Source organism: Podarcis muralis, chromosome 4 (genome assembly GCF_964188315.1).
Source record: "Podarcis muralis chromosome 4, rPodMur119.hap1.1, whole genome shotgun sequence".
In the NCBI taxonomy this organism is placed as follows: Eukaryota; Metazoa; Chordata; class Lepidosauria; order Squamata; family Lacertidae; genus Podarcis; species Podarcis muralis.
Genome location: NC_135658.1, coordinates 28094139 through 28206372, shown reverse-complemented (window position 1 = coordinate 28206372; position 112234 = coordinate 28094139). Strand labels below are relative to the sequence as shown.

The window sequence follows — 112234 nt, the reverse complement described above, 5'->3', positions numbered from 1 at the left end:
GAACAAACAAAATTTGAGAACCAACCGATGTGCTCACATTGATAATAAAACAACTACAAGGCTCAAGCAAACAGAATGCATTTGGGTCTCCACTTAGGTACAGTGGTACCTCGGGTTAAGAACTTAATTCATTCTGGAGGTCCGTTCTTAACCTGAAACTGTTCTTAACCTGAGGTACCACTTTAACTAATGGGGCCTCCCACCGCCGCCACACCACCACCACGCGATTTCTGTTCTCATCCTGAAGCAAAGTTCTTAACCCGAGGTACTATTTCTGGGTTAGCGGAGTCTGTAACCTGAAGCGTCTGTAACCTGAGGTACCACTGTATATGAATATACAGATAATCATTTCAACCAGAACAGTGAAGGAGCTGCCTTCAGCCATGGAACCATTACTTTAAAACAACAAGCATAACACATACATCTTTTGAAAAGCGATGATTGCAGCCTTCTTCAGGTGTTCAGTGCAAATGTATGAAGAGAGTCACAGGGCTGGACACACAAGTCTTCTCTCTGCTGGAGAATATCCTGCATTGAGTAGGAAAAGGGCTTGTAAAGGCATTCAGCTGGAAATGCTTTCAAGTCTCCTTGTCCTTTCAGACAAGGGTCTCTTCCAGCCCTGCTTTGGGAGTCAGGATGCTGGGAATTGATGTAGATGCTCTTATCGCTGAGCTACAGACCTCCCCCAAGTAAAAAACCTGATGGTCTGATATTCAAAGAAAATATTGACAGACCTGAATTCTTTGAAACCTGACGCTGCAACAGCAAGGGACAGGTCATAACAGGGGAGAGTTGGGCAGGCTCAAGAGAATATGAGATTATGCGTGAAAGATGGCACAGAGTCAAATGGGCTTAATGTTCTCAACAGACCATGTTGGCAATGAAGCATCCTCAAAGATACTTATGCAATGGCCCCCAAAGCCATATTGAGAAACTACAAGAGCGGTATGTGGAGTCAAAGTGTCTGACTGCAGTTCTCTTCATATCGATTGTGTAACTGTTATCTCTAGGAATGCTGAGGAGTTTACATTTTTGGACACCGTAAAAGATTGTGTCTCCAAACAAGCACGCCCATGCCTTGAGTACTGAATTCTGCTCTACGAATATTTCAGGAAAGCTGTTGTCAAGTCAGCTGTTCAGTAGGGAATTTCAAAGTGGAGGAGCGTGTTGTGAGAGACCCCATAACAACCACATTCCTAAGGAGAACACCTTTAGCTGTGATTCAGGCATTGCAGCAGGGTTTGATTAGATCACCTTTGGGTTCTCTTCCAGCTCTACAGTTCTGTTATTCATCTGGAGGGCACCATATTGTCTATCCCTGCTGACTGACTGGATTAAGAGAAACTACTGTTTTGGTGGTAGACTAAGAAGAGTCCATCATTGCTGTTTTCAGAACTGTGGCCACAAGTCTGCAGTGAGCCCTGAGGGATAGCTTAGTTGGTAGAGCATGAGATTCTTAATCTCAAGGTTGTGAGCGTGAAAGATTCCTAGATGATACTTGTGGACCCTTCCAACTCCCTTCCAAATTTGTGATTCTAAATTGATTAGAATAACTCCGTCACTTTTCTATCACAACACCACCAGAGCAGTTTTGTTTGGTCTGGATTTTATTTATCTGATTTATATCTATCCCAGGGGCTCTATATCTATCCCAGCGGAGTTGCTTACAGCCAGTGTTATTTTTTCCTAGAAAAAGAGGTGCAGGAACTCACACTTCTTTTGACGGATAACCCTAAGTTGAGGTGTTGGAACGCACCAAAGAGGTTTTGGAACTCAGTTCAGGCTGAAAAAAAAGCCCTGCTTACAGACCTAAATGTTAATAATTCTGACTCCCAATGGCTAATTATCTTAGGGTCACAATCTTTGTGCCACAGCTTCCTTACAGTGGTGCCCCGCAAGACGAACGCCTCGCAAGACGGAAAACCTGCTAGACGAAAGGGTTTTCCGTTTTGGAGGTGCTTCGTAAAACGAATTTCCCTATGGGCTTCCTTCGCAAGACGAAAGCCCATAGGGAAATCTCTGGGACAGCGGGGAAGCGCAGCGCGTCTTCCCCACTGTCCTCGGACCTCCTCCGAAGGCTGGCAGTGGGCGGAGAGACCTCCTCCCGCCGCCAGCCTTCGTTTCTCCGCTATCCCGGATGGCTTTTGAAGGTAGGCGGGGGGGAGCAAAGACTTTCGCCCCCCGCCGGCCTTCAGAAGAGGTCCAGGACCTCTTCTGAAGGCCGGCGGGGGGCAAAAGTCTTTGCTCCCCCCTGCCTGCCTTCCCGGGGGCTTTTAAATCACCCCGGGACAGCGGAGAAGTCCTCCGCTGTCCCGGGGCGATTTTGTAATGCTGGCGGGCGGGAGCGAAGCCTCCGCTGCCGCCAGCCAGCATTTTAAAAAACCCCGGGACAGCGGAGACTTCTCCGCTGTCCCGGGGTTTTTTAAAATGCTGGCGGGCGGGAGCGGAGGCTTCCGCCAGCATTTTAAAATCGCCCCGGACAGCGGAGAAGTCCCCCGCTGTCCCGGGGTTTTTTAAAATGCTGGGGGTGGGAAGAAAAGCCCTTGTCCCCCCCCCCCCAGCCTTCAGAAGAGGTCGGGGGACAGACTGTCCCCGGACCTGGTCTGAAGTTGGTTTCCATAGGAACGCATTAATTGATTTTCAATGCATTCCTATGGGAAACCGTGCTTCGCAAGACGAAAAACTTGCAAGAAGAAAAAACTTGCGGAACGAATTAATTTCGTCTTGCGAGGCACCACTGTATTTCACACGAATGCCAGACCTTCAAAGTGTCCCTATTTTCTAGAGAAAATCCCAGATTTACAGAAGGCATCCTGGTTTCTGATTTGGTCCTGGAATGTCCTGCTTTTTGTTAAGATATCCCTATTTTCATCAGAGAAATGTTGGAGTTATGTGACCCCCCCCCCCAAGTCATGGAGATAAGTAATTTATACTTTAGAAGACATCTGAAGGCAACCCTGTATAGGGAGGCTTTTTTAATGTTTAATGTTTTGTTATGTTTTTATATATGTTGGAAGCTGCCCAGAGTGACTGGGGCAACCCAGTCAGATGGACAGGGTATTCTTATTCTTATTCTTATTCAATCGGACGTCTCTGTTTTCATTGGAGAAATGTTGGAGGGTATGGAATCTTAATGGGATGGGGAACGTTTTCATTCTGAGGGCCACATGACAGTGGGGACCGAGGTCAGAGCATATCCCTCAACTGTCCCGGGAAAACTGACTCATATCCCTGCCCCCCATGTGAGAGCACTGCCGCCATTTTGGACATTGTGGTCTCGTGCTGTGATCTCACCCTGGAAAAAGTGCTTTTGGGGGGCTGCAGTCTCGTGACTTGCCCCAGGAGCATGACCTGGAAGAAACATGGTCCCAGTTTTTGGCCTGGACATGTTGAAGTGTATGTCATAGGCACAAGTGTGTGGAGCAAAAAAAATAAATGTGAATTTTACCTATTGTACAGTAGGCTATGTTCTTCACTCTCACACACCCTACCCAGGCAAGCAAGAAGCATGATTACAGTTCAAGGGCACATTCCAGTCAGGCAAAAACATGCAAGGAGGGTGTGAAGCAGTGCTGATGAAGGGTATATGGCTCAGAAGTATATGGGACCTGGGAAGAGGCTCCAGGCCTGGTTGGTGTCCTCCATGTTATGAACTACAACTCATCCTGGCCTGTGGAAGTTCTGGCCCACAATATCTGGAAGGCACAAGTTGGCTGCCCATGGTATAATCACGTCAGAAATGTAGTGTGGTTAGGATGAAAGATGGTTTAGGGTGCTTCAAAGAGAACTTTATAATTTTGATCCTTTGGACTTAAATACTACATGGAAGTAGTCCATGGCAGAGTAAGAGCTGCAGTTCACATAACACTATTATTATTATTATTATTATTATTATTATTATTATTATTATTATATTGAATTTATATCCGGCCCTTCCTTCCAACAGTGCCCAGGGCAGCAAACACATCAACAGCGAACAATATTGAGAAGCATTCTTAAACAGTTAAAAACATTCTAAAAACAGCTACAGTGGTAAGGGTGGGGTGGAATTCTGAAAACCAAGAGTCTTCTTTGAAGATGGTTTGTTTTCTTCCCTTGTGCTTTGCAGCTCTTTTTTCGGCTCTTTGTCTTGCTTGTGCATCACACAAAATAAACCTGACAGCCATATGTTGTGTGGATGACATTTTAAGTGTGTGTGTGCTTGCATGTTTGGCAGGGAGGCTGGAAATGCTGTAATATTGATGCAATTAGTAGCCCTACTGCCACCTCCTGGTCAAAACGATGCCAGCAGCACGAGAAAAAAGAAAAGAAAAAGAGGATTCATAGAGGAACCATCATATTTGCTTTATTTGTTTATTATCTGCAAGTTAAAAAAAAATACACCAGGCAAGATGCCAGCTGTCATATCCATCTGGCAGCTTAATGATGTTTTGAGACAGGTAATGAATTGGGCTTACGGGGAAAGAATAAACTAAGTACTTGAAAGTGACTTCTAAAAAGTGGTGCCTGTGTTTGCTTATTTTTCTCTTTACCCCTCAATTCCTTTTTTCCTTCAGTAAAGGAAATGAGTGCAGAACATGCTGTTGGAAAGTGCCTTGTATTTACTGACATTTTGTAAGCCGCTCTGGAAATCTTTTTGGCTGAAGGGTAAAAAATGCTTCCACTAAAATATAGGGGTTGTCTTGATGGATTGGACCAACATGGAGATTCTAGATGTCTTTGCAAATAGGCCCGAATAGACGTATTAGCCATGAACCTGCCTAATTCCATATACAGTGGTACCTCAGGTTAAGTACTTAATTCGTTCCGGAGGTCTGTACTTAACCTGAAACTGTTCTTAACCTGAAGCACCACTTTAGCTAATGGGGCCTCCTACTGCTGCTGCACTGCCGGAGCCCAATTTCTGTTCTCATCCTGAAGCAAAGTTCTTAACCTGAAGCACTATTTCTGGGTTAGCGGAGTCTGTAACCTGAAGCGTATGTAACCTGAGGTACCAATGTATTTATAAGAACATAAGAAAAGCACACGGGACACGGGTGGCGCAGTGGGTTAAACCACAGAGCCTACGGCTTGCTGATCAGAAGGTCGGTGGTTCGAATCCCCATGACGGGGTGAGCTCCTGTTCCTCGGTCCCTGCTCCTGCCAACCTAGCAGTTCGAAAGCACATCAAAGTGCAAGTAGATAAATAGGTACCGCCCCAGCAGGAAGGTAAATGGCATTTCCGTGTGCTACTCTGGTTCGCCAGAAGCAGCTTAGTCATGCTGGCCACATGACCCAGAAGCTGTACGCCAGCTCCCTCGGCCAATAAAGCGAGATGAGCGCCGCAACCCCAGAGTCGGCCACGACTGGACCTAATAGTCAGGGGTCCCTTTACCTTTAAGAAAAGCACTGTTAGATCAGGCCAAAGGTCTATCTCTATCTAATCCAGCACTCTGTTCTCACAGTGGCCTACGGAAAGCATGAAAGCAGGAGCGAGACTGTACTCTCCTCACTTGTGATTCCCAGTGACTGATATTCAGAGGCATACAGCCTCCAACAGTGGAGGAAGAACATAGTCACTGTGGCTAGAAGCCATTGGCAGCCAGACCCTCCATGGACCTGTCTAATCCTCTCTTAAAGCCCTCCAAGTTGATGATCGTCATCACCTCTTGTGGCCGCGAATTCCAATATTGAAAGCAGGATTGCATGTAACTGCCCTGATACCATCGTGAGCACAAACCGTTGCAAATGCACAATGAAAAGGACATAGGGGTGGAAATATTAATTACCCAACAAGCCTGGCTCAAGAACTGGCCTTAGCTGAGAAGTCCTATAAGGCAAATATAACTGATATAACGACCCAGAGGCCACCTTCTGAGCTTGGAAAAAACTTTCAAAGTCAACAGGTTACTTCCAAATGTACTCAAACAGAGAGAGACGGCTATCTTCAGGACCAGTTCCACTTGATATGCCGGACCTCTCCAGCGTGAAAAAATTTCTAACGATAACAAATGGGCTACTTCTGACTCTAGTGGAAAATTTTACACCTCAAGAAAGAGGCACAGGGCCAAATGACACTGACCAAATGAACAACCTACCTGAGCCGGCAGATATGAATCGCCCAGTAACCAGCAAGAAATCACAAAGACATGGTGGTGGGTGCTCCTGAATTTCTCTATAATTTCGTCAATCGCAGCCGTGGGTTTAAAAAACACTGACAAGGGGGAGCAGGCTCATTTCTCACAAAGCAGCTGATGCGAACGGTGCCTGCACCTCTTGTTTCATAACTCTTACGTCCTGCAAGGCAGACTAAATACTTTAAAAGCAAAATAAACAAAAGCCTGAGCTCCTCGCTGGCCCTGATACAGCAGTACTCTCTGTACCCACTTCTCGATGAGCCTGCTTGTTACTATGATCCCTGCCTCCAATCGGTCTTGCTGCAGGTTAGACTCATTGGAATCAAAACATAAAGAGTTGCTTAAGGCAGTGTTTCCCAACCTTTTTTGGGCAAAGGCACACTTGTTTCATGAAAAAAATATCGAGGCACACCACCATTACAGCCCCGTGACGTCAGCGCGCAGCGTCACGCCGGGAGGGACGCACGAAAGTGTAAGTTTCAATTTTTCCCCCTCCCCCTTGCCTTCCTTCTGTGCCAACCGCCAAAAAGCCAAGAAAAAAGCCAAGACTTTAGGGCAGCAGGTCGACACGGAAGAAGCTCCTACCTAAGGACAGGTGCGACGGCCGTGTCCTCTTCTGCCACACTTGGCAGCCCTGCCTCACGGTCGTGACTCCCACCCTGCTTTCTCCCCGCAGTCTGTCCCCCGACCTCTTCTGAAGGCTGGGGGGGGGGACAAGGGCTTTTCTTCCGACCCCCAGCATTTAAAAAAAACCCGGGACAGCGGAGGACTTCTCCGCTGTCCGGGGCAATCTTAAAATGCTGGCGGGCGGCATTTTAAAATCGCCCGGGACAGCGGAGGACTTCTCCGCTGTCCGGGGCGATTTAAAAGCCCCTGGGAAGGCAGGCAGGGGGGACAAAGATTTTCGCCCCCCGCCCGCCTTCAGAAGAGGTCCTGGACCTCTTCTGAAGGCGGGCGGGGGCGAAAGCCTTTGCTCCCCCCTGCCTGCCTTCCCGGGAGAGCGGAGAAAGGCAGCGCGTTTCTCCGCTGTCCCGGACGGCTTTTGAAGGCAGGCTTTTGAAAGCCGTCCGGGACAGCGGAGAAACGCAGCGCGTCCTTGCCGCTGCCCCCCGAATTGGCTGGAAGGCTGGCGGGGGGAGAAGCCTGCTCCTCCCCATCGCCAGCCCCGCAAACTCGGGGGACAGCGGGAGAGGCGCAGCGCGCCATCCCGCTGTCCCCCGACTTGGCTGGAAGGTTGGCGGGGGGAGAAGCCTGCTCCTCCCCATCGCCAGCCCCGCAAACTCGGGGGACAGCGGGAGAGGCGCAGCGCGCCATCCCGCTGTCTCCCGACATGGTTTGGAGGCTGGCGGAGGGCTTCCTCCTCCCCCAGCCCCGCAAGCTCCCAGAGCGATGCCAAAGCTGCACGCAGCTTCGGCATGGCTCTGGGTCCCGTTCTGGGGGAGGGGGAAGCTCGGGCTTCCCCCGCCCCAGCCCCACGCCTGGCGGTGGGGGAATAAATTTTTCCCCTTTATTCCCCCCCCCCCCGCCAATTTTTCCTGCGGCACACCAGGCAAAGTCTCGCGGCACAGTAGTGTGCCGCGGAACACCGGTTGGGAAACACTGGCTTAAGGGCTTTGACCTCCTCTGGCACACAAGCTATGTCTGCACTAACCACAGCTTATGCCAAAAGTACCCTGTAGGTGGCACTATTACTTCTGGTAAAATAAAATTTCAGGGTCTGCGTTAGTTAGGTTCCTTATTGCAAGGCTGTCTGTTGAAAGGCTGTCTGTCCTATACAACATGCAGCGGGAAAATGAGGGGGCAGCTTCACTGAGCTACTATTTTCTGAGTCAAGTAACTAGGGGAATTGTAGCTCTGCGAGCAGAACAGGGGTTTCCTAACAACTCTCAACACCCTTAACTGTTCCCAGGATTCATTGGGGGAACCCAGGGCTGTTTAAAGTGGCATGATACTGCTTTCAGCGCATAGTGCAGATGGGGCCTAAGAATAGTGTGAAAAGCTTACATTGAGGTGCAAAATACGTTTATGAAGGGACTGAGTCCTTGAAAGGTTCACAAACAGTATGTGCACAGGTTTGGTTTCTGCTGCCTCTTATCTTTTCCCTTTTCTTTGATAGGGTATGTGGGATATGTTAGGTAGAAACCAGTGGCGTAGCGTGGGTTGTCAGCACCCGGGGCAAGGCAAGTAATTTGTGCCCCCTAACCCGTGGATTTGCGCCCCCTAACCCTAACCCCCAGATGTTGCGCCCGGTGCCGCCGGCCCCCCCTGCACCCCCCACGCTACGCCACTGGTAGAAACTATGTGCTTTATAGAACTGAGTATCATGCTGCAGGTCTGAATCGATTCGGAAAACGTCAACAATACCCTAAATTAGAACCTGCTTTTTTTTTTAGATGTCAGTCCTCAGAGGGGCTGGCCCTACCTTTTTGAAGAGTGAGGTGGCCACCTCAGGCAGCTGGCTCCGGGTGTCATGAAAGGGCACCGAATTGTTTGTTACTGCAGTTTAATAATTAGTAGCATTAGCAATATTAGCATTGTGGTTTTTTTACTGCTGTGGTGGGGGAGAGGTGCTTGAGGGATTACCTGCCTCAGGTGCCAAAATAACTTGGCTGGCTGTATTTTTTATTTTTTTAACAGAACTCTTGGGCCTAGACAGTACTGGGCAAGTTGCTGTCAATCTCATTTCCCCGTAGTCAGGATAGAAGATGATGAATGTGATAAGAATTTCTAAGTAATGCAGAAGGATAAAGTTTCCAAGTAGTATTAATGTTTTCAAGTGCAAGCATTTCACAATCACATTTTGTAAAATACTTTGGCCACCTCATGAGAAGAGAAGACTCCCTGGAAAAGACCCTGATGTTGGGAAAGATGGCAGGCACAAGGAGAAGAGGATGACAGAGGACGAGATGGTTGGACAGTTTTCTCAAAGCTACCAGCATGAGTTTGACCAAACTGCGGGAGGCAGTGGAAGACAGAAGAATGGCAGATGAAGATGATGGATTTTATGGAGCTAGCCGATCTAACCGGAAGAGTCCGTGACCAGAAGGAGGAGGAACACCATGAAGAATGGAAGAAATTTAATGATTATTTAGCTAAATTTGTTAAGCTAAAATAACTGGAAATAGCCTCCAGATACTTAATGGGCTTAGGATTGTATTTATGTTAACTGATAAAATAATATGTTTAATACAAGGAGAAGATTTAAAGATGTTAATGTTTAATTTAAAGGGTATTAAAATTGGGATTTGGAAAACCGTTATAAGGATATGCAATGAAATTCAACTAAGCGGAAACAAGGAAGTCGTTCTACAAAGTAAATAACTGTTATTTTCAATAAGGTTATGATTTATGTTTGTTATGTTTTGTTTGTTTTATGTTTTTGTTTGTTGTTGATATTGTAAAAACTAATAATTTTTTTGCAAAAAAAGAAGAAGAAAAGAAGGCCCTCTGCCTGGTTCCCTACAGCTTCACTTCTCGCAGTGAGGGAACCATCAGAAGGTCCTCAGAGCTGGATCTCAGTGTCTGGGCTGAACGATGGGGGTGGAGATGCTCCTTCAGATATAGTGGGCTGAGGCCATTGGGCTTTAAAGGTCAGCACCAACACTTTGAATTGTGCTCAGAAACGTACTGTTACTTTTGAGCAGCAGTATAACGGCATAAATAGATGTGCTCTGGGGTGCAGTTGAGTCTGGATTAATACAGACTAGAGGTGGCACAGAATGAATTTAAATAACTGGGAGTCAGAAGACTGAGACTTGTATAATGAGTTCTCTGTTGTATTATGGATCTGCATTATCTTCCTAGAAATATAGATCTCCAGACCTTCAAATGATCTTTAAAGGTCATCTGCCATGAGGCAGAATTTATGACATTACATCTAATCCAGTTTTGGTAGCTTGAACACCCACTGTGGAGAACTCTGTAACTTGCTTTGCTCATTTGCTCCACTGATTAATCCTAAAATTGGATCTTTCCCCCTCTGTCTTAAAAGTTATTTCTTCTTCTCCTGCTCTTAGTGAGTAAATGGATCCTATTCCATTGATAACTTTACCTTCACTACAGCAAACTACATTGCCTTTCTTTCAAACAAATGAACATGGCAAGTAATTGATCCCTAGTGATCATATGCTCCCGTGAGACAGCAACCGGGGGCAGTGTGATGTCACCACACAGAGGGTGGCGCTGTGGTCTAAACCACCAAGCTTCTTGGGCTTGCTGTTTGGAAGGTCAGCGGTTCGAATCCCAGTGACGGAGTGAGCTCCTGTTGCTCTGTCCCAGCTCCTGCCAACCTAGCAGTTCGCAATAACGCATTCCGAATAAGTGCAAGTAGATAAACAGGTACTGCTGCGGCAGGAAGGTAAACGGCGTTTCTGTGCGCTCTGGCTTCAGTCATGGTGTCCCGTTGTGCCAGAAGTGGTTTAGTCATGCTGGCCAAATGACTCGGAAAGCTCTCTGTGGACAAACACTGGCTCCCTTGGCCTGAAAGCGAGATGAGCGGCGCAACCCCATAGTCGCCTTTGACTGGACTTAACCGTCCAGGGGTCCTTTACCTTTTTACCTATCAAGCAAAGCACAGCTCCAGTAGGCTCCAGTAAATGAGATAGCTTATGTATGCTATGTATAGCCCATAACCAGTGAAGCCTTCATCAAAATGTTGCAGTATATCCTCCCTCCAGAAAAGGAGTGCTTCCAGCCATTGTTCAAGCCAAGTATTTCCTCTAGGTAGAACATTCCTCTCTTTGCCCCCCTTGCCAGTCCCATCTGCAATACCCCAGACATCTCCATACATTATCCCTCTGACATTTAAATGGAAGTAAGCAGCTTGCAAGAGATGGGAAGGACACCCTCCTGAGAAACTGGAGAACTGCTTTGGGAGGGAAATAAAAACCAGGGGAGGGAAATGGAATGGAGTATCCTGGGAGAGGGTGCAGCTAGCTGGGACCCTGAACAGGAGGACTCCACACAACAACTTTGTGTTTTTTTTAAAAGATATTTATTAAAGTTTTTAAACAATAAAACAGACTTCACATTCACAACCAAAAAGAAGAAACACCATCACAATCAGTCAAAAAAACCAAAAAAGAGAAAAAATACAATAAAAAACCCCCATACAAAATAGAAGAAAAAAGACATGAAAAAATGAGAAAAAAGAACATAAAAAACCAATTCCCTAGATATTATTTTCATAACCCTCCTTCCAGACTTCCTCACGTCTCCCTTTTCTGTGTTCCCCTTTACAAATTCTTGTTCAGCAATACTTCACCCTCTTTCCAATCGTATTTTGTATTATACATTTCACCCATTATGTCTCCAGTTTTTCCCTTTATTATCAGTTGTTTAATTTGGACATAACGTTATTCTAGCTTCTCCTTTGTTCTTATTCTTTTTACATACTCCTTTCAGCTATGTCACTAATGCCATGTTATCTTTATATCCTGCATCATTCTAACATTCATACAGTTTACAATACTTTTGCAAATAGTCTTTAAATTTCTTCCAGTCCTCTTCCACTAGCTCTTCTCCCAGGTCTCCACAGAACAACTTTGGTGCAGGTTTTCCTTGTGTTATATTTGTGGAGAAATGAATTCTTGGTAGTAATGTAACATGCCTGTAGCAACACTTTTAGGATCCCTTCTGAGACTGCCTTTGTTCTATAAACTCGACAGATCTTACCAGGCAAATATATGCAAAGTCGCGTACAGGAGTAAATGAAAATTACAGAAGCATTTGCACAGCGGAACACTTTCTGAGCAACTTTAGGTTTAATCAAGGCTCTGTGGAAGAGCGTCGCAGCATATCATATGGCTGTGTTGTTGTTTTTTAAGTTGCTGATTTCAGAAGTAGCAGTCTGAGAAAGATGAGAGGAATAGTTAACAGCAATGACTTCACTCACCTTTGTTCTCAAGCTGCTGAGAAAATCCCTATCCATCACTGGCGAAACTACAGCATATTGGGATTCTGGATGATTCAAATGTACAGCTTGATATGCAAAACCCTTTCTTGCAGCACAATTCCTTGCAAAAATAAATAAATAAACCGCCCTCGAATAACACTACAACTTGTGGGCTTCAAATGAAGCTGAATGTTGGAGAATTCAAGAGAGGCCGAAGAAAGTACTTCTTCAGGCAGTGCAGAGTTAAAACTATGGAATTTATTCCTGCAGGAGGCAGTCATGGTCACCAATTTGGATGGCTTTAAAAGAGGATTAGACAAACTCGCTGAGGACAAGGCTGCCAATAGTTACTAGCCAAAATGGCTATGTTCTGCCTCCATGCTGGAGACAGTATGCTTCTGAATGGTTGGAATTTGCAGGAGAGGAGAGTGCTATGCAGATATGCAGATGACACAACCTTGATGGCAGAAAGTGAGGAGCAATTAAAGAACCTTTTAATAAGGGTGAAAGAGAAGAGCGCAAAATATGGTCTGAAGCTCAATATCAAAAAAACGAAGATCATGGCCACTGGGCCCATCACCTCCTGGCAAATAGAAGGAGAAGAAATGGAGGCAGTGAGAGATTTTACCTTCTTGGGCCCCATGAGCACTGCAGATGGTGACAGCAGTCACGAAATTAAAAGACACCTGCTTCTTGGGAGAAAAGCAATGACAAACCTAGACAGCATCTTAAAAAGCAGAGACATCACCTTGCCAACAAAGGTCCGTATAGTTAAAGCCATGGTTTTCCCAGTAGTGATGAATGGAAGTGAGAGCTGGACCATAAAGAAGTCTGATCGCCAAAGAATTGATGCTTTTGAATTATGGTGCTGGAGGAGACTCTTGAGAGTCCCATGGACTGCAAGAAGATCAAACGCATCCATTCTTAAGGAAATCAGACCTGAGTGCTCACTGGAAGGACAGATCGTGAAGTTGAGGCTCCAATACTTTGGCCACCTCATGAGAAGAGAAGACTCCCTGGAAAAGACCCTGATGTTGGGAAAGATGGAGGGCACAAGGAGAAGGGGATGACAGAGGACGAGATGGTTGGACAGTGCTCTCAAAGCTACCAGCATGAGTTTGACCCAACTGCGGGAGGCAGTGGAAGACAGGAGTGCCTGGCGTGCTCTGGTCCATGGGGTCAGGAAGAGTCGGACACGACTAGACGACTAAACAACAACAACAACAGAGTGCTATTCCTTTCCGGTCCTTCTTGTGGACTTCTCAGAGCCATCTGTTCAGCCACTGTGAGAACAGAATGCTGGACTTGATGGGCCATTGGCCTGATCCAGCAGGCTCTTCTTATGTTCTTACTATAGATACATCTTTCTATGCAGCTTTTTGAGCATGTTCAACCCCTCCCACCCCCAAAAAACCACAGCAGTCCACAAACATAATGAAATAGAATCGGATATCATCTGTGGAAAAGGAGGACAGCAATATAAAATAATACGATAGGATGAATAAATTCCATTTTAAAAACTAACATGCAACCGACAATATTTGGTGCTTATTATTTCCTACAGAAAAGTGCTTCCCAGTTTTCATGTAGTAATGATCAGCTCAGTGCATAAAGTGAGCTATGTTCAGTCCCACTCACTGGGTAGCTAGGCAAGGTTCAAATCAGGTTTTGATTAGAAAGCGTGTAGAATGCTTTCAAGAGGGCAAGTTCCAGGCACATCTCAGCCTTGAGGTCATAATAAAAGCTTTCTTTTGTGGCAGCGACGCCAGGAAGGTTCTGTGAAGCCACATGAGAATGAAAGAAATCTTATTTTTAATGAATCGCAAATGGCACCTTCTTGCAAACTTGCTATTTTTTGCCTGAAAGTCTGTTCTCTGCCTCTGAAGCATGGGTCAGGTTTGACGCTATAGGGCTGCTGTTTCCTGCAGTGATGCTGACTGCAGTGGAGATAATTCCATTCCAAGGAGCAAGGGAACAGCAGGTGCATCACCTGTATAAAGACAAGCAGGTGTTTGGAATGGCTAAAAATATTTGGGTGGCAGTGGCACATTCCTTTATTGCTTAAGATTGCTGCACGTTCCATAGCAAAGGACATTACTTAAAGGACCCTTCTTTATTCCTTTTATAGCATTACAGACTGGTTTTTTGGTTTGTTTGTTTTTTAATTTCAAAACATTTCGGACTCATAATACTTCACAGAACAGACATTGTGGCTCCACAGGTCCAATCTGATCAGTCAAGCTTGCTCTGTGAGTGGAAAAGGCAGTCTGAGATCAATTACACAAGATGATCAATGTTTATATACCCTGTTTATGCTAGGCAGGCAGAAAGTTGTAAAGATATGATTAATACCATCTAGCGCATCAGGGGCCCTGCTGTAATGAGTTAGGAATTTTTGGTTTTGTTTGTTTATTTTGGTAAATATCCTGCACTAGATGGGAGACAAAAATGTCACCCGTGCCATGCCACCCAAGAATGGTAGCTGTTGACATATTATGTGCACTGACTGACAATAAAGGCCATCAGAAAATGCTTTATAAGAAATATGAACCTTGATCAAAGGAAATGCAAAGACAGGATGAACACTTGTTTTATTTTATGAGCAAAACAGCTCCCCCCTGAATGTGCTGTATTGCTTTTCAATTTCCCCAGAATTAAAACAGAACTAGCAAAAGAAACATGGGGGGCAGAATAAGTGATGCTCTTCAGAAAATGAAAAAGTGGGGGAAACCTGCTATGTGTTCACTACAAGTCTCTGAACAGAAAAAAATAAATAAAAACAGGGTGGACAGAAGACTGGGTAGTCATTCTAGTTTTATCTTGTTCTTGTTAATTAGCATCAATATCAATGTTAATTAGCATATTATACATAAAAAGGAAATAATGATGTATATCATTTGAGTATTGAGTGACTTTAAATCTGTTCCCTGTTCACACAACCAGTTTTAACCAATATTACCAAAGCTTGTCATATAACACTTTCATGCATTTTTATTTTTGCTGTTTTTGCTTTAAACTCTTACACCTGGCGAAGATTTTGTGTTACCTCTCAAAATCACACCCAGCACTTTGGACATGATTTGGTCCGATAAAAACATTGTGGACTTCAGGAATGACAGGGATCAAAGAATAAAAGTAATCGTTTTGTCACTGTAAATAACTTTATTAAAATAACAGCGTGTTCCAAAACATATACCATACTTTATTCTTATGTATATTAAGCCAACATGATAATGATAAAAATAGGGCTTTGAGCCAGATGGCTGGTTCTGTTTCTACAAAAATGGAAGCCTCAGTGCCATTAACTATCATAGGAATTACAAATTCAAGAAGACTAAAAAAATCAAGCATTATGTCTTAGAATCTTGTAAAAAAATTTTTTAATGATGGCAGCATAAAAATTTCCTTGCACTTAAGAATTCAGTGACCAAACCCATTTATAGGAGGGAGCCTGATAAATTACAGGAACATATTACTCTTCTCCCAAAGACATGCCAACTGTGCACAATAAATCATTTTCTTGTAGGGGGGAAAAATCTGTGTTAAATGAAAACTACAAAGTCCCAAGGAGCATTGGATTTATGGCAATCTAAAAGCAGCTTTGTAGGTTCATTTCAAACATCTGCTTCTGGATATTGATTGGCTAAGCACACTGACCTCCATTCTCTTTCACCTCCTTCCCTCTCTTTCTACAGAGATTTAAGGAATAAGCAGCAGTGGGGAGATGGTACCAGTTATGGTTTTTATATACATTTGAAAATCGCTTCCAAAAAAGTAACCCAGGTAATAGTTGAGGACTCCAGCGGCAGACATAAGGAACAGGAAAGCTATGATGCGTTTTCCAAAAATGTAACCAGGAGTGCTAAGAGAGAAAGAGAGAGAAAAAGCAGTAGGTAAGAATATATTGATTTGCAAGAAACGAGCTAAACCTCTCTATCTGTCATGAAGGTCAAGCTCAACTCAGTGGCGTAGCGTGGGGGGTGCAGGGGGGGCCGGCCGCACCGGGCGCAACATCTGGGGTTAGGGCAAATCCACGGGTTAGGGGGCGCAAATCCACGGGTTAGGGGGCGCAAATTACTTGTCTTGCCCCAGGTGCTGACAACCCACGCTACGCCACTGGCTCAACTTAAATAGAGCTCAGATGTTCAGATTAATGGGGTCAAAATCTGCACTGATGTATGTCTTGGCAAGCACAATTAATTTTGAGTGAGCCGTGCAGGTGTAAATCAGCAGATGAATTCGGTGCACAGGGCAAAATTTATGCATCTCAGTAACCAATACTGTTCCATTTAAGAGACGTATATATCTTATCCTAGCTATTAAAAATGATAGTCACTGATTATACTTGAAACAAAATTCAATAGCCTTGCATATTTAATTCAGGAACGTGATGGGGTATGTGGAAGCCAAGCAGTATAAGACAACCAGAGACCCTCTGTGTAAGGTCCATTGACTTCAGTGGGGTTTTGCGGATTTAGGGTTGCGGGCTCATTTTACCTTTAGGGATTTTGCATTGCCACACCAGTGAGGACACTGACTGCTGTAATTCTAATGGTGCCTAAACATCATACAACTCCAGTGTGTGCAGTTGAGAGCTGATACAGCAGTAACAATAACACCCATGACATCCAGTCTTTGTGAAATACAATCAGGATCGAAAGGGAAGGTGAAGGGTCTAGTCTAGGACTAGAAGCCATGACCATTAAAGTGGTATAAGAGTGCTTTAAATGAATGTGACCGTATATTTTTGCTCTGTGGAGGGAAAACACAGAGAAATACACAAGAAGTGCTCTTTTCTCATATTTTCATTACTGAAAAATCTACATTCCAAAGAAGCAATTTCCCACATGTATTTCTCTGCAGGCATTATTCTAGGTGAAAAGGAAAACACAATGTCAAAATAAGCCTGACAAACTGATTAGGAGAATCTAGAATAGTGGCAGGAAATCGACGGGCCTCCAGACATTGGTGGACTCCAACTCCCATCAGCCCCAGCCAACATGGCCAATGGGCTGGAATTGTTAAATTTATTTCCATTTCTACCCTGCCCTTTCTCCTAAAGGGTGGCAATAGAATCTGTAGTCCAATAACATAAGGAGAGCCAGAACATCTCTTGTTATGGGGGGGGGGGAACAAGGAATGGACAAGTGAGCCGCCATCTTAGAACTTTTGAGAAGATGTAAGTGGGGAATTACCTCTGTGTCCTTTCCCCCATATAGCCGACAAAGTACTTCTGTCTCACAAACAAGTACATCAGTCCCGCAAAGGCAGCAGGAGCTAAAGAGAAGTAGGAAAGGCATTTGTCATTAGACATTGTCACTTCACTTGGATTAAAATGCAACCTTGAGCACGATTCAACTAAGTTTATTGGTATGAGCTTTCATGTGCATGCACACTTCTTCAGATACCATGCACATGAAAGCTCATACCAATAACAAACTTAGTTGGTCTCTAAGGTGCTACTGGAAGGAATTTTTTTATTTTGTTTCAACGATTCAAAGTGGTTTAACTATTATGGCTTTCAGAGGACAAGCCCTGTGGAAATAGAAATATAGTAGTTTAAACTCGGTTGCAGCATTCGAGGAACTTCAGTAATAGTTGCAAGGCAGATATAAGAATTAAGATATATTAAGGAAAAGTTTAATTATGATAAAAGTGTGTATTGGCAATAAGTTATATGAAATCGAAATATGGAATAGACGGGAGGTTGGGTCTTTAGTGTTAAGACCAATTTATGTCTTACTGTTTGTTAAGAAAAATTTGTGTCTATTGTTATTCCTGTGTGTACTTTGGTATTTGTGTTTTCTCTTTTTACTTTTCCTGCTGTATCAATAAAAAAAGAGAGGAAACTGCAGTATTTGCTATTTTGCCTTGATAAATGCAAAACCTAGGCTATGTACACATGCAGGATCTGAAACGCACAGGGCTCTCTCTTTTTTGCAGAGCGCTTTTGTCGACAGTGACTTGCGGTTGTGCATCCCTTGGCACAATAACGTTGCCCAAAGCAGGAAATACTGCTTGTGTTGTCTGTACTTACAGGTGGGAGTGCATATGAAGTAGTACACATGAAGGTGCTCTGCTCCCCTCCCCTCATTAGGTTAGTCACCCACCTCCCAAGCTCTGGTGGAAATGATGTAACTTCCTTCCTCCCCCCCCCCATGCATTACAATATTCTGCGGAGGTCTTATAGGAGAGAGGAAGTGGCCCGGTCTTGCACCATGATGAGGTCTTCCCCAGTAGGAGGTGACCTAAGAAAACACTCTCTGTGTATATTTGAATGCAGCAAGCGCTTGAGACGTGCGCTCTTTGCACAAAACGGATTAAAACCATGGAGAATGCACTTTAGCTTAACCAGGGACGTCACAGGGACAACATCATGTGCACAGCCCCCTCCCAAGCATGCCAGCATCCAGCACTGAATGCACATTATCAGGCAATGTGTACACACCCCCTGGGGAGATGGTGTGAAGAGGGCTCTGAATACATTACCTTGACTACACAGCAAGCCAGCACACCAAAGCACGGCAAGAAAGGTAGGGTAGGCGTCTCTGCAGTTTTGGCTAGGAAATTATTTTTGGAAAGGGATATTGTCATACTGAGAGCAAGAAAACGTATCCATGCAATTCGAAGCAAAGGACAAGGCGCCTGTCAATCACAGGGAAGCTTAATGTAAAATCAGAAAGACAGCAATCTCAAAGGGATGTTCATGTCAAAACTGTTATCTACAATTTTTTTTTGACGTAGGTACAGTGCACAAATTGAAACACAAGACAACTGGGGAAGGAAGCTTTTAATCGGAACCATGGTTTGTTAGCTAGGTAAACCTTGATTTCAGGTTGGCTCATTTCAGCAAGCCATGGTTAAGACTAACCACATAGAGTGGTACCTCGGGTTAAGTACTTAATTCGTTCCGGAGGTCCGTTCTTAACCTGAAGCACCACTTTAGCTAATGAGGCCTAGCGCTGCTGCCGTGCCACCAGAGCACGATTTCTGTTCTCATCCTGAAGCAAAGTTCTTAACCTGAAGCACTATTTCTGGGTTAGCAGAGTCTGGAACCTGAAGTGTATGTAACCCGAGGTACCACTGTATTGTCCAGGTATGAACATCATAACAAACTGTGGTTAATCTAAAATGTGAGCAAAACCTTCCAGATCCATCCTGGTGGCTGGGCCAGATGAGGTAAGGGGTGAGCATAAGAACAAGCCTTACTTCATCTCATTCTCCTAACTAGCAAGGCCATTGTGTTTCAAAAACCGGAGTCAACAACAACATGAAGGAGAGAGCCACACCGTACATTTAAAGGACATCCAATGCACATTTAAAGCACATGACTTCCCCAATTAATCCTGGGAACATCTAACAGAGCCAGAGTCCCCAGGATTCTCTGGGGGAAGTCAAGTGCTTTAAATATGCATTGAATACGCTTTAAATGTATGGTGTGGATCTACTCAAAGTCTTAGAAGGCCAGCTTTCTGGGATGGGGGTGGTGGGTAGGAATAGTATCAAAGCAAATTTGGGCCCCAGAATCTCTCTTTAGATACAAGCCTTGTGTCTGCAGCAATTACAGCTGTATTGTTTGCCATTTCACTCCTCTTTCCCATGACACGCAAAATAAATACTCACTTGGCTGTAAAGACTCGCTCGAAGGGAGATGTACCGCCACGGTGAACAATTTTGCCCGTACTGTTCTTGCTTTCCTGCTCTACTTTGCTTGCAAAAAAGGCTGTTTTAGAAAGGAAGGAAGGAAGGAAGGAAGGAAGGAAGGAAGGAAGGAAGGAAGGAAGGAAGGAAAGAAAGAAAGAAAGAAAGAAAGAAAGAAAGAAAGAAAGAAAGAAAGAAAGAAAGAAAGAAAGACTTTCATTTCATTTCCATATTAATGTCCCACTTTTCCTACCTGTGGGAAACCCAAAGTGGCTAAGCAACAATGTCAAAGACAGAAAAAACCAACAGTTCCATAAACCAATGCAATGCAAATTAATTTTTCCAAAAAAGTGATGTAATAAACAGTTAAATTATAAATCAGAATATTTCTGTAACATAGTAACATCAAACAACGACTTAACAAAATATCAACTTAATGTTTCACAAATATCACTTTCAATTTTTGGATGGCTTGAAGGAATGGAATTTGGGATAGTAAAGCAAGGAAAGTCAATATATATGGAAAATCAATGCCTGGAATATGTTATCCCTATCCAGACAAACAAGCATTGCTGTTGGTAGTCTTGCAGGTGTCTTTGTAAGGTGTGAAGGTCCAGAGGCACCTTTCATGAGCCCAGAGTCCAGCAGTAACCGACACCAATCTAAGCCTGATAATACGTCTGAGAGCCACTGAAATTATCGGGAAGGAAAGATTAAGAACTCCTTTCATTCCTCTGCTGAAAACCCCCTCTCTCAAACTCCTTTTTTTATTTTCAATAATGGTGCTGGGACTCCAAAACATAAGGCTGGTTTTTAAGTGGGTTGCAAATCTCCCAAGTTCTGTTGCCTTAGCTGTTACTAAAACTGCTGTGCTTTTCTTTGAAAAATGCACACAATGTCTCTCTAGCCTTGGAAAGCCCTGCAATTTCAGTAAGGCCTTCAGCCTTGGTTCCTACCTGAATTGGTAGTTCTTGGGTTACCAATTCAGTGTGCTTGGGAATCGGATACTCCTTGCTGCCTTGATGCAGTATCCTGAGAATTTAACATAAGAAGAATGGCCTCCAGGCACAGAGCCTGACTCGTTTACATAATTGCACTGATCTCATGCTGCTTATTCAAGATGAGAGCCGGACAGAGAACGGTGCTACTAGCTGTGTTGCTAAATCAGTGTCCTGCATCTACCACCGTGGCCACAGCACCCTCTGAGTCATGTTGGGGCATCTGAAGAATGCCGAGAAACCCAAACATTTTGCTGCAGGTTGTTAGTCACTATAACATAGATACGGTTTCAGTGATCAACGGCGTCCCTCCAGGATCCAGAACAAACTTGTCTAAAAGGGCAGCTTGGTGCTCTAAATAGAATCTCCTTCTCCCTCTACTGCTTCTCAAACTTTTTGTTGTCCTTCTGGACTTTATGCTCACTGTTGCATATACAGTGGTACCTCGGGTTAAGTACTTAATTCGTTCCGGAGGTCCGTTCTTAACCTGAAACTATTCTTTTTTTTAAAAAAAAAAGATATTTATTAGAATTTTACAACATGAAAAAAGAAAAATACAAAATCAAAATAGATAAAAAACAATTCCATCTTTCCATCACTTTCTTTCATTTGCTTATTTCCCGGACCTCCTCACACCTCCCTTTTTGTATTCCAGTTCGATTTATTAGTTCAGCAAATCCTTCCCCTCTTTGTTTTATCCTAATCTTTGATCTTAAAATAAAGTAACATAAAATTTTTGTCTGTTAATAGTCCAATTTTGTTTTCTTTCCATGCTCCTTATAGCGTTATAGCTAAAAACCACATAACTTTTCATAACCTGAAACTATTCTTAACCTGAAGCACCACTTTAGCTAATGGGGCACCCTGCTGCCGCTGCACCGCTGGAGCACAATTTCTGTTCTCATCCTGAAGCAAATTTCTTAACCTGAAGCACTATTTCTGGGTTAGCGGAGTCTGTAACCTGAAGCGTATGTAACCTGAGGTACCACTGCATAATGTCGCTGTGTGTGAGGATCTGTGAGTTGGAGAGAATGTAAGTTGAAGTTTTTCTAAAAACAACAACTCAGAAATACCATTCTCCACTAATCCCCTTCTCTCCTCGCTACTCCTCACTGAACCCAAAAAGTTCAGTGCAGCAGGGAAGAGGAAATGTGGAAGGGCAGCAGCTTTGAAAGAAAAAGGTTCCCAGGTCCAATCCACAGGCAGCTTCTCCCAGTGGCGATGGGAAAGACCCCAGTCTGAAACCCCAGAGTCACTGCTTCTTCTTCTTCTTCTTTGGCGATCACTCGTAGTCAAGTAAGATTGTCTTCCATAAACACAGTTTTAACAATGAGTCCGTAAGTGACTATGGAGGCCAATTCTGGATGCACACATCCTTCAGCAGTGGGGACATTGGTTTCCGGGCGGGAGTTGATCATTGCTGGTCAGTACCGACAAGATGGTACTGAATCGGTGTAGAGCAGCTAAGGTGATGCTGGCATTGATGCTAGGTGAGGGGTCAGCCCTGCTCAGTGTTTCCCTGCAGGTAAGAGTCTGGTCCCCCCCCCCACCCAAGGGAGCCCACCTCCCACTGCCAGTCAACCTAGGCAGCAGAAGGAACATTTCCATCCCGCCAGCCTGCGACCTGCCACATATGAGATTCTTCCCCCTGCCATTCTCTTAGTGTTAATTTAACATGGAACTTAGTGACAATATTGCTAGGCTAAGGAATCTGGAACACACATTGCAAGTATTTAATTTTAAACGCAGACAAATCAACAAAAAGAGGGGTGGGATTCTGAGAGCAGCTCTGAAACAACATGTACAAATTCAGATTATTATTATTTAAATGCTTGCATTCAAGTCTTTCTCACCCCATGCCTAATGCTCAGGTCTGCCTCTTTTTCTGACCTCCCCCCCCCCCCCCTGTTCTTTCTTACCATTTTGGACGACGCTTAAAAGCGTAACGATGACCAGGAGGACAATGTACCCCACCACTTCTTGGTCCATGCTGACGGCAGGCTTGCCAGGATATTCTGCTCAGCCTTTTTTTAGCAACTCAGCCAGACAAACCACAGAGGGAGGAAGTGATCCTCTCCCTTATCTTGCATCATGTAACTCTTCTGATGGCTCCACAGCTAAAACACAGCATGATAGTAGCATATCATCTTCAAAAGTGCTATCAGTGCATTGCATTTATCAGCTGTGAAGGCCATGCCTCTCAATCTTTTTGTTTCGGCTTCCATAATCTGCATATCTAGGTGACGTGCCCATGTGAAGAAGCAGAAGGGCCTGTTGCTTTGAACCAATCCATATCGTGCAACCTGCGTGGATCTGAATTAACAGTGCCATTGCATTTGTGACTCAAAGGCTCAATGGTTTACTCCCAGGGGCATGAGACGACAGAATTTCTCTGCCACAATCTGTTTGGACCATCTTCAGAACAAGATCCTGCAGAGATACCAATAAGAACTGGAAAACTAGGCAATTAAGTGGTTGAGTTAGTTGTTATTATTGTATCCATTTAAATCATCTTACCCTGCTCTTAAGCCAAAAAGGATCTCAAAATGCCTTACATGAGAGCAAGACGGTCCCTGTCCACAGATTTATAATCTAAAACACAACACAAAAGGAAAAAGGGTTGAGGAGGGAAAAGGAAAAAATAATGTGCTACAAGTCAGAGTTATGCACTTCCTTCCTTCCCTGATTCTCCCTTTCATTTGCCCCATCATCATGTTTTCCTTGCAAGTAAAATATGGGATTGGGAATCTCATGTTTTCTTATGCCCGTGTAGTTCTGCCCTCCATGTAGACATAGAAGCTGGATCCCCCATTTGAACACAGCATTAAAATCTTTCTTTCATGCTTTACTTACAAATAGCACATGAAAGGCTATCCATGGCTGCTAGGCCTGATGTCAGTGTTCTACCTTCAGTTATCAGTGAGGGCATGACTTTGAATACCAGTTCCTAGGGAACACTACAAACTTAATTCTTTTTAAAACAGCATGAGACCACTGTCAATTAAAATTAGCTTTTGCTTTTCAGTGGAAATTGCAGTTTACAATGGAGGAACCTAAGATATGAAACAATCTCAGACAGATGATGGAGTAACAGCCAGCAGATTGGGCAAAAAGAAGGTGGAGAAATGTTCCCTGCGTGAAGCACATGGTGTGTAACTTTGAAACTGGTAGAAATTAGTCATAGCTTTGAGGATTTTTCCAAAAACAAATTTACAACTGTTTTATCTTGCAAACTTCCTTTGCATGCTTCATTTGTGCTACGTTTTGTGGCTGCGAAAGGGAAGCTGCTCTCCAGTTTGCATGTGTAATAAGATTCGTGTGACACGTGCTGCAATATCAAGGAACATAGGAAGTGGCCTTATATGTGGTCTGTCTAATCTAGTCTTCTGTGCACTGACTGGTAGGCGTGTGTATCTGCAGGAATTTTTTTCCAGGGAAGGGAAGGCAAATCCTCCAAATAAACAAGCAAACCTCTGGACTTTCACTTTTTGAAATATGACAACCCTACCACTGTGAGAACAGGATGCTGGACTAGGTGGCTCCTTGGCCTGATCCAGCAGGCTCTCCTTATTTTCTTAACCAGCATCAGAGAACACCTTTAGTAGATCTGGTGGCAAAGCTTGGGTAGACCAGGCTTCTTAGAAACCTATACTCCAGCTCTTCCTGTCCATTGCTCCAGTAGCATAAGAAATATGCCAGAATAGCAACACTGGACGACACTTCAGGATGGTCAGAGACTACTTTAATCACCTGCCCCATCCCGCAGGTTTAGCAACAGTGGGTTACGTTACTGGGTTGGCATAACCCACATTCAGCTACAGCTCTGACCCCAGCAATATGTGTACAATATTGATGGGCTTCATCTGCATTGATACTGGCCATTTTTTAAAAAAATGTTTACAAAGAAAAAACCCTACTTTTTTGGGGGGGGGGTTAGAAGAGATAAAATAAGACCTGAGGTTTGGGGTTTGGGTTGACAACCTCCTCCCTAATCAGAGCTATACCCAGAGCTACTTATTTTCTATGGAGCAGCAGCAGTACCAGGGAAGACTAACATAAAAACCTTTAAAATGACCCCAGAAGTTCCATTTCTAGAATTTCTTTTGCCTTCTCTTTGTCTAATTGGCTAGACCTGCTTGCTATGACCTCATTCACTGACTAAAAACACAGGCAGGCAGATGCAGGACAGTTGGTCACAAAACGATGGAGGGAATAGGGTCTGCCAGTTTTGTTCTCATATATCTGGTTCTAAAAGTGCTAAAACCACCTTTTAAAAATAAAGTGAAATATTCAAAGCTGAGAATTTGCAGTTTATGGCTCATGCCCACTGCTCCGCACTGCCACGCTGTCTTTCCAAGCCTACAGTACTTTGCTGGAGACTAAAAGAGGGACTGACCATGGCAGCTATACCAGGTGCTCTGCCAATGAGTTACTGCCTCAGATGCAAGACATATATGTAGTGGTGAGGCATGAATACCCAATATTATCCTACCTCTGTACCAACAAAATTGCCCAATACAGTGGTACCTCGGGTTACATATGCTTCAGGTTACATACGCTTCAGGTTACAGACTCCGCTAACCCAGAAATAGTACCTCAGGTTAAGAACTTTGCTTCAGGATGAGAACAGAAATCGGGCTCCGGTGGTGTGGCAGCAGTGGGAGGCCCCATTAGCTAAAGTGGTGCTTCAGGTTAAGAACAGTTTCAGGTTAAGAACGGACTTCCGGAACGAATTAAGTACTTAACCCGAGGTACCACTGTATATCCAATGGTGCTATTATTTGCATGGGCAAATATACAGAGAGGAAGAACATAGGAGTGTTCTTTGTTAAATAGTTCCTGCAGCCTGCTGCACTGTGCTTCTCCCAAGATCCAGTCTCCACTGCTAATCCATGGCTATTTCAGATTGATCTGAACGGTTGCAATTTATAGTAAGGGATACATTGCTGCTCTATTCCACAGGAGGAACTCTGGTCCGAGATGCTACTAGACTCCAACTCCCATCAGCCCCAGCCAGCATGACCAATGATCAGGGATGATGGGAGGGGTAGTCCATCAACATCTGAAGAATCACAGGTCTGTCGTCACAGAGCTGCTCTCACAACCACCCTACTCAGTATTTCATCCTCCCCATGGAAACCCAGCCATGTCTACCTTTTACTGTACGTGAAGAGGGGCTTTCGGAATGCCAAAATTTTGGTGGCACACTAAAATTTGAACCCAATGTGTAGTATCAGGTGTGTGCGACTGTCTCACTTGGAAGACAGTCCAAGAAAGAAAACAGGCTTTTCACCCAGTACTGGTTATGAGAATAGACCCTGACGTCTGATCTCTCCAGGAAGATTTGAGTGCCACATATTGGCGTGGGGTGTCTTGTGACGGCATCAGTCCTTTCAATTCTACTTCCTCTCTTTGTATCATATTTTCACCATCTGGCACCCTATCCTATTTTTCTTTTCTCTTGTTTTCTCTTACTCTTTTTTTTTCCTGGCCCACTTCAGTATTTACAAATTTCTTCCCCACCTTGTCTAAGAGATGACATAGGAAGATGCCTTAAGGTAAAGTTAAAGGGACCCCTGACAGTTAAGTCCAGTCTCAAACGACTCTGGGGTTGCAGCACTCATCTCGCTTTATTAGCCGAGGGAGCCGGCGTACAGCTTCCGGGTCATGTGGCCAGCATGACTAAGCCGCTTCTGGTGAAACCAGAGCAGCGCACGGAAGCGCCGTTTACCTTCCCGCCAGAGTGGTACCTATTTATCTACTTGCACTTGATGTGCTTTCGAACTGCTAGGTTGGCAGGAGCTGGGACCGAGCAATGGGAGCTCACCCCGTGATGGGGATTCGAACTGCCAACCTTCCAATCGGCAAGTCCTAGGCTCTGTGGTTTAGACCACAGCGCCACCTGAGTCAAACCATTGGTCCATCTAGTTCGGTATTGTCTACACTGACTGGCAGCAGCTGTCCAGGAATTCAGAAGGCAGGGGCCTCTCTCAGACCTTGCTGGAGAGGCCTGGGATTGAAGCTGGGGCCTCCTGCATGCGCAGCAGATTTTCTGCCACTGCTCTACAGAACCTCCCTGTTCCCAGTTCCTGTTCCCATTAACCTCTAAAGCATCTTGAGCGGTCGAGCTCAGAACATAGGGAGGTGCAATTGTGAAGACCTTTTCAGGATCACACAAATCCAAAACAAGGCAAAACATAGTCATTTTGATATTCTCATTCTGCATCCTGGTTGAGACACACTTTTTTGCCGGCTTTCATGGATACTTAGGTATTGTGTGTGTGGTGCTGTTGCTGCTTGGCTTAATTTTGTTTTTTTGAATCTTTACTTACCCACAAAGGATGTGGTTTCTTTGTTCTTTTCCTTTTCAACAGGCCTGTTAGAAGCAGCAGAAAGAAAGAGGAACTAGGCAATAGACTTCCTTATTAAACCATAAGATCCTTTAAAAATTTATGCATTTATTATAAAACACTCCATTTATTGTAAAATCTTTGTTAGCGATGTACCTTTATTGTTGTTGTTGTTGTTGTTGTTGTTGTTTAGTCGTTTAGTCGTGTCCGACTCTTCATGACCCCATGGACCAGAGCACGCCAGGCACTCCTGTCTTCCACTGCCTCCCGCAGTTTGGTCAAACTCATGCTGGTAGTTTCAAGAACACTGTCCAACCATCTCGTCCTCTGTTGTCCCCTTCTCCTTGTGCCATCAGTCTTTCCCAACATCAGGGTCTTTTCCAGGGAGTCTTCTCTTCTCATGAGGTGGCCAAAGTATTGGAGTCTCAGCTTCAGGATCTGTCCTTCCAGTGAGCACTCAGGGCTGATTTCCTTAAGAATGGATAGGTTTGATCTTCTTGCAGTTCATGGGACTCTCAAGTCTCTCCTCCAGCATCATAATTCAAAAGCATCAATTCTTCGGTGATCAGCCTTCTTTATGGTCCAGCTCTCACTTCCATACATCAATACTGGGAAAACCATAGCTTTAACCTTAAAGTACCTTTATTAGGTCAACCAAAATGCACAAGCTTACTTCAAACTCTTCATCAAGCTAGAATCTAGGTGTTAGATGGGAAACAGAGGATGGTGAGGAAATAAAAAAAAAATTATCTGGTGGTGAAGTCATGGGTCTGCCTTGGGTCAAAGTCTTAAAATGGAACATAGAAGGAAGTAGCAGACCTTCAAACGAGGCCGTTAGGTGCTGGGCAGGTTTCATGTTGCACCAATAGCTGCTGAGCCGAAGGAACATTCCAAGGTGGATTCCCCATATTTGGAAATAGAAAACCCAGCTGTTTATATAATGAAATTCTCCTGTTTACTATAAACTTATAAAATACTGTTATAGGCCACCCCAATCTCTGCTGAGCGGTGCAAGATTCCAGTGGTCTTGGCACTTCACCAGAGTTAGTGTTTCTTTTGGAAAAAATGAGGCACAGCGAAGGCTATAGTGTCTTTCTGAAATATGGCTTATTTACTGTGGAGAGAGTTGCCAATATTCACATCACAAGAGAGTGCTTTGTTACTCTCCTAAAAACAGCAAGCTTGGATCTACAAGCAACTGAATCAGCCATGCTGCCTGATAGTGATAGCTTCTTCCCCTTGGCCCCCATATGGCATTTCCATACTTCCTCCTCCTTCTTCCTTTTCTTTTCTAGCTTTCTTTTCCTAAGAGCAAAGGAAGGGTGAGTACCACCCTTATAGTTCAAGCATTGGTGTTAGCCTCCTGCATATCACCCCCATTTAATTGATAAGATCTAGTGTAATGACTCTTGAGAGTCCCATGGACTGCAAGAAGATCAAACCTATCCAATCTTAAGGAAATCAGCCCTGAGTGCTCACTGGAAGGACAGATCCTGAAGCTGATACTCCAATACTTTGGCCACCTCATGAGAAGAGAAGACTCCCTGGAAAAGACCCTGATGTTGGGAAAGATCAGGAGAAGGGGACGACAGAGGACGAGATGGTTGGACAGTGCTCTCGAAGCTACCAGCATGAGTTTGACCAAGCTGCGGGAGGCAGTGGAAGACAGGAGTGCCTGGCGTGCTCTGGTCCAGGGGGTCACGAAGAGTCGGACACGACTAGACGACTAAACAACAACAAAGTGTAATGACTCTCCCATGGACCAAATTATACTCCAGACATGATTATATACCATTATCATTCCCTCTATTTCTAATATCCAAGCTCTGAGTGTCATTCCTATAAAGCCAAATTTGCATATAGCCAAAAGAAAGTTGGGTTCATTGATGGGTGGGATTGCCAAAGTCTTTCTTCCTGGATGCCCACCCTCTTCCCACCCGTTTTAATTTTTGGCCAAGTGCATGAAGCTGAAGGTGCGCCAGTTAAATGTGCATAAGTTACTAGTTACCCGTATGGCTAAAATGGTGTCAGTTGGCTTGGGGAAGTTTGCAGTACAGTGGTACCTCGGGTTAAGCACTTAATTTGTTCTGGAGGTCTGTTCTTAACCTGAAACTGTTCTTAACCTGAGGTACCACTTTAGCAAATGGGGCCTCCCGCTGCGCCGCTGGAGCACGATTTCTGTTCTCATCCTGAAGCTAAGTTCTTAACCCGAGGTACTATTTCTGGATTAGCAGAGTCTGTAACCTGAAGAGTCTGTAACCTGAAGTGTCTGTAACCCGAGGTACCACTGTAGTATACAAAATATTTTGGTACAAAAAAAGAGAGAGGGAGAGAGAGAGGTGGTGGCGGCGAACCCAAAACAGGCCAATTAGGACTGAGTATGCTCAGTGGGCACAGAATATTTTGTGGCTGTTGGAGGGTGGAATGAGGAATTGAGCATGGAATGGAAAGGCTGGAAACTGACCAGGAACATGGCACGCTACAACATTTTGTTGCAGCCCACGGGGGGGGGCGTGCTCAAAAAGTATAGAAAAGCATTAAAAATACTAAATTAACTGAGGTTCCACTCCCCTAGCAGAAGCCTGCCTCCTCTAACAGAAGCCTGCCTTCTGTAATGTCCTCACTTAGGGGTGGATTTTTACCCGTGATCTCCCCCAAAAAGCCCAACAACAAAATGCCCCCCTAAAAATAAATAAATGCTGGGCTACGCCCATGTTGCGGTCCCCACTTGTTTTTATTTATTATTTATGCACAAGCCAGCCATATGGGCGGGTATCAATAAAAACACCACCACCACCATCAGTGTTATAACCTTAAATCAGGGTTGAGCAGGAGGTGAAAAGGATGTTAGGCAGTTGCAACATATGGGAGGAGGAAGTTGCAGGAGGTTAGCCTGGGGGTGGGTTGTGCAAGGCGGGGGGGGCATGCACATGGGTGTGAAGGTGGATGCAAAGTGGTGCTGCAGAACAGAATAGAGAAGTGGCTTCAGAAAGGGCGTTGGGGAGGTGGAAAGAGAAGTTATTCAGTGTGGGATTAAGGGCCAAGCGGCATCTCTTAAGAGACTGCAATAAGGATATCCAGAAGCTTATGATCGATTGATTCATGAATGCCGGGTACCAGGGTGCCTTTCCCAGAAACTGCTGCCTGGCAAGGTCAAAGCAGCAGCCAGGCACGCGCATCAAAATCAAAGGGAGAAGGAACTGGGATAATATCCCCACTTTTAACTTGCCCTTTTCTCCCCCTGGAGGAATCATGCTAGTTTGCGCTGGGCGATCACGAACCCCAAGAAAGGGTGAAATTTAGGGCAGGCGTTTTGTGCAAGTTCCCCCGTTTGGGGCTCTTATCTTATTATCTTATCATTTGCTGCTGCTGCAAGAGCCTTCCTCGTCCAGCCTTCCTGCCTCGCTCATTAGGAAGGAGGTTTGTTTCCGGGGTTTTTGCAACAGCTATTTTGGAGGTGGAAGTGATGGTGGAAGAATGAATTAAAGGAAGCGCGTTAGCATAAAGGAAGCGCGTAACCATTAGTACTTTCCTGGCAGACACCCGAAATCAGCGGAGTCTCTGTGGCGCAATCGGTTAGCGCGTTCGGCTGTTAACCGAAAGGTTGGTGGTTCGAGCCCACCCAGGGACGGGGAGAGCGGATCTTTTTTACTCCTCTATTTCCCATTCTTGCTCTACAAACTTTGTCGCATCGTTAGAACGGATTTATCTCACTCTGCAATTTAATTCTGCAAAGCAGCTCTGGTTTGGAAGAAGGAAGTACCTTGCATTTAATTCATAGATACCATTCTGAACTGCTGATTTTTATTTTTTTAAACGGGGAAACTCGTGTAGTCGAAGCAGGTGCAGGGAAACTACCGGGCATGTCGCTTTTTTCTCCGTGTCTCCTGCAGGGAAGTGCACCAAGTAAAGGAACTTGCACATCGTAAGTTAGGTCTGTCGAATGTTGCAAAGTAACTGTTGGACATGGATGGATCGAGACTGCCAAGTTTAGGCGTGACTTTTAACCACACTTGATGGCACCTTACTTTGCAAAAATAATAAACTAGTATTATAGAACAGAATTTTGTCTGTGTTTGTGTGTGTGTGTGTGTGTACATATCCATGTTTATGTATGTATCTTATGCATGCAATCTATCGGTTTTTCCTTCCCCGTCCCCAGCACGCGGCTAAACGCTAAAGCTTGCAAAATTCTGAAAATTGCAAGAAATGCACATGCTAATTCTGCTATAAGAATCATGTGGGGGAACCTTGAGTCGACCTGGGTTTCCGTAGTGTAGTGGTTATCACGTTCGCCTAACACGCGAAAGGTCCCCGGTTCGAAACCGGGCGGAAACACTTTTTTATTTTTCTGGATACAGTTGGTGAGACGTTTTACGATCAGAACACGTTTAGAGGAGGTACCGGCCGGGCTTTGTGTTATTTTGTACCAAATGATAAATATTAATGTGGTTTGAACGCAAGTTCAGTCACTCAGCAAACTTTAACCCAACCGCTCTGCAATTTTTGTTATGCTTTCATTGCTCGCGTCGACGTATTTCCAAACGGGGTGCGTGTCGGTGGGAGAAATCTGGGTGATTAAATGCCTATTTTAGGAAGATGGAGAAAACGTTGCGTGCTTCTGAAAGTGAGAACAAAGCGACGGCAGAATTCACACTTCCAATTCTCACACTGAAAGCTCTTACATTATTTCAAGTAATTAATTGTGCATTTTAAAAAAATCTGTACTTTTATTAGCGCGGAGCCATGGGGTGTGTGTGGGGGGGGGGGAGGATCGTTTCCTCCGTGTTTGGGTAAGCGAACCCCAAAAAGCAAGGAGCTGAACAAGGGCCTGTTTGCAGAGCAGCCATGGATCGCACCTCTGCAACGGTGTGCCATTATTTCTAAGCCGGATTATTAAAAAAAATCACTTAAAATATGGGTAGGCAAACTAAGGTCCGGGGGCCGGATCCGGCCCAATCACCTTCTAAATCCGGCCCGCGGACGGTCTGGGAATCAGGGTGATTTTACATGAGTAGAATGTGTGCTTTTATTTAAAATGCATGTCTGGTTTATTTGTGGAGCATAGGAAATTGTTCATTTCTTTCCCTTCCAAAATCTAGTCCGCCCCCCCCCCCCCAGGTCTGAGGGACAGTGAACCGGCCCCCTGCTGGAAAAGTTTGCTGACCCCTGACTTGAAAGTTTGCATCTAGCGCCTTCAGCCACAGAGAAGTTTCCTTCGCACAGTTTCGTGAGAATCCCGCTTGCCCCCCCCCCCCCATCCACAAGGAGGGAGCGCCTGGTTGGGCAAACTTTCCTCTGAGCTGCAAAAAAAGCATCAAAAGTGGCGACTGCTACATCCCAGGGAAAACTCTGCAGTATTATACATTGGGGTGAGGTGAAACGTGGACCAGCGATACCTATTAGCCACAATGGCTATTGCTCTGCCCTCCACCATTGGAGGCATCCCCCCCCCCCCGAATTCTGCGCACTGTAGTTTATCAAGGACAGTTGGAAATTTTAACTCGGGGTGTGTGTGTTAAATTACGGCATCCAGAACAATATTGGCCCAACAGGTTGTTTCCCCCCACACCATGGCCCATCAGACAATGTCACACCAGTGACATCAACCAATGGACAGGAGGGCAGGTTTTAATCTTGCATGAGCTGTGCCACCATGTTCCTAGCAGGGAACAGGTTTGTGCATGCGAGGCAGCCTGATTTAATCTCTGCGCATCAGCTGCTCTGGCTCCGATCTTAAAGTGGATGTAAGAGACTCGCAGAGGCTTTTGCAAGCCTCCTCCCACCTCCCTTTTAAGTTGTAAAAAGCCTCTGTGAGTCTCTGCTTAATGGTTAGTGTGTTGGAATCCCAACTCAGCCATGAAACTGATTGGGTGAGCTTAGCCCAGACACCATCTCTTAGCCTAACCTATCTCACAGGCAAAACAAAAAAAGTTCCTTCCAGTAGCACCTTAAAGACCAACTAAGTTAGTTCTTGGTATGAGCTTTCGTGGGCATGCACACTTCATGCACACGAAAGCTCATACCAAGAACTAACTTAGTTGGTCTTTAAGGTGCTACTGGAAGGAATTTTTTTTTGTTTTGACTATGGCAGACCAACACGGCTACCTATCTGTAACTATCTCACAGGGTTGCTGTGAGGATGAAATGGGGAGAACCATGTAATAATAATAATAATTTTATTATTTATACCTCGCCCATCTGGCTGGGTTTCCCCAGCCGCTCTGGGCGGCTCCCAATAGAATATTAAAAACACAACTAAACATCAAACATTAAAAACTTCCCTAAACAGGGCCACCTTCAGATGTCTTCTAAATATCATATAGTAGTTTTTCCTTGACATCAGATGAGAGGGCATTCTACACAGCAGGTGCCACTACCGAGAAGGCCCTCTGCCTGGTTCCCTGTAACCTCACTTCTTGCAGTGAGGGAACCACCAGAAGGCTCTCAGAGCTGGACGGTGGGGGTGAAAACGCTCCTTCAGGTATACTGGGCTGAGGCTGTTTAGACCTTTAAAGGTCAGCACCAACACTTTGAATTGTGCTTGGAAACGTACTGGGAGCCAATGTAGGTCTTTCAGGACCAGTGTTATATGGTCTTGGCAGCCACTCCCAGTCACCAGTCTAGCTGCCGCATTCTGGATTAGTTGTAGTATCTGGGCCACCTTCAAAGATAGCCCCATGTAGAGCGTATTGCAGTAGTCCAAGTGGGAGATATCTAGAGCATTCACCACTCTGGTGAGACAGTCTGCATACCAGATGGAGCTGGTAGACACCCTGGACACAGAACTGACCTGCGCCTCCGTGGACAGCTGTGAGTCCAAAATTACTCCCAGGCTGCGCACCTGGTCCTTCAGGGGCAGTTACCCTATTCAGGACCAGGGAGTCCTCCACACCTGCCACCTTGAGATCCTTGGAATATAAAGGTCATATATAAATTTAACAAATATAAGATCAGAGCAAGATCCAGTTTCTACACAGCCTTTGGCAGCCTCCTAGGTTTAGCTCTAAGTTAGCATTACCTAACAAGAAGTACATCAGTTATGGAGCAGATGCATTTAGGTGGCATGAAGTCATTAAGTAGAGGTGGCGACAGGCCGACAAATAAATGTACTTGCACTCCAAGATTCCCTCACCAAGTAATAGTGATCCATTTTCTGGAATGTGAATAATCAATACAATGAAGTAAATGTGAAAAATACAACATGCTTTCTTGCTTCTCAAAGGGTGCTTAAAAACACAATGAGAAATATAAGTCAGTTTTAGACTGCCTCCGCTTTTGAAAACAATTTTCTTTTCATTTTGATTGAAACTCTGGGTGTGTTTTAAAATGCCTTGATTCAAGTTTTAGTAGATTTGCTGATATCCCTTCAGTATGGTCCCAGAAATCGTATTTTTTATTTAACTAAATTTATATACTAGGTAAAGGTAAAGGTACCCCTGCCTGTACGGGCCAGTCTTGACAGACTCTGGGGTTGTGCGCCCATCTCACTTAAGAGGCCAGGGGCCAGCGCTGTCCGGAGACACTTCCGGGTCACGTGGCCAGCGTGACAAAGCTGCATCTGGCGAGCCAGCACAGCACACGGAAACGCCGTTTACCTTCCCGCCAGTAAGCGGTCCCTATTTATCTACTTGCACCTGGGGGTGCTTTCGAACTGCTAGGTTGGCAGGCGCTGGGACCGAGCAACGGGAGCGCACCCCGCCACGGGGATTCGAACCGCCGACCTTTCGATCGGCAAGCCCTAGGCGCTGAGGCTTTTACCCACAGCGCCACCCGCGTCCCGTAAATTTATATACTACTTGACTGTAATAAAACCTAAGTGCCTCCTAAATGAATCTTAAACCTCACAACTCATCTGAACAAGAGGGAGTGGCCCGGTTTCATACATAACTAAACTAAGGCATGACCTGTTTAGCAAAAATGTGGTGTTTGTGAACATATGAATCCAGACAATCAGACTAACCATGGTCTGTCCAAACCGAACAACTTTGCTTAACCATGGTTTGTTTAGCCAACCAATCTCTAGAACTTGGGCAAGCTACAGAGGCGTAAAGCAAGAACAGCTGAAAACAAACCAACTTTCTAGAAGTAAGCCATGTCTTACTTGCTTATCGGTGAGACAACTCAGGTTCCCCTACCCCCAACAAATCAGGGTTAAAGCAAGCCACGGTTTAGCATTATGCGCAAACACAGCAATCACAAAGGACTATTATTTAATCACAAAGAGCAGGCTGAAAAGATGTATGTTTATGTCACATTCTCTTCATTATTGGTTTAGATGAAACTTGCTTCATTAGGTATCTTTTGAGAACATATTTTTTTCTTTCAAGTGTACAAAACAAAATAATTTAACACACATAATTGTGGAAAAAAATAGAAACCTAACAGCTCTTTTTTAAAGAGCTGACTATGCCAATGAGAGTTTTGAGACAAGCATCTGTCAGCAACTGTGCTGCCACACTTATGAACATGATGCCATATATACTTTTTTGTGATCTATTACCAGATTTCTGTGGCTCAGCAATTATGCATTTTTCTTTGACATCTCTTGTGTGAATGTAATTCTACCTCAGTAACTTTTTACTGTTTGTCAAAAATCTACCTGTTATCACCTCTGTTTCAGACACAAAATCCAGAGTCTTGTCTGTTCCCATTTGTCTTAATTTATTATTAATAATAATAAACCAACCTCATAGTAAAAAAACTTTCACATTTTAAAAAATCCAAAGAACCACCATGTGCAAAATTAGCTTGGAACACAAGTTATGCTTTGCTTTAAAGCCATCTAACAGAAACATGTGAAATTGTTAAAACACAATTCACCATGCTAAGAGGGTTTCATCAAAGTGATGCAAGTCTTGAGTGTCAGCCATTATTGAATTCAGCATTGAACTAGGCAACAGTTCTTCTAGACTAAATTGTTTTGTTGGACTTTCAAAGTCGAGTTTCTTGGGGGATGATTTAAGTGACAGGTTTGTACGGTCCTCATATCCATTCTCCTTTACTGGACTATGATAATTATGGTCATGGTTTATTTCCTGTGCACCATATCCACATTCTTCTTCTTGTGGAAGTTCCAAGGAAGCAACAGATGTAGTGGGAGACAGCAGCTCAGATAAAATGTCATCAAAACTTGAACTGCTACACTGGGACATACTGGTGCTTAGAGAATTCACAGATTTACTATCTTCAACATCAATTTGGTCCTGCAGGGCATTTAACAAGCTCTGCAGGGAGTCACTTTCTTTCTGGGATTGAAGCTGTGACTGATCCTTCATCCTTTTCTTGGGAGAGCGCCTGTTTCGCACCTGAGCCTTCGCCACCTTATCTAGCGAAGCCAGTTTCTCCTTCTTAGCTTTCAGCTGCTGTTGAAGTTGTAGGCGCAGTCGGTGTGCTATTGTAACACTTGACTCTTCAACATTCTCAGCCGATGTAAAGCTTTTAGTTTTATTGTGGCTCGGTTTAGGCCCAATCTGGTTACCCAAAGCAACCAGTGAGCCAGCACTCTCCACCGCAGTACTTTTGCTTCCAACAATGTGATGCTTTTCTATAGGGGGTCTTGCAAAAAGAGTGGGTGAGGATAGAGGAGGAGCCTTATGAGAAGAATCTAATGCCCTCTCCGTTAACTTCTCCCTTTGGTTTTTTGAATGTTTTGCTTGAAAACCATGAAAGTGGCTTGCCTGTCTACCAAGTGAAGTGCAGCGAGTTTCTTTTTTAATGGGCTTTTTACAGATCTCCGTGTTATTATAGGTTAATAAACTTTTGGGCATGAGAGGATGAGATCTTTCAAGTAAACCCTTTACCCAACTGCCTGTGAACGACTTTGTTCCGTTTTTAGGGGCCGAGTGAGAATAACTACTTGGGGAAGAAGCAGAACTAGCCTGGGAATTTGCTGTTGCTTCTCTCCAGTGTTCTACAGTACTATGTGTTATCTGTACACTATTCCCTGCTTTTGTTCTGCTGCTTTTGTTTTCTTGATTTGCTGTGTCCAAACTGCTGCTATCTTTGATCGGAACTTCAGGTTCTGCCCCTTGAACTGGTAACATTTCTGGTGAATAATGGCTATTGCTCAGAGAAACGACCGGCGTTATAAGCATGTTACTTGCATTGTTTGGCTGCCCTTGATGCAAGGGAGTACTGCCATTTTCAAGTAACTTGCACTCCTTCCCAGCAACATCTCTTTCAGAAGTAGTTGGAGAAACTTTAACTCCACCTGGATCATGCAGCTGCGATGTGTCCATTCTGACTGTCATGTTATTTTCCACTGCAGGGCTTTCGTCCAGTGGTTTACCTTCAGAGTCAAGTGGAACTCGTACAAGAGTCAAAGTTACAACATCATCATTGGCCAGGTTTTCCAAGCCACAAAGCAAATTACTGTTGTTATTCGCAATCAAGTTTTGTGTCTCATTTGTGTGTGCATTCAAGTTATCGTCGGTGTGATAAATTAAAGGTGCGTTGCCAGTAGACTTGCAATCAGCATATTTAAATGGAGAATCTGGCTGTGCTTTTAGCAAAGGAACATTCGTAGCTACTTCACTTTCTAGCTGCGAATCCTGACCATTTGTCAATCGTGGCGATTTTCTTTCCCAGATGACGATGTGAATCTCTGAAGGGGGAACGCCAAAGATCTTGTGTCTTCTAGAGTACGAACCCTTTAAGTCATCACACTCAAGCCAAGTTTCTGAAAATGAGAAATGAACAGTTCAGAATTTTAGGATGCATAATCCCTCATCACAGTTCTCTGGAAATCACTGTTCTATGCATTTCAAAGTCTTTCAGCACTTTACTGGATAAACCAGCTTTGAAATATATCCACAAAAATAAACAGCAACTAGCCTGCCCGCCCACACATACCTATGTAAGTCACAAATGGTCTCCAATTCTCTACCACTTTACAATGGCTTCCCTGCCTGGAAGCAATTTTTACTCACCACCGGAGATCAAGAAAACAGTTATTTACAAGTCTGATGTGAGCATTTATTTCACCTTGCCAGAAAGTGTTCCTAATAATGGATATGAGTACTACAGTGGTATCTTGGGTTACATACGCTTCAGGTTACAGACTCCGCTAACCCAGAAATAATACCTCGGGTTAAGAACTTTGCTTCAGGATGAGAACAGAAATCGTGCTCCGGCGGCGTGGGGGCAGCAGGAGGCCCCATTAACTAAAGTGGTGCTTCAGGTTAAGAACGGATCTCCGGAACGAATTAAGTACTTAACCCGAGGTACCACTGTACTTATTTTCATAGAATCATAGAGTTGGAAGGGACCCTGAGTCATCTAGTCCAACCTCCTGCAATGCAGGAATATGCAGTTGTCCCTTACGGGGAATCGAACCTGCAGCCTCTAACCAACTGAGCTATCCGAATGACTGGCTATAGGACTGATATAGGAATGGTTTTCGAGCTTTCTCTTATCTTCACCTTGGATCACCACACAGTAGAAGACATAATTGTTGGTCCTCTCTGAGAAGGGTTTTGAGGGAAAACCCTCCCCATTACTGTGGGAGGCTCCCAGGTGCCTTTTGGGACAGGATTGGCAAGGGGATAATGGACATGACTGTGCTGGAACTACTTATTATGAAACAGTGATAGCTTATGTATACTGGGTTAGAAAAACTTACAACAGAACAGCACACATACTACTAATGGCAGGCATAGGCAAACTCAGCCCTCTAGATGTTTTTGGGGCTACAACTCGCATCACAGCTGACCACTGGCCCTATTAGCTAGGGATGATGGGAGTTGTAGTCCCAAAACATCTGGAGGGATGAGTTTGCCTATGCCTGAGTTATGGGTTCCTAATCTCTTGCTTTTCTTCCCAGAATCATCTGAGGCTACCAACCAGGACTTACAGCAAAAAGAGAACGTCCCAGGCAAATTGCAGGGGAGCTAAAAGGAAAAGGGAGAAAGCATAACAAAACAAGACTGAACTTTCCTGATGAAGGACCTGAGAGGGCTGGTACATTTTGCACAGTAAGCTTTTTCTTTTACATGTGTTTCCTGCTTTCTTTCCGCCAGCCTGTGCAGACAGACACCTATTGAAGGACAGGTGATGGGAGTGCGCTGTACTTACCATCTGAATCCGAGATCCATGTTATGAAGTGTCTTGCCTCCTCCTGATACTGAACAACAGCTGTTACTTGGTAGGAATCTCCTTGAAACCGAAATGAGTAGGTCTCCAGATCATTACGTGGCAAGCCTTCCACAAAGTGCATCATAAGTACCGAGGAAACACTATCAAAGAAACAACAATTTGTAGCTTTAGAACTATGTATCTTACAGCATTATTAATACTGGATACATCATCCACACACAGCAGAATTAGCAACTAGCTGCTTAGGAAACTCCATTTATGAAAGTTTCATAAGTGTCTCAAAAGCTTTTTATAAAACCACCCAAATAAGACTATTTGAGAGCTTATAGAATGAGATTCCATAAGCCATGGTTTTCAAATAGCAGAACCTTGGAGGTAGGCACAGATGTCTAGCTGGCAAATTCATAGCTACATGATGGGACCCAGCAAGGCTACTAATATTATGCCAGAACTGCATTTTCATACAACACTAGCAGCAGCTCATTATCCACCTGCGATGTAGTTTTACTCACATCAGCAGCTTAATATGGTTCACACTTACTTTTCTAAAACCATTTCTCTTCTTTGAGATTTGTGGTGACAGTTATTACAGGGACCAGTATGAACAGCTTTCAGCGGGTGCCATTCTGGGATGATATTTGTAAATGTTGTCAATGTCTTCTGACACCTGAAATAAGAAATGATCCAGTGCTGTGAGAAAATTATTGCCAAGCTAAACCTGGGACATCCAGAAGAGTCATTCATATGAATGATCCACATTCAAAATTGCTCTGAACCTGCTGCAACCAAAAGCTTAAATGTAATTTTAAGTTCCAAGTTAAAGAAGTAAATACTGGCAAATTTCAGGGATTGCCCTAGAGTGGGAACGTTTACCCCATGCAACAGTTTTTAAAAGCTACAGGAATATATACCCGCTGCTTGCAGGTGACTGAAATTCAATAAACAATGAATTTTCCAGTTTAAAGTAAGCTTGACTGTAAGCAGTGGCATGTCTGCAACAGAAACAAAAAAGATATCTGTGGATGTGTACATGATTCTCCCCTGCATGTGAACATGGCCTTGGAGAACTGTACTGCCAGCAAAATGTGCTGGTTGTTTAGGCCAGTGTTTCCCAACCTTTTTTGGGCAAAGGCACACTTGTTTCATGAAAAAAATCTCGAGGCACACCACCATGCCAGATGGGGAAAGGTCACTTTTTACTTATGTAAAAAAAAATAAAAAAATAGTAACAGCATAGAAGGTAATGGTAGATGACTGTTAGGGTCTCCCCCCAAATGCAGAATTCTATTAATATCTTCCTTAGCGAGCCGCGTTAACCCCTGTAATGCTTTCTATAGAGTAAGCATAGGGGACACTGGGGGATGTGGAACCAAGGGGGCAGTGGGCCAAAAGAGTTAGGGATCTACTGCTTTAAACAGAAATAAGAGCCAGTGGGTTCTTCCTTTTTTAAAGTATCGTTTCAGCGTGGACAGCAGTCCGGATTTCCAAAAAGCGGCGCTTTTTTGCGTCTGAGCAAAGAAGAGAGAGAGGGGAAAAAAGAGAGAGAGATTGATTTGTGGCTGCGCAAAGGGGGGAGGAGCCCAGGAGTAAAAGTAGGAAGGACGAAGGGAGGGGAAAGGAAAGTTAATAGAAGGAAAGGCGGGTGGGAGAGAAAGAGAAAGAAAGAGGGAAGGAAGGGGGGAAGAGAAGTGGAAAGGAGGGAGACCGAGGCGGGGGAGAAGCGTCTGGAGAGTTGCTCCGAAGTTTGGGGGGCCGCGGGGGTGGGCGCGCGTCCCAGGAGGCGGAGGCCAGCCCGGGCTGGGAGCCGCGCCGCGGCCCGGGGGCAGTAGGCGGACCGCGGCTCCTAGGATGTGGAAAGGGGACGGCGGCGCAGGGGGAGGAGACCCGCACGGCTAAGGCATGCGCGCAGGGGGAGGGGAGCGGGCCGGAGGCGGGCGAGGGGGGCCGCGATCCCGCGCGCCGCGAACATGGCCTCCTTCCCCGCGGGCCCCGCCGAGCCCCCCGGCCGGGGAGGGCGGCGCGCCCCCGCCACCGGAGGAGAGCAGAGGCAGGAGGAGGAGGAGGACGAAGGCGCTGCCGAGGAGGCGCGCCAACTTCTGCCAACTTCGGCGCCCGCCCCGTCGCCGCAGGCTCCTCCCGGCCGAGAGCCAGAGGACGGTGGCGGAGCAGGAGGAGGAGGATCGGGTTGGGGACGGCTGCTGCGTCCTCTCCAAGCGCGGGGCTGGCCTCCGCCGCGCCCGATCCTCCGCGCTCGCCGCGCTTCTCGGCGGAGCAGGTCTCGTGCGGGTGCGAGGCGCTGCTGCAGGCGGGTGACCCCGGCCGGCTGGGCCGCTTCCTGGGCTCGCTGCCGCCCGACGCCGAGGCGCCGTGCCTGGAGGCGCAGGCGGGCGAGAGCCTGGCCAAGGCGTGCGCGCTGCTGGCCTTCCAGCGCGGCGACTTCGCCGAGCTCTACCGCCTGGTGCAGAGCCGGCGATGGGATGTGGGAGGGAGCTCGCCGCCCCACGTGTGCCTATGTGGGGCACGTTACAGCCCCGTGACGTCAGCGCCACGCAGGCAGCCAGGCAGGCAGACGGCGAGAGCCCCACGCTGGGCGGCCTCTCCTCGCCGCCGCCGCCCCGCCTCTCGCCGCCCGACTCGCCCGCCTCCCTCCCACGGCACACCAGGCAACGTCTCGCGGCACACTAGTGTGCCGCGGAACACCGGTTGGGAAACACTGATCTAGGGAACTCTATATGTTATTTCTTGAAGGAGAACTACCGTATTTTTCACTCTATAGGATGCACCCGACCATAGGACGCACCTTGTTTTAGAGGGGGAGAACAAGGAAAAAAAATCTCCCCCGCTCTGCTCAGTGCCCCTTCAGCGAAGCGGCAGGAGAAACGGAGCCCCTTCCATTTCTCCTCCCGCTTGGCTGAAGGGGCGCTGCACAGCTCTCCCTCTCTGCTGAAGCCGGGAGAGTCTTGCTCTCCCGGCTTCAGCAAAAGGAACCCAAAGCCTCCGGAGCGCAGCAGCTATCCCTGAAGCCTTTGGAGCACAGCGCGAGATCCTGCTGCGCTCCAGAGGCTTCGGGTTCCTTTCGCTGAAGCCAGAAAAGCAAGACTCTCCTGGCTTCAGCGAAAGGAACCTGAAGCCTGTGGAGCGCAGTGGGAACTCACGCTGCACTCCGAAGGCTTGAGGCAGCTATCCCTGAAGCCTGGAGAGTGAGAGGGATCGGTGCGCACCGACCCCTCTCGCTCTCCAGGCTTCAGTGAAAACAACACAAAAGGAGTGAAAGGAGGGCTCCCTCTGCGCTTTGGAGGCTTCACGTTGCTATCGCTGAAGCCAAGGAGCCTGCATTCACTCCACAGGACGCACACACATTTCCCCTTAATTTTTGGAGGGGGAAAAGTGCGTCCTATAGAGCGAAAAATACGGTACTTGAAAATGGTTTACAGATGGTACCTAACTCCAAGTAGGCTTGCTAAGATGTATAAGACTGAATCAGATAAGTGCTGGAGATGCAATGAGGTTGAGGGAAGGTTCTTTCATATGTTGTGAACTTGTAAAGGGTAAAAGAGTATTGGGAAATGATTTATAATGAATTGAAAAAAATGTTTAAAAGCACTTTTCCAAAACAAAAAACAAAAGCCCAGAGTCCTTTTTGTTGGGGATAATTCAGACTGAAATTCCCAGGTGTCAAAAAAGGTTATTTATGTATGCCAGCACTGCGGCCCGTGTTTTGTAAGCCCCAAAATGGAAAACGAGTGAGGTCCCAAACAAAGAAGAATGGCAACTTAAACTGATGGAATATCCACAGCTTGTGGACTTAACATACAGAATAAGAGAACAAGAAGAACCTACGTTTAGAGAAGATTGGAAAACGTTTATTGAATATATGGAGGGGAATTGTGTGCAATTGAAAACGTGGGCAGCATTAAGATAAATTCAACAGTGTAAATAAGTTTTGATGGATGTACAGTGGTACCTCGGGTTACATACGCTTCAGGTTACATACGCTTCAGGTTACACACTCCGCTAACACAGAAATAGTGCTTCAGGTTAAGAACTTTGCTTCAGGATAAGAACAGAAATCAGGCTCCGGTGGTGCGGCGGCAGCAGGAGGCCCCATTAGCTAAAGTGGTGCTTCAGGTTAAGAACAGTTTCAGGTTAAGAACAGACCTCTGGAACGAATTAAGTACATAACCTGAGGTACCACTGTAATAATGCAATACTGAATGGTTTAGTTTATATAAAATATGCAGGGATTTATGTTATACAAAATGAACCCTGGAAAGAGCAGAAGGACCTTGAGCTTGTTTGGAGGTTCTAGCAGGGGAGCGCAGCTATCACAGTGTTTCCCAACCTTTTTTGGGCAAAGGCACACTTGTTTCATGAAAAAAATCTCGAGGCACACCACCATGCCAGATGGGGAAAGGTCACTTTTTACTTATGTAAAAAAAAATAAAAAAATAGTAACAGCATAGAAGGTAATGGTAGATGACTGTTAGGGTCTCCCCCCAAATGCAGAATTCTATTAATATCTTCCTTAGCGAGCCGCTTTAACCCCTGCTCGGCGGAGCAGGTCTCGTGCGGGTGCGAGGCGCTGCTGCAGGCGGGTGACCCCGGCCGGCTGGGCCGCTTCCTGGGCTCGCTGCCGCCCGACGCCGAGGCGCCGTGCCTGGAGGCGCAGGCGGGTGAGAGCCTGGCCAAGGCGCGCGCGCTGCTGGCCTTCCAGCGCGGCGACTTCGCCGAGCTCTACCGCCTGGTGCAGAGCCGGCGATGGGATGTGGGAGGGAGCTCGCTCGCCGCCCCGCGTGTGCCTATGTGGGGCACGTTACAGCCCCGTGACGTCAGCGCCACGCAGGCAGCCAGGCAGGCAGATGGCGAGAGCCCCGCGCTGGGCGGCCTCTCCTCGCCGCCGCCGCCCCGCCTCTCGCCGCCCGACTCGCCCGCCTCCCTCCCACGGCACACCAGGCAACGTCTCGCGGCACACTAGTGTGCCGCGGAACACCGGTTGGGAAACACTGGTTTAGGCTAGCAAATAGCCATTGGAGGGAATGTCTGTCAATATGGGGTGAGATATTATGCTCCTGGACTTGGTGTCTTTATCAGGGAATAGAATCAAGTAGAATGGAAGTAGAATGGGATGTATCTGGGAACCTCATTTATGTTGAGGCTAAACATGACGTTTGGGCTACTGTCATATATTGCAGTGTTCAGCTCTTGAATGCACCCTTTAACTGGCAGGATCAGTTCTGACCAACAGCAAGAAAAACTCAGGAATTATCAAGTACTGCAGAGATAGCTTGTCTTTTCTGACAGCAAACACAACATTTTATGCTACGCTGTGAAAGAAGACGTATGGCATGCTCATAACACACCATCAATCCTGCACATGTTCTGTTTGCAGAGAAAAATATAAAGACATCCACGCTGATTTGAAGATTAACATGTGCTTGTAATAGGGAAGACGAGAAAGAACTTCAGCAGAAACTAACCTGTCATTGACTTGGTAGCCACACTGTGAGCATTCAAACTTCCATGAATAAGAGTGGAGAAACAGTTTTTCTGTTTGAGGATCCTTCTTTAAAAGTAGAGGGAATGCAAACACTGGGCTCTCCTTGTTACCTTTGAAGAAAAGAAATGGGTTGAGATACATGAAAGCGCCCTGCAGGACAGTAAAAACATTTTACTATGTTTCATAGAATCACAGAGTTGGAAAGAGACCATGAGGATCATCTAGTCCAACCCCCTGCAGTGCAGGAATATGCAGCTGTCCCATATGGGGATCGAACCTGCAACCTTCGCATTATAAACACCATACTCTAACCAACTGAGCTATCCAGGTCCTTTTTACATAATGTAAAATACCTTGCTGAACATGGCCAAAATCTAGTGACTCTTCAAAGGTGTTTCACATATTTCAGAAAGCACTTACAAGGGCCAATTCTTACAAACGCTGGTGCACAGGCTCATAAAGCGTGTTTTGCTTTCAGTTCAAACAACGAAAGTATGAAGGTCTAAAGATACCTGAATTTTGCATTGAATTATATACTTTTTAAGTCACTGAAATATCTAATAATTATACATTTTGCTTCCTGTATTAAACAAAACCTAAGACCTAATTTATGACAACTTTTTTTAGTAACTGTCAGCAGCAGCTTATGCATCTTTACTCAAAAGCAAGTTCCACTGAGTTCAATGGGACTCCCAGGTGAGTGTGCACAGAGAGTGCAGTTTTCTTCTGACACAGGATTGGGCTATACATGATGAGAAACTCTGAGCACTTACTACTTAGCAGGAAGAGGCTAGAAAATCTGGTGAAGGTATCTTAACAAGGAACCCTATGTTAAATTAGGGCCATAACTCAGTGGCAGAGCATCTGCTTTGCATGCAGAATGTCCCAGGTTCAATCTCTGGCATCTCCAGGTGAGGATGGGAGAGAACCCTGCCTGTGTGGCACTGAGAGCCAGCGTGGTGTAGTGGTTAAGAGCGGTAGTCTTGTAATCTGGTGAACTGGGTTCGCTTCCCCGCTCCTCCACATGCAGCTGCTGGGTGACCTTGGGCTGGTCACACTTCTCTGAAGTCTCTCAGCCCCACTCACCTCACAGAGTGTTTGTTGTGGGGGAGGAAGGGAAAGGAGAATGTTAGCTGCTTTGAGACTCCTTTGGGTAGTGATAAAGTGGGATATCAAATCCAAACTCTTGAAATCCCGGAGAGCTGCTACCAGTCAGTGAAAACAACACTGAGGTGAACCAATGGCTTGATTCTGTATAAGGCAGCTTCCCATGTCTTAAATGGAATCTGCATGTTCAGAGGCAGTATACCCTTAAATATCAGTTGAAAAAGGCACGGCCTTCACACTCAGTTTCAGAACTTGCCCAAGGTATCTGGTTGACCACTGTGGGAAGCCAAATGCTGGAGTAGATGGACCTTTGATCTGATTCAATAGTATTCTCCTTATGCCTAACTGAGGAATCAATGGCCCAGAAAACAGCTAGAACACACAAAGGCATCAGATCATTGAAACCGGAATCCTATCTGAAGCTAATGACAACGAAAAGTAGTTTGCAGCTGATGGACAGAAAGGAAGTACTAGCATTGTAATATATTTGCACAGAACTCTTGAGGAATGACTCTCTCTGGACCCACAAAGAAGCTAAAGATAAAGGAACTTTACAATACAGGGAAAAAAGAAAGTAGGTTTGGCACTAGTTTACTGTCACATTTGGAAACTTAGCACTGTTATATGTAAAATAATAACAACGACAATAATGAAAAACCCTTTAGCAATTACTTACCTAATTTACATTTAAGCTGTGGCTGAAGCTGGACAAAAATTGTATTTCTGATTTCATTCAAGTGTGATTCAGCTCTTGAAAGAACATCCAAAGGAACTTCCGAAACACATTCACCTGCACAAAACAGAATGATCCATCAACATTTTGTCTCCAGGAACTGCCATTTTTTTATTCTGTACCAACAATAACTGATTATTATTCCACTTATTAATGTATGTATATATACCACTTTAACATTGTCCTTGAGCTGGTAACACTATCAAATAGATGTAATTATCCTATTTGTTTTGTAGCTGTTATGGCTATACAAGTAACCAGACTTCAGATGCTCACAAATATCTCCAGTGCTGCGAAATCAGATGAATGCAACCATCTCTATGAAGAACTATACAAAGCTAATGGCAAGTGGTGTGAACCACTTAAATCAACTAGGACATCTGCCAAAGCCAAACCTCTGCCTTGCCTCTCATGAAGCGGCTTTCAAATTGCTTCCTGGAGAACCATGGTGTCTTCAGAAGCTTATCAGGCACCCATCAAAGAGAAATGTCAGACAAGAGTCAATGGAAGACAGCTTGCCATCACTACTGATCTTTCCCTGGAACATAAAGCTAGAGGAGATGAGTGTGTTATAGGGTATACTGTCGCTCCCAGCAGAGCTACAGTGAGGCTCTGAGAGTCTACCTGGCACTTTATCTGAACCAAGCATGTGAGCTGGAACATGCTCTGGAATCATCTGCAGTGCACTGAAGGTTTTGAAGGAAACAATTCAGATGTTCCTTAACAGAAAAGCTGATGTGGAAAGCATAACCAAAAAGCAACATTCAAAAATGCATTGCACAAACTCCAAACAAGTATCTGATGTCAATAAACAGCATGATAGGAATATTTTAGCCTTCACAAAGCAAGCATTGCATCATATGATGTATCTCTAATCACACTGGGCAGATTCTGATGCCATTCATGGATGAGGGAAAAGAAGAATGAGCAACAGCCCATGCTGTTGTTCTATTGGTGGAACAGGTTTTGATCTAATAAGAGGTGTTCACTCATGTAAGAGAGGAGGTAATTGTTGTGGATCCCTCCTTCCTGTTGCAGTCCCTTGTCTCCCCTCCCCAAATCTGTTACAGGGGGCTGGGGGACCCTCCAAAACAGCATGGAAGGAGCTGTGGGAGGCTAAAGGGGAAGGGGAAGTTGTTTTTTGATTATTATTTTTTAAAAAATCACACCCCCATCTCTTATGTTACTGGGAAGTTATTATGTGAAAGGCAGTAGTGGCTATCACTCTTTTGAGTTATCTGAGCAAATGTGGGGGGCTTTTTTGTGCGAGATTAGTTTATGAAAGTAGAAATATAAAGAAGAAAAACTACACCACTGCTTCTAAAAGACTGATTTTTTTACTTAAAGCTGGTTCATTTTCCAAAACTGAAGGCTGGTGCACATACTAGAATCACAAACTTATTTGAGAAAGTAAGGAAAAAAGGAGGCTGCAAGGTCTGCATGGATTTTAAACCGTTATGCAGACTATAAAAGAAACAGCTGCATTCTCCAAGGCTCAGAGCTCTATACACCCCACTGATTTCTCTTCTTAAAAAATTATTTTGACAGCAAAAGGAAAAAAGACACTTGTGTTTGGCTTACCTCGTTGGCAAGTATTCACAAGTGCAGTTGCTTCGTTATATTTTGCAAATAGGCTCTGGATTACAGATACGTTTTCCAGGACTGATCCACTCAGAATCATTTTTAGTGTTTCTAAATGCACTAGGGCTGACAGAATGCAATCTAACCAGCAGAGAGCGTACACATTCCTCCACTGAAGCCACAATGGCTCTGGCTGAGATGGTTTGTCTTGATGCAGAACTTGAGACAATGATGAACCAATTTCAGGATCTGACAAAAGCTGTGCCTGAACACTGAAAATTTCCGGTGAACTTCCTTGAGCTGCCATTTTCATGCCCATTTGCTGCTCCACAGATTCTGTTGCACTATTAAAGTTCAGCTGACTGGCTTGTGGAAAGTCAGGCTGCCCTGACCGAGTCCCAAACAGATTATCTCCATTGCACTTGGGAGCAAGATCAGGTTTGAATGCCTTCTCATTTTCTATCAAGTTATCAGTCCTCGTCAGTTTTAAGTGTTGGGGAACAGCAGAGGTTACCAGGCTTGTGTCAGATGACTTTCTTTTCCTACAAGTGCCCTGAGATGGAGAATCCTTTTTATCAGTAGGAATTATAATGCTGCTTAGTGGTTCAAATCCCAGAGGGTAGATGCACTGAAAAAGAGGGGAACACAAAGATATCTGAGTAAATTAGTAACACGCAACGTGGGCCTCAGGGATGCAACAGATGGCTGTATACAGAAACAACAGGTATGCAACGCCTAATGAAAAATGAATAAAATCCAAATGTGTTTTAAATAGCACTTCTCTGAGATAGTAAGTTCTCTTTAGAATTCCATAATCCTTCACAGTCAACGGTACTATAAATTGGTTCATCAAAATCAGAAACATTTTTAGAAACATAAAAATTGGCTTGAAAGAGAGTATCTGCAGAGTAATATTTGGTTTTTCTCTCACTATTTTTTTGAAATGATATTTCTGAAATGTTTTTCTGGACATTTGATGTGCCTATTGCTGCTGCTCTCTTTTTTCCCCGACTTTTACAAAAAGGAATGAAATTTCTAGTTTTGATGAATTAGGCTTGGATTAATCAGCGCTTAGGCTATGTACCCTTAGATCACCTCCTGGGCACCTCTTAGATTCTCCTATGGATTTAGCCTTTCCTCCTCCCACAACACCATTTTTCTCTCACTGTTCATCCCTAAGCACAAGCCATAATCTGTCTATCTATTCAAACATAATGTACTTGCGGTTTAATGAAACCATTATTTTATATGCCAAAGGGATACCCAGGGATACCCAGTTATAAAACGTTACGGCAACTACTTAGGAAATTAGTATGTGTTCAGATTAAGAATCATGGATTATAGGAAAACTGGACCAATCCCAACTCAACAAGAAAGAGTGATGCACCTGTGGATTTTCACACAAGAAAACAGATTCTTCAAAACTGAGGTGATATATTCTTAGACCTCGTATGAGACCCTTCTTTTTGCAAGCTGGGCAACTTCCATCGGGAGTTACTTCTGCAGAATTGGAGTCCTGAAGTGATGTAAAACAAACAACAAATGTGTTATTCTTGAGAGGCCAAATATTAAAACATGGTAAAATGACTTTCATAGCATTTATGTGTTTCAGAGTTAAATCTGACAGCAGTGAAACATAACAAATCAAATACAGATGAGAGCAAACGATACTATACATAACTTGGCTTTTATATTGACTGTTCGGGCTATATGCACTGAACAAAATAGCCTTTACCATCAGTCTGACTGCGAAAATATAACCAGCAATAGATCAAATGTGTTCATAAACTTTTGGGGAATAGGTAACAACATTTGAAAGTAAATCTTTCGCCATTTCAGTAAGATTTCCGTGGAAAAATAAATTTTACAATTTTTTTTTTGGAAGGTCATATAAATTAGGCCAATAGAAATGAAAAACTCTCTCAAACTTGAGGAGGAATGAAAAAAGAGAACTTTGCACAATGTGAAAGAGAACTGAACTGACTTTTCCCAAATACCCCACCATGTGGAGTGCAGATGCCCCTATACCAGTCACTTGCAAACCATTTCCAATCTTCTGGCAATCCATCATTCTGAGGCACTGGCCAAATTATCATGTCACTTGCAATTTTTCAACAGTCCTAAGGATTTTTTCCCCATATACTCTGAAAAATAAGAAGTGAACAAGAAAAGTTAAATAAGCTTTTTTCCCCGCAAGAGCAATTTTTAGAAAGCACATTAAAGAAAGATTTTTGTGTGTGGCATAGAAGTAGATGCATTTCCTTAAATCAAGAAAACCATATAAAGAAATGTATGTGTGTGAGAGAGAACCCACACCAAACTCCTACAAGCATGTAAAGCAACTAACTCAACTCAAAGTTCATACTGTATTTGTAATATTAACAGATGAATTAATAGCTCCAACAGCTCTTGAAAATATTGTTGCTGTTCCACCTGCAAAGCAATTAAGCGACTTGTGGCACAATCTAGGAAAGATGACAAAAACTGCATCATGTCATCCTAGGTGCTCTACACTGGGTGTGCTATGAAAACTGAGGTTCACATTTCAGCCCAAGCAAATAGACAACACTGCCTGATATAGTGCCACCAAAGTTAGGCAGAAGGTCTTGCCTATGGTGTATGTGCCACGGATGATGCAGGTACAATGATGCCCAATCAAATAACTATAGATAGACTGGGAGCTCCTGCAGACATGATCATGTGTGCATCCCCTCCTTCTCTTCTCCCATTCTCTAGTTAGTGATCAGCCAGCATTAGGTGCAAGCCAGATCTCAGCTGTGCCCAATTTATGTCTGACCTCGGCCATTTTGGGGTGGGCAGAAAACTCATTTGATTATGCATTTCATTTCTCTCATGTTAAAATAAACATGCACCAGATCATGTGTATGTGCCAATAGCATTCCGACAGTCAACAGCATGGGCATATGCATGCCATTACCATGTTAGCTCACATTAAACATATATGGGTTGCTGTGATGTGGATCTAAATATGACCGTGAAATACCTGAAATGCTTACACAGGTAAGGAACTTTCCTGTTATCTGGGTCATATATAAACTGGATCTTTAAGAAGCTAGTGTAAACAGAAACTCACTAGGTACAATTCAGTTCAATAGTCTTTTTTGTTTCTCTTGTACTTTGCCATTCAATATTTTCATGGGAGGGCAGATACGCTATCATAGCATCAACAGCAGAGAAGAGAAATAATAATAAAAACACAGTAATTCTGAAAGGATCGGCATACAAGCAATACACAAAAGCTAGTTAGTTCAGAGCTAGCTTGTGCTAAAACCCAGTTCATTCTGAAATAGTACGTGAACATATTCTTCAGCTTTTAAAACCAATGTCAAAAACAGTCACAAATGGTGAGCAAAATCCCTACCATGAAATTTGTGTCTTTCCTGTGACAGGTATGTTCTGAGTTGATGTTTTCAGAGAACCTTCACGACAATGCCAAAGTTTCTTTCCTCGCCAGTTCAGATTCCATCAGTGAAGTTCAAAATTGTTGCCCAAGTATCAATTTATGTTTTACTTACAGTGAACCCCACTTGCCATTCTGCTGCCCACTTACTCAGTTTGGAGCCTTCTGAAGTGGTTCACAGTCCATGGGTTTTACCACCACCCTGAATAATCTGGTTCCATCTACAAACTTGACCAGCTCATTGCTCTCCTCCTAACAATTTAGGAACGTGATAAATAGCAGTGATCCCAATGAAGATTCTTGGGATAGCTCACTTCTTACTTCCCTCTATTATCAGAAGTACTTTCTTGTTCTTTAACCAGTTTCTAATCCGTAAGAGGACCTATCCACATATCCCTTGACTGCTAAGTTCTAAATAAATGCTTTTGGCTATGGACTTTGTTAAAAGCTTTTTAGAAGCCAACACTTACAATATCTATCAGTTTGGGGTGTCAGTAAGCATGTAGATGAAGGCAAAGAACAGTAAAATGTTGGTGAAGCAGGACTTCAAAAGGATTGCTTATATCTTTAATAATGGTTTCCATCAATTCATCTGGACAGAAGCTAGGCTAGCTGGTCTGCAATTTTCTGACTTCCCCTAGATCTCCTTTCAAATGCTTAGAAGACCCAAAAGCAGCCCAAGACTGTAATTTGGGGTGCCTAGAGGAGATAACCCCCCTATTATCCTTTACCCCTCCTAAAAAGAGTACAAGCCTGCTAGCCATTGTTAGAACAGCTTTGCTTGGATTCATCTCCAGTCAGCTTGTCCACATAAGACCACTGACAGAAACCTAGTAAGCACTGAAACAGCAACACCTTCTCCTATCTTTATGTATACTCAAGCTACTTTTAAATATCTCATTATTAAAATCAGTGTTCTAAAACAGGCATAGAACATAACTATAACCTCACACTAGCTTTCAAAGCAATTGTGAATCACTATCCTAAAAATGGTGCAGCCAATGATAATACTTTCACTGAACTATTGGTGTGAAATAGCTGAAGTAATAGACAACAGCACAAACTATTTTGTAACAGTCTAATAACTAATACATGCTTTTACTTCAGCACTACCTATGGAAATGACTGCTCAGACACTGTTTCAATTAACCAGTGCCCTACAACCTTGATTTCTGGCTGATCTCCAGATTTAGCAGCCATACTGATACTTTGGCCTTTAACTATCTGTGGCCTTTTAGAAGTGAGTGGGATTTGAAAAATGTATTCCTCTTTCCCCTTGGTTTTAATGTACCTATGTGTGGTTTATTGTATGTTTGGTTGTAAATTGCTTTGGGTTGCCCTGGGCAATATAAATGTGACTAACACATTTAATACATAATAGTAATAAATATATTCTATCTCTGTAGCAAGAGTCCATGTTTATGTTCAGGATCAGTAACATTAAATGGCAATTAAGAAACTTTATTGCTTTTAATATTGTAATTCATTTATTTAACTGATATTGAATTCTTTCCTCCAAGACACTTAAAGCAGCACAAACTTAACTAGTAGACTAAACTAGGTGAGACACAAACAAATAATGCACACCCATGTCAATACCTGACAGAAATGCTGATTTGCAAAAAAGAAAACTTGCAGCATCTTAAAGACTAACAAACACACTACATAATAAACTTTAGTGGGCAAAGAGAGCCCATTTCTTTTGTGAAGATGCAGTTAATACCTTTGATCAGACCAGATTACCATATTAGTAATTCAAGTAGTTATGGACTCAACAGTTGATGGAGTCATCCACATGGTTTCAATCACCATTTGCATGAGTGATTGTGAAATAATGTGTCAGGGACTGGCAGCAATATAGGTATCCTGCCCATTGGAAAATGTATTCATTTGCATAATACACAAATATTAACACAGTTTTTGTTCTTTCACCTCACCTCTTCTAGCTTTAAGAAATCACCTGCAATTTTCTTTTTAGTTTATATAAAACCAGGAGGTTGCTGGAAATCTCATGGTCAAACGATACTAATCTTGCAACCAGACCCCCACTCCAGAAACTCAGTGAGAATAGCTCAACAACTCAAAAAACTTCACCAAATTTGGCCCCTTTGAAAAAAGTTTGGGCACCCCTTTTATAAGCAATGTTGCCCTGCCTATTTTGCAGCAGAATACTGAAATGAGGTGAACTGCTACTTATGCTTCCTTAACATTATGGAGAAATGGGAATCTGAGGTTTATAGAGGTTTCTTTATAATGTAGGAATCTGAACACAGATATTCAGAGATTTTGGAGAAAGCCATTGAAATAGTTATAGGTACAAATGAACTACCATCAATAGCACAAAGATAGGTGCTCTTACTTCATGTGTGTGGTCAACTGACTAAGATACAAAACATGTTAGGCAAAAGACTGCAGACAAATTGTGTAAGAAAGTGCACTGTGGATCACTGCAAATTAGTAAGAAAGTAATGAAAAAGTAGTAATGAGTATTGCAAACTGAACAAGTAAACCAAACCTGTCAGCATTTCCATACATCTATATTTGTCATAAGCAAATCAAATCATGCCACTATTGCTGCTGGGCTTGGCCTGCTAAAGACACTTGAACTGTTCTGGCCACAAGGATTTTACATGCATTCAGTAAAGAAGGTGCCAAACAATGCAATCAACTATGGTTGAACAAACAAATCTATATTAAGACTGAAGTGGTCAATGCCAAATTGGAATTAAAAAACCATGACCTTGCAATTATGTTTCAGTAGAAGACCAATATTGCTTTGGCCTATGTTGATTAATATCAACAGAAATAAGCAGTAGAAATACCAATTAGTATAGTATTAATAATATTGAATATTGATACAAGCACTCTGCTGTGGCATGTTCATTGGCTTAAGAACTGAGCTACAATGTATGTACCTTAATACTATAATGATGTTGTTTTTAAACAGTCTGCATAGAATTCTAACCCACTAGGTACCATGGGTGGACTTGGTCCAGAAAGGCAGCTTTTAAACATTTAAAAAGGAAAAAGGCAACTTTGCATATATCCAAAACTGAAACTGGTTAAAGTTACAGGAATGCAGAATAAGAGATATGCTTTTCCATACATAAAAAAATTGTTCTAAAGTTTCAAATTTGGAGGATATATTTTAGTTAAGGTTAGTAAGACTGAGAAGGCTAGGTTTTTAACTATATATAATGTTGTTGTACAAAAGTACAAATTAATGCTTTGTATATACAACTGTTAACGTTGGAAACAACAACAGAATATAAAATATAGCAATAATTGTAAAAGGCACCAGCAGCTATGAAATGCACTAAATGCTATAATGTTTCTTTTAGAAGGTCTTTACAGTTCCAAATGAATGCTGGTAACTAACACTTGAAAAGTGCATGCTGTCCAGAAATACAGAGCAGCAGTCATAATATCTGTCGATACAACAAATAACAGCCCAATCGCTATGAACTGGAACCTAATGGAAGTCAAACTCAGCACGTTAAAAATAAAGGCTACTTACTAACCCTATGCACCATTCCAACTGCTGACACATGCTGGCTGTGGGATGGGACTCTGTGTGTACAAGCATGCATTAGACTGAGCGGGAATCCTGAGCCAATCAGGAACATGTTTCACCTGGCCAAATGTGGGACTGATGCACATGTAGTCAGCAGAAGGCAGGACTAGCTCGTGATTCCCTTGCACATGTTTTCAGCATAGAAGACAGTTTGTGTGAGTGCTCCCAGTACCACATGCCTGGATTCCTTGGTAAAATGCCTTGCTTTCACCATCTGGTTCAGTATTCCCAGTCAGCAATTAAACAGAATGCCAGTATCACCTTTGTATGATGACTTGCATAGATAATATGGCAAAAGGCACCTGATTTTCATTCTTTAACAACCCTGGCTGCAAGTACAATTGGATGGTAAAGCATATTAATAAGATAGCTATTTTTTGTTAAATGATACCATTATAACAGAGAATGTTTAGGCTGCTTTTCCACTGTAGTGCTTAAGATTTTGGGGGCGGGGACCTTAAATAACTAATGGAAGTTGTTACGTCTAGCTCCTGAGATGGCACACACATCCCTTAAAAAGTTGCATGAAAAGAATTATTTCACCACTTGTAGGGGGTGAGGTGTGTGTTTGTGTTTAAACAACCTTACTAGCGTGCCAGGAGGAAAAGCAGGTCCTGCTAAAATTCCGCTTTCTGTGCATGTCTGAGGTTTCTGGAACCCAACAGGGCTAAATCCCAGCATATGGTTCCAAGATCCCTCTCAAGATCTTAGGCTGCCATCATCAACCTTAGACCCGCGGTCACTCGTGGTTCCGTGGGAACATACCCTCAAGGACCGGGATTTACTTCCACGTTCAAGTGCGTCTAAGCACCCAACATGGAGGGAGCTGCGCATACGGGAAAAAGCGAACCGCCGTCACGTGCGAAGCCACTCCCCACACAAAACAAGGCAGCTGGAGAAGCTTCCCCACGTGCGGGCAAGCAAGCAAGCCAGACGCGAAAGCGACCCTCTCAGGCCCGCGCTCCCCGCCGCGCGGATGGCTCAGGGGGGACGAGCCGAGCGCACCGTCGTCACGTGAGAAGCGGCCTAGACACCCGTGTAAGCGAAAGGTAACGCAAGCGAACAGCAACGCCGGGATGCTCGCAACCCGGGTTGCCACGAGGAGTAGGAGGTGGAGGAGCAGGGGGCCGGCGGCTCCCCTTCCCCGCCCGAGCAGGGGAGCCCCGTGAAGCCGTTACTCACCGCAGAGCCCCCAGCGGGAAAGGAAGGCGGGACAGGCGCCAGGGGGAGAGCCGCGGCGGCCGGCTCCTCAGGCGACGGCGACGCCGCTCGTGCGTTCTTCAGGCCGGCTGAGGCCTTGTAGTGCAGCTTCCGGCGCCGTCCTCTCGAAGCGGCTTCGCGTCGCTCCTCCTTTTCCCTCGCCGCACAACCGCACTGAGGCGGGGCCTGCCGGGCCCGTGTGGGGAAAATGGCAGCCGAGGGGGCGGTGTCGGGAGCCTCCTTCTCTTTCCCCTCGGCTCGCGCGTGGAAGAGGGCCTCTTTTGCTTCGAGAAGGAGCCTGTCAGGAGGCTCGTTGTGTCTCTGGTTGTGGGGAAGCGCTGAGGAGGTGAAAGGAGGAAAGTCGACCTTTCCTTATTTCTCCTCATGGCGGGAACGGTTCCCGCCCTTGCCGCGACAGCAGCTTGCCGGGGAAGAAGCGGGACAAAGTTCCGCTTAACTGAGGCAGCCGCGCCCAGGATTTAGCTGTTTAAGAGGAAAGGAGCGAGGAGGCAGCACGGTGGGGAAAGGGTGCGAAGGCGTCGAGAAAGGGGAGAGAGAAACGTTTGCTTCCCTCGTGGCACCGCGGGCAGCCGGTGAAGCTGAGCGTTGGGAGATTCAGGACGGATAAAAGGAAGTACTTCTTCGTGCAAAAGCTCAGGGTTGAACTATGGAACTCTCTCCCACAGGAGGCAGGGATGGCCAACAACCTAGATGGCAAGATGAGACAGATTTATGGAGGAGAGAGAGAGAGCTATGGATGGCTATTAGCTCTGCCTTCATGGCAGTGCTTCTGAATAACAATTGCTGGAAATCGCAGGAGGGGAGAGGGCTACTGTGCTTGAAGCCTGCTTGCTGGTTTCCCACAGGCTTCTAGTTGGGCCACAATGAGAACAGGAGGCTGGACTAGATGGACCATCCGCCTGAACCAGCAGACTGTTCTCATGTTCTTAGAGGTCTCAATAGGGCTAGTATAGAGTGGAGGTGATTCAACCCCCAAACCGTATGCTGTTTGCTAGTTATTATCTCTAACTTGTACTGTACTTTATACAGTGGTGCCTCGCAAGACGAAATTAATTCGTTCCACGAGTTTTGTCGTCTTGCGATTTTTTTTGTCTTGCGAAGCACGGTGTCGGGAAAGTTTTGGAAAAGCTTCAAAAATCACCAACGTCTTTAAAAACCTCAAAAAAGGCTACCACACCGCATTCTATGAGTTGCTCCTCAAAGTCAAGTCGCAACTGTATTAACGGTGTTAAGAAAAAGGAAACAAACTTGCAAGACGTTTCCGTCTTGCGAAGCAAGCCCATAGGGAAAATCGTCTTGCGAAGCAGCTCAAAAAACGAAAAACCCTTTCGTCTAGCGAGTTTTTTGTCTTGCGAGGCATTCGTCTTGTGAGGTACCACTGTAGAAGGATGGTCAGTCTGGTCTGTAGCAGCAAGCACAACAAGAACTCCCGTGGCACCTTGAAGATGGAGAATAAGTTAGTTCACAAACACTTTCCCTGTAATAATAAATTTTGGCTGCATTCACATAACAGTTTGTTCCATTTTCACTAGTTTTCTGTAGCTGTTAATTTCCACATTACTGTATATCTGAGCTTTCACACCATGTGAAAGATGGTTCCAGGACTGTAGTGGAAAATTGTGCAGGTTTAGCACTTATTTCCATATTATTTGCAAATGGATTTTTTTTCTGGAAGCAAATAATGTGGAAATGAGCACGAATCTTGTCCTATATTCCACTATAGTTCCAGAAGTGACTTTTATGTCATGTGAAAGCTCACATGTAATGTGGAACTTAAAAGGGAAAAGGCATGAAAATAGAATAAACTATGTGAATGCAGGCAGCCTCAGTCTTTAAGGTGTTACAAGACTTATTGTTTTTATATCATTTTTATGTGCACATTTATGTAATTCCATATAAATGCTAGCTAACTTGAGACACATGGTTTAACTGTGAATTCCTTTGTTTCCAGATTAACCACAGACCTAAGCAGATGCAAACCACTTAAAGTCTCACTCAGGAAATAATTCTCATTAGAAGGTTGGAGGTTAAGTCATTTATAAGAGTTCTTCCACAAAGAGAGATTGTAAGTTTTGTGGTGTAAAATGTATCAAAGATTCTGGTATCCTGTTTTAAAAAGTAGACAAATCTCTTTCCCAGTGATATGGGGCAGAACATTTTTCCATTTCATAAGCTCATTAGTAGTAATGAATGGGTGCAAATTGGCCAGGGGTTTTATTTTAAGGATGTACATAGCTGTAACATTTCAGGGATAGATGTTTATCTTAATAGATATACCAATGGAGTTACACCTTGTTGTGACTTTGTTTCTATGTCATGGTCTGCAAATGTTATTGCCTTTCCCGATTCTCCACAAGACTGTCTTCATGTGGCCCATACCTAAAACCAGTCAAGCTGTTGATGAAGAATCTGTATATGTGCATGAATGCATTTACTGTATACAAAGATCTGACCCTTACTTTTACATGACCTCAACACTGTACCTTAAGGTGGCTCCTTTTTATTGAGTGCATTCTAGTTTGAATACAACCAGCTTCCCCTGGTGTGGAGATGAAGTGAGGGGAAAGCAGTTCCTATTGTGCAGTTGTGGGCACTTAGTGCCTATCAGAGAAAAGGGGACCATTCTAGCATGATGTTTGCCCACTCAGGTGCATGCATGATAATATGTAAATTGATTCCTGTTATATGTTACTACTTGGCAGTAGTTGATTTTTAGATTCCAGGTCCCCACTTTTTCATATCAACACTTCCAGCTACTCTGAAATATCTGTATAGGCAGATTTTTCTTGAGGAAAGGATATGATACTTTTGAGGGACTCTTTTGAGGATACCTGCCAGAGATTATGGGTGTGTGCGCATCTTTGTAACAGAGAGTCAGTGTGGTTGAGCGGTTAGAGTGGTGGACTAGGAGACCAGGGTTCAAATCCCCACTTGGCCGTGAAACTCACCAGGTGACTTTTGGCCACTCAGTGACTCAGTCTCAGCCTAACGTACCTCACAGATTTGTTGTGGGGATTACATTGGGAGCAGGAGAACCATGTCCACTACCTTAGGCTCCTTAGAGAAAAAGGTGGGAAATAAATAAAGACCAACGAGGTGGAGGGCATACCAGTGTAAAAAAATATACATTACCCATTGCCTGGATTCTATACCACCATATCTGCTGATCTGTCAGCAGGAAATCTAAATGAATCTAAACCAACCAGAACCACACCACCTCTGCACAAGAGGGTGTTATAAGCAGACATGGGATAACCCTACAGTTTGCAGAAGTACAGAAAATATGTGGGGAGGAAAATCCTACGGTGGGGAGAATATTCCAATAATAGCTCATTGAAGGCTGAGCATGGCTAGTACCCATGAAATGCTGACTGATAATAATAATAATTTATTATTTATACCCCGCCCATCTGGCTGAGTTTCCCCAGCCACTCTGGGCGGCTCCCAATCAAGTGTTAAAAACAGTACAGCGTTACATATTAAAAACTTCCCTGAACAGGGCTGCCTTACAATGTCTTCTGAATGTCAGGTAATTGTTTATCTCTTTGACATCTGATGGGAGGGCGTTCCACAGGGCGGGCGCCACTACCAATAAGGCCATCGCCCAGCCCTTCCCGGCTCGCTTTTATCAGCCAGGATGGGCAAGGATCAAGGAGACAGGTGGTCGGTTTCACTTGTCCAAGCAGCCTGTCCACATCCTTGGAGGTAACAGACTGATCGTTGGGGGGGGGGGAACCTGACAGTTGGGGGGCGGGTGGAATGAAGTGCCTGGAAAAGAAGGATGGCCAGTGGCCTGCCTACTCCAGCATCCTTTTCTCATAGTGGCCAACCAGAAGCCTGCAAGCATCACCAGAACACAACAGTGCAAGGAAGAAATGCACAATATGGGAGGAGTAGAAGGAACCCACACAATGTCTAGATAGGTCATTTCATGTTTCACACTGAGAAGCTATTTATAAATATTGCCAGGGATGGAAGTGAGAGCTGCCCAAAACAATCCACTGAGAACTGTGTTTGCTCAGTGGGCACAGACCGCTGACTGAACTTTTGAGGCTGAGGGAATGGAAAGCCAGAGGGAGCTAAATGGAATGGAGTGGCTGGAATCCTGAACAGAAGTATTACATTATATACTAATAGTTGTCAAAACCTAGTCCCCCAAATCCCAGGAATAGGCTCTTATTGGTACAAATGGTGTCTAAAGCCAACCTTGCCAGGTAGTACATTGCCACCGCTCCATAAGCCCAACCAACCTGGGCCAGGAGACTCCCATAGCTTACCAGACACCTCTAATATTCCAGAGAAGCAAAAGTTAAAAACCAGATTCTGCTTCCTAAGTGTTAGGTTACCAGCTTACTCAGTATCATATAAACAAGAGGTTAGGGCCAGATACAGTACCAAGGCTTTACCTAAGCAGACAGACACCAGTTTTAAATGAGGTGGGTTTATTTAAAAGGGATAGGGTAAAAATGAAGTAAAAATAGCAGTAGTACAAAGCATAGCAGCTACAATGGATCCCCAGGACCAGTCAAAAGGCTTGGTAGCTAGAAACGTCTGGCTCTGGTCTATGTGCATTCTCACAGACTTCTCACAGCTGAAATCACTTCCCGGTTAGCCTGTTACAGCTTTGGCCTTGAAGCACAGTAGCACAAGCTAGCATAGGCGCTCCAACTTGATGAAACAAATCCAGTTAATGGGGGGAAACTCTTGCAGAGACCAGCTTTTACACAGGCTGAAGTAGGAAAGCCATTTTCTTGGCAATAGTCATCTTGGTTCTGAGTGCTGGTCCTTACATAGCCAAAACAATAAAATCCAAGTACAATGAAGAGTTACTAGCATGTTTGTGGGAAAACCCTGAGGTTGCAGAAGCAGAAAACAAAAAACATTAAGAGGGGGAGTAAATGGGATGCAGGTGGCACTGTAGGTTAAACCACAGAGCCTAGGACTTGCCAATCAGAAGGTCAGCGGTTTGAATCCCCGTGACGGGGTGAGCTCCCGTCGCTCGGTCCATGCTCCTGCCAACCAAGCAGTTCGAAAGCACGTCAAAGTGCAAGTAGATAAATAGGTACCGCTCCAGGCGGGAAGGTAAAAGGCATTTCCGTGCGCTGCTCTGGTTCGCCAGAAGCGGCTTAGTCATGCTGACCACATGACCCGGAAGCTGGACGCCGGCTCCCTCGGCCAATAAAGCGAAATGAGCGCCGCAGCCCCAGAGTCGGTCACGACTGGACCTAATGGTCAGGGGTCCTTTTACCTTTAAATGGGTGCCCCCCTCTATAAAGAGTTCAATAAGAACTGAGCGTGCTCAGTGGCAGCAGAACACTATGATGGGTGGAGGACACACAGAAAACAAAACAGAGTGATGGAATGTACTGAAATATTGAACAAAAGCACTCAATAGTGCAACATTCTGTTGCAGACCCAATGTAGTTCACTAACACGTTTTGTTGAACTGGAAGTATTCCAACCAGAAGATTTATTACTGTCTGCCTCAGTAGTCCTAGTATACAAACTGCCTATATGGCTGTCTTGTGTGGTTAAAAACAACAGCTAAAAAGTGAAGTACATACATGTTTTATTAATAAACATAATTAATTGGAGACAACAACATATGTCACATCTGCATGAAAAAGCGGATGTAATTTAAAAATCCCTATAAATTTATTTACATTAAAAATAATACTTCTTCAGCTAAAATCTGTAGTCCAGAGATTAAAATTGGTACTGATTCTCCAACCATCACTGTCACCACAGCCTGTCTTCTCCTCGTTGCTATAAAACAGAATTTCACAATAGGCTTGATCTTTATTGGCAAGAAGGTATTTAACATAAGTTTCCTCTGAGCAGGTGTATTTATTCTGTTTCAGAACTTGAAATATAGGTTTGAATGTGCATAGCAAGTTTCATTTAAAAAAACAACTACAATACATTTCTTTCTCAACCTGACACACATGGTTCTCTCCCCATTCTCTCCTCAAAACAACCATGTAATGTAGGTTAGGCAGAGTGAAGGTGAATAGCACAAGTTGAGCTTCGTATCTGAGTGATTTGAACCCAAGTCTTGCAGGCCCAAGTCTAACCACAACACTAAAGAAAGATGTTGCATTACAAACAAATATTGCTGAATAATTAAACCAAGGCTTGACATTGCTTACCCAACATACTATAAACATAGTATAATCAGCTTTTATATTGATTAGCACAGCAAAAAGGATTCTTGGAATTTTTAGTTTCTTCTGCTTATCTATATATGTGAGGAACTATTTTGCCAATAATCGCTCATTATGCCATTTGGAGTTGTGCATGTCATAGTGAAGAGTTGCAAAATTCAAGGCACTTGTACATAACAGTTTTTACCAGGAAATAGACAGCAAAACAACCTTGGGTTAAGTTCAGATACATATTATTATTTCCAGTGTCAAACTTTCATTATTCTGGGGGCTATAAATTTGGCAGAGCAAATTAAGCATTTGCTCCCTCCTAAATGGTCCAACCAGGTTGTATGCTCATTGGCTTTCAGGTTTCATGGAATTTTTAAAGTGTCAGTTGGGGATGTGGAAATGGTAAGAGGAAACTGGTTTGCTTGAGTTCCTAACATGTCCCTAAGCAGCTGAGTGACAGGCTCGCTGAATGGAGGCTTTGACAATTCTTAGATTAATCCCTACTGCCAAGTCAGTCTTTACTTCTTTTGTGGTTTGGGGTATTTTTCAAAGAGACAAGACAGATGCCAACAACAACTAGTGAACCTAAACGGCACTTGACTTCTTAGTATGTACCAATACAGTTTCCAGACTGTTTTATGATATTGTTACATGGCTCTGCATTTTATCAATGACCAATAATTGAATTTATAACAAGGTATTGGTGAAAGTGCAGAACCTGACAAATGTTCCAGGTGTGTATTTTCAGTGGCTTGCTATTTTCTGGTAGGTAACTCGTGGAAGTAATGATGAGAAACTGTTGTCATCTCTTGAGAACCTTCCCAGTAATGTTCTACTGCATTCAGCGGTTCACCTCTCTCTTTCTTAGTTGTCTGTATCAGGGACAGGATCTGGAAAACCTGGTGTCAATCCAGACAATACTGGAATAGAAGTTTGTGGTAATACCCATTTGTTGAGTTCACCAATAACATAGCATTCAGGCTCCTTAGTTATGTAGGCTTGCAGTTTGGGGTGCTTCTGCATCCATTATTGTACACAGACTTTCCGGAAGTGGTGTAGGTTACGCACTGATAAGACTGAATCTATAGTAAGGATCAAAGGCAGAACAATAATTATTCATGCCTCTTTAACCTCTCTAGACTTCATGATTGATTACTTACCCCTGAAGGCTGTACAAAGGTTGCAGTCACACATCCCCCCCCCCCCGCCCTAGTAATTGCTTGAGAAGAGTTCTACAGACAAAGTATCTTTCTCTAGTCCACTTTAAAGTCCCTGCAGAATAACTTCCAGAAGGAAAGAATCCAAAAGCTGCAGGTAGTGTGGTCATACCTTGACCAGCCATACCTTGGTTAGGGCAAGTCAAAATGTCACAAAGCCATATTTCAAGTTCTTCATAACTTTTCATCAGGTTAGCTGTTGAGCAAACTGGATAGGGGAGGGGTGTTTGAAGACGCTGGACATGTATAACAAGCTTAAGACACAAACTTTTCCTGCACTTCAACTTTGTGATATTTTGTGTTGTTCTAATAAAGTATTACAGTGCTGTGACTTTTGGGTGGTTTTGTACAGTTTTTGTTTGCTTCACGGGATTTTGAAACTATGAAAATGATCTGACAAAGGGAATTAACATTTTTGAGCAGCGGGGTGAGGAGGGGATGATAGACCGTTGAACCTTCTGTGGGGTCTATACAGTGGAGTGCACCTCCAGGGGTAAAGTCAAACCACTGTGTTAGCAGTGTGGGCAGTGTGTGTTGCATTTATATCCCACCTTTTTCTCCAAGGAGTCCATGGTTCACCCCACTCCTCAGCTAATCCCTACAACAACCCTGTGAGGTAGGAGAAGAGGTTTGACTCAAAGGTCACCCAGTGAGCTTCAAGACTTGAGTTGGGATTTGAACCCAGACCTCCCCAGGTACTCTAACCACTACACCACACTGGCCTCCTAGAGTTCTTTTGCTCTGGGGCAGCTTTATAAATTACGTTGGTAAATAAATATGGGGAAAGCAGAACGTCCTTAGAGAAGGATCTGAAATATTTTCCTAGGAGCTTGAATTTGTTTTATTCTGGATGGTTAGATTGGTTGTTTTTAATATGTTGTCGACCACTTTGAGATGTTTTCTTTAAAATGTAAAGCGGTATAGAAATGAAATTAATAATAATAATAATAATAGTAAATTGTATGGTAAAAAAAAATGGCACCTAGACATTCTGTTAGGTGGCTGTAACCTAACGGTCTAGTCCAGGGGTCAGCAAGGTTTATCTTGTCTGGGCCAGATCGGTCCCACAGAGATCCTTCCGTGGGCCGGATCGCATGTGTGCACATTTTCGGCATCTGTGCATGCACAGATGCGATTTTTGGTGCTGTGGAAGCAAGTCCCTGCGCTGCACTGCGCCGGTTCAGCGCAGCACGCGAGCGGGCAACTCGGTTCAGGGGCGGCTCGTGGGCTGGTCAAATGACCTCCGTGGGCTGCTTCCGGGCCATGGGCCTTAGGTTGCTGACTCCTGGTCTATCCCAACCCCCTACAATGATTCCTGCATTCCAGGGGTTTGGACTAGACGACCCTTCAACTCTGTGATTCTATGAACCTTGGTTTTAAGGTGCCATTTGGCAGTTAGCTTATATATCTGAGTTTCTAACACTGCCTGGAATCGGAGAAAAAGATGGGATATAAATGAATATAATAATAATTACGCTGGAAGCTGTCATCCCCCAAGGCAACTATTGTCTGCACTGACTGGCAGCCGTCTAGGGTTTCAGGCAGGGAATCTTTTCTAGCCATACCTGGAGATGAGGTGACTGAGCCAGAGGCGATGTGGAGACAATGTGGGGAGCGATAGGAACACTGTGTGTGTGTGTGTGTGTGTGTGTGTGTGTGTGTGTGTGTGTGATGTGCAACAAGCTGAGTGACCTGCCTTGCCTTTCAGGGATGCTGGTGATTTGTGTGTGTGGCATTGGCCAGGCTCCCCCGAAGGCAGGACTCCTATCTCCACAGAACAGGTGGGCAGTTAACCAGCTCTCTGCCTTTGCTGCTGTGTTCCCGGTAGAGCATGAGACTCTTAATCTTAGGGCTGTGGGTTCGAGCCCCACGTTGGGCAAAAGATTCCTGGAGTGCAAGGGGTTGGGCTAGGTGACCCTTGTGGCCCCTTTCAGCTCTGCCGTTCTATGATTCTATGACATGGGGGCAACTGGCTTACTTGGACACTACCAATGTCCACCTAGCATAGCTGCCCTTTCCCAGTTTCCAAAACTGAAACAGCAAATCACAAGCCTACACTGAAGGAGTGTGGTTCAGAGAAACTCACGCTGTTTGCCACGCTTTAGCTACCCTGAGCATAGGAGCCAATTCCTAGGCACCCAGGTCATAGAAACCTAAGAGTTGGGACACTAAGGGTCCTCTAGTCTAACCCCCTGCAAAGCAGGAATCTCAACTAAAGCATCCATGACGGATAGCCATCCACCCAGATGTAAAACAGATCAACAACTGTTTGACTTAGAAGACATCTGAAGGCAGGTATAGGGAAGTTTTTAATGTTTGATGTCATATGGCCGCCAGGAGCATATAACACCAGTCCTAAAGGATATTTACTGGCTCTCAGTTCATTTCTGAGCACAGTTCAAAGCACTGGTGATTACCTTTCAAGCCCTAAACAGCCTTGGCCCACTATACTTGAAAGAACATCTCCACTCCCATTGTTCAGCCCAGACACCGAGGTCCTCCTCTGAGGGTTTTCTGGCAGTTCCCTATCTGCGAGAAGCGAAGTTACAGGGAACAAGGCAGAAGGCCTTCTTGATAGCGGTGCTCTCCCTGTCAAGGAGATACAGAACTATGTAACTTTGAGAAGACACCTGAAGGCAGTCCTATATAGGGAAGTTTTTAATGTTTGATATTTTACTATGTTTTATATATGCTGTAAGCCAACCAGAGTGGCTGGGGCAACCCAGCCGGATGGGCGGGGTACAAATAATAAAATTATTCCTATCCCAACACCACTAATGGAGTCTGCCTTTTTCCTCTAGAGGTTGCTGCTGCTGTCATGAGTGGGAAGTCGCTGCTGCTGAAGGTCATCCTCCTGGGCGATGGGGGTGTTGGGAAGAGCTCTCTCATGAACCGCTACGTCACCAACAAGTTTGACTCGCAGGCTTTCCACACCATCGGCGTGGAGTTCCTCAACCGGGACCTGGAGGTGGATGGGCGCTTGGTGACCCTCCAGATTTGGGACACGGCCGGGCAGGAGCGCTTCAAGAGCCTGCGGACCCCCTTCTACCGGGGGGCCGACTGCTGCCTGTTGACCTTCAGCGTGGACGACCAGCGGAGCTTTGACAACCTGGGCCACTGGCAGAAGGAGTTCCTCTGCTACGCCAACGTAAAGGACCCTGAGCGCTTCCCCTTTGTGGTGCTGGGCAACAAGGTGGACAAGCTGGAGAGGCAGGTGATGCCCGAAGAGGCCCGGGCCTGGTGTACGGAGCACGGCAACTACCCCTACCTGGAGACAAGCGCCAAGGACGACACCAATGTGGCCGTGGCCTTTGAGGAAGGTGTGCGGCGGGTGTTGGCCGTGGAGGAACAGCTGGAGCGCTGTGTGCTGGGCAGTTCCATCAACTTGCATGCCAGCAGCAAGGCAGGCTCTTCCTGTTGCTGAACAGCCAAGGGGGTGGGTGGGAAGGGCACGTCCTGGAACGGTAAAGGCCTGTGGGGGTAGGGGCAGGGGGCTTAGGTAAGTGTTCAAAATCCCCATGCACCAGGCATATTTTGCGACTGGTGCCGGTCCAGTTGCGACCTTCTGGAGATCTCTGGATGCCAGGTTGGCTATGAACATCTCCATCTGGGTGGTCCCTCCAGCTTTCTAAAGAAATGGTGCCTAGACATTCTGTTAGGCAACCGTAACCTAGATTTAAGGTGCCGTTTAGCAATTAGCTTATCTATCTGAGTTTCTAACACTGTTTGAGACCCATTGGCTACCTTTAACTGGTTTAGCTGGCCAGTTGAAGCTGTTTCTGGGATGTGGCAGCTGTCACATGCTGACAGCTTCTAGGAGCCACAAGTGAGAGCTGAATGCAGAGTGAGGACCCAAGGTAAACCTATACAGTGGTACCTCTGGATTCGAATGGGATCCGTTCTGGAGCCCCATTTGCATCCAGAAGTGAACGCAACCCGCATCTGCGCGGTTCGCAATTCACTGCTTCTGCACATGCGCTCCATTACTTCCGGGTTGCCGCAGCTCGCAACCCGAAAATACTTATCCCAAAGCTACTTCAAGCCAAGGTATGACTGTACATAGTGCCCCACCTATAATTACCTTGTCTGTCATTTAGGAAGGAAATGGAGGCAAGGGCAACAAGAAGGGCTACTCTGCTCAGACTGTCTCCTCCGCCACCCTCCCCCCGTTCGGGCAGACACTACATGCTGTATGTGAGGGGGAGAAGAAGGGAGAGGGAGGGAGGGAGATAGGGAGATAAAAGGGTAAAGGTACCCCTGCCCGTACGGGCCAGTCTTGACAGACTCTAGGGTTGTGCGCTCATCTCACTCTATAGGCCAGGAGCCAGCGCTGTCTGCAGACACTTCCGGGTCACGTGGCCAGCGTGACAAGCTGCATCTCGCGAGCCAGAGCCGCACACGGAAACGCCGTTTACCTTCCCGCTGGTAAGCGGTCCCTATTTATCTACTTGCACTTAGGGGTTCCCGCTGGTAAGCGGTCCCTATTTATCTACTTGCACTTAGGGGTGCTTTCGAACTGCTAGGTTGGCAGGCGCTGGGACCGAGCAACGGGAGCGCACCCCGCCGCGGGGATTCGAACCGCCGACCATGTGATCGGCAAGTCCTAGGCACTGAGGTTTTACCCACAGCGCCACCTGCGTCCAATAGGGAGATAGGGACAATTGGACTGCCCCCTCTCTTCCCTGCTTCAGTTGGACCACCCCCTCTCCTCCACAGGGCCAATAGACACCATATTCCCTGTGGGAGTGACAGGGAGAGTGGGGGAAGCAGGGATAAAATCGGGGCCTGCTCCAGTTGAACTGCCTCCTCTCTCCCATAGGGCCGAGGGTCACCTGTGAGAGAGTGGGGAGGCAGGCAAAACAGCATCGAGGCCTGCTCCATTTGGACTGTCCCCACCACCGCCCACCATTACTTTGTTGTTGTTTAGTCGTTTAGTCGTGTCCGACTCTTCATGACCCCATGGACCAGAGCACGCCATTACTAAGAGATGCAATTGCAGTCAGCCTGTGGCATTTCTGTTCAGGGCCCACATTTATAAAAGATAAAAACAGTAGTCCATTCCAATAGCCATCGTTGGTGATAATGCCAGCTTTTCTAGCTACATAATCCTAATTTGATATGCTAATTTAATGCCCATAGTAGCATGCTGCTTAATTCAGACTTAATCAGAACTGTGGGTTTTATTCATCCACAGTTCTGATTAAGTCCAAATTTAATAGATGGGAATCAAATTTGCTGATTAATTCTAGTTCGCCCAGTTGAGACTCCTACTGCCTTTTTATGGCTGAAGTAAGGTAACTTAGAGTCAGAAACTGTGTCCTGGAAAGCTAAACATTCTCCCACTAGTTTCTGAATGCTGCTCTTGTTGGTTCTTTTCAATGCAAGCTTATGACACAATGCATACATAAGTTAGTTTTTAAGGTGCTATAACATACCAACATGGCTGCCTTTCTAGAATATGTTGTTTCTGAGGATTGTGATAGACAGAAATATTTTATTTTATTTATTTTTTAATATATTTTTAATAGATAGATATGTATGTGTATTTGTCCTTTGTGCACCCTAACTCAACACAAGACTTTGCTGGGCAAGAAAGCATGGGGTCTCACATGTGGGAGGAATTAGGAGAGTAAAGTGTTTCTCTAATGTGCACAGTCCTCAAAATGGGGAGTGTCATTCGTCCTGCAGTGAATATGTCAGAAAGGCAGGTTGCCTAGGGGAAACTGGGCAAAGCAGAACTCAGACGATCGAAATGAGACCAACTCTGCGCTGCAGAGATGTCTGCAAACATGACGTGAAGGCTGGCAACATCAATCCCGCCATGTGGGAATCTCTTACAGACCACAGTGCCTGGAGACAGGCAAACAGGTTGTGCATCCACAGCAGTGACCAGAGGAGGAGTGACAGCTGGGGCGAGCACATAGAGAAGAAACACCATGATGCATTTGCAGCAGCACAACCTGATGCCTTCACCTTCCTCAGCTGCAACAAAACATCTCTCCCATATCAGCCTCTACAGCCACAGCAGGTGCTGTAACTCTCCAATGGTTTAACTTCATCCCCAAAGGTGTACTCCGTTGTCTCCCGAGACAGAAGGTTGTCAGCCTCCATTGCCTCATGAGGCAGACAGAGGTTTAGGTCACCAATAGCAAGTCAGGATGGGTGAGAAGTTCAGGGTAAATCAACTCTGCTGCACCCTAGAGCCATTCCATTTGTCCTGTGTTGTCCCCTCCACACACAGCCTCTCCTGCTGCAATTAGGCTTGGGGCGGGGGAAGCATTCTATTTTAGATATTTCCTGGGCGGGGTGCTACTTCAAGGAGGACCTTTTTTGAGGGCATGTCTGGAGAATGAAGGCTTAACTCCACTGGCCATTTGCAGCTGGGGCTGATGGTAGTTGGTGTGCAACAACATCTGGAGGGAACCACATTGGCTCCATGTTTTAACTAATGGATTATCTGCAGGGCTGCCTTTACATGATCTTTTTCAAACTTTACTCGGTTCAGAACACAGCAGCCCAGCTGCTACCTAGGACTTGACTTGATGACAGTTCCCTCCACCACCACTCTGTAAGGCTAAAATATATGAAAAGCAGTTTCTCTCTCACACACACAAAGATATATGCATGCCAGCCTAGTGACTGAGATGTGCATCAGAAGCCATTCTTTAGGTGCTGTCGTAGACAATAGCATACCTAGGGGTTGACCAGGTTGGTGTCCACTAGGGGCACGCAGTCTGGTGTGGGTGGGTGTAACACTCATGCCTCTCCATGCATGCTTCCCAGGCCACTCTTTCACTGTTCTGGGTGCCTGGGCAAGGTGCGCAGGCTCCTCTGGGTGCCTGGGTGGAGGAATCCGGTCATGCAAGGGATGGGGGGCCTGCCAACTGCCCAAGGGAGCCTAGGTATACTTCTGGCCATAGGGTTGGCTGATGGCAACCAGAAAGAACGCCTTGTCTTTCATTGGGAGTTGTAGAACTCCCACCCAAGGAATGTTATTAATTTATTTAATTGGATTTATATCCCATCTTTTTCTCTTGACAACCTCAAGGTAGCATACATGGTTCTCCCCCTTATTTAATCCCCACAACAACCCTGTGATGCAAGGGGTTAGACTGGGAGGCAGCGAGTCGCTCAAGGTCACCCAGTGAGTTTCATGGCTGAGAGGGGAGTCAAACCCTTCCCAGGTCCCCATCCAGTACTGTAACCACTAAACCACATTACCCAGTGTCTCCATTATTCTCCTTTGGACTCTGGGCAAAAGTCAGTTTGGTTTGCCCAAGCTATCAACACTTCTTACTATTTATTTGCTGAAGGGTATTTTATTGGTGTGAACTACTGCTTGCTTGTATTCCCTTCTCTGTTTTAAATGTTCTGGATATAGTGGAAATGAGGATATAATTCATACTAAATTAAATTAAAACCTCTAAATAAAATGCTAGCTGTAACACTGTTCCTGCATCTATGTGGACATGCCAGTTTGCAGGCTTTAGTTTAGTATAAATGGTGCAGATTGTATAATCCAGTTTGGTTTACAAAGTAACATTCTCTCAGATTAATAGCAGTACCAGCACTCTGTTCTGCTACTGACTCATTTCCCGGCACCTGGATTTCCATAAAGTCTAGCATCGACTACAGACTTAAAATGTATAGGAGGTATTTCCTTATCTAGAATTCCATTTAATGAGAGAGCAGAAGCTTAGAATGAGAGCAATCTCCACAACAAACGGAAATAGTATGTGATCTTAGACATTTTAAAAAAAGACTTCTGATAAATTATAGAAATTCCTCAGTCTTGCCATAAAATACGGCCAGCTAGCTAAGAGCACATGTTGGGGCTTTCTGAGCATGAGCTAGTGTTACACTACTGGACTCAGTCCTGATGCTTTCTGAGTTGAACCATTTTGACTGCTGTTTCTGTACATGGAAGCAAACCACATTTAATTTGAGGCTACTGCAGCAGGTTACTGAAAAACCATTCTGGAAGGCCCAGCATATCCAGCTCTGACTTATTATTGAAAAGAGCTCACCTCACAACGCAGCAGGTACATGTAAGTTACGAAAGTGTTGTAGCAAACCTAAGCATTACATAAGAACATAGGAAGAGCCTTGTGGATCAGGCCAATGGTCCATCTAGTCCGGCATCCTGTTCTCACAGTGGCCAACCAAATGCCTGTGAGAAACCGGCAAGCAGGTTTTGAGCACAGGGCCACAGATACTAAGAAGCACAAAGCTTTACTTTCAGTGAAGGTGGTGATGCTGCACCTGGTGGATTTCTGCCTGTCCTGCTGTTTTTAAAGGTATGGAACCAATGTTCGTAAAAGAGCAACCTCAGATTCAGCTTTGGCATTCAAAAGCCTATTTATCGCACAGAAAACGTTCTGTTACTGGGTGGTTTAATAAATATAATAATAAATAATAGTGACTAATAATGTAAACTGTACTTGTTTTAATTGCAATGTTTAATTGCAATGCCCTGGGATCCTTTGGTAAAGGATAAACTAGAAGTATAAATTAAATTAAATTTAAAAATATGTGTTATTTCTATCACTAACTTGAGCTGAAGGACAAGTTCTCAATACTGTATTGGATTTGCTAAACATTTGCTAAACCCATTCCATACAGGGATTGTAATGTTTTATATTGCCCCAATTGCATAGAAAGTCCCTAATATCACTACTAGTTCCTAAGAATGTGGGGTGCTAGCATAAAAATTCTGCATACAGTTAGGATATTATACATAGTGATTAGCTTTGAAATGTTATGTTTTATTTTTCACACAGGAGCCAGGGTGAACCAATGTAGTATAGTTAAAAGTAAAATGTTAAACTGTTGACTAGTATTTAGAGCTTTGGATAATTGGAAGTAACGTATTGAGTATAGCTCCATAGACAGTAACTTGAGGTGGGCTGTCCTTCAAGGTATATTGAAACCCTATCATAACATAGTGGAAAATGGCAAAACCAAAATATGGCTTGTGTTTTAATATAGCAAAATGTAATAACATGATTTTAATGCCTGCTATTTTGCTTCTTACTGAAGAATTGGATAGAATGATGCATACTCACATTCTCTTGTGTCTGTGAAAGGCACAGACTTGTGTACGTCTTTTTTGAAAGACAGTGGAAAGACTAGCAAGTGAATGTGGAATAAGCTGTAGCTGCAGTTCTACTGTTGGGCAGTAGTGTTAATCTTGATTAAAAATACTGGCTTACAATATATTACCATGGAAATTCTGTAGTTTAACTATGAACATTATCACAAATAGCTGATTTGTGATATTGGACAAGCAGGATCCAATTATGAATGTCCTATAAAATTCAGACAATGTTTCATGTGTGTTCACATCATACTTACAGTTCACTTCATTGTAAAAGCTTGCTGTGGGGTATTCTTGTAAAATGAATGTGTAAAAAGAATGAAGAAAATGTATTTAGAGGAATAATGTGTATTAAATTTATATAAGTCTCTTTCTGATGAGTGCATTAATCTCCTTGGACCTCAGTTTATTCATATAGAAAATGGGACTATTTCTTATAGGTCTGTTGTGCTGCATTTTTTACCTGCTGGGATATACTATGGAATGTATATATAGTTGGCACGTGTGTGTTTCAGATCTACGGGCCAATTAATCACAGTGAATATAAGGGAAGTACCTTTAAGAAGTGCTTGCTTTTTTCCTGCCTTAAACAGCAGGGACTAGGTAGGTGTATGGTGAAGTTTTAGGACCCTTTATACAGGCTGTGGGGGTGCTTATTTGGGGGTGGGGATGACCGTGTACCTAAGGGAAGGAAGCTCCTTTTGCCTCTGTTGAGACTTATGCTATTGCCTATGAGCTGCTCTCTTCATACACCGCAGTACAGCACTAGTTTCAGCTTCAGAGCTGTACATCCCGCCTCAGCCTTCTCCCTCTCAGCTACTTTTATATTTGCGCGCCCTTTCAATCCCCGGTGACGTGTACCCCGCCGCGTCCAACCGGCAGCCTCCTCTGGTCAGGACAATGGAAGGCGTTCCTCCAACCAGCGCAGCTCCTGCCTCGGCGGCAGCCAATAGAAAGAGCCCTGTGTTGAGAGTAATGTTACCAGCGCTGAGAGAGTGAGGAGGCTGCGTATCGATCCAGCTCTCAGCCATTGCAGTGAATTGGACTACATACGAGATCCAGGCAGCCTCGGTGGCCGGCGCGCGTGTGTTTGTGGCGTGTGTGAACCGAGATCCTTGTCACGGGGTGAGTATCCTGCGGGGGTGGGGGGGCCGCCGGCTGGCTGGGGGGGAGGCCGAAACTCCCGAGCCTCTGGGGGGGTTGGGGGGGCGGACGGCGTAGTCTTTTTGGGGTGCGAGGGGGGCAGGATTAGCCCTCACGAGACACACAAAGGGGGGGATTTAGGCTGGGAAACCACACTTCCCTCAGCACCGGGGAGGAGGGGGGGGCAGGAAAACACCGAGCTGCTCTTTAAAAGGCGGGGGGGGGGGGTCGGGGAAAAAAAAGCCCCAGCTCCACACCAAAGTGGGGAGTTTTGAGAAGTGGTTGAAGGGGACCCACAAATGCCGGGAAAGCGCCTTTCCTCTCCTGCCCGGATAACCGCGGCCGGGCTCGTCTCTTTAAACCCGTGGAAATGGGGCGGGGGTCTGGGCTGAGGCGGGGGGCGGCGGCGGCGGAGGGAAGCGGTCTTGAGTGCTAATAAGCTGCTTACATAGCACGGGCGATAGAGCCATTGCAGCAGAGCCGTCTCTCTATGTAATGTGTGAGAGAGCCGTGTGGGGAGACGGACTTCGCATCGCGGGGCTGGGCTCGAGTGTGTTTGTGTGAAGGGGTGGGGGGGAAACGGGGTGTCGTGTCCTCCTTTCTCTGCCTGGCTCTCTCCCCGACCCCCTTCCCCTCATTGTGGGGAGCCCCGCGAATCCCCGGGAGTGTCTCTGGGCGTTGTTGGCCTCGGGGCGATAAATCACCTCGGGAGCTGCGCTTGCTGTAACATGGCTGACGAGAGCCGTGTGTAAGTGGAGGCAGAGGGAGAGGAGGAGGAGGAGGAGGGGGGAGGAAACAAGGCAGGCAGGGGGAGGCGCGCGCGCGCACGGGCGGGCGGGGGCGCAGTTCAGGGGAACTTTTTCCAAGGCGCCTTTTATCCCTGGGCGACGGAGAGGGGAGAGCTCCGCAGGCGACCGTTCAAAAGCCCGAGTCCGGGTTCAATATATATATATATTAAGGGGGGAGGTTTTGGAAAGGGGGGGGGGCTTCTGGCAGCTCTCAGTGGAAACGAGACGCTCCCCCCCCCCCGCCGCCGCCTCATTGCCTGTAATGGCTGAGTGTGTGCGCCAGAGTACAGAGCGCACCAGGCACACGCACACACACACACACACAAAGGGAAGGAAGGAGCCATATTCTCTATGAGCAGCGGCCATTCCGAGAAGCGGCTTCGCTTCCTGCTCGGCTGCCGCGGGAGCCCATGCAAAAGGAGCGCTTGCCGCTTGCCATTGCCGCCGCGCGGGCGAGAGGCGACCCCGGGCCCCGCGCGCCCGGCGAGAGCGCGGCCCCCCCGCCTCGGCTGAGCGCCCGCCACGCGCATTTCGAGGGGACTTTCTCTCATCAGCAAGGCGTGCGCACAAAATGGAAGGAGATCTGCCGCTGCCGGTGGTGACCTTCTTAGGCAGCAGCCTGCGCCATTTATGAGCCCTCCCTACTTCCCTCCCTCTCTCGCTCGCTTTCCCGGCTCGTTCGTGTAGATTAAGGCGCACCGAGAAGAATCCCAAAGCTCTACAGCTGCAGCTATATTTATTGTCGGGCGCCGTCCTTGGAGCCTGAGCACATCGAAGCTCGTGGCAGCGTAGTTTCTAAGAGGGGAATGCAATTTAACGCGACGAGCTCGAAAAAGCTGCGCCTTGATCATTTTTAAATCTGTGGGGTGGGCTTTATGTTTTTTTTGGGGGGGGATTACCCCTCACGAAAAACTTTTCTTTCCCCTTCCACAAATTATCCCCTTCATAATTAATACATGGCTATGTGAAAAGGGGTAAATTAAAATATTTATAAAATTCTATTTTTAGGGTTGAAGTGATTCCCCCCCCCCCTTCACATCACCCTGTAATGTAGGAAGGGTTCAGCAGTGGAAGGAGCATTTTAAATAACACTTGTGAATTAGATTTCCAGAGGTACATTTTATATCACACTTTAAATCTATAACCCCCTCATGTTCCTTTTTCTGTTGTTTTAATTGTTAAGTTAAGCCCTAGCAGCCTCGTGTCTTAATTCTGAGAGTGCATTTTCAGACCCAGGCTCCATTGTAGACACGAGCAGCTCCTGGCTTTTAAGTGTTGTTTACTTGACAGAAACTTTAGACCGGACATGTTTAGTCAGAGAACACAAATCTTTTTCTGTCCGCATGCCAGACTGATAGGAAATTATGCCTTTCTGTGGCAATGCCAGTTAGAGCTGTGCACGTTTCCCTAGTCAAGTTGTGCAAACTGGAGTAGAGAAGTACTTTCTTCAACAGTCATGAAGAACTTTAAGAAAAGCCTGGTCTGTACTAGGAATCGTTACTTCTCAGAAAGAAAGTGTCAGCACAAAGATGAAAACTGTAGGACTTAATCTGAAAAAGTAAGAATGTGGGAAGAGCCCTTTTGGATCGGAACAAAGGCCCAACTTCTACAGCATACTGTTTCCCACAGTAGCCAGCCCACAAGTGCAGTAGCCCTCTCCTGCAACTCGTATTCAGAGGCATGCTGCGTCTCATTCTGGAGCCAGCAAGCAGGTTTAATCCCCATATGGGACAACTGCATATTCCTGTGTTGCAGAGGGTTGGACTAGATGGTCCTCAGTGCCCCTTCCAACTCTACAATTATATGATTCTATTGCTGTGAGAGAAATAGCTCTTATAATTTGTAGCCCTTGATACTCTTCCCTTCATGAATTCGTCTAATTCCATTTGTCAAGAATTTGTCACCATTGGTGGCCATCAGCACATCTTGTGGACACAGATTCCGTAATTGAGCAATAGGCTTTGTGAAGAAGTACTTCCTTTTTCCCAAATCTCCCACCATTTGACTATTGAATGACACCAGTTTGTAGTACAGGTGGGAACCATTTTGCATGCCCCATCCCCATTCTGCCCTCTTCTGGGTCCAAAAGGACCCATTCATCAATTGTGTGTCAATTGGATATGCACAAAATGGTTGCCACCTGTATTACAAACTTTTGTCTCCACTTCCTCCACACGGCATATTTTCATAAACCTCTGTCATGTCTCCCCTTAGTTGCTTTTTTACAAAATAAAAAGCCCTAAAGGTTGTAACCTTTCCCCATGGAGATCAGAACCATACACAGCATTCCAATTGTGGCTTTACCATAGATTTGCATAAAGACATTGCAATAGTAGCAGTTTTATTTTCAGTCCTTTTCCTAATGATTATAACATGCACCAATGTACATCATTTTACATATGCTTACACTGAACCACGTTTGCTATCCCATTGCCCATTCCTCAATTTTGGAGAGAGTCTTTTTGAGATCTTCACAGTTCCTCCTTGGTTTTCCACTGTCAATAATTTTGTGCTGCTAGCGGTGATGGCCAAGTTTGCTAAGTCCAGATAATTTTTGAACAATTTTTTTTGCATCTCTCTCTATTGTGAGAAATGTCCAGTTTTTTGCTTCCTGGTTTGTTAGCCAATTATTGATCCATAAAGGGACCTCCCTTCTTATGCCAAGGCTAGGTTTACTCAAGAACCTTTAATGAGGCAGTTTGTTAAAAGCTTTTTGGCAGCCTAAGTATACAGTGTCCACCAAATCTGTCCACAGTTCTAAAAGTCACTGGGCCATGGCTGGTTCTCATAGCATCTTCTGCAAAACAAATGCCCTTTTACAGTATGTGCTTTTGAAGGCACAAGCCACCTCAGATGATGAAGCAGCTATTGTGCATGAAAGCGCATCCTATAATAAAGCAGACTCTTTTAATTTTTTGGTACTCTTTATATTGGTATTTGTAGCTGAATACCCCAGTCTAGCAAGCATAACCTTAGTGTGTAGTAGTGCTTAATGTGCGTAGATCTCCTTTTCTGTACTGGGTCCCATGTACACAGTGTTAGAAACTGGGATAGGAATGTTAGGAGCCATGTGGCTCCTGGGCCCTATGTTGTGGGTACCAAAACAAAATGTCTAGGCACCTTTAAAAAAAATTGCTGCCCCACTATGAGACCCAAAGAAAAAGAAAAAGCTGTCAGGCGAATCAAGGGATTTGCAGAATAGCGCGGGAGCAAAAAAAAAAAAATGTGCACAGGAGTAAAAAGAAAAAATGGCGTGTCTTTTGCTGCTGGGCAAATCAGGTCTTTGGCGGGGGAAGTGCAGTAGCAAAAGACACGCTTCTTTTGCTGCTGCTGTGCCAGGCAGACCAACTGACTGCAGCCAGGCAAGTGGAAATGCTAGGTGCTCAGGGTGGCTCCTGAACATCTCCATCCAGTCGCAAAAGGCAGGTTACCAGTCACTAATTTTGAACACTGCATGTACATGAAAGGATTTTTCAGAGTTTGGAACTCCAGATCTAGTACAGTGGTACCTCGGGTTACATACGCTTCAGGTTACAGACTCCGCTAACCCAGAAATAGTACTTCAGGTTAAGAACAGAAATCGGGCTCCGGCGGCGCGGCGGCAGCAGGAGCCCCATTAGCTAAAGTGGTGCTTCAGGTTAAGAACAGTTTCAGGTTAAGAACGGACCTCCAGAATGAATTGAGTACTTACCCTTTGGTACCACTGTACCTGATGCGCAAGCGGAGTGATCTCTTCTGTCTTAGGTTAGCCTTACTGTGCTAGGGAAGACTATCAAGTCTCTTATCAATGCCAAACAGGTTGTTATTCTTGTCAAAGCTGACAGGGCCTACCATTAAGTTTAGGTAGCCGTACATATGCCACTGCTGAATACAAGAATTTTTTTATTGAGGTTATAGACTAAACAAATTGTGCTTTGAAAAATAGCTTAAAAGGGTGATTCGAATTGAGAGGATTCACAATATTTAGTGCTTTTCTCTCAGAACAGTAATTGAAAACATTTTTGCCTATAATTTGGTATCAGTATTCTGCAGTTCTAGCAGAACTTCATAGAATTTATAGTTGCTTGTATGGAAGACTTGCAGTTGGGTAAAGGTAAATTTCGTGTTCAGGGAGTGTACTAGTATACCTTTTCTTATATCAGGAGTTCCATCAGGAGTTTGACTGATGTTGAGATGGAGGACTGCATAATAACTAAAAGTCATCTTATAGCAACTTGTTCTGCATTTTATACAGACTTGTAACCAGTCGCCTGGTTTGCAAATCCCTTTAAACTTCAAAGTGAACAAACAGCCAAAGTAACCACGAGTGGTAGGCCAAAAATAAACCTTGCAAATCAGTGCTTGTGGTTCATTTCTCCCTAGCAAATCATGAATGGTAAGTCAAGAGCAAGCAATGGTTTAAAGTGACATGCTATCTGGGACACTGATGTGCAACTATTTGGTTGCCTAGATAGTTGTCCAAGAATGTAGCTTTAAAGTATTAAGGGAAGTGGCTCAGACTGGTAGTTTAAGCAATTTTTAATCGTCTTCTTTTTTCTTAGTCTACTGTACAGTAGTATGGAAGCCCCAATAGTTCTCAAATGTTTCTACTTTGTCTTTCAGAAATCATCCAAAATGGGCAAAGGTGATCCTAAAAAGCCAAGAGGCAAAATGTCCTCATATGCCTACTTTGTGCAAACTTGCCGAGAAGAGCACAAGAAGAAACACCCAGAAGCTTCAGTGAACTTTTCAGAGTTCTCAAAAAAATGTTCAGAACGGTGGAAGGTAAGTTGTTATTATTGTTTTTTGTTTTAATAGTAATACTTTAAATACCCAAATAAATGCAATTTGCATGTAGCTATTTCTTAGGAATAGAAAACATACTCACTAATAAAGTTTACAAATTTAGAATGGAATTGGGTATAATCTTGAGCTGAGGATGCATACTGAATTATTTTTATAGACTATGTCTGCTAAAGAGAAAGGAAAGTTTGAAGATATGGCACGAGCTGACAAAGTTCGTTATGAAAGAGAAATGGAAAGTTACATACCACCTAAAGGAGAGACGAAAAAGAAATTCAAGGACCCAAATGCACCAAAGAGGCCTCCGTGAGTAGCTTTTATGGCTAACATGCATTGTGCTGATAGACATCCAAAAGAGTGATAGATGAATGGTGGGGAGGCAGAAATTTATATATTTTTTATAAATATGGATAGGTCTGTTCTGTTATATCGCTTTGCAATACATAGTAAAGGTTCTCACCTTGCTGTACATAGTTCAGTAGTTCTAACCTTTATGTTTCAAATGTTTATAATTTAATTTTCAGCTCAGCATTTTTCTTGTTCTGCTCTGAGTATCGTCCAAAAATCAAAGGAGAACACCCTGGCCTCTCTATTGGGGATGTTGCAAAGAAACTCGGAGAGATGTGGAATAATACTTCCGCAAATGATAAGCAACCGTTTGAAAAGAAGGCATCCAAACTGAAGGAGAAGTATGAAAAGGTAAACTCCAGATAGCTCCCTTTGCCATTCAAATATTAAAAATATTGGGTGATGTACAGTGTTGGTCATAGTAGACCCGTTGAAATTTGAGTGAACTCGAGTATGGTTAAAATTGGATGTCACTCATAGGAAATGGAGCCATACGCATGCTTGCATTTTCTCTGGAATGTTAAGTGGTACCAGCAAATCTCTATTGAAACTAAGAACATTGGGTATTGTAAACAAAAACCTCCATCTGTGGAATGTATTTCCAAGTAACTGTTCTTTGGAGCTAAAATACTAAAAAGATCTGATGAAAGCGTTTCTTAATTTAAAAAGAAAAGAAACTTGTAGGCTATGTGAACTAAATGTAATCACTAATAACATGCTTTTATTTGGAGCATATGTATTAATTGCTATAGGTTTTTTGGGGGGGAGTGTATCACTCCTAATAGTGGCTAATATTGTAGCCAGTACACTGCTTTCTTTATTTTTAATGGTTAAGGAATATTAACAGACAAGTGGTGTTGTTTTTTTTGACAAATTCAGCATAGCTTGTGAACAAAATAAGATGGTCAGACTCTCAGGTCACTTTCATGTACTTACTTTGCCTGGAAGAGGGATGACCATGTACAAGAAAGATACCCAGCTTGCAAAACCAAATGTGAAGGGGACTCTCCTGCAAGATTCTGCAGGTGCTAATCTAATAAAATATTTAGAAATAGTGACCAAGGAAAGATCAGGCTGCTGCTTCTGAATTTGAAAAGAGCACCCACTGACTGCACAGCCTTTACACTTGATCGTTTGCATTTTGTGCTCTGGTGTTCTTTGTAACAGAGCATAGTATAATAATATATTAAGCCACTCATAATTGAGAGAATTAATTAAGCCATGGTGTAGATACTCTGTCAGTGTGGTACTGAGGAAGATCTAGCTAATGGCACAATTCTATGAGCCATGGATGTAGAGCAGCAAGAAGGGTAAAAAAAAACAACCTGATCATTTAGGACAGTTAGGAAAATGAGAACACAAATTTGTTTGAAACCCTATACTGTACTTAATTTTTTTAATGTAAGCTTGACATTGAGTTTATTGAGGCTTGCTGTATTAAGTGTTATGTGCAAGTCAAAAAGAGAAACTTATTGCATGCTGAAGGTGGCACTGTCTACTCATTAATTGAAGTGCATGAAATTTATCAATAAAGTATAAGAATTCTTGACTGAGTGTACTGTTGTTCTGAACTGCAGGTAGTACAAATCTTAGACAGTCATCTGAGCAGGCTCTATGTTATGAATTACAATTCTGTCAAATATAGATTCCTGTGCATTTTCATTTAAGTGGTATTCCCTTCCCTCTGTGTCAAGAAGCTAAACTTTCTCTGCTTCTCCTAAGGATGTTGCTGCATATAGAGCTAAGGGGAAGCCTGAGGTAGCCAAAAAGCTAGCTCCACCTAAGCCTGAGAAAAGCAAGAAAAAGAAGGAAGAGGAAGACGATGACGACGACGAGGATGATGATGAAGAGGATGAAGATGAGGACGAGGAAGAGGATGAGGAAGAAGAGGATGATGATGAATAACCCTCTTTTAGATCAGTTCTTGTCTATAAAAGCATTTAACCCCCCTGTACACAACTCACTCCTTTTAAAGAGAAAAAAATTAAACATAAAGCTGTGTAAGATTTGTTTTTAAAATGTACAGTGTCTCTCTCTTTTTCTTCTTTTTTTCTTTGTTTCTCTCTCTCTTTTTTTGTATAGTTAACACACTACCGGACGTGTCTTTGGGTAGCCCTGTCCTTCAGTGGTATCTCAGTGGCCGCTAACCTTGCCTAGTACAGTGAGGGGGTTGTAAATTGGCATGAAAGTTTAAAGCAGGTTCCTTGTTGGTGCACAGCACAAATTAGTTATACTTGCAGATGTAGTTGGTTACTCATTTTCATCAGTTGTCTGCATCAAAAAAAATAAATAGTTGATCTGTTAACTTAAATACCACTCTGTAATTGCAAAAAAACAAAAAAAATGTAGCTGTTGACATTCTGATTGCTTCTAAGTAAATACATTTTTTTTAAATTAGTATTGTTGTCCTTTTAATAGATGCCCTTGTAAAGTCTTTCTTTCTGGAAAGCATATTCTCTCTGTTATGCCCTTTGGGGATCACATAAAAATGGCATTTTTGTTTCTTCATTCCTATAAGCTGATACAAGAGCTTTGATCTACGCCCTAGATAATCATGATAGGGTAGGAAATATATACAGGCATATACAAAGCGTTGTGTTTTTTTCCCTTCATATAAGAGGCCACTTTTTTTTTTTTTGAGAACCCTGTTCTTAGCCAATCTGTATTTGCTCAGCTTTTGCTTACATACAATATTCTACTGATTTGTGTAAATTTACCAGTTTCTGAGGGCTGAGGAATATAGAATTCAGTTCAGTAGCATGGAATAATTCCAGGGGAAAATAACTTCAAATTTGTGTCCTTGGAGGACCACTGAGAGTATATTTTCATTTTGAGCTGTGAGGGATTTACATATGTGACTCCATTGGCCATAATGAGAGTTGTATTTGCAAACACCTGAATACAGAGATGAGTGTACCCTACCTAAGCAGGTAATGTCAAATGCTAAAATTACTGTAATCCTTTTAGGATACCATGTCAAGTAATAGTTGTGGGCTTTATACAATGACCTCTCCTGGTAGTAAATGTCCCACAGGAAAATATTTTACTTTGCTAATGTTTTCTATAAGTGGTACCATTGTTCAATCTGTATGAATTCATGCTTTCATAACCATAGTAGTCCTAGACTATCCCATTTTCAAAATTTTATATTGTCTCAAAAGTCAGATGAGATGTATCTTTTTCTGTTAGTCTTTTTATAATGCATTCTTGATATTTGCCCATTTTGTAAGTTAAAATTAGCTGTATAGGGAAATTACTTTTTCCCCATATAGGTGTGAGATGTAACATGGTATTCCAATGACCTCTGATTTGATAAAATATAGGTTGCTTTGAAAACTAAAGTTAAAAGTTTGTGCACATTCAGTAAAAGTGCTGGCAATTATTAACTCTCTTCACATTTACCTGCGGACTAATTTGGGAACTGATTGGCAATTCTGTAGTTAAAAATTATGGTTCTCATGTGCCAGTGTTTAAAGATAGCATTCTTGTAACTTTACACACTTTTTTGATGGAGTATTGTTTTGTTATACGATTTTGACTTTTACGATTCTTCAATTTTGCATTTGTTTATGTATAACCTCAGGAGAATACTGAACATCTGATTTCCTGGTTGATACTAATAAAACAATAATTACAGAGGTTTTATATATTTAGTTAAATGAGTTTATTTTAAATATTATTTCTCTTTACAGTTAAATGCTTCAAATATGTTGTTAAATAATGGCAATTCAGTAAAGTGCACTTCAAGGTAATTGGTTATGGGCTGAAATACAAAGCTCTCTTAGGATCCATGCCATATTCTAGGCAATGTTCCCATCCTCCATTGTTTTGGATGCCCCCCCTCCAATACTCCAGAGGCTTTTTGGGAGGTGCTGGGGGTAGCAAGAGGTGGAGAACTGTAACTTCCTTTACATTAGAATCGGGACCACAGTAACAAGCAGCAGTTTTGCTTGCCAAATGCAGACCTGGGGTTGTCTACAACAAAGCTATGTTTTCACCTGTACAACCAGTCCTCCCTTTTCCCCTCTGTGTGTCCTCCAAACCTGATCCAGAACTGATTTAGGGAGTGTGCAGGTTCTTGTGCCAATGGGACAACTTGGTTGGATACGGCTCAGAATTTGCAAAGCAGTGTAAATGAGTGGCACATCATCTAGGCTTTCTGTAAATGTAATGTTACTTTTCATAAAGTTAGGAAAGCTGCTAATAGACACACATTGCAAATCCTTGAAATGAAAGGAGGGAATAGCTGATGTCTGCACAGGTCCATGCAATAAAGTTTTAGTCCTCAACAGGATAGGGAGCAAGAACTGCATCCTGGTAAGACAAATGCAGTACTTTTTGGGCGAGGATGAGTTCTGGTGTCCTCTGTTTTTGAAGATGGACTTCCACCTTCTGGAATTTACTGAGTTGCTTAGCTCCAAATATCTTTGAAATGCTTCAGGCCAGATACTGCTCTTGGAAATGTTTACACATCTTTCTCCATGTGCTGCAGGACTTGCATTGTGCATGCCAGGGCTGTCCCAACGTCCAACAGACTGTGATCTACTCCCACTATAAAACAAAAACAAAAACTGGCAGTGATCTACCCATTGGATTGACCAGAGTTGTTGAGCTTTTTGGGAGTTGTTTTGTCGGGTCTGACTCTTTGTGACCCCATGGACCAGAGCATGCCAGGCACTCCTCTCTTCCACTGCCTCCATCTTTCCCAACATCAGGGTCTTTTCCAGGGAGTCTTCTCATGAGGTGGCCAAAGTATTGGAGCCTCAGCTTCAGGATCTGTCCTTCCAGTGAGCACTCAGGGCTGATTTCCTTAAGAATGGATAGGTTTGATCTTCTTGCAGTCCATGGGGGTAGGATGAGCCAAAGTTGAGCTGTTTTGGGGGGTGGGCATTAGGATCCCATGATCAACCAGGGACACCCCGCGATTGACTGGTAGATTGATTATCGACCTGTTGGACAGGCCTGGTGTATGCTAAAGCAAACCTTTATAACTGGTTTTGAGACTTGCCAAAGAATTTTGAGGCCAAGTTTTGAAAAAAATGAGATTTTTGGCATTTAAAAAGGGATTACAAAGGCAACCTAGCAAAAACAGCTGTTTTTCTTAAGAAGCATCAAAATGTAGTGTACAAGTATTTTTTGTTGACACGCTCCCATTTATAATGGATTGATTTGTTTAATGTTTCAGAACTGTAAGGTGTGCTATCTGAAACCTTAGTCCCAGACACCTGAGTAGCGATAATCTTTGCTTGATTGAGGGGTAGGTCTTGGCCCTCCATGCCACACACCTAATTTAATGTGTGAGACAGGCACTCCATGCAGATAGCCATTCAAGCAGTAGTCTGATTTAGGTAATTCTTAACAAAGTGGAAAGAGGTGGGGGCGGGTGGTTTGAGAAGATCCATAATTGAAAAGATCCCTCTGGAGGCGCCAAATTTTGGGCTCACAGGGTGCCCCATTTTAAAAGACACTCAAACTCTGTTGCTGTGTCCAGCGAGAATTGGGAGGACCGCAAGATTTATGATATGCCTCAGACTTTGTAATTCCCAAGCTTCTAATCCATCTCCCAAATTTAATTTTTGCTTCTTGCCTACAGGGGACATGCACGTACATGGCAGTAACACGGAACCTCTAGCCTGTGGGACTTAAAAGATGATTTTTCAGGCTCTTTAGGGCAAACCACACCAACCTTTCCATGATCTGATGACATTTGAGTGCGGGAAACCTCGTGAGTATTGACTAAAAGGTAAAAAAAAAAAAATCCTGAGCAAATGCCAAGCGAAGGAAGAATTGGGAGTTCGACTTCAAACCTTCCTTTTAAATGGAGTGACCAGGCACCGTGTTGACATCAGTTGAATGACGGGTGACCTACATGAAGTAAGCCCCATTGACTAGAAGGTGAGGCTCCCAGTAAATGCAACACCAGGCAAGGGTAAGTTTTAGTGAGGCTTGGAGATCCAGGGTATTCTGGTGAAGTCTGCAACTCCATTACCATGAGTGGGGAATTGGGCCTCATCCTGGGGCCCTGACGGCAACAAAGCCTCTGTGGTCAGTGGTTTAATTTCAGAAATGTGTAATTTAGCATTAAAGTCACCACTTTATTTCATGATCCATCTACGGCAGCCTTCCTCAACCTGGTGGCCTTCAGAGGTTACGGGACTACAACTCCCATAATCCCTGGCCATAATTCATGAAGAATAAGGCTATCTAGATTCTAGACACTATGGCTATGCTCCCTTCTCAACTGTCAGAAGCAGTATGCCTCTTGAGGCCGGTTTCTGGGAATCGCAAGTGAGGGGAGTGTTTCTCGCACCAAAATTCTGCTTGTAGGCTTAGATGGGCCTTTGGCTTGATCCAGCAGGGCTCTTAGGTTCTTTTGAGAGGGACTATACAGTGGTACCTCAGGTTAAGTACTTAATTAGTTCCGGAGGTCCATTCTTAACCTAAGGTACCACTTTAACTAATGCGGCCTCCCGCTGCTGCCGCTGTGCAATTTCTGTTCTCATCCTGAAGCAAAGTTCTTAACCTGAAGCACTATTTCTGGGTTAGCAGAGTCTGTAACCTGAGGTACCACTATTTCAAGTTTGTGCTATCCCCCTGCCACGCCCCACAATGCTTGGGCCTAGCAGACCCTCTCAGTGTCCCCATTTTCCAGGGACAGTCCCGAATTTACAGAAGCCATCCTGGTTTCTGATTTGATCCCGGAATGTCCTGCTTTTCCTTAGGACGTTCCTATTTTCACTTGAGAAATGTTGGAGGGTATGGAGTTGTGTTACCCCTAACTTGCAGTCTCCAGGCACTGCAGTCATGCACAAGGGATTCCCACACAGCAGGGTAGATGTTGCCAGCCTTCATGTTACGCATGCAGACATCTTTGTAACTCAGAGTTGGTCTGCCAATGGGCCTGGTACCTGAAGCCAGCTCCCTGTAGAGCACATCCTTGGGGATCCTGCTATCTCTTCCATTCTTTGGACATGAACAAGCCAGCGCAGTCTTCGCTGAGACAGGATTGTGAACATGTTGGGAATGCGAGCTTGGGAGAGCACATCGTTGTTTGAGCGTCTGTGCTGCCATGCCACTTATTTCAGCAGAAATCAAATCTGGAATGAAAGGATATTCACTCACACACCATAAAAAACTATAATTTTGGCACAGCTGGGCTTCTACATCTGCTCAGTCATCATAAATATTCCCTTTAATTTTAATCTAACAGCCAGAGACAAGCAGTATGAAGAAGTGTGTATTCTTTTTCATGTTCTTACTCTGAATCACATACCATCCAACATTTCTCCATTGAAAATAGGGACGTCCTACCTGTTGTTGTTGCTTACTGTTATATCTCACCCACTCTGGGTGGCTTCCAACATATATAAAAACATAACAAAACATTAAATATTAAAAAAACTTCCCTGTACATTAGTATCTTGGTTCTCAAACACCTTGGTACTCAAACAACATGGAACCCAAACACTGCAAACCCGGAAGTAAGTGTTCCAGTTTGTGAACTTTTTCCAGAAGCTGAATGTGCTCCATTTTGACTGTTACACTTCTGATTTGAGTGTCACACTTCCGTTTTGAGTGTTAGGCTGAGGTCTGTCTGTTTTTCCTATTTATTTTGCGTTTTTGTTTTTGTGGCTCTTTCTTCGTTTTTGTGACTGTGTGGAACCCACTTCAGTTACTGATTGACTGATTGTGTGACTGAAGTACATTGTTTATTGCTTTCATTTTATGGAGCAATGGTCTCGTTAGATAGTAAAATTCATGTTAAATTGCTGTTTTAGGGGTTGTTTTTAAAAGTCTGGAACGGGTTGATCCATTTTCCATTATTTTCTGTGGGAAAGCATGCCTTGGTTTTGGAAGGCTTTGGTTTTGGAACAGACTTCTGGAACGAATTAAGTTTGAGAACCAAAGTACCAGTGTACAGGGCTGGATTCAGATGTCTTCTAAAGGTTGTATAGTTACTTATCTCCTTGACTCGGGGAGGTCACATAACTCCATACCTTCCAACATTTCTCTGATGAAAATAGGGACGTCTTACCAAACCCACCAACATTTCTCCAACAAAAATAGGGGTGTCATAAGGAAAAGCAGGACATTCCAGGATCACATCAGAAACTGGGACAGCTTCTGTAAATGCAGGACTGTCCCTGGAAAATAGGGACACCTCCCAGGGTCATCTAGTCCAATCCCCTGCAATGCAGGAATCTCAACTAAAGCATCCATGGCAGATGGCCATCCAACCTCTGCTTAAAAACCTCCAAGGAAGGAGAGTTCACCACTTCCCGAGGGAGTCCGTTCCACTGTATAACAGCTCTCCCTGTTCTTCCGTATGTTCAGTTGGAATCTCTTCCTTGTAACTTGAAGCCGTTGGTTCAAGTCCTACCTACCAGAGCAGGAGAAAACAAGCTTTCTCTTTCTTCCTGAAGGAAAACTGCATGCTAAGGTCTGCCTTAAGAACATAAGAAAAGAGGAAAGCAAATTGCTAGACACATAAAGGGAAGCTCCACAGTTTCAGCTCCAGGAGGTTTTTTTTGTTTGGGTGCAAGAATGGGCAAAATGCCCTCAGTGGGACCTGTCTCTGTCTGGACTTAAATCCTCCTTGCTGCTGTCGTCTCTGTGCATTTGGCTTCTTCTACCATCCACACCCAGCATGCAAACACTCAGACACGGCAAGGTGAACAGAGGCTGTTCCACTTTTGCTTCCTCCTACCACTGCTCAGTTGCTTAGACTGCAGCGGTTCTCAACCAGATGTTGTTGGACTACAACTCCCATCATCCCTGAGCTCCAGCCTTGCTAGCCAGGGATGATGGGAGTTGTAGTCAACAACAGCTGGGGACCCACAGGTTGAGAACCGCTGGCTTAGAGCGAGCTGGCAGAAGCAGCAAGGAGGCAGAGAAGCAGTGTCAGGGGGCCCCGGGGCCCTCTGCTGAGGTGTGGGCCTTTGCAGATGCCCAAGAATACCGACCACCAAGGGCTGCATCAGGTGTAGGGGAGCAGAGCAGCGGAAGGCAGAGATACATCTGGTAGAGCAAGGGAACAAGAACGTTGCAGAAGCAGAGTGACAGGCAGATGCAAGTCAAAGCAGAGTCAGTTTATGGCACCAGCAATGTTTCTCATTTGCTGAGTGCAGTCCTCGCCTTCCCTGAAAGTTTCAAAAGTTACGTGAGTCAGCTAGCAAGTAATTACTTACCTGTCAAAAAAGGCACCGGGGGCAATGGACAACGAAGCAGCGATTTCTTCATGTGCAACTCATTTTAACGCACACCTAAGACGTCGAGCGCAAATCTGCAACTATTTGCATAGCCATAATGCATGCAAACTAATGCAGCAGATTAAAACGGCAAAGTCGAACAGGAGCAGCCAATGTAAAAAGATGATAAAATCACAAACTGCTCTAAATGAAAGAATGCCTGTGTTAGCAGTCTCTGAAAGCCTAGGAAAACAGAAATGCTTTTGCCTGGCAGCTAAAGGAGAGTAATGAGGTCTCCAAGCGGGACGCCTTGGGGAAAGCATTTCAAAGGCGAGGAGCCACCACAAAAATGGCTCTGTCTCCAGTCTCTACCCACCACACTTCAGATGGCAGTGTACCCGGAGAATGGCCTCAGAGGACCATTTCATTGAATGGGTGGAGTGATATGGGAGAATGTAGTCCAACAAATATCTGGTTCCTAAGCCATGTAGGAAGAGGGCCGGTTAGCTCAGTTGGTTAGAGCGTGGTGCTAATAACGCCAAGTACATGGGTTCGATTCCCGTACAGACCATCGTTCTTGCTTACTTAACTTTCTTGTCCCCTTCATGGATCACTGCCTTGCCGTGGCGAAGGGGCTTGAATAACTCAGAGAAGCTATGAACGATGCCGTGCACCCAAGATGGACAGGTCATAGTGGAGAGTTCTGACCAAACGTGATCCACCTGGAGCAGGAACCGGCAAGCCACTCCAGAGTCCCATGGACTGCAAGAAGGTCAAACCTATCCATTCTGAAGGAAATCAGCCCTGAGTGCTCACTGGAAGGAGAGATCGTGAAGCTGAGACTCCAATACTTTGGCCACTTCATGAGAAGAGAAGACTCCCTGGAAAAGAGCCTGATGTTGGGAAAGATTGATGGCACAAGGAGAGGGGGACGACAGAGGACGAGATGGTTGGACAGTGTTCTTGAAGCTACCAGCATGAGTTTGACCAAACTGTGGGAGGCAGTGAAAGACAGAAGTGCCTGGCGTGCTCTGGTCCATGGGGGTCACGGAAAGTTGGAAACGACTAAATGACGACAACAACAAGCCATGTAGGTTCAGGTTCAGGCATTAAAGGTTAAGTGGTGGATGTGACCAGTGTTTGACAACATGCAACTTACAGGTACACTGAGCAGAGAGTAATAGATCCACAGTACAGGAACCAGACCTTCTGTTGCAACATCTTCCCATTGGAATTCCCTCCCTGTTAAATATTAGGTCGCCTTTGTTGTCTTTTGGGGACCTACTGAGCATCTTCCTCGTCCAACAAGCCTTCAGTTTGCATCTGCATTGGCATTGTTTGGACGCGGGTGGTGCTGTGGGTTAAACCACAGAGCCTAGGACTTGCCGATCAGAAGGTTGGTGGTTCGAATCCCTGCGACAGGGTGAGCTCCCGTTGCTCAGTCCCAGCTCCTGCCAACCTAGCAGTTCGAAAGCACGTCAAAGTGCAAGTAGATAAATAGGTACCGCTCCGGTGGGAAGGTAAACAGCATTTCCGTGCACTGCTCTGGTCCGCCAGAAGCGGCTTAGTCATGCTGGCCACATGACCCAGAAGCTGTATGCCGGCTCCCTCTGCCAGTAAAGTGAGATGAGCGCCGCAACCTCAGAGTCAGCCACGACTGGACCTAATGGTCAGGGGTCCCTTTACCTTTATTGTATTGTGATTTGCGTGTTTGGGCTCCATCATGAAGAAGGAGGGATGTAAATTTAATAAATAATAATTGACTGGTTTGCTGTTGAATATACACACAATGGCGATACAGTGGTACCTCGCAAGACGAATGCCTCGCAAGACAAAAAACTCGCTAGACAAAAGGGTTTTTTGTTTTTTGAGCTGCTTCGCAAGACGATTTTCCCTATGGGCTTGCTTCGCAAGACGGAAACGTCTTGCAAGTTTGTTTCCTTTTTCTTAACACCGTTAATACAGTTGCGACTTGACTTCGAGGAGCAACTCATAGAACGCGGTGTGGTAGCCTTTTTTGAGGTTTTTAAAGACTTTGGTGATTTTTGAAGCTTTTCCAAAACTTTCCCGACACCGTGCTTTGCAAGACGAAAAAAAACGCAAGATGACAAAACTCGCGGAACGAATTAATTTCGTCTTGCGAGGCACCACTGTATACACACAATGAATATACAGTCAATGAATATACACACAATGGCAAATCTGAGGGTTTGCTGCGCCATGTCTGAAACGGCAGACAGGTGAACCCTCTGAATGTAGACATCCACGCCACATTCTTCTTGGGTGTATTTATGTAAAAAAAATCTACTTAAAAATTAGGGTAAGCGTTGTGGGCCTATATGCTGAAGTATGCAGTTTGCAGTGATTGTCAACATAACTGAAGGAATAAAAATAGTTTGATTTGTCCAATTTCTCTTCCACCACATTTATGCTCCCAAGCTTAGTGTGATATTATTAAACTGTTTGTTTCTGTGTGCTCTGTAAAAGGAAATTGTTAATAATTTTTGGGTATGCTTCAGTTGCTCATTCTAATTACTTGTGAGAGAAAACATCTGCAGACTTAACCACACTGCTAGGAAGACTGAAAATCAGATTGTGTTTATTCTTTCCACAATACATTAAGTTGAATGAAATAAGGTAGCAAATCCAAACTGTGAAGCTCGAAAGCAGACACATTTCTCATCCACACTGCTATGAATTAGGTCTAGTTAAAATAACTTCAAGTTGATTTATCAATTAATCAACTGAACAACTGGGATCTGCAGCAAAATGTTGCAGTGTATTTGTAGTGGTCTTATTCAGACGGCCTCCAAGATACATCATTTTTCTCTCACACACCTTTTCTTTTTCTCTTTCCCAACTGAGATGCAATATTTCTTGGCTTCTGAGCATGTTCAGGCCTTACTGGGCTGCTGCTAGGTTGTTTTTTGTTGCTTTTTAGGTTTCCCTCCTAAAAAACAGCATCCTTGAATAATCTGAGGTCCCAAGGGACCTTGCAGCCTTTCAGAAGCATTGACTGTAGCTATTGCTTGCCTACAGTGGCCTCTTATGAATTGCTTAAAAAAAGGAGAGGAAATGCGTTTTTCGGAGGGCACAGATCTACCTCAAAAATTGCACATGTTAATGTATGTGTATAATTAAAAATCATTACTATAATTTAAATAGAAATATATCTTACTGTAGTGGCTGGGACCAAATAACCTGTGTGCCCGCTTAGATGATGGGCAACTCATACACCCCAGCATTTCTCCGGTGAAAATAGGGATGCCCTATTCAATAATAATAATAACAACAACAATAATAAATAAAAATAATTTTATTTTATCTGACTGGGTTGTCCCAGCCACTCTGGGCAGCTCCCAACATATATAAAAACACAATAAAACATTAAAAACATTCCCTATACAGGGCTGCCTTCAGACGTCTTCTAAAGGCCATATAGTTCCTTACCTCCTTGTCTCAGGGGTCACATCAATCTATACCAGGCTTCCTCAAACTCGCCCCTCCAGATGTTTTAGGCCTACAACTTCCATGATCCCTCGCTAGCAGGACCAGTGGTCAGGGATGATGGGAATTGTAGTATCAAAAACATCTAGAGGGCCGAGTTTGAGGAAGCCTGATCTATACCCACCAACATTTCTCAGGTGAAAATAGGGACGTCCTAAAGAAAAGTGGGACATTCCAGGGTCAAATCAGAAACCGGGATGGTTTCCGTAAATCCGGGACTGTCCCTGGAAAATAGGGACACATGGAGGGTCTCGCAGCTTCGAGGCCCCTCCTGAAATCCCTTTTTGTGGTTTGTTCTCTTTAAACCGGGCTGCCCTCTGTAAAATAGAACTCATGACCCTCCTATGTTTGCCACATTTCTAGCGACAGAAATGCTAACTGGACCTACAGCTTGTTGTTAGTTTGCTTTTCAAGACTTAAAGCCTTATGTTGAATCCCAGGACTGGGTTTTTCCGTTTATAACTCAAGCCATAAGCGAGATTCTTGCGGCAGCAGAACTGAAAAACAAAGAGCTCCTGCAGCAGCTCAGCTATCTGCAGACAAGGGTATTGCAAAATGTGTCATTTGAGGTGGATGTTTCTGATGCAGCCGTATGATGAAGGAGCCTCTCAGACCAAAAATAAAAAAGCGTTTGCTTGCAGGATAGGCCTCGGCCCAGTTTCTCTCGCAGTTTGGGCGCCCCAGGGTTGGTTTGTAGATGTTGCAAAGTGCAACTTAGTGCCACCCAGTGTTGGCAACTCGAAAAGGGAAAGGTTATGTTGGGTCACAACCGAGCGTTGCTGAGTGAAACACAGGAAAAAATATAATCCTGCCTCTCACTCAGTGTGTCAGAGGTGAGCTTGCTTGTTTGGAGCAGCGCAGCTCTAGCGGAGCATAGAAGCACGGTTGCCAGAAGACGTTCCTGCTTTGAGTCACTCTGTTTTGTGTTTTGCTCCTGCGGTTTTTAAAAGGCCTTTTCCAAATAATTTAATATGTTTTGAACAAAGCGAGTTCCTTTTGTAATATGTCAGGCTGTTGTGAAACGAGGCCTCCTGCTCCAGCCATCCTGGACTCTGAAGTTGTTACGAGATTGCTGCGAGGCAGATGTTTAAGGCCGTAGCTCAGAAATGTTTGCAAAAGGTTTAAGAAGCCTCATTTGTAGGCCAAATGATTTCTCTCACTGTCCAAGGTGAACAAACGGTTCCACCCATCTCTTAAATTAAACTTGTGCCTTGAATTTTGCCCATAGGCATCTTTACCATATATTAAGGTATCTTAAAAAGTAGAGACATCACCTTGCCAACAAAGGTCCGTATAGTAAAAGCTATGGTTTTCCCAGTAGTGATGTATGGAAGTGAGAGCTGGGCCATAAAGAAGGCTGATCGCCGAAGAATTGATGCTTTTGAATTATGGTGCTGGAGGAGACTCTTGAGAGTCCCATGGACTGCAAGAAGATCAAACCTCTCCATTCTTAAGGAAATCAGCCCTGAGTGCTCACTGGAAGGACAGATCGTGAAGCTGAGGCTCCAATACTTTGGCCACCTCATGAGAAGAGAAGACTCCCTGGAAAAGACCCTGATGTTGGGAAAGATGGAGGGCACAAGGAGAAGGGGACGAGAGAGGACGAGATGGTTGGACAGTGTTCTCAAAGCTACCAGCATGAGTTTGACCGAGCTGCGGGAGGCAGTGGAAGACAGGAGTGCCTGGCGTGCTCTGGTCCATGGGGTCACGAAGAGTCGGACACGACTAAACGACTAAACAACGACAACAACAATGTTTTGCTTGTCATTTCAGACAAGAAGCACCTTTACAGTATGAAATGTTTGATTTTTTTTAAAAAAGGAATATTTAAAACTCTATAACTAACCTTTTATTTAATATTTTCTTTTTCAGGGTTTGTTTGTTTTTTACTCATTCATGGAAATGCTCCTTTACACATGAAGGAAATACATGCCTGTTTTTACTTGCGAGTAGGAACGTAAGAAGATATGGCTTTTCCTGTATCCTATATCTGCCATATGCAGCACTGTTTCCATTCAGCTGCAGTTCATCTTCTGCCAAAAACGATGTTATTTGACTTACTGTTAACTGGGGCTTAAGCAATTGACATCACATATTACATAAATGATGTATGTTCCATTGTCATAACATTATTCCACCACATTCATTTCAATGCAGAGGAAACACAAGGCACATGAGGGAGACCATAATCAATTACAGATTGTTTGCGGATTGAAAGGAACAATAGCGAATACCTATCAAATTCACTGGAGGGATTTACGTTCCATACGAGAACACCACCAATTTCCATTTCTGTTTTGTTTTAGTCCGAATTCTCCAACATCCCTACTTGTAAGTCAAGCATAGATATGGCCAGCTATTCCTGGATACTTGGCATGTACCCATTTGTGATGAATGAATAAACCCAGCAGTAAACATTTTTTCAGTGTTAGGATTTTTAGTTACAAGAATGATTTGTAGAATGCGTTCCTGTGAACATCCTGATTATGGCAATAATTTACACCCCGCCTTCTGACAGAAGCTGTACTCAAGGCAGATTGCTTTAAAAACAACAAACACACACTAAGTTATTAAAATAGCAATGGCTTGAAACATTATAAAGGAGACTGCATTTAACTAAAAGTTGGCTAGAAAAAGAGAGAGTGATGGAACCAGGGTGGGTGGGTGTCATCCTACACAGCTGAGAAGTTCCTCTTGCATGCCAAACCACTTCACCTCAGATGCCAGAGCTACAGTTCCCAGCACCCCTAACAAACTACATATATTCCCACTATTTTGAGGGGAATAAACCACACCATATATTTAAAGCACATGGCTTCCCCCAGATAATAAGGGGAAATGTAGTTTACCTCACAGAGCTACAATCCCCAGCAACTCATAACAAATTACAGTTCCCATAATTCTTTAGGGGAAGCCATGTGCATTAAATGTGTGTTTTCAAACGCGCTTTGTCAATCACTGTGTTTTCTTAGGAATACTGCTATTTAGCAAATCCTGCTGGCCTTGTGGCAGAGTCCGGGTACACACGGCATCTTTATTAAGTGCCTCTGTTTCTTTACCAGAAGGAACGTTTTTGGAAATGGGGCAAGTGTAGACAAGTTAACATGCTAGCTGTGTAGGGAACAGAGTGGAAACTGGTGCTGTATGGACCATTACCGAGCAGCCAGGGCTGTGCAGATGCGGCTCTTGAAGAATCATAGAATTGTAAAGTTGGAAGTGACCTGCAATGCAGAAATATGCAGCAGTCCCATACAGGTATAAAACCTGCAACCTTGGCTTTATCAGCGCCATGCTTTAGCCAACTGAGCTATCCACTTGGATAGGGGAGAAAGGGGAAAGCTAGAATCCCACCAATCCACCGTCTGGGAGAGGATGTGTATATTTGGCTCCTCGGTCTCTCCTTCCCACCAAACAGCTGAATGGCAAAATGTCTTTCTTTTTTTAATGCACGCATTCCCTAATGTTCTACTCTGTTAAATCATAGCTGCTGTGTATTTGTGTGAGCCAGGCCTGAGTGTGACACACACAGAGTCCACACTTTTGGGAAAGAAGGCTACTAGCAGAAAGGTTTCTCTAGCTCTCATCATCAGGACCAGACTAAGACATTTTGGATACCTCTAATCCAAAACTCACATATTCCTCATCGCCTGCATATCTATCTATCTGTCTGTCTGTCTGTCTGTCTGTCTGTCTATCTTTCGTCTGTCTGTCTGTCTCTATATCTTTCTGTCATCTGTCTGTCTCTATCTCTATCTATCTATCTATCTATCTATCTATCTATCTATCTATCATCTATCTATCTATCTATCTATCATCTATCTATCATCTATCTATCTATCTATCTATCTATCATCTATCTATCTATCTATCTATCTATCTATCTATCTATCTATCATCTATCTATCTATCATCTATCTATCATCATCATTATCTATCTATCTATCTATCTATCTATCTATCTATCTAATCTATCATCTATCATCATCCGTCTGTCTATATCTATCATCTGTCTGTATCTATCTATCTATCTATCTATCTATCATCTATCTATCTATCTATCTATCTATCTATCATCTATCATCTATCTATCTATCATCATCATCATCTATCTATATCTATCATCTATCTATCTATCATCTATCTATCTATCTATCTATCTATCTATCTATCATCATCTATCTATCTATCTATCTATCTATCTATCTATCTATCTATCATATCTCTCTCTCTCTCTCTCTCTCTCTCTCTCTCTCTCTCTCTCTCATAAAGCCTAATAATAAAATAAAAAACAATTTCCCAGTGGCCCTACCATTGGGCAGAGGGAGGCGGCTGCCTCTGGCGGCAAATGCTAGGAGCAGGAGTTGCTCAGCTGATGGGCCAGAGCCGCAACAACTGTCTCCCAGCAGCAGCATCTCTGCTGCTTACCAGTAGAGGAAGGTTCTGACAAGGTCAGGGCTGTGGAAACGCATTAACAGAGCCAATCCAGCACTCCCGCCCTGACATCGCCACCGCCCCCTCCTGGTAAGTGGTGGCAACAGCGTTATGGGGAAGCTATCGCTGCAGCTGTGCCCCACCAGATGACCCACTCCTGGCTAGGAGGGGCAGGTGAAGAAAGCAAGCTATTGGACGAGGTGGTTTTGTGTGACCCCTAAGCTAGCCTGCTGCCCTTAGATCTAGTGGGGGGGATGCTTTCCAATCAACAGCATTGAAGCAAGAGTCAGTTGCCAAGCCGGTCAGTCAGCTTGTGGAAGGGAGGTGGGGTGCCGTCCTTCACTGGCCTCAGGCAGCGAAAATTCTTGGGCCGGCATTGATTCCCCACCTCTGAATGGGGCTCAAAGCCTTCTGCCCAAAGAAGCTGCCTGGCCCTGGCATCATTCTTGCCTAAAAGGGGGCAGGTGCTCCTGTGCTCCTGTTTGGCTGCAGTCCAATAGGCGAATTATTAACACACGAGAGTTGCATACAATCAGAGAGCCGTGCTGAAAATCTGCACTTGGGGTTCCAAATGCTTGGCACTCTCTCCGTCGTTCTGATCCCAGGATGAGTAATACATTTGCCGTGTTTGTATAGAACGGCTGGGTGTTTTCCATCCTCCCTCCCGCCCTGGTTCACTGGGAAAGAATCTGCAGGGCAAAGTTTTGCTTCAAAGCATATCTTCAAACATCTGCTTGGACTTATTGCACAAGTATTTAGCGCAGAGCAGCGCATACTTGCCTGTAGCTTCAAGGCAAACGTGAAGGGTGGGGGTGGGGTGAAGCTAGTACACTGGATTCGGGAAAGAAAGACAACAACAGCCCTGAAGAATTTTGAACGCAGGCTTCTCCTCCTGGGTTGTAATGGAGACAGTGCTTCCACCTTTGGCCTCTTTGAGATCTGAGCTGAAAAGGGCAGCGATTGGTTCTGTTAACATGCGCAGGCGACAACTGCCTCCGAATCCACAACAAGAGGACAATTTGCAAAGCAGAAAATTATACTCGAAAGCTTTAGCAGCATGTCTTTATGCCACCGCTGGACATATGATAAGTGTGCTAGCAAGTTAGCGGCCAGGATTTGTGCCAGCCTCTAGAGTCTCTGGGGACTCTGCTGGTTTAAATAGCTTTCCTGACCTGAAATGCAAGGAGAGCCTCCGCTCCCTCTAGCGAGAGGAATGCCTCTCGGTTTTGAGGCTCTGCCAAAGAAATATTCCCAAATGCTCGATCGTCTGGCAAGGAACAGGGGAATTATTTGCTCAGTTCCCCAGAAAGCTGTGTTGAACCAAAGCAGCAGTCCCCAGACGCACTCAGACCCTGTGTAGGGTGAGAGGGAGAAAAGATGTCCAATTAGCTGTTACTTACATGAGAGGAAGCCCTTAAAAGGTAAAGGGACCCCTGGCCATTAGGTCCAGTCGTGACCGACTCTGGGGTTGCGGCGCTCATCTCGCTTTATTGGCCGAGGGAGCCGGCGTACATCTTCTGGGTCATGTGGCCAGCATGACTAAGCCACTTCTGGCGAACCAGAGCAGCGCACGGAAACGCCATTTACCTTCCCGCTGGTGCGGTACCTATTTATCTACTTGCACTTCATGCTTTTGAACTGCTAGGTTGGCAGGAGCAGGGACCGAGCGACGGGAGCTCACCCCGTCGTGGGGAATTCGAACCGCCGACCTTCTGATTGGCAAGTCCTAGGCTCTGTGGTTTAAGCCACAGTGCCACCCGGGTCCTTACTGAATCCAATTAGACTTTTTTTCTGAACAGACATGGTTAGGATTGTGCTGTAAGTGCTAATTGTCCTAACTGCTCGATGGTGCTGCCATGACCTGCAGATTGCTGCCTAATGGTTGGTGCAGTACCTTCCTGGTTGCATGGGTATCACCATGGTTTGAGTGGGGTCTGGATTCGGCAAACCTGGCTGGTATGCCCCTTCCATTCTTCCGCCACACCCCTTTCCCCACTTGCCTTCCACCTTCTGCTGCAACCATAGTTTAGCATTCTGCACTGATTGGGACTGGTATGGATTCATCAAAACCATGCTTTGAAGTTGATGGTTTGGAGATGGAGAACGTTTTACAGCTGAATAAGTCTATCTCTTTTAACACTTCCCTCTCACTTTGTCTCAGACAGTGTTTCTCAACTTAAAAAATAAATAAAGATTTTTATTAAATTTTAACATACCAAATTTCAATTTAAACATATCATTCACCTTCACATTTAGGATTCTCAGAATCCCTTGACTTCCCACTGCCTTTCCCTGGTTTCCATTGTCGATCCCTTTTTCCTTCAGCTTATCCTATTTTCTCTAATCTGTTAGAAATATTATTAACCACTTTTCCACTGTATTTTGTACATTACAAGTGTTACTCTAATCCTGCCAAAGTTTTTAGTTGTTTACAGTGTTCTCTTAAATACATTATAATTTTTTTCCATTCTTTCTTGAATTTCTTCTCTTCCTGGTCTCTGATTTTCCCAGTCAATTTCGCCATTTCAGCATAGGCCATCATCTTCATCAGCCACTCCTTTCTGGTTGGAACTTTATCCTCAAATTTTTTTTAATGCCCCCATTTAGCTAATATAAAAATTCCCCACCTGTTTCAAACCTGGCTCCCATGTTTATTTTATTTGATTTTCTAAATGGAGTGAATTTGTTCCTTCCTTCCTTCCTTCCTTCCTTCCTTCCTTCCTTCCTTCCTTCCTTCCTTAAATTGCACATCTTTTTTGGAAGCACTCATGCCCCTCCACATAGTTCTTCAGCTGCTCCCCCCCCCCTTGAAAAACACTGCTATAGAAGTTCCATGATGAATTCTGCTCTGTATTATGGTTGGAAGATGGCTGTGGGAATAAAGGGCTTTGTTAACCCCAATTCCTTGACTCAGGAGGCCGATCCATTCCTGCTGCCTTGGGCCAAACTGCATGTTAACTTAATTGTGCCTTTTTTTTAAAAAAAGCATGCTTAATGCTGCCACTTCTAATTTGAAGGAAAAGCTGCCCTGGGGCTCTGATCTTGCATCCAATTCTTATCTGGGACCCTTACCAAGCCCCATCCCATGAAGCTGTTTGCCCCCCTGGGTGCTTTTATGGACTTAATAATTTGATTCTTATTTTGAGGATTAAAGGTGATAATTTAGTGCCACTGACCCCTAGGGAACATACACACAGAAACTTTCTGATTCAAGAGTTTGTTTGTCTGTTTGTTGACATATTTAAAAAATATCAGGGATATAAGACTTTAAATTCTTCCACGCCATCATCACTTGCAGCACTGCTTCCTTTCCACTGCAATTCAGCTTGCAGAAAAAGCTATGTTATTCATCTCATCGTTCATTGTGGCAAAAATTTACCCAATCAATTGTGTGATTAATGTCATAATTAATTATAGAATCATTACGTTATTCCACACCATTCATTTCAGTGCGGAGTAAAATGTAAGGCAATTTGGAAAGAAAGTCATCAATTACGTATTGTTTGCAGACTGAAAATAACAACAGTGAATATTGATCATGTTTGCTGGATTGACTTCCGCTCTGGACAGGGAATGAATAAGCAAACACCAGCAATTTCTGCTCCCATTTCTGCTTCCGTCAGAATTCTTTGACAACCCTGTGGTACACAGCATACAAAATTACAATCAGAGTCATGGCAGACAAAAAGACACCTTTCCTCTTCCAGCACAGTTATATATTTCTTAATGAGCAGTTAGAATGTTTTTCTTTAAATAGAGTAGCTCAACCAGACCAAAAGAGCTGACTGAAAACTTCCAAACAACATACCAGTCAACAGACGGCAGTTTCTCTCCCCACCACCACACAAAAAGCCTACAAAATTACTCAAGCAACAGAAATAATATATTTTTCTTGCCCAGAAGGTTGACCAAACATGTTTCCTGAAGCTTAATTATCTTGGCGCAGTTGTTTCCATAAAGCCTTCTGTTTCTGCATGTGTTCTAGAGGCCAAGTGCTGGGGAGGAGGGTTATGTTTATTTTGGAATGTGAGCATCTAATTTTTGCATCAGCCGTCATGCACTATTTCAGGGCGAACCCAGATTTCACTCTCTCAAATTCATATGTAGGTAACACAAGCATTCAGCCAACTGAATATCCTGAGGACATGTCAAAAATGGTAGCTTCCTATACTCTTGTCTCAGCATTGCAGTGTCCAACCAGAAAATCACTTTGGGGGAAATCCAGATACCATCTCTCCTGGGAATGGGACACTTCCATGATCACTGTGGGAAGCCAACCATTTAGACCGCACAACCTGCTCTCAACACTGTAGCTTTGTTGCCCAGCAGGAGTGCCACTCAGTCTGTCCATTGGCACAGCAGGGAATGGAAAGACTAGAACCACAGACCATCTGACCCCTTGAAGTCCTTTAAGGTTAAGGTTAGGTATTTTGTGGGTTTATATTTTGATTTTATTCTGTGAACTGCCCTGAGACCTCCGGGTATATAAATTCAATAAAAAATAACAATCCCCTTCCTACTTGGATGTTGTTTCCAGAGGGTGATGCTTGTGGAGCGTTCTTTGGCCCCATGGAGCCTCAGGGTTCAGTTTTATCCCCTGTGCTGTTTAACATCTATAGGAAACCTCTGAGTGGAGTTATCCTCAGGTTTGGAGTACATTGTCAGCAAATTGCTGATGACACACAGCTCTGCTTCTCCTTTGCACCTGCAGGTGCGGCAATGGATATGTTGGACCATTGTCTTGCCTGGGTAATGTACTGAATGAGAGCCAACGAACTGAAGCTCAATCTGGTAAGATTGAGGCACTGTTAGTTGGTGGTTACCTAGACTGGATAGATGGGAAGGGACTGCTCTTGATGGGGTTACACTTCCTCTGAATGAGTGGGTATGTAACTTGGGGGTACTTCTCGATCCATTGTTGTTGTTTGAGGCTTAGGTGGCCTCAGTGGCACGGAGTGCCTTCCACCATCTTTAGCCGGTGGTCCTCCATTGCCCCTATCCGGATAGAGATTGCCTAACGTCTGTCATCTATACTCTGGTAACCTCTAGCTTAGATTACTGCAACGTATTGCACACAGGGCTTCCTCTGAAGATGGTTCAGAAGCTTCAGCCATTGCAGAATTCAGCGGCCAGGCTGCTGACCGGTCAAGACAGTTTGAGAATGTTACACCAATCCTGGCCTGACTGCATTGGCTACCAACTGGTTTCCAGGCTCAATTCAAAGTGCTGGTTTTGACGTATAAAGCCCTGAACAGCTCAGGACCACAAACCTCTCTCCATATGAACCAACCCAGATCCTGCAATTGAAGGCCCTTCTTTGTGTGCCTCCTCCACAAGAGCTCTGGAGGGTGGCAACACGAGAACGGGCCTTTTCTGCAGTGGCTCCCTGCTTGTGAAATGCTCTCTCCAGGGAAGTTCGGCTAGTTCTTTCATTACATATCTTTAGGCGCCAAGTGAAAACATTTCTCTTCAACCCAGTGTTTGGCTGATAAATATTCTATGGCTTTTAAAATGTTTTTGTGGGAAGGGGGTTGTTGGTTTGTTTTTATTATGCATTCTGTATTCTCATTTTGTATTTTTCTGTCGTGAACTGCCCTGGGATCTTCAGATGAAGGACCGTATACAAATTTTTACAACAAACTCAGTGACAGAAGTAATCTGCCCTCATGAGTGAATGGCCCAAGAGCTGCAGCCAGTGCAAACTGCAGTCACTAGGCTGTTGCGCCCATCTGTTGCCATGTAACACCTTTGCTGAAAGACCTGCACTGCCTGCCAATTTGCTATGAGGCCTGGTTTAAGGTTTGGGTATTAACCCACAAGGCCCTAAACAATTCAGCGCTGGGATACCTCAGGACTCTAGACCTGTTTGGCCACTTTGGTCATCGTTGGAGTGCCGCAACTTGCAGATGTCCAGATGGCAACAACCAGGATGTGGTTGGTGGAGTGGGGGTATTTGCCTGACCCCTTATCACCAGTGTTGCCAGTCTGGCTGAGCCAATCTGGTGCTCAGTGCCAGGGTGGTGTAGTGGTTAAGAGCGGTAAACTCGTAATCTGGTGAACCGGGTTTGCTTTCCTGCTCCTCCACATGCAGCTGCTGGGTGACCTTGGGCTAGTCACACTTCTTTGAAGTCTCTCAGCACAACTCACCTCACAGAGTGTTTGTTGTGGGGGAGGAAGGGAAAGGAGAATGTTAGCCACTTTGAGACTCCTGAAGGGGAGTGATAAAGCGGGATATCAAATCCAAACTCTTCTTCTTCTTCTCCCCCTCTTGCCAGCGTGTTTGCACTGTGCTGACCTCTGCCACTTTCTCCCACCCCCTCTCCCTCCCAGTAAGCTGCAGCAGTGCAGCTGTTAGTGGTGACAGGGGGTCGGGTAAATGCCCCAAGCCCACAGGCCACATCTGGGGCCTTTTCCAGGGTGGTGCTCACACTCTGAAATAGCCTTCTCCCTGTGCCGAATTCGTTAAAGTTTTGGCAGATGCTGAAAACCTTTTTGTTCGCTTTCACATATGATGGCTTGTGATACCAGCTGCTATGGCGTTGAATGCCTGCTGTTTTTACTTTAGATATTTTGGCTGCTGATTATGTTATACTGCATTGTTTTTACTTACGCTGCATATTTGTAACTGTTGTGTTGTTTTTCTTCTTGTTTATTGCCTGGATATGATTACATGGCAGGCAGTATATAAATATTTTTTATATTGGAATACATAGAATAAAATACCCACCCCACCCCCCATTGCACAGCTAACCAGTGGCGTAGCGTGGGTTGTCAGCACCCGGGGCAAGGCAAGTAATTTGCGCCCCCTAACCCGTGGATTTGCGCCCCCTAACCTGTGGATTTGCCCTAACCCCAGATGTTGCGCCCGGTGCGGCCGGCCCCCCCTGCACCCCCCACACTACGCCACTGCAGCTAACACCAGTTAAGCTAACAATTGGAAGATTGGACAGAAACACCAAGTGAAATATTATGGAATGTATCTTTGGCATATTGAGGCTATTGTATTCCACAGAAAGGAAATATTTCTTTCCCTACTCTGCACATAGCTGCTCCGAAAATGCTTCTTTTCAACACGTTAGTGCTGGCAACTGAAGAATGAAAGAACTGTCTCTATAGCTATAAACACCACTACAACTGCTGCTGATTTCTGCATCTAAACCAACTTGGAAATTAAATGTCTTCCTTCTGCAGGAGAACCTCTTAAGCCTCAAACTGTTCGCCCACAAAGAGCATTATTGGACTCCTTTAAAACATACATCAGAGGGAGAGTAATGAGTCCTATAAAAATAAAATCCGGAATTTAATTAAATTGAAAGAAGAGAAAACAGAGACCGTTATAAGCCCGTGCTACTTCACCCTGCCTTGAACTACTGAAAGACATACAAAAGGCAAAATTGCAAAATTAATAAGAAGTCTTTAGAGATGAAGTTGGGTTTGCATTATGGTGTTAAAAAAGAAATGTGCTGGAGGAGAAGGGAAAAGGTTAAGCTATTCATTTACCAATGAGGCAAGCATTCAGGCTTTGCTCACTGTAAGAACTATCACAGATACACCAGAACTGTGAGACTACTCATTCAACTCGGCCCACAAAACCAGCAGGCCCCTCATGTGGTAACGTGAACCTCTGAAGCATGGCTTCTGTATCTGTGAAGGCTTCCCATGAGATTAAGACCCCTGGTTTTGGCTGCGAACACATGAACATTTACTCTGGCTCCAGTGGGCTCCCACCACTGGTGTCTGAAGCAACGTACACATGGCATTAACCACAAGGCATATCTCTCCTGTAGTTTCTTGATAAATACTACTGCTTGATGTGTTTTCCCTCAAACCAGCTTCCATCCAATTTGAAAACATAACCCACATTCACTTGGCAGTTAAGCTGAGGTGTGTGCATTTGAGACTACCACTGTGCATGCACAGATGGCAGCTTTCTTAAATGGGAGTTTGGGGGCAGAGTTGTATGCAGGGGAAACCCAACAGGTAATGTGCGTCGATTTTGAGCATCTCAGAGTTGTGCTCCTCCAAGCTCACATTCCCAGCACATTCACACTCCTGTCTCAGCGATGTCTACGCTGGTTTGGTCATGTCCACAGGATGGAAGACGGTAGGATCCCCAAGGATGTGCTCTATGGGGGGGGGGCCTGACTTCAGGCCCCAGGTCTGTTGGCAGTCCAGTTCTGTGTTACAAAGATGTCTACAAATATGACATGAAGGCTGGCAAAATCCACCCTGCCGTGCGGAAATCCCTTGCAGATGACCGCAGTGCCTGGAGACCGTCAGTCAGATCTTGCATCCACAGCAGTGACCAGAGGAGGAATGGCCGCTGGGAGGAGCACAAAGAGAAGAAACGCCATGGTGCAGCTGCAGCAGCACAACCAGACGCCTTCTTCTGCCCCAACTGCAACAAAACATGTCTCCCATATTGGTATCTACAGCCACAGCAGGAGCTGTAACTCTCCAACGGTTTGACTTCACACGCCTCCAATGTCTCCTGAGAGAGATGGATGCGAACCAAAAATGTGCACCGAGTGAAGACATCCCTGCCCCCTCACTACCTTGAGATACATTCTCCACTCTCCTCTTTATATACTCCTTGTCTGAGGGGACAATGAGGATTATCAGAGGCTGTGGGGCAGTCCTGTTGTTTCCACAGCTCCTCCCAGCCTTCACCCTCGCTTTAGGCACTGACATTTGAGACCAGGAAGCCTATGGACATAGGAAATAAATCCATCAATTCCCTCTGCCTGCCACTTGTATTATGCTCTACTTTTACCTTTTGCCAGATGGTTAATGCAGCAAACGCTGCAAAAGTTTGTTAGCTCCTGGAAGTTGAATAAAACAACTCCCACTGACAAGCCTTTAACAAAAAAAATTTTAAGACACTGGAAAGCTAGACACCCCATGGGCAACATCAAGCACCACAGCTCACTGTGTAATGTGCCAGGGCAGTGTGCTGCACTTACATGTTGCATAGTCTTCTTCCAGCAGGCAAGGTTTTAATCATTCTGCCCGAAAACAAGTAGTAACAGCTCAGTGTCAGCCTAACGTAAGCCACGTGGCACGAGAAGCAATGAGAAAACCTGAACTGTTTAAAATAAAATATCAGGCAGGAGCTATGACAACTGAGTGAACAAGGGGTGGCATATTTCGTATTTTCTAATTCTAGGTAACTGCACTCTCCACTCAGTTCCTTATATTCTGTTAGAGAAGAAGAGGAGTTTGGACTTGATATCCCGCCTTTCACTACCCTTTAAGGAGTCTCAAAGCGTCTAACAATCTCCTTTTCCCTTCCTCCCCCACAACAAACACTTTGTGAGGTGAGTGGGGCTGAGAGACTTCAGAGAAGTGTGACTAGCCCAGCAGCTGCATGTGGAGGAGCAGGGAATCGAACCCGGTTCACCAGATTACGAGTCCACTGCTCTTAACCACTACACCACACTGGCTCTTTAGAGGAACATAGGAAGTTGCCTTATACTGAGTCAAACCATTGGTCTATCTAGTTGTCTACACTGAAGGTTAGCGACTCTCCAGGATTCAAAATAGAGGACATTCTCAGTTCTGCCAGGGATTGAACCTGAGATCCGCTGAATGAGAAGCAAGTGCTGTAAGACAGCGCTATGACCCTTCCCCATGTTGTGAACATCAGACGTCCGTGATGTGTGTCCGGACTGCAGTTTTCCAGAGCTTCACAAGCTAACACCAATTCCCAAACGCTTTGCAAGGCTTCAGTTACAGATTATGCCCTGAGGCTCCCCTTCTGACATGAGCTGGCCTCACTGCCTTCACTCCATCACTTTCAGCACTAAGGCCAATCTTGAGCATCCAGACATCAACTGTGTGAATTAAAGCGCTCGGCCCTTTCTCCAAAGGGAGACCTTAGGCGGTGTGTCGTGTTGGACCCACACCTTAGCTTCTGCCTAGCTCTGTCATGCTTGCCGACTTTGTACCTTATGTCTGGGTTCCGTAGTGAATTTTGGAACAAAGCTTTTAATCCCAACAGCTGAGTTGAGAGTCTGAGGAGACCCAGGTCTGCGAGTGGGAGTCAGGATGGTTGGTGCACCAGATGTACCCAAATGCAACCCTGCTGTCGACTTGGACCCGCGAGGCTGATCCTGATAAGGATCTGCTCTGTAGCGCCAAAAAGGTTCTCCACCCCTGCTCTAAGCAAGCAGCTCTTTCCAGCATGGGTGGGTCCAACAATTAGGATCCAGCTGTGGCTGCTACTGTATGGGGCTGAGACCTAGTTTGTTTCTTGCCAAAGCTGTGTTTGGAGCTCTGTGTTTCTAGAATTCTGCATCCAGCCTGGACCCCTCTCTACCTTGTCTTGTCGCAGTGTGCCCTACATCCAGCCTGAACCTCTCCCTTCACCCAGCCCGAGTTCTGCCTTTCCATGCCACACTGCAGAGCAGGACACACTGTTGTTTAATTTAAACACATGAACTGGAACTACCATATTTTTTGCTCTATAAGACTCACCTTTTCCTTCCTAAAAAGTAAGGAGAAATGTGTGTGTGTGTTATGGAGTGAATTCAGGCTGTGCAGCTATCCCAGAAGCCAGAACAGCAAGAGGGACTGCTGCTTTCACTGCGCAGTGATCCCTCTTGCTGTTCTGGCTTCTGAGATTCAGAATATATTTTTTCTTGTTTTCCTCCTCCAAAAACTAGGTGTGTCTTGTGGTCTGGTGCATCTTATAGAGCGAAAAATACGGTAGTTGTTTTATGGTGAAAGGAACAAGCTATGACGAGCCACCGGTATACATGCTCCCCTCTCTTGTGAGGCTGCGAGGAAATTGGAAGCTTCCTCTTCTGTTTTTAGTTAGCTACAGTTTACTGTTACGTCAGAATCCTAACTTGCAGTTAACTATAACTGTGGCTTATTGAAAGAAGCCGGCTTCATAATTCATAGTTTGAAGTTGGCTTGTTTCAAGCAAACCACTGTTACAACCAAGCACGGTTTGTCAGGTTTGGATGAGATGGCAAGCTGCGGTTAATCAAAAGAAAAGTGAAAATGTCCAAACTCCTCATCATGCCACCCTGCAGGAGGGAGGGGCTGGAGGGGCTGGGTCTGCTGTCCCTGTGGATCTTGCCACCCGAGGCAGCCATCTCAAGTTGCCTCATGGGCAGGCCGGCCCTGTGTATCTGCCATTTTCATTACATAGCTTCTAGTGAATGCTGAAGGAACACACCTCTTTGCCCTGGCTTTTGATGTGGAGTGCATTTTTTAGGACCCACCTCATTTTTGTGATTGTAAGTGGCTTTAAGCTGCTTTTAATATTGCATTTTAATGTTGTAACCTGCCCTGAGACCTTAGGGTGAAGGGTGGGGGGTAATAAATAAATAAATAAATAAATAAATAAATAAATAAATAGGTAAATAATAATTAGTTCCAGATGTCATATATTGGAGCTGTTTCCACTATTACCTTTTTGGAGGGTGTGTGTGTGCAAAATTCTATAAAAATACAAAAATATCTTAACAATGATTCCAGTTGAAAATTGCATGTAATATCTTTTCAAATTGCTTCTAATTTCAGGGCTCATAGAACAAAACTCCCTAATCAACAAAGCATAGTAAATAATTGTATGTAGATATGCCATACTGTTTATTGTTGTTATACACAGTATTTCAAAGCTGTTATCAGAGCCACTCCCCCCCCCCCCGAATACAAACGACACATCCATCAATGATATTCATTCATTCCGCATGAACTGGTTTTCTTTCGTTACAGTATAATTTATTTCTATCAGTGCCATCATTCACTAAATGATCTTTATTGAAAATTGCTCAGATTAAAGATCCATATACTGTATTTAATTTGCTATTAACGATTGATTTAATTGTACTCATTAAGCCATGTAACCTTGTTTATTTTCTTTGTTTCATTAAAATCCCCTCCCTACCATGAATTAGTTTTCTAATTATGTTTCTTCAACAGGTTTTATATCCATAACTGCTTCTTGTTCTTGTTAAAGGAAGGCTGTGCTCGCGAGGTTTCTTTGTGTAACAGACTCTACACACTTATGCATAGGTTACACATTACTTAATGCTCCAAAGTATCATGTTTCCAAGGCTTAGCAAAGACACAGAAATAAAAGCAAAGCAGCCATTGGCTGAAAATCACCTTGCTGATGAAAACCAGAACCAAATACATAAAACCTTGCTAGTTCATGAGCAGTTAAATGTTGGGCAAAAAGACTGCAGCTCTTGAATGAACTTGCATAGGAACAATGGCTACAGACAATAACAGCTCTTCGTGTTATGGGTGAGAATTTTTGCCAACATCATCGCTCCTTACTCATCTCCTGTCCTGATGGGGTGGAAACCCTTTTATGATATCCTTTTGATAAGACCAGCCAAAGAATTAAAATGTACAGACATTATTGGCCAGGATCCAAGTTATTTCACATGGTGCTTCTGCAATTTGAGCGGTTTTTATGTCCGGGAAATTCCAAACATATGGCAACCCTACATTAAGGCCCCGTCTGCACCATACATTGAATAATAATCTTAATAATTTATTACTTATACCCCGCCCATCTGAAAGGGTTGGTCTAGCCACTCTTGAGCAGCTTCCAACAGAATATAAAAAACACAATGAAACATCAAACATTTAAAACTTCCTGATACAAGGCTGCCCTTAGATGTCTTCTTAAAGTTGTATAGTTGTTTATCTCTTTGACATCTGATGGGAGGGCATTCTACAGAGTGGGCACCACTACCCTCTGCCTGGAGAAGGCACTCTGCCTGGTTCCCTGTAACTTCATTTCTTGCAGTATCACGCCACACCACGCTCCAAGAAACCTGGGAACTGTAGTTTGGTAAGGGTGCTGTGAGTTGTTTGGAGACCTGTATTCCCCTCATGGAACTACAGCTCAGAGTGGTTTAACAATCTCTCTTCCCAGGGAGCTCTGGGAATTGTAGTTCTGGTCCATGACTGGTTACAGCGATATGATGCTGTTTAACCAGGGCCCTTTGGTTTGTGATGTTACAGCTGTTTCTATCCACCTGCTGGTTAATGCATTGTGTGTACAGTGGTACCTTGGGTTACAGACACTTCAGGTTACAGACTCCGCTAACCCAGAAATAGTACCTCGGGTTAAGAACCTTGCTTCAGGATGAGAACAGAAATTGCGCGGTGGCAGCGGGAGGCCCCATTAGGTAAAGTGGTACCTCAGGTTAAGAAGTTTCAGGTTAAGAACGGACCTCCAGAACAAATTAAGTTCTAAACCCGAGGTACCACTGTATTTATAATTAAAGCCTCCTGCCTAATGATACCCAAATATTTGCTTTAGTGCAGGAGTAGCTTATGTGGCACCCTAGCTCCCAATGTGGGACTCTAGCTCCCATCATCAGTCTCTGCCACCTAGCACAGCCAATGGTCAGGAACGTTGGGAGATGTTGTCTCACAAAATTTGGAACAGTGGGCTCTTTGGGCTCTTAAACTTCAGTGGGACTTTGGGCTCTTAAACTTCAGTGGCGCCCTGCAAGATGCTAATATTTGGCACCCCCTGCCTCTCATGCTGCATTCTATCCACAGCATTGCTGTGACACCCCCTGCAGCACAACTACCAGCGCAACCCAGTTCCACCTGCTTTTGTACATGTCCTTGCTGTCCTCACTGATGGTTAGTTGTTTTCCATCCTGCCTGCCTGCCTGAGGAAGTGCTCTATATAATTCTCTCCCCTTGAATGCCCTCGCTTGAATATTAGACAGCTGCCGTCTTTGGGGCAATATCTTCCTCTTTTCAACAAGTTGTTTAAGTTGAGATCTTTCCAAGTCTGCAGCTGTACTGGAATTGTTTTTAAAGATGCTGTTAAAAGTGTTTTTACCGTTCTATCACTAGTTGTTTGCCTCCAGGGGCTCCTTTGGGAAGATTGGTGGTGGTGGGGATATAAATTTTATAAATAAAGGATCAAAATCTCGCATAAGCAAATATTTTGGCCCAGTAACAGGCATCAACATGACCCTTCAGGAAATGCTGAGGAACAGCCCCATTTGGAGTATACTACAGTGGTACCTCGGGTTACATACGCTTCAGGTTACATACGCTTCAGGTTACAGACTCTGCTAACCCAGAAATAGTACCTCAGCTTAAGAACTTCGCTTCAGGATGAGAACAGAAATCGTGCTTTGGCGGTGCAGCAGCAGCAGGAGGTCCCATTAGCTAAAGTGGTGCTTCAGGTTAAGAACAGTTTCAGGTTAAGAACGGTCCTCCAGAACGAATTAAGTACTTAACCCGAGGTACCACTGTATGAGCTTCTCTCCTGCAAGGCTTGTGCACCCACTGACAGACATTTTCCTCTCTTTTCAACTCTCTTGTGTTTCAGAAGACTCCCTGTCTGATTTCTTGCTCTGAGGAGAATAGTGTCTTGGGGGAAATACACATTGCTCAAATGCTCCACCCCCACTGCTTCAGAAGCCTTAAAAAGAAAAAAAAGGAAGGAAACTTGAGGTTGGTGGCTTGGCAGGTGCAACCCTTTTCAGGCAAACATCTGTTTTAGTGGTAGCCTGGAACCAGTGCATGAAAGCAGAAAGCCTGCCTCCGCTCCCTTCCCTTCCCCTTTTCTTACTGTTTTAACAGACATCGAGGTTCCTGTAGAGGAGAGGCACTCATGCTGCAATTTCACTCAAGCTTGCACATTGAGACTTTGCACTGTCATACTTGTAGAGGGGGGTTACCAAGGGCGAGGACGACTTCCTTTTAGAACAATAACTGTTTAATGCAGCTGTTATTGTTCTACATAACAGCCAGACTTTAGTTACAGCACAAAACTGCTGTAAAAAAAACCCTAAGCTGGGAAAACTTTGATCACATTCGCACCATACTTAAAAGCTCTATCATACCGCTTTAAACAGCCATGGCTTTCCCTAAAAAATTATGGGAGCTGTAGTTTGTTAAAGGTGCTGAGAGTTGTTAGGAGGCCCCAGAGCTACACTTCCCAGAGTTCCCTGTGCATTGGGGGAAGCCGTGACTATTTAAAGAGGTATCATAATGTTTTACATGTATGGTGTGAATGTGGTCTTTGTGAAGGCTGTTAACTTTTTTTTTTTTTAAGGATACAGGTACAGTTTGGTATAGTGCAGTAAAATTGGTTTAATAATTACAGTTTGCCTTAAGGGGCTAGAAGGATTACTTTGGATTACCAAAGACGATGTCAGATGTTGGAGATGTTGTGCCTGTAATGTAAAGGTAAAGGTAAAGGTACCCCTGCCTGTACGGGCCAGTCTTGACAGACTCTAGGGTTGTGCGCCCATCTCACTCAAGAGGCCGGGGGCCAGCGCTGTCCGGAGACACTTCCGGGTCACGTGGCCAGCGTGACATCGCTGCTCTGGCAGCGTTTACCTTCCCAC

The 112234-nt window shown here is 44.4% G+C and overlaps 4 protein-coding genes and 3 non-coding genes across 19 annotated transcripts; 5 read left to right on the top strand and 2 right to left on the bottom strand.

Moving 5' to 3' along the window:
* Nucleotides 1–15151: 15151 nt before the first annotated feature.
* ALOX5AP (arachidonate 5-lipoxygenase activating protein) lies at nucleotides 15152–22960 on the bottom strand. Its single transcript, XM_028726436.2, has 5 exons — nucleotides 22568–22960; nucleotides 19633–19732; nucleotides 18499–18569; nucleotides 17205–17286; nucleotides 15152–15871 (listed from the first exon to the last, which is right to left on the bottom strand). Exons 1-5 carry the CDS (start codon nucleotides 22635–22637, stop codon nucleotides 15709–15711), a joined length of 486 nt encoding a protein of 161 aa, XP_028582269.1. The 5' UTR covers nucleotides 22638–22960; the 3' UTR covers nucleotides 15152–15708.
* A 7595-nt stretch (nucleotides 22961–30555) lies between these two features.
* Nucleotides 30556–30629, top strand: TRNAN-GUU (transfer RNA asparagine (anticodon GUU)). Its single transcript has one exon. It is a non-coding gene; the product is annotated as a tRNA-Asn (tRNA).
* A 634-nt stretch (nucleotides 30630–31263) lies between these two features.
* Nucleotides 31264–31336, top strand: TRNAV-AAC (transfer RNA valine (anticodon AAC)). Its single transcript has one exon. It is a non-coding gene; the product is annotated as a tRNA-Val (tRNA).
* A 4309-nt stretch (nucleotides 31337–35645) lies between these two features.
* USPL1 (ubiquitin specific peptidase like 1) lies at nucleotides 35646–56323 on the bottom strand. 3 transcript variants are annotated; one of them, XM_028726424.2, is made up of 9 exons: nucleotides 56190–56323; nucleotides 49997–50156; nucleotides 49400–49528; nucleotides 48013–48640; nucleotides 46375–46488; nucleotides 44572–44701; nucleotides 39636–39761; nucleotides 39074–39234; nucleotides 35646–37679 (listed from the first exon to the last, which is right to left on the bottom strand). In XM_028726424.2, the coding sequence occupies exons 2-9, from the start codon at nucleotides 50081–50083 to the stop codon at nucleotides 35818–35820; spliced, it is 3237 nt and encodes a 1078-aa protein (XP_028582257.2). In that variant the 5' UTR covers nucleotides 50084–50156; nucleotides 56190–56323; the 3' UTR covers nucleotides 35646–35817. The 3 variants fall into 3 exon arrangements, with proteins under 3 accessions (XP_028582257.2, XP_077783238.1, XP_077783236.1); XM_077927112.1 differs by lacking the exon at nucleotides 56190–56323 and having other exon boundaries at nucleotides 49997–50333; XM_077927110.1 differs by lacking the exons at nucleotides 49997–50156; nucleotides 56190–56323 and having other exon boundaries at nucleotides 49400–49880.
* LOC114595772 (ras-related protein Rab-9B-like) lies at nucleotides 55607–67990 on the top strand. 11 transcript variants are annotated; one of them, XM_077927113.1, is made up of 5 exons: nucleotides 56368–57684; nucleotides 58180–58293; nucleotides 64165–64295; nucleotides 65309–65381; nucleotides 66402–67988. In XM_077927113.1, the coding sequence occupies exon 5, from the start codon at nucleotides 66419–66421 to the stop codon at nucleotides 67022–67024; it is 606 nt and encodes a 201-aa protein (XP_077783239.1). In that variant the 5' UTR covers nucleotides 56368–57684; nucleotides 58180–58293; nucleotides 64165–64295; nucleotides 65309–65381; nucleotides 66402–66418; the 3' UTR covers nucleotides 67025–67988. The 11 variants fall into 11 exon arrangements, with proteins under 11 accessions (XP_028582262.1, XP_028582258.1, XP_028582266.1 ...); XM_028726429.2 differs by lacking the exons at nucleotides 56368–57684; nucleotides 64165–64295 and adding an exon at nucleotides 55607–56045; XM_028726425.2 differs by lacking the exons at nucleotides 56368–57684; nucleotides 64165–64295 and adding an exon at nucleotides 55607–56056.
* Nucleotides 67991–73663: 5673 nt separating this feature from the next.
* Nucleotides 73664–83403, top strand: HMGB1 (high mobility group box 1). The gene is made up of 5 exons (XM_028726422.2): nucleotides 73664–73822; nucleotides 79231–79392; nucleotides 79571–79716; nucleotides 79935–80109; nucleotides 81481–83403. Exons 2-5 carry the CDS (start codon nucleotides 79243–79245, stop codon nucleotides 81661–81663), a joined length of 654 nt encoding a protein of 217 aa, XP_028582255.2. The 5' UTR covers nucleotides 73664–73822; nucleotides 79231–79242; the 3' UTR covers nucleotides 81664–83403.
* A 6040-nt stretch (nucleotides 83404–89443) lies between these two features.
* Nucleotides 89444–89517, top strand: TRNAI-AAU (transfer RNA isoleucine (anticodon AAU)). The gene has a single exon. It is a non-coding gene; the product is annotated as a tRNA-Ile (tRNA).
* The last annotated feature ends 22717 nt before the right edge of the window (nucleotides 89518–112234 follow it).

Excerpts from the sequence above, each read along its gene's own strand:
- ALOX5AP (XM_028726436.2), bottom strand. The coding sequence starts at position 22,637 with ATGGACCAAGAAGTGGTGGGGTACATTGTCCTCCTGGTCATCGTTACG. Across the intron at positions 18,570-19,632 it reads GAGCGAGTCTTTACAGCCAA|CCAAAACTGCAGAGACGCCT; the intron begins GTGAGTATTTAT and ends ATAATTTCCTAG. Across the intron at positions 15,872-17,204 it reads ATGGGGGAAAGGACACAGAG|CACTCCTGGTTACATTTTTG; the intron begins GTAATTCCCCAC and ends TTTCTCTCTTAG.
- USPL1 (XM_077927110.1), bottom strand. The coding sequence starts at position 49,750 with ATGGTAAAGGCTATTTTGTTCAGTGCATATAGCCCGAACAGTCAATAT. Across the intron at positions 48,641-49,399 it reads TCTTGTGTGAAAATCCACAG|TGCATCTACCCTCTGGGATT; the intron begins GTGCATCACTCT and ends CCTCTTTTTCAG. Across the intron at positions 46,489-48,012 it reads TGTGAATACTTGCCAACGAG|GTGAATGTGTTTCGGAAGTT; the intron begins GTAAGCCAAACA and ends TGTTTTGTGCAG.
- LOC114595772 (XM_028726435.2), top strand. The coding sequence starts at position 66,419 with ATGAGTGGGAAGTCGCTGCTGCTGAAGGTCATCCTCCTGGGCGATGGG.
- HMGB1 (XM_028726422.2), top strand. The coding sequence starts at position 79,243 with ATGGGCAAAGGTGATCCTAAAAAGCCAAGAGGCAAAATGTCCTCATAT. Across the intron at positions 79,393-79,570 it reads AATGTTCAGAACGGTGGAAG|ACTATGTCTGCTAAAGAGAA; the intron begins GTAAGTTGTTAT and ends TTATTTTTATAG. Across the intron at positions 79,717-79,934 it reads AATGCACCAAAGAGGCCTCC|CTCAGCATTTTTCTTGTTCT; the intron begins GTGAGTAGCTTT and ends TTTAATTTTCAG.